Raw genomic sequence first — 143,884 nt, forward strand, 5'->3', positions numbered from 1 at the left:
CCAGGGCTGATGACGTCCACACATAGCTGGTCTCTGCCATCCAAGGACTCCCGAGACCTGGAGTGGCGCATACAGGAAGCGTCTAGCACAGGCACAGGACAAGCTGCAGGTAACAAGGCTTTCTCAAGGGAGGATGTTGGACACACAACTGCGAGTGATGCTGACATCATCCAGTTCTGAGATAGAGCCAAAAGGTGAAAGTCACCAAGGAAACCACTGGATGGCGCTGTTGCTTCCAACGCTCGCTGGGGTTGACACATCGCGCCAGTACTGCGGTTCTCAAACATTTTTGAACTCAAGATTTTTTCATACTCTTAAAATTATAGAAGACTCCGGAAAACTTCGTGTGTGTAGAATGAAATCCATGCATGTACATTTTCCATGAACTTTTTGAAGTTTCCTTGTATTGCATGGATTGCAGAATTTTTTTGCACCAAAATAAACATCTTTAACTACTTTTTTTTAAAATATATATTTATTTATTTATTTATTTTAAAGGCAGAGTCACAGAGAGAGTGAGAGAGAGAGAGAGTGCGAGATCTTCCATCAGGTGGTTCACTCCCCAGATGGTGGCAACAAGAGCCACGAACTTCATTTGGGACTCTGCTGTGGGTTCAGGGGCCCAAGCACTTGGGCCATTGCTTTCCCAGGCACATTGGCAGGGAGCTGGGTCAGAAGTGGAGCATCTGGGACTTGAACTGTTGCCTATATGGTACTGTGCCACAACACCAGACCCCCTTAACTCCATTTTTCTATGAACTTTTTGAAGTATCCTTGTATATGCAAGGATGCACTCAGGATCTATCCAAATACCATGACATTTTATATAAGGGATCTGAACATCTGGGAATATGGGCATGGGGGGGTCCCTAGAACTCACCCCCCTGGTTTCTCAGGGGATAATTGTAACATCCTATTAGAAGTTAAAACTGAGAAATTTAAGAACATTTATTAATTGGAAAATAAAAATTGTAAACCCATACATGATAACATAAACATTTTTTATGCAAAATAACTATCTTCCCCAGAACAAACGTTAGTGGGATGAGTAGCACTGTTTTACATCTTGCAAATCGCTTTGAAAATCTAGTTTCATAGCTGACAGCCGGCTTCTTTCTGCTTCCACATCCAATCTGTTGTGATGTTGTTTTGCTTGAAGAGGATGCAGAAAGCCCAGCCTTGCCGGGTATGCAGCTAGGAAAGCGGACCTCCGGGATCCCCCCTGAAGTCAGCAGACCACACTTTGAGAACAGCTGCTCTAGTGTGTTGCAAGTTTTGCAATCGCGGGGATAATACTCTAGCAGAAACCAGCCGTGAATGTGCTTGGCAGAGACGAAATTTTGTTTGCAAAGGGGTTTCCTAGGAGTTGCTATAAATCACACAACTCATGTGAAAATTTTTATTACTTTGAAGAATGCCCGCTGCTTTTCTAAGCCAAATGCAGTTGCCTCATTACACAGCCGTGATCTGCACAGCTCCGGCCACCAGGTGGCTCCCACACCCAGCGCTTTCTAGAGGGATCCATTCCAGTATGTTTCAGTCCTTGACTGAACACTAGTTGCTCAAGTCACTAGGGGAAACTTGATTTTGTTCAACTCAAGAAGAATTAAATGGGTAAGGGGAGGATTAAGTTACAAAAAAGAGAAGAAAGAGTGAACTCTAAGGAGACTTCAGTGAGTTCACAGAAAAATGGAATTAAAAGGTAAGTTTATTTTACTGGAAAAACTTTTGAAATCTGTGCCTATGAGTGGATCTTCAGAAAGTTCAAATAAAGTACATCCGAAAAGATTGCACGAATTGCAAATGTTTTTACACCAAAATAACCTTATCCTTTAATTTAATTTTCCCCTAACTTTTTGAAGTATCCTTCTATTAAGGACATTCAATCTCAGTTTAAGAAAAGCAGCCAGCCAGCGCCGCAGCTCACTAGGCTAATCCTCCACCTAGCGGCGCCGGCACACCGGATTCTAGTCCCGGTCGGGGCACCGGATTCTGTCCCGGTTGCCCCTCTTCCAGGCCAGCTCTCTGCTGTGGCCCAGGATTGCAGTGGAGGATGGCCCAAGTGCTTGGGCCCTGCACCCGCATGGGAGACCAGGAGAAGCACCTGGCTCCTGCCTTTGGATCAGCGCGGTGCACTGGCTGTGGCAGCCATTGGATGGTGAACCAAAGGCAAAGGAAGACCTTTCTCTCTCTCTCTCTCTCTCTCTCTCTCTCTGTCCACTCTGCCTGTCAAAAAAAAAAAAAAAAAAAAAAAAAAAGGCAGCCAAGGTTGGGGGGTGGGAGGAGTGGAGAGGAGGTAGAGGGACAAGCATTGTGATGTAGCAGGCTAAGCTGTTGCCTGCCTTGCTGGTGTCCCATATGGGTGCTGGTTCGAGTCCCAACTCCAATCCAGCTCCCTTCTAATGCCCCTGGAAATCAGCAGAAGATGGCCCAAGTCCATGGGTCCCTGATCCATGTGGGAGATCTCCAGATGGAGTTCCAGGCTCCTGGCTTCTGCCTGGCCCAGTCCATGTGTTTGCAGCCACTGGAGGAGTGAACCAGTGGACGGAAGATCTCTTTTGCTCTCTGTCTCCCCCGCCCCTTTCAAATAAATAAAAACAAATAGAAAAGCAGCCAAGGGCCCAACATCCCGTACCCATGTGCCTGGGCTGGCTAGCTCCTGGTTCTGGCTCCTGATTCTCCCTTCCTGCTAACGCAGGCCCTGGGAGGCAGCAGTGGTGGCCGAGGTAATGAATTCCTGCTACTGCTGTGGAGACCTAGAACGAGTTTCCAGCTCCAAGTATTTGCAGCATTTTGAGCATTGAGGAGTGAACCAGCAGGTGTCTGGGCCCCCTCTGCAGCTCTCAAATAAATTAAAAAAAAAAAAAGGTGGGGGGGGTGGCCGGTGCTGTGGCGCAGCGGGTTAAAGCCCTGGCCTGAAGTGCCGGCATCCCATATGGGCGCCAGTTCTAGTCCTGGCTGCTCCTCTTCTGATCCAGCTCTCTGCTATGGCCTGGGAAAGCAGTGGAGGATGGCCCAAGTCCTTGGGCCCCTGCGTTCATGTGGGAGACCTGGAAGAAACTTCTGGCTCCTGGCTTTGGATCAACGCAGCTCCAGCCGTTGTGGCCAATTGGGGAGTGAATCAGCGGATGGAAGACCTCTCTCTCTGCCTCTACCTCTCCCTGTAAATCTCTTTCAAATAAATAATAAATCTAAAAAAGAAAGAAAGAAAGAAAAAGAAAGAAAGATAAAAAGCTCCCGAAGTCACAGAGCTTCTAAAGAGCAGGAACTGAACATTCAGACGATTCCACCCTACTCCGGAAGTGAGGGAACTGGAGTGGGATGGAGAGCCCTCCCACACCAAATCCAGCAGTTCCCACCTCTTGGGCAACAGCAAATCATGGGAGGTGTTCCATTGTGGGGAAGATGTGATCGGATCAGGGCTGTTTCCAGAGGCTACACAGGAGGACTTAACCTCTGGGCAACCGCCCCAAGAATGACCGCGCCCGGGGATGCCGGGCAGCAGGTGGCCCGCGGATGGCAGGGGCAGGCAGCCCATCTGCGGCACCCCCTCCTTGATGGTGGAAATCCTCCACAGCGATCGCTCCGTAGGTTTTTCTCATCATTCCTGGTTGCAGGACCGCAGGTGCATCAACAAGGAAAACGTTATGGATGGCCTGCAAGGCGGGCCGGGGTCCACGACTCCCGAGTGTCCTATGGATGCTGCGGGGCAGAACTTGGGTCTGCCCCTGACTCTGCCCTCCGCAGCCCTCGGGTTCTTGTCTTTGCTCAGCCATGACCGGAGCCAGTGCAGACGCGTTGTTTTCCTCAGCAGGGAGCTGCTGCCTATACCACCTGACTGTAGTTGATTTTTGATCTGGTATTTGAGAAGATGAAAGCCAAATGATGTTGTGTCCAAACAGCCACTGTCTACTAATATTGACTTTGTGTATACTTCCCAAAGCAGGTGGTGTTTATTTTGAAAAGAGACTATGCTAAGTATGAGATAAAGTTCAAGATCAAAGTGTTTCCAGGGAGAAGAGGAATGACCTCCTTGGTTAAAGTGTCTTTAAAATCCAGACAGACCTGAAAACCAAAGACAAGCAGTCAACTTCTGGGAGGCATGCAAACCTCCAGCAAAACAGGACCAGAAAGGCAACCTCACAGCCAACCTTGGTCCCGCTCCCACGGCTCCCAATGGACGGAGCATGCGCAGGATGAGGCTCTCAGCTTCGTTGACAGAAGCACACCTGCTGGCTCCCAAGGTCCGGGGGCAGAAAGGCCTGCCCTGACTCCACAGGTGCAAGAGGGAAATGCGTTGTGGCCTTTGCATGCATCTTCTTTGGGGCCTGTTTTTTGGGGTTCATATTATGGAGAGCAGTGGGTCAGGCACTGGGTAATGGGAGGGGCAAGGAGATGACTATGGGTAACAAATAAGCCCTGCTCCGGAAGAGCTTGTAGAAGAATAAATGCATCTCTGGGGCTGGCGCTGTGGCATAGTGGGCTAGGCCTCCACCTGCGGTGCCAGCATCCCATATGGGCGCTGCCGGTTCAAGTCCCGGCAGCTCCACTTCCAATCGAGCTCTCTGCGATGGCCTGGGAAAGCAGTGGAGGATGGCCCAAGTCCTTGGGCCCCTGTGCCTGTGTGGGAAACCCAGAAGAAGCTCCTGGCTCCTGGCTTCGGATCAGCTCAGCTCCAGCTGTTGTCGCCAACTGGGGAGTGAACCAGTGGATGGAAGACCCCTCTCTCTCTGTCTCTCTCTCTCTCTCTGCCTCTCCTCTTTCTGTGTAACTCTGACTTTCAAATAAATAATACAAATCTTTAAAAAATAAAAAAGAACAGGGTTCTTTTGAGGTGGCAAAAATGTTCTATAATTGTGATGATTGTGCAACTGTGTATATAAACTAAAAAGCATTGAACTGTACTCTGCATGAATGAGTTTTATGCTATGTGAATTTAAAGCTATTAAAAAAATGGTCAGAACGACTTAAGGAAGCCTTAGGAAAAGAATAAAATAAACAAAGAAACAAGCAGCAAAGACAAAAGTAACAGCAACAACAAAAAGACCCACAGGACATGAGATAATTTGGGAAATAGAAAAAAAAAGTCTTGAAAGAATAACCTCAGAGAGATAACAACAAATATCGAGGACATAAAACAGAAGAGAAAACCAGAAGGAGCTCATGTGGGCTAGGCCTTTGGCCCGTCAGTTAAGTCACTGCATCCCACGTCTGAATATTTCAGTTTAATGCCTAGCTCTGGCTCCTAACTCCACCTTCCCACCAATGCAGAGCCTGGTAGGCAGCAATGAGGGCTTGGATTTCTGCCTCTCAAGTGAGAGACCTAGATTGGATTTGTGATTTCCAGCTTTGGTCTTGGCCAGCCCTGACCACTATGGGTACTGGGGAGTAAAATAGCAGATGGGAGCTCTCTCTATCTCTCTCTCTCTGCCTCTGTCTTTTCTGCCTCTCAAACGAAGGGGAAAAATGAGTTCTAGGGAATTAAAATGATAATGACCCCCCCAACAAAGTTTAATGTGAAACTTGAATGGTAAAGTGAATAAATTATTCCAGAATATAAGAATAATATAAGGTCAATGGAGGAGATCCAATATCCAACTCTCAGGCGTTAGAGAAGAGAGAGAATTAAGGTCAAAGAAATAAGGCAAGAATATTTCCCAAAACTGGAGGACGTACGGCCCTGGGTTGAAAGTCCTGAGTGTTCAGCACAATGAGTGAGAAACAGTCCATGCCAGGAATAGCACCATGGAACGTCGGATACCGGGTGTGCAGAGACGATGCTGAATGGCTCTCAAAAATACGTACGCCGAAAGCTCGTACTGCGCCCCATAAAAATGTGCAGGTTTTGCATGTTAATGCAAAAATGCTTAAAGAGCAGTCACCGGCACAGGACTGCAAATCAGAATGTCACTAGAAAGATTCTCTACAGCTTTTTTTTTTTTTTTTTTTTTTTGACAGGCAGAGTGGACAGTGAGAGAGAGAGACAGAGAGAAAGGGTCTTCCTTTTGCCATTGGTTCACCCTCCAATGGCCGTCGTGGCCGGCGCGCTTGGCCGGCGCACCACGCTGATCCGAAGGCAGGAGCCAGGTACTTATCCTGGTCTCCCATGGGGTGCAGGGCCCAAGCACTTGGGCCATCCTCCACTGCACTCCCTGGCCACAGCAGAGAGCTGGCCTGGAAGAGGGGCAACCGGGACAGAATCCGGCGCCCTGACCGGGACTAGAACCCGGTGTGCCGGCGCCGCAAGTCGGAGGATTAGCCTAGTGAGCCGCGGTGCCGGCTTCACTAGATTCTCACAAGAACGTTAAAGGCAGGGAGCGAAAGCACTAATGCCTTCAAAACCCCAAGAATGAGTGGGGGCTGTGGTGTGGCTTGGCATGCCTACACCGCGTGTCAGTGTGCTGGCTTGTGTCCTGGCTGCTCCACTTCTGATCCAGCTTCCTGCTAACGCATCCCAGGAGGCAGCAGCTGACGGCTTAGTAATTGGTCTGCTACTCACGTGAGGGACAGGGAGGAAGCTCCAGGTTCCTGGCTGCCGGCTGGCCAGCCCTGGCTGTTGGGCATTTGGGGAATGAGCCAGTGGATGGAAAATCTCTCTCTCTGTGTCTTCCCCCTCACACATATGCTCTCACTCTGGCGCTCTCTTTCTCTCTGCCTTTCACGTACATGAAAATAAATAAATAATAAATGTTAAAAAAAAGTGCCCAGTGAAATTTCATCCTAAGATTTTATGCCTACGCATATTTTTTACCAAGTAGAAAAGGCACATTTATTTCTTTTCTTTTTTTTTTTTTTAAGATTTATTTATTTGAAAGTCAGAGTTACGCAGAGAGAGAGAGAGAGAGAGAGAGAGAGAGAAAGGTCTTCCATCTGCTGATTCACTCCCCAATTGGCTACAACAGCCGGAGCTGCACTGATCCAAAGCCAGAAGCCAGGAGCTTCTTCTGGGTCTCCCATGTGGGTGCAAGGGCCCAAGGACCTGGGCCATCTTCTACTGCTTTCCTAGGCCACAGCAGAGAACTGGATTGGAAGTGGAGCAGCTGGGTCTCGAACCGGTGCCCATTGGATGCCGGCGCTTCAGGCCAGGACGTTAAATTGTTGTGCCACAGTGCTGGTCCCCAGAAAAGGCACATTTCTATGTAAGCAGACTCAGGGTTTTTCTAGCAGTAAGTAAGAGAAAAAGAAGGTACAGCACTTTGCAAAAATGAAATCCAGCACAGGAAATTGACAAACAGCGCGTCCATGAAGACAGCTGTGTGCTCAGCTTGGAGAGCACTCCAGTCCAGATCGCAGGAGGCGGTGCACAAGTGTCCACACTCCTGGAAAACAGCCTGGTGTTGGACGGATCTGTTGTAAAAACTGGACAAAGGGAGAGAGCAAAGAAAAAGAAAAAACAAAAACAACCCTGTTGGTTCAAAGGAAACAAAGAAAGGGAAAGAAATAAGGTTCTGGCACAAGATAGGAAAAACTGTACACAGGAGTATAAGCACAATATAGTATCTGGCTCAAGGGTGACTTGGCAGTCTTAAAAAACATTCACGTCCAACTGATTCAACTCAAAGTGGTGATAGAACTATACTGGGAAACAGAGCTTTGGCAAGGACTGTGAGAAAAAGACCATAACACACAGTTGGTAGAAAATATTTAGAATAAGTAAATCAGGAAATCATTAAAGCCTGTTAGTAGTAACACAATGGAAACGCCAGAAGAAATAACTGAGCAGATGGGGGTGGTTGTGTTCCGGAGCAGGAAAAAACACGACAATGACTATCTTTAGTAATATCACTGTTAAAAATAATGTGTATTTATTATGCTTATACATGTTTAGATTTATTTATTTTAAAGTTGGAGTTACTGGCAGAGAGGGAGGCAGGGAGAGAGAGAGATAGATCTTTCATCTGCTGGTTTACTCCCCAAATGGCCACAACAGCGGGGCTGGGCCAGGCTGAAGCCAGGAGTCAGGAGCTACATCCGGGTCTCCCATGTGGGTGGCAGGGGTCCAGCACTGGGGCCATCTTCTGCTGCTTTTCCAAGGCCATTAGCAGGGAGCTGGATCGGAAGTGGAGCAACTGAGCCACAAACTGACGCCCATGTAGGATTATAGCCAGTGCTGCAGGCAGGGCTTTATTGGCTATACCATAACACGGCCCCTATGCTTATAATATTTTAAATGATGATGATGATGATGATGATGATGATGATGATGATGATGCACTGGGGTGGGAATTTAGCCCAGCAGTTAAGACACTGGTTTAGATGCCTGACTTCCATATTAGAGTGCCTGGTTGACACCTGGCTCCAGATCCTGACTCGAGACCCTGGCTCCAGCTTCCTGTCCATGCGACCTACCCTGGTAGGCAGCAGGGATGGCTCAAGTAATTGAGTTCCTGCCACCCATGAGGAAAACGTGGATTGAGTTCTGGGATTCTCCTTTTGCCCTGACCAGTTCTGGCCATTGCAGGTATCTGGGGAGCAAACCAGCAGATGGAAACTCCCTCTGTCTACCTCACAGATAAATACATACATGCATAAATAAGTAAATAAATAAAATTATTTTTTTAAAAAATGGACATTACCAAACATCTAAACCATTGGTATTCAAGTTTTTTTGGTCACCTTGATTTTTTTTTAATTTAAATTTTTTATTTTGTAAAGATTATTTATTTGAAAGTCACAAATACAGAGAGAGAGAGAAAGAGAGAGAAACAGAGAGAGAGAGAGAATCTTCTCTCTTCCAGAAACTGTTTTTCCCTAAATGGCTGCAATGGCCAGGACTGGGCCAGGGCAAGTCCAGGAGCCAGGAGTTTTTTCCAGGTCTCCCACATGGGTGCAGGGGTCCAAGCACTTGGGCCATCTTCTACTGCTTTCCCAAGCACATTACCAGGGAGCTGGATCAGAAGTGGAGCAGCCGGGATTTGAACTGGCAGCTGTAAGGGATGCCGGCACTACAGGTGGAAGCTTAACCTTCTGTGCCACAGTCCCGGCCTCTCAAATTTGTTTTGCTAGCTGAGTCCTTCCCCACTCCTAGGCCAACACAATCTTAGGTGGAATCAAAAGCACAGAGGGCACGGCCTTGGCACTCCCGCAGCCTCTCGGGCACCTCTTGGAAACTACTAATGCTGGAAATAGTTGGAAAACCACAGAACCATGCTGTCTCCGCTCCACTGTCACTAACTTAAGTTCTAACTTTCCCAAAGTCGTACAAGGCTGGCTTTAGAATCAAGGCCCTGAGTCCTTGTCAGGACCCTTCTCTTACACGGTCCTGCTTCAGGAACTTGCTATTGTAACAGTATTAAGAGGTATGACATAGGTCCAGTAACACTGCGCTGATGACGTTCTGGGAGTACTTTCAGGAATGCCATACCCAGTAAGCCCTCCGTCCAGCAATAACCCGGAAGTGGGAGGAGGAGGAGAAATGGTGGGTGCATGCCCACATTCACAGTAACTCCAGTCTGCAGGCTCGCATTGCTGCACAGAGGGTTAAGCTGCTGTGTGAGGGCTGGTTCGAGTCCCAGCTGCTCCACTTCCAATCCAGCTCTCTGCTAATGTGCTTGGGAAAGCAGCAGAAGATGGTCCAAGGGCTTGGGCCCCTGCACCCACATGAAGACCAGGATGGAGCTCCGGGATCAGGTTTTGGCCTGGCCTAGCCCCAGCCATGGTGGCCATTTGAAGAATGAACCAGGGATGGAAATGCTCTTTCTCTAACTCTGCCTTCAAAATTAATAATAAATAGGGGCCGGCGCCGTGGCTCACTTGGCTAATCCTCCGCCTGTGGTGCCGGCATCCCATATGGGCCCCAGGTTCCAGTCCCAGCTGCTCCTCTTCCAGTCCAGCTCTCTGCTGTGGCCCGAGAGGGCAGTGGAGGGCAGCCCAAGGGCTTGGGCCCTGCACCCGCATGGGAGACCAGGAAGAAGCACCTGGCTCCTGGCTTCAGATCGGTGCAACGCCGGCCATAGCGGCCATTTGAGGAGTGAACCAACGGAAGGAAGACCTTTCTGTCTACAACTCTACCTATCAAAATAAAATTTAAGAAAAAAATTTAAAAATTAAAATTAATAATAATAAATTAATTAAAAACAAAAACTTGAGTGAGAATACAGACTGGGCACTCAGCTCTTTCCCAAGATGCCTGTCTAGTCTATCAGGTATATTTCTCTTCATTAAATCTTGCTACCTTGTATGGGGGGGGGGAGACCTTTGATGAGTGATTAGATCATAAGAATTTTGCTCTCAAATTTGGAAGTGAGGCCATTATAAAAGGATGAACTTGACCCCCTTTCACCTTTCCTGTCTGTCTTCCACCTAGGAAGGTTCTCACCAAATGCCAGCACCTTGAACTTGAACTTGTCAGCCTCCAGAACTGTTAAATAAATTTCTCTTCATTATAAAGGATCCAGTCTGCGTTATTTTTGGTTTAGCAGCACAAAACAGATCGAGACAAACCTCTTGAAAGCATGAATCATTGGCTTAAAGAATCAAACAAAGAACCGGTGATTTTAGGAGGAGGAGGAGGCACAGTCATAGTGGCAAAACAGGAAGGAAATAGAGCAGTGCTGAACCCAGGGCAATACTGGACACACCCTAAAGCTTCATGGCTCCCTTCCTGAAGAAGAATGTGGCTCCTCCATTGCCTAGCTGTGACATTTAGACATGGAGACTAACCGCTTGCCTTAGTCCAAAAATTCTGCAAGACGTTTGTCAATGCAAGGATTAACGCAAAACTAGAGGACTTTATCTCAGACTATACTGTCCAGGACAAGTAGCTACTGAATATGTGAAATTCAGCTCTCATGACTGAGGAACTGAATTTAAAATTTTTTAATTTGTCAGTGCTAAAAAGGAGACTCACTTTAACTTCCAGGAAGGACCAGATGTACTTTTCCTTACTCCTCCTGCTGAGAACAGCAAAAATGCCAGCACAAGATACAAAAAGTGCCAGCGCCGCAGCTCACTAGGCTAATCCTCCACCTTGCGGCGCCGGCACACCGGGTTCTAGTCCTGGTCAGGGCACCGGATTCTGTCCCGGTTGCCCCTCTTCCAGGCCAGCTCTCTGCTGTGGCCAGGGAGTGCAGTGGAGGATGGCCCAAGTGCTTGGGCCCTGCACCCCATGGGAGACCAGGATAAGTACCTGGCTCCTGCCTTCGGATCAGCGCGGTGCACCGGCCTTGGCGGCCATTGGAGGGTGAACCAACGGCAAAGGAAGACCTTTCTCTCTGTCTCTCTCTCTCACTGTCCACTCTGCCTGTCAAAAATAAAAAAAAAAAGATACAAAAAGCAAGCATAAGACACTTACAAGTGGACAGAGGGCAGAGAGCTGATGAGCTAAATGCCTAAGGAGTGACATGGTGCCGAGTTTTCTGTTGGCTTCAGTATTCCAGACCTGGAGCTGAAGATGCTGAAGACTCAAAAATGTCAGTAACCACTCACACAGAGTCCCAACACAAAGCTCTCTCCGTCCAAAGGGTGAGAAAAGGCCTAGACCAGCATGGGAGCCTTCAGACACTGATTATTCCAGTCCATCAACTTATGCTAGTAGAGGCCAAGTGCGGAGCCTAGAATCCCACCCTGCAGGATGCAGTGGGGCCTGGATGATATCAGAGAACTCTAGGAAGCCGAGACTTTCAATCCTGTTGGCTGGTAAAGCCTTGCCCCTTGGTGGCTTACATGAAAAACCTATAGGGTGGCGGCGCTGCGACTCACTAGGCTAATCCTCCGCCTTACGGCGCCGGCACACCGGGTTCTAGTCCCGGTTGGGGCGCCGGATTCTGTCCCGGTTGCCCCTCTTCCAGGCCAGCTCTCTGCTGTGGCCAGGGAGTGCAGTGGAGGATGGCCCAAGTGCTTGGGCCCTGCACCCCATGGGAGACCAGGAGAAGCACCTGGCTCCTGGCTTCGGATCAGTGCGATGCACCATTGGAGGGTGAACCAACGGCAAAGGAAGACCTTTCTCTCTGTCTCTCTCTCTCACTGTCCACTCTGCCTGTCAAAAATAAAAAAAAGAAAAGAAAATAAAAAAATAAAAAGAAAAAACCCTATAGGTGCCTGGACTTTGAAACTCACCTGCCACCAAGAAGCATCCCGCCTCCCCCTGTTGGGGTTGTTAGAGCCCTAGAGGAGAGCCAGGACCTGTCTTACCATTTCCCCAGTGGTGATGAGGCCATCCCTGAGTGGTGTACGCAGCAGCACCCATGCCCAGCGGGAGCGAGCAGTCTGTCCTGACGCTGCCGGGGACATGTCAAGGAAAGCCAGCCCGAGCAGAACCAAACTCTCAGATTCAACACAAAAAATGTCCAGGTTTCCATCAAGAGTCACTCACAGCACCAAGAACTAAGATCTCAGAGCTGAGCAAAAAAAAGTCACCAGATGGAAACACCAAAATGACAGATGTTAGAATTATCTAAGACTTTAAAAGCAGTTGTAATTAAAAAAAAGGGGGGGCTTCAGTGAACAACCAGAAACATCCTTGAAACAAACTAAAAACAGAAGCCTCAGCAAAAAAAAAAAAAAAAAAAAAAAAAGAAAGAAAAGGAAAAATGTAAAGATTCACGTAGAAATTTTAGAACAAATACCATAACTGAAATAAAAAGCACGGTGGATGGGAACAGAGAATAAAGGGTCAGAGGAAAGAACTAGTGAGCTGGAATATAGAAAAATATACATTAATCATGGTTAAACAACAGAAGGAAAACTAGCTGGACCTCAGGGTTTGTAACAAGAGATCTAACAATACACACACCACTGGAGTTCTAGAAGGAGAGTAGCAAGGAGTGGGAAGTTGAGAAAGCATGGAATTATTATGGCTGAACTTCCCAAATTTAGGGAGAAATAAATCTCCAGATTTGAGAAACTGAGTGAATCACAAGATAACCGCCCCCCAAATACAAGGAAAGATATCTCACAATTTTTGAAAAAAGATTTATTTTATTTATTTGAAAGTCAGAACTACAGAGAGAGAGAGAAAGAGATCTTCCATCTGCTGGTTCACTCCTAAGATATTTCCAACAGCCAGGGCTGGGCCAGACTGAAGCCAGGAGCCTAGAATATCATATGGGTCTCCCACACGGGTGGCAGATGCCCAGGTACCTGGCCTGTCTCTCATTGCTCTCTCAGGTTCATTAGCAAGGAGCTGGGTCAAAAGCAGAGAAGCTGGGACTTGAACCAGTACTCTGATGTGGGATGCTGGTGTCGCAGGCAGCAGCTTAACCTGCTGTAACACAACTTCAGCCCCACATCACATAGTTAAACTTTGGAAAAATAATCGGAGAAAACCTTGAAGGAAGTCAAAGAAAACACCTGCTTTGGAAAACCCAGCATATGAGAACTGGCCACCAAAGGCAGGTGTGGAGAGGGCTGAAGAATGAGGTGGACATATCCAGGGTCACACAAAGGTATAGGGGGAGGAGGGACTTAACAAACCCAGCCCCGATCAGTATTAAGGGGTTAATGTGTTAAACCAGACTAAGGCGGCCTGTGGTTAACATTAAGTGCACCTGGACTTGCTCACAAAATGTTAACACTGCAGGCATTAAGTAAGGGACATTCCAGGTCCATGTGCGCAAGGCAAGCCCAGATCAACTTTATGACTTTATTAGCTAAGGTTTGAGATGACTATCCGGGTTACCTTAAGGGCAAGATGGGAGTTACAACCCAGATGGCTACAGTCATGTCAAGATGATTTCTACAACATTTATCTGAAGAGGAAAACCAATCAGAACGACAACAGATTTTCTTTAGAGATCATGGGGCTAAGAAGCAAGTGTCAATAGAACTGTCAGTCTAGAATCCTACAGCCTGTGAAATGCAGGAGCTATGGAGACAATTTTTGATGAAGGAAAAGAAAAAGAATTTGCTACCTAATGTCCATTGGCTAAAGGATGTCTCTGAAGAAGAAAAGACAAAAGAAAAAACAAAACCTTAGAACATCAGAGAGAATGCAGTAAGCAAACATCTATACATATAATGTATTTTCCTTCTCTTGTTTCCTAAACTAGGCTTGATGGTTCAAATAGAAAGTCTAATACTATCTGATGTGAGTTGAGAAAGAACCATGTTACATTCAGGGCCACAGTAGTTTTCTCTCCTTAACAGGAGGTGGGACGAATTTCACCCCAGTGTCCAGTAACAGGATTTTCCTTCCTCTACAAAGTGATTAAACTCATTTTATCCAAGAAATTTAAACTTCCACTTTTGGAAATGGAAGATTGTGTTGCTAAGAAACAGGACTGATGGAAAAAGATATAAAGGGATTAATAATGCTAGCATAGTGCTGGTTGCAAATGTTCACTTAATAGTCAAGATCTTTTTGGATGTGTTAAATCTTTTTTTTTTTTTTAAGATTTATTTATTTATTTGAAAGGTAGAGAGAGAGAGAGAGAGAGAAAGTTCTTCCGTTTACCCCCCAAATGGCCGCTACTTGAAGCCGGGAGCCAGGTGCCTCTTCCCAGTCTCTCATGTCGGCGCAGGGGCCCAAACACTTGGGCCATCCCCCACTGCCCTCCTGGGACACAGCAGAGAGCTGGACTGGAAGAGAAGCAACCGGGACCAGAACCCAGCGCCCACATGGGACGCCGGTGCCGCAGGCGGAGGACTAACCAAGTGAGCCACGGCACCGGGCCCTGGATGTACTAATCTTGAGAGCAGTAGCAACATACTAGTCACTGCGAGTTATGTTTAAGTGTTAATCAGATTTGGTCATCATGCAATGTGTGCATGTACTTCAAAGTATCTCACTGTGCATGGTAAACACAGCTTTATCCATCAGTGTAAAAACAGTGTAGTTACTGAGACTCTACACTTGGTTTGTTAAGTTTTATCTGGAGGAATTTGATAAACTCCACCTCAAAAATCCCAGCTGAAGACCATAGAAAATTCAGAGGAAACACCCCAAGCTGGCTAATGTTTTTTTCCTTAATGATTTGCATTTAGATTTAGCAAGTGTGAAGGAAACTTGGAAGGAACACAATATTCCTTCCCTCAACAGGCTCCATTCATACCCCACAATGATCACAGATACGTGGAAACCAGGCCTACAGTTCCTTCATGATACTCTTAGGAAACCTTTTCCTATGGAATCTGGCAATACAAATTGCTAATACCCTTAAACTTTTCATCTAGCAGTTCCACTTTTAAGCATCTGCCCTACGTATTTACATACCATCTGTACTACATATTTGTAAAATGACAACTCCTAGAGGTTATTCTAACACTGTTTTTAACAGAAGATCAGAAACAACAGTGTGTCCACCTATATGGCACTGGTTTGATTATAACAGCCTCAACAATGAACTGGAATGCAGTAATACTAAACAACAAAGAAGCTCTTTATGTGATGATACGGATTGCCAAGACACATTGTCAACTGAAAAGAGGTACAGAATATACGCATAACATTCTCCCATTTCTTTTTTTCTTTTTTACAGGCAGAGTTAGACAGTGAGAGACAGACAGAGAAAAAGGTCTTCCTTCTGTTGGTTCACCCCCCAAATGCCCGCTATGGCTGGCGCTGCAGCGACCCAAAGCCAGAAGCCAGGTGCTTCCTCCTGGTCTCCCACGGGGTGCAGGGCCCAAGCACTTGGGCCATCCTCCACTGCACTCCCGGGCCACAACAGAGAGCTGGACTGGAAGAGGAGCAACCGGGACAGAATCCGGCGCCCCAATCGGGACTAGAACCCGGGGTGCCGGAGCCACAGGCGGAGGATTAGCCAAGTAAGCTGTGGCACTGGCCTATTCTCCCATTTCTGTAAGAGGTAAACAAGCATACATGTACAAATTTGCTTACACTGTGTCTTAAAATGTTTTCTAAGGATGCAAAATAAACCCATCGTTTGTTGTCTGCGGGAAAAAAGTGGCTGTAAACGAAGCAAAGGGCATTTATCCCTTCACACACTTTGATTCACAATCATTCAGATTCTCTTTTCTCAATTTCTTTTTTTTTTTTGACAGGCAGAGTGGACAGTGAGAGAGAGAGACAGAGAGAAAGGTCTTCCTTTTGCCGTTGGTTTACCCTCCAGTGGCCGCCAAGGCCGGCGCGCTGTGGCTGGCGCACCGCGCTGATCCGATGGCAGGAGCCAGGTACTTATCCTGGTCTCCCATGGGGCGCAGGGCCCAAGCACTTGGGCCATCCTCCACTGTACTCCGTGGCCACAGCAGAGAGCTGGCCTGGAAGAGGGGCAACCGGGACAGAATCCGGCGCCCCGACCGGGACTAGAACCTGGTGTGCCGGCGCCGCAAGGCGGAGGATTAGCCTAGTGAGCCTCGGTGCCAGCAATTTCTTAATGCTATCAAAACCATTTCAAATAAAAGGTTTGGCATGACTTTTGTCCTTCCAGCTTAACCGTATGCTGCTGCTGCTGGGGCTGGCTCCTAGGCATGAGCTATGGCCCACCATGCGCACCTGGAACCCCTCAGGGAGGTGCGTTTTGTGTTCAGCTCACAGCAGAGAAGCTGGTCGTGGAGTGGCGTGGGATCTGGAGCCGTGTGTCTCCCCAGCAGCCCACTTCTCCCCAGCCCAGCCCTGTTGGGAAGCTCTGCTCCCTCCCCTCAGGGACACTGACTCCCCAGGGATGCTGCTCTGGCTGTCTGGGAAGCACCAGGACAACGTGGCGGGGGCTATGGCGTGCTGAGAAAATCAAGAACTTAGCAACATCAAGAAAACGTGACACCACCTAACGGATTTGGATTCAAAATTTTAATAATAAATTGTGCCAGTAGAAGCTTTTCAAAGGCAATGATATATCAATAAATAATAGTTAAATTGAGTTCCTGAGAAAGAACCTACCACATGAAAGTATGTCAGAGCGCTGTAAATAACAACATGGCATTATGTAAAATAGCGAAAATACTGACAGTCAGGATACAAGCGCAGCAGACTTCGGAATATGCCATTCATACAAATGTAAACCAGTACACAGGGTTTTTTTTTTAGTTTAGTTTTTGATAAACTTATAAGTGTTGTTTTCTAGATACATACTAAGTAATGGATACATTATACTAAGAATTTCAAGGAAAAATATGTGGAATAATAATATAATGAAAAATATGATGCATCAGATTTTTTAAAAAGCAAAAGAGAATTTAAATTTTTACTCAAATATAAATCACTTTAAATAGGCACCATACTAATTTGAAATAAGGAATATTTTGTGTGTTTACCTATGTAGTTATATATACATCTATACGTCTAAGAAAATATGTATGGCTTATTTTTTCATCCCACTGTCACTAAGAATCTTTGCTTGTTTAAAAAGGTTAGAAAAATGTATTGTTTACACCAAGTTATGATTCAACACTTCAAAGCACACTAGAACACCATGTGAAAGAACCGTCAGATTATTCAATTTCATTATGGTAACGTCTCAGCTGTTACGACAGCGGGAAGAAGCATTCAAGAGGTTAAGTAGCAGGGTTGGAGTTACTGAATTCCACATACCAGCTACACCAAGAACCAAAGAGCATACTGCCTAGAGAAACAGACACGGGTCCACCAGTAACTTCAAATTTTTGGCATAGCTACGTTAATCCCTTTTGATGTGTATAAGTTTAGTATATGACAAATGTTTCACTTTACCCCCCAAAGAATCCAATCATACCCAAGACACACACACACACAAATCACTTTTCAGTTACACATCTGCATGTCTGTAACAAAACAATAAGGGATACAATCATAGCGCGGAAGTCACTCACACGATACGTTATCAGCACACTGTCTAGAATACCTCATTTATAAACACTCGGTAAAAACATATTCACAGGACCTGCTGTGAATGGCAAGATACGGTGATTTTATAATAGAAAAACCCTGCTCATGCAGTACTGTCCCCAGCAGACGGCTGAAATCACACCACATCATCACCTTGCTCACTTCCTATTACACTATAATACGCAAAAAGCCAAAAAAAAAAAAAAAAAAAAAGCAGCTTTTAACATTATATATCACGATTTTGAAATGTGGGAAAAAATACAAACAAAAACCATTGTGTGGATAAAACTGTCTCCATGACATCTGGGAAGAGTGTTGTCTTGTTAACTTTTTTACATTATTGCACAGACATTTCTTCTCACATGTTTTTCAGTTTTCATGTCTTTTCTTAAATGTGAATAAGTGCTACGGATAAAATACAAATGTAGAAAATAACAGCAGCATGATTTGTCAAAGTTAATCCCTATAATTTAGTAAGAAAAAATGGATATAAACAAAATAAGTGCTCTTTCTAAACTGTACTAAATGTTTAAAAATATTGTTTTGATGCAGTGTAGGTCCTCAAAAGCCAACTCAAAGTCACGTCGACCCACCCTGCCTGTCAAGCAGGACCGAGAGGCAGCTCGGCTGGACGTGGAGTCCCTTCAGCTTCCGCGTGGGGCGGTCACGGTGAAGAACAGTCTCGAGAGAAGTAGCCCACCTGGGCTGCTCCCCCCAGTGGCGGAGCGCCCTGCGGGCCCCGGTGCACGGCTACACATAGACCGGCTGGCAGCCCTCGGTCGGATCCACCAGATCGGAGTTTTCCAAATCTGAGTTCTCAGACTGCGAAGCTTCTGCTCCTGAGGGCTTGGGGCACCTAAAGGGGTAGCCATTGTCATCAAAGAACCTCCGGAAAGTGAACTCATAGAAGGCGTGCTCTGGGTGCTTGTTGCCGGGGGAGGCGAGCGTGTCCCAGGCCTTGGCACTCCCTTCGCTGGCCTCGTTCCACGGGCTTTCTTCATCTACGGGGTCAAAATTTGAGGTGTCCATGGGGTGGCTGATGGTGGGCACGTAGGGGGCCGGCTGCTTCCGGATGTCGCTGGAGAAGTCAATGGCGCTGAAGAAGGGGTGGGCCTTCAGGTCATCGGCCCCGTCCCTCCCCAGCCGGCAGTCTGCCGAGCAGCACAGCTTGGTGATGAGGTCCCTGGCCTCGGGGCTCAGCTTGACCTGGGCGGGAATGTGGAGCGTGTTCTCCCAGTTGATCACCTGGAGAGAGGGCAGAACACAAGTCAGCTTCCCGTCCCATGTCAGCGCCAGGCGGCCAGGGCTGCCACGCCACAGCCTGGGATGACCTGACGGCTTGCACCTCAGTGTACGAGGCAGTTCGAACAGACACAGAGGCAGCAGCTGACAACGGAGTGGACATCTTTTTAGAAGATTTTATTTATTTGAAAGGCAGAGTGACAGGGAGAGGAGAGAGATCATCTATCCTCTGGTTCACTCCCAAATGCCTGTGCCAGCTGAGGCTGGGCCAGGCAGAAGTCAGGAGAAGCAAGGAACTCCATCCAGGTCTCCCATCCAGGTGGCAGGGCCATCATCTGTTGCCTCTCAGGTGCATCAGCAGGAAGCTGGATCAGAAGCGGAGTAACTGTGATGCAAACCAGGCACTTTGATGTGGGATGTGGGCAGAAGCCCCTGGGCCACAATACCTGCCCCTGGTGGGGTTTTATTTAGTAGGTCCCTCCCAGTCAGCATCAAGGGACCACGCAACCAAACACACACTAAAGGATGCTCTACTGCTTAGCAACACAATTCTGTCTTCCAGAAAAATGAAGAGACTGATCCTCTGCGAGTCATTTCTTTAGCTATGGCAATGGGTTTCTGTTGAACCACTGTGACACACGTTCAATATTTATTATGGCCAAAAGATGGCCAACTGGGGTTTTGTTTTAAAAAAAAGTAACCTAATAGAGGAAAGCTGACTGAGGGTCTGATGGTTATTGCCCTGGTTCATGTTCGTGATGCCCATCTGCATAAACCAGCCATCTGGCTGCTTGGTGAATTCATTCATCACAGATGTGTCCACTATGATGAAAAAAAACAAGAGTCTTGATTGCCTATTCTTAGAATCAGGGTGAAACAAGGCCAGTGTAACTCAATTCTAGTTGGGGTGTTGGGACAGCAGGTAAGGCCTGGAAGTAGCTGGGTAGGTGGGTGGGAGGACTGGTTTGAACCTAGGTAGTTGTTTTAATAGAGCTAAAACTACAAGACTCAGAGGAAATCATAAAGGTAAATGCTGCCTGGTAACTGATCTGGGAATGACTTCTTAGATGACACCAAAAACAACAGACAATAAGAAAATATTCAAAGCTTTTGTTCATCAAAGAACATTATCAACCAGTGGAAAAGGTAACCAACCAATGGAACAAGAGCATATATGTACAAAACATATATTAGAATCATTCAGAATATATAAAGAACACCTACAATTCCATAACAAAAAAATTCAACCTGATTAAAAAAGGGCAATGGACTTGAATAGCTATTCCTCCAAAGGAGATACACAAATGGCCAGTACATGAAAACACTCAATACTATTAATTGTTAGGTAAATATAAATGAAAATCACACTATGATACTACCTCACTCACTTAGGACGGCTAAAAAGAAAAAAAAAACCAGGAAAATAATAAAAATTATCAAGGATAATAATAACTTTTGTTATCAAGGATACGGGTAAGGCGCAGCTCTGGCCGTTGCAGCCAATGGGGGAGTGAACCAGTGGATGGAAGACCTCTCTCTCTCTGCCTCTCCTCTTTCTGTGTAACTCTTTCAAATAAAAAATAAAATAAATCTTTAAAAAAAGGATATGGGTAAATTGGAACTCATGTGTACTGCAGGTGCACTATAAACTTGGTTTCTCAAAAAGCAAAATATAGAACAACCATATGCTTTAAGGTATATCTGGGGATATATCCAAAGGAAGTGAAAGCAAAGGAAGTGAAAACAGGAGCACAACAGCCACGAGGTGGAAACAACCTTGATGTCTAATGATGGATGAATGGATAAACAACCACGTTCTAAACACACAGTGGACCAAAATTCAGCCTTGAAAAGCAAGTTCTGATACGTGCCACACAACACAGATGAGACTTGAAGTGAAACGAGCCGTCACAAAAGGACAAATACTGTATGACTCCACTTAAAGGAGGTACCTAAAATTGTCAAATGCATAGACAGAAAGTAGAATGGAGGTTCCATGAGGCTGGGGGAGGGAGAGGAAGTTACTAAATGGGTATAGAGTCTCTGGGATGATGACAACACTTAGAAAATAGTGGTGATCGCAGCACTACATGTGAATGTTCAAAAATGGCTAAAATGGTAATTTTATGATAGATATGTGTATTTTACCACAATAAAAAAATCTGGGTTATTATCATGCAGGCAAATTAGTGAGTGGTTCAGAAATTCAATTAGGATGTTGATAATATTTATTTCCAATTTTATTGCTTCTAGATGAAACAGCCTTAATTGAGGATTTTTCTAATTAAAAGGTTATTAATTTTAGGTTCTACTATGGACTTCAGGGATATGAAAACTTCCTAGAATTGTGTGTCCATGGGTAAATCCACTGCAGGCTGCAGACTCTCAAATAATTGTTCATTATAGACAGGAATGGCTCTAATTGTAAAACTAGTCAGTAACGCTGCCTCACACGACTATGCGGAACACACACATCCACTCTGCCTCCACAGCTGAAAATCCACCAACAGCGATGCTGATTCCAGACAAGGGGAGTTCTGCTTGCTCTTTGCCGGGCAGGTAAAGAGCTCAGCTCCAACTTTGTGACTTTCCTTAAGTCAACAAAATTTACAAACGCTGATATTACTGTAAAAAATTCCATGGTCCGCACCGGCATTCCCGCCCTACCCAGGACGAGAGGCCGGCTGGGGGCTCTCGCGCCCCAACTCACCTTCAGCTGGGTTTCCGTGGGCGTGGGCGCCAGGAAGGGCGGCTGCCCCACCAGCATCTCGAAGAGAATCACGCCGACGCTCCACCAGTCACACAGCTGCGTGTACCCTGCAAGACAGAGTCGGCTCAACAGGGGCCCAGGCTGGGCGGGGGGGGGGGGGTCCTCCCTGCGCATGCGTTTCCTGTCCAGCCCGGAGCACTCTGAGGCAGCCCGGGGCCCAGCCCTGTGCCGAGGCTCCCGCAGCCTGCCAGGAAGGGCTCACGGCCACGTCTATTCTCCACCTTTACTGATGGACTTGCCCAAAGAAAAGATCACTGCTGTCGGGGCTCTTTAAGTTCTTCCAGACCACGCCAACAGAAGCGAGTTACCGTAACAGAACCTGGAAAATGTAGGGTTGAGACCCACGAGTAGTCCAAGAGGCTTCCGTGTGGAATACGGAGACCAGGAAGAGGAAAGGGGCACCCCGGGGGTGCTAGGCCTGCCTCACACGCCCTGCTGAGGGTCACGACCAGGAGGCTATGGGGCAGGTTCACCCATCTTTGATTTTCGCCCACTTTTCCCTCAGAGACCCATGTCACAGTGAAGCCAGGCTCTTCCTGCTGTGACCCAATGCTTGCTAAGTGTGCTGGGGACACAGGGGGTCACTCCCTGGTGTGTGTGCGGTGACGGCTGGCAGCGCTTGCCAGTGGGGGCCCTTTAGAACCCCTGCTCCCCCTCCACCCCCTCTCTTCCTGCCTGGCTGGGCACGGGAGGCTGCAGAGCTGCGATCACTAGCTGCTCTGCCCGCTGCACCAGGAGTGGCACCCACAGCTTCTCCAGGCACTTCCTGCTAGTACCTGTGAGCCTGGGGCCGAGTGGCTCAGGAGCTCCCCTTGCCTTACCACAGCTCGCAGAGACAACTGGGACTTGAACAGGTCTGGCTGCCTCCTGGGACGTCTAACAACACAGGTTTGAATGAGAAGCCGCCTATCTCTGGATTTGTTAACTCTGAGCGGGGGCCCCAGTCACTGTCATACGGGCCACACAGGGTCACGGAAGCACTGCCCTTGTTCCGAGCCAGACGTCCTATTTGATAGCGGGGGTCATCTGCTTGGCATATGGATTCTGCTGGGCCCTCGTCATGTTGTGTCCACTGCTGTCGCATAGATTCTATTCTCTGCGGGCAGAGCGGAGCGGAACAAGTGGAGGAAAGCGCTCTCCATAGCCTGGCTTCTCAACACCCTGCTGGGTGGTACAGCTCGCCCCAGCCAGCAAGGCCAGCAGCGCTCTGCTCCGCCAGCGCCTGCAGATACTCAGGCAAGGCTGAGTCACGGTGCTGCGGCCCTTGGAAACTGGCTGCCATCCTCTGCCTCTGCACAAACCAATTCTAGGGGCCCCCCTCAGAGGTCCCGGTGCAAAGCCTCCCATTGCCGGCCACCGGACTCGGGCCCAAGGGATGAGTCTTCCCTCACCCCGGCAAGCGAAGGCACTTCCCCAACGGAGGGGGTGCGTGGAGGCCCAGACGTTAGGGAGAGCGAGTACCTCCCGGGCTTCTGTGGGGACACATGACAGGCAGGCTATTTTGTGCTCTGGGAAGCCAGCGCTGGGGACGCCTGCGGAGGTCGGTGCGCCCCGAGTTGGGCAGCTGGCCGTGGGGTGCTCGAGGCGAGGGGTTGCTGGCCCATACCTTTGCGGAGGAGCACCTCTGGCGCGATGTAATTTGGAGTCCCGACCAGAGAGTGTGCCAGACACCGCTGGTGCTGCTTGCGCGCCCGCTGCTCCAGCGTCTTCAGCCTGTCCCCACACCGACAGTTAGACACATCGTCCCAAAGGTCGCTGGGCTCCATGCTGTCCTGTCGGATGTGGTTCCCTTCAGCCCGGAACCGGGGGTGGTGAAAAGGAGGAAGGAAAACCAAAGTGAATCTTCGCTGGTCAGCAATGCAACGAACCCACAGCTTAGAGTAGCAAATCAATTCCAATCCCCCGCTGCTGACGGGTTAGGACCGAGACTCGCGCGTGACTGGCCGCAGGGGCAGCGCCTGTGTCAGACTCTGAGGCCCACTCGGCAGGCGCCAGCTTGGACCAGGACAGAGCCGGGTGCTCTGGCAGTGCAGGAAAGGGCGCGCTATGCCGAGCAGGCGCGGGGCACCGTGAGGGCTACATTCTTGATGCTTCCTGGGCCTAGATCACAAGGCCCTGTCCAACAAGCCATGCTTTCAAATGAGCAAGAACGAATCTGCAGCGGGTTTTTAAAAAATGCACGACATTCTCCAAGGCCAGAAGATGGAGATGGTGCAGGGCGAGTTTTGAGTTAAAGGTTAAGTCTGTTAAAAATTAAGTCTGAGTTAGGGTATTAAAATAACTATTTCAAGAATCCCTGCCATAAATAAGATAACAACCAGCTGGGTTTTTGCTGTTGTTGTTATCTTTTCAAATAGCAGGAGTCTAAGGAATGGGGTGAAATATACATTAGATTCAGGTTAGTTGTGACAGAGGACCCCTTTTGGAGGGGTTATGAGAATTCTTCACAAAGGCCCTGTGACATTCCAAGATCTAAAATGTAGCAAAAGTGAAACCCACTACCTTAAGGAAAGACACCTAACACACATCACACTATTTCTTTAGGGAGAAAAGGATGTCACTGCAGACTATAAAATAGAGTGACAGACAATTCCAAAATGATCAGGGGCCACCCCCACGCAAACAGGGGTCTGGGTGTGGACAGTGGAGGTGGCATGCCCAAGACAATACCTTTCTGGTAGTATTTGGAATTGTGAGTCCACCTGAACCCAGTGCAGAGGCCGAAATCTGTCAGTTTGATGTGACCATCCAGATCTATCAGAATGTTGTCAGGCTTGATGTCCCGGTGGATAAAGCCCATCTTGTGGACGCTCTCGATGGCCAACGTCAACTCTGCGATGTAGAACCGGGCCAGGTGCTCGGGGAAGACCTCCATGCGGATCAGCAGGCTCATCATGTCCCCGCCAGGGATGTAGTCCATCACAAAGTACAGGCTGTCTTTGTCTTGGAAGGAGTAGTAGAGTTTCACCACCCACTCGTTGTCGGCCTCAGCCAGGATGTCCCTCTCGGCCTTGACATGGGCCACCTGGTTCCGGTTCAGCACATCCTTCTTCCTCAGGGTCTTCATGGCGTACAGAGCGTGAGTGTCCACCTTACAAGCAAGGCACACTTCTCCAAAGGCACCGATGCCCAGGGTTTTGATTTTCACAAACATGGACTTGTCCATCTTGGCCCTCTTGAGCCTGTTGTAATTGGACTCCTTCTGGTAGAGGATCTTCCTCATCTGCTCCTGCTCAGCTTCGCACAGTCCAGCCTGTGTTGAAGGAAAGGGAGGAGGAGCCATGTTACAGGGGGTCCCAGCACAGCAAGCCACAGCAGGGGGTGGGCTGGGGGCTCCCCAGAACCGAGAGGGCTCTAACTTAATTCACACAAAACACCTTAGAATGGGCCTTATACACTACAAGCAAGATAATATTTGGCCTTCTCCTTTATAGCCACAGCCAGCCACAAATCTGGAATCCAAGGTAAGAAAAGAATAGTTCTTTCTCTGGGTGAGTTTAAGCTCCAGAAAGGAGGGGTGCTTCCATTAGGATGGGACCACAACATCCCTGAAACTCCAAGAGCAATCTAATATTTTAATAGCCCAGGGAAAAATGAGATGGCAGGAAAGAAAAGGTCAGTGAATGCTAGACAGCAGGAAGTAAGAGCACAGATTCGATTTTCAGAATTACTGGCCCTGTGTGACTTTAAAGTTAGTGTTCCATTTTAATTTGAATAATTTATTAATAATTAACCTTCTGTAGCACTCTAGTGCCAAACATTATTAGCTACTTAGGGCATACATGAATCACTACTAGATATATTTTTCCTTAAATTTATAAAAAACCCAAACCTTGTTTCTATTTTTCAAAGTGTTGTGTTACTATGCAAATTTTGATGGTTTCTTTTTTTAAAGGTTTATTCATTTATTTAAAAGGCAGAGCCAGAGGGACAACGTCTTCCATCTGCGGGTTCACTCCCCAAATGGCCGCAAGGGCCGGAGCTGAGCCAATCAGAAGCCACAAGGAGGAGTTTCTTCCTGGTCTCCATGAGGGTGCGCACTTGGGCCATCTTCCCCTACTTTCCCAGGCCATCGCAGAGCACTGGATCGGAAGTGGAGAAGCTGGGATTCAAACCTAATCCCACATGGGATGCCAGCACTGCAGAAGGAGGCTCTTCCCACTACCCCACAGCACCGGGCTCCTTGCTGAGTTTTTTAAAGAATAAGGACACACATGATAACCCTATTACGCACAGCCATCCCTCAGGAGAAAGGGGGTGGGAGAGGGAAGTAGCAACATCTGTGACTTCTCTAACACACCTGTGAGAAGGGTTAGTCTAAAGTGGGAGCAGAAAAGGGACCCTGCTGTTACCAACTGAGGGGCGCACGTGGGGCAAACAGACAGAAGAAGCGGGGAATTACTTTGGCCATCTCTTGCTCCAGCTGCATCCTCCGGTTCACCTTCTGCTGGTAGGTTTTTATGACATTCTCCACGTGCTGCTCCATGAAGAACTTAAAGGCATAAGGTGAGTAGCTTTTGATGCGCGACTCTCGCTTCTCCTCGTCTTTGCTGTTTTTGCGGACAGGGACGGGGGAAGTCTGGATCTGCTTTTTGTCCTTCCCGCATTTGTCCCCCTTTGCGCCCTTGTGGCTCTTGTCTGCCCTGTCGGCTGGCTCGGCGGCTGTGCCCCCTCGGAGGCTCTGCTCCACACCCGCACACAGGCCATCCAGGTCGTACTGCTCCGACTTGCTGGGCAGCAGCAGGTGCTTCGGGTAGGGTGGGGGCGGGCACCTGCGGTCGGGACTGCCCAACTCCAGATCCAGCGGGTAGGGGCTGCCGAGGGCCAGGGCGTGCTCGTCCTTAGCGTCCAGCCCCTCTGCGGTCGGGGCGGGCGCGGGCACCCAGGCCGGGTGGGACGGCCCCACCGCCGTCTGCGGTTCGGGCCTCAGCACCCGCACACTCTTCACAGGGTGCAGGATGTGCGCCGCCGTGACGGCCGTGACGGTGTTGGGAGCAGGCAGGGAGGGCTCGGCCTGGACGGGAGCGCTGGCCCGCGGCTGCTGGCTGTTGAAGGAGTTGGTCCTGCTGGGCGCGCGGCCGTCGGGCCGAAAGCTCGCGTGCGGCCGTGGCGCGTCCAGACCAGGCTTCTGCAGGGAGTCGCGGCGGGCCAGGGAGGTGGCCGGCCAAGCCTGCACAGGGGCGCCGCCCAGCTCGTACAGGTCTGCGTTGAGGCTGTTTCTGGAGGGGGCAAGCAGGCTCTGCGGGGGGCTGTCGCCTGCGAACATCTGGCCCCTGGCGCTCATCACGTGCAGCTGGTGGGCCGCGGGGCTGGCCTGCTTGTGGTGCGGGTGTGGGGCGTAGAGCGCGGCGCCTGGGGCTGGAAAAGCGAGGCCGGCGCCCGGCGGGCCCCCCTGGCCCTTGGCAGTCAGGCCCGGGTAGACCGCAGCCTCGGGCGACGCCTTGCTCTGGAAGGAGGGGCTGCGCTTCACGCCGTAGGCCAGCGGCTCCCCGGGCACCAGCAAGTGCGCGCGGCCATAGTGCGCGCCGGGCAGCGGCAGCGTGGGTCCCGCAGCGCCGGGGCCCGAGAAGTGCGGCCCCGCCGCCTCCACGCCCGCTGCTGCGTAGCCTTTGGGAGGGTGCGGGGGCCCCGGCACGCCGTGGGGCGCTGCCCCGGGGAAGAGGAAGTCCACGTAGGGCCGCGGCACCTCATCCAGCGTCGCGGGGCCCTCATAGGCCGCGCCGCCCAGCGGATGGTAGGGTGGGAACGCGTCACCTGTGCCTTCGAAGCTGGGCCTCCGCGTCACCGTCACCGGGGTAGGCACCAGGCCCTTTCCTGCAGGAGATGGAAAGACGGAATCAGTGGGCCCCAGCGCTCTGGGTCCCTACCTGGCAATGCCTCAGGGGGCCGAGAGCCTCACAGGGCCTTCATCCCAGGGGCTGCGTTGTGGACCAGTGGCCGCAAAAGTGGCCCAGTGCAGGGTTGGGCTGGAGTCCAGAGGGCACCGGGAAGGGGCAAGGCAGTCCGAGGGCAGTGTCCCAGTCCTGGGGCGGGGCAGGGCGGGGACGCTCGGACCAGCGGCCTCTTTGCCTTGCTGAATTGAGCTGGGGCTGCTGGGTTTACTGCCACATAGTTCAAATGCCCACTTTTCTTTTTCCTATTTTTGAAATTGAAGCTGTTCTGCCACCTCCTTTATTAAAACTATGAAGCGCCCATAAAATCTCTACAAATAACCAGATGGGTTTCAGCTGCGACTTGCTTAATCCTGACCTCCCTGCTGTGCAAATCTCTCATTTGACACAGACACGGGGACGGAAGGGCAGAAGCTGCTCCCCTCTGTGCCAGCCCTGCTCTACCCTGCTTGCTTCTGCAAAGACCTGTGCTGGGTTGTGGGGAGACCCCTCCCGGGGGGAACAACAGGCAGAGCCAAGGCCCAGCCAGCGGACATGGCGGGGCACAGGCAAAGCGGAGCTGATCTGGCCTGCAGGGAGATGGGCAGGGGAGGACGCCCATCCCCCCAGACCCAACTGTAAGGATCACACACAGATGCCAGCCAGGGACTGGGTAAGGAAACTCCTGGTCTCCAGAGAACAGAAATGGTGTCCTCGTCACAGTGAGACACAGCCTTCAAGGCATGTGACACCTCCCACCACACCAAGTGTTCATTCCCATGACTCTTTTATCACACCCCAGGGACCGCAGGTGCCCCTGGGCCTCCTGAGGGCCTCTGAAGGGAAACCCAGCACTCGGACAAGGCCCACTATCCTGCAGCACTTGCCATTTGGCACCTGTTCTCAGGGGCTCCAGTGTGAAAAAAGGTGTGCTTTCAAATTAATGAACTAAACCCCCCCCCTTTTTTTTTTGACAGAGTGGACAGTGAGAGAGAGACAGAGAGAAAGGTCTTCCTTTGCCGTTGGTTCACCCTGCTGTGGCTGGCGCACTGCGCCAATCCGAAGCCAGGAGCCAGGTGCTTCTCCTGGTCTCCCATGGGGTGCAGGGCCCAAGGACCTGGGCCATCCTCCACTGAACTCCCTGGCCACAGCAGAAAGCTGGACTGGAAAAGGAACAACCAGGACAGAATCTGGTGCCCCGACCGGGACTAGACCCCGGGGTGCTGGCACCGCAGGCGGAGGATTAGCCTAGTGAGCCGTGGCGCCGGCCTAAACCTCTCTTTTCCAAGACTCTTCCACAGGCCCACAAGAAAGTAAAAGAACATTTTTATTCTTAGGTTGCTGTATTTTTAGATCTTTCAGGGAAAAAAACAAATTCCCCAGGGAAGAAGTACTTCAGGTACTTCAGATGAGGTGGGGTGGGGTGGGGTGGCCACCGGAGATCTGCTGCCTCTACCGGGGCATGGCCGGCTCAGCTCACCCACTACCGGAAGGAGGCGACTGGCCAACAGATGGCACTGACCAGGCCCAGCTGCACTTCTTTTGTGCTCCTGAGTCCCAAATCCTCCTCACCCCCTACACTGAGGTCTGGGCTCACCTGGGGAGGTCTGCTTAATCACTCGCACTATCTGCTCGTTCCTCGGGTCCAGGTAGCCCATCTTACTGATGTACTCCAGGGCGGCTTCTATACTCCTGCTGCCGGTCTGCTTGAGCGCTCTGCCCGCCATCTCCTGGAAGAGAAGCGCGGAGACGTGAGTGCACGCCATCGTCACTGCAGCACACAGCCACCGGTGGCTCCCATCCCCCACTCGGCCCGAGTGCCTGCCATCGTCACTGCAACACACAGCCACCGGCGGCTCCCATCCCTCACTCTGGCTCAAACCACACTTTGCCCTCCTCGGAGAGGTGCTGCAGACAACCCTCAGAGCAAGTAAGGGGGCTACAGGACCTGCACTCTGCAGGAGACTGATGACAGAAGCCCAGCACACACCGCGCCACAGACTGGTTAGCCTGGGAAAAGAACATGTAGGAATTCTGATGGTGGATCTGAAAGAACCTTAAGTCGGCTTCTCCTTAGTAAACTTGTGGGGTTGGACTGGAGAATCCAGGATGAAACCAAAATGCACAAAGCTGAATGGAAAAGACAACTGCAGGAGTCAAGGAAAACTGACTCCCATGCTGACCCCTGGGACCCAGTGACCTGCCCTGGAAGGAAGGCGTGGCTGCCAAACAGTCTCTGGTAAAATGCTGATTGACTGCCTGGTGTCTGCAAAGCCCCGTGCTGGCTACAGCAGTAGAGGATCTGCCCTTAGAGAACTGACCACTGAGAGGAAGGCAGGCTGCCCACAGCCCTCTTGAAACCGCTGGTGGGAGGAACGCAAGGCAGAGACTGAGGCAGGTAAGGTGGATGAGGTCAGGAGGCAGCTTTGACCCACCCGAGTGAAGCGGTGGTGGCATGGCTGGCCCTCCCAGGACAGACAGGCTGTGGCAGGATGAGAGTCCCAGCAGAGAAAAGGCATCCTCGGTAGAGGAGTTGTTGGGACAGAGGCCCGGCGTGCTGGAAAGACAGCAGCAGCACCTGGGGGCGAGGTGACATGGGGAGGGGACCCACAGACCAGGGCCAGGCTGACTGGAGAGGTTTGCTTGTTTGCAGGCAGTCACAGGGCAGCCACTTTACCTGGGGGCAGCTGCAGGGTGCAAAGCTTGAGGTACTCTCAGATGTGGGCCATGAAGCAGACAAAAGGGGATGGGAGAGACCTGGCAGCTCATCCCCTGGCAGGGCATGAGATGGGCAAGGGGCAGCAGCAGGGGTGACAGCCATGAGAGCTGTGACCCAGCAGGAACAGAGAACCCTGCTGGAGACTGGCTCCAGACAAGGACAAGGAGGAAGCAGGCAGAGGCAGCAAAAGAAGGCTCCAAAGGTTCCAAAGAAGGGGAGCTGCGCACTTCACAGGTCAAAAGGAAAGGTGAGAGTACTGAAAATATGGGAATATGGGAGGGGCAGTGCCACTCAGAAGAGAAGGAAGGAGTGGGAATGCAGAAGGGGCGGGGGAGCCATACAGGCCTGTTCTGTGGCCTGCCATCTGGCAGGGAGCAGAGAGCCACCTGTGGAGAGCACCATCCACCCAGCCCTGGACAGGCATCCTGGCTAGTGACTTTGATCTCATTCAGCTGCCTGTGTCTGCCTGCTCCCCTGGGGAAGGAAAGCACGGCAGGGCCTGAAACCCCACCTTGCAAAGCACCAAAACACACAAAGTGCTATTATCCATATGCTTGTCTAATACTGAACCAGGCGTTTCAGTCCTGGCTGTATGCCAGCCGAGGGGCAGGACAAAACACATCGGCTCTGCCTGGCTATAATGTGGGAGGCTGCAAGACAGTGGGCCAAGAGTAGGGCCGGGGTCAGAGCCTGGGGAAGAGGTGTTGCCACCATAGCAGATGCAACCAAGTGGAGGAACACAAGTGACAACTTATGAAGCAGACTGGGAGGTGAGAATAAGAACAGAGTGAGCTTGAAAGCAGAGCTTGGAGCCACGGAACGGGCAAGTGTGTATGACCTGCAAGAGTGGAGGAGGTAGCAGAGGTTCAGAAGTGAGGCCCCTCCCTGCCTCACCTGGAGCCAGGAGATAACACTTCACCTCCCTACTTCACAGCCCTGCTATGCGATGAGGTCACGTCTGGGAAGGCTCCTAGCAGCTTGGAAGAGACCCGATAGAAGTCCACATCTTACTTATTAGTAGGCTCTGCCTGGAACTTTTGGCCCCTACAAGAACATGTGCCAATCAGAGTCTACCCCTAACCACAAGCCTTTCCATCAGCACTAACTGTCCAATTGCTTTGTCTGAAATGTGGCCCCCGACTGCGTCTACTTCTGGGTGAGTCACCATTATCTCAGCGCCTGCCAACAGTTAGCACGGACGATGTCACAGGGGCTCATGTGGTGACAGAGCACCTGCTACTTCAAGCTTTGTGTGCTGACGGTGCTTCAAATCCAGCTGCTTTCAGGAGACTACATGAGGAAGACTACAGGGGAAGCCTCGTGTTCACTGGCATGTATACCTGAGCCGTACTCATGAGCCAACTTGTTTGTAAAGAAAACCTTCAAATAAGCCGGGTTGGTCGAGGCTTGCCCTTCTTATCCAACCATCACCCCTCATGCAGCAATATGTGGTTTTCACAAAGAGACTCCGAAGCTGCTACTGTACATGTCCATACAGCTGTGTTGTAAGAGCTTTGGAAATGGAATCCATTTCTAAGTGCATCAGGATACTCGGGGCACAAAGACCAGACTGGGGTGGGGGTGAGGGGGAAGGAATGACAGGGGAGGCAGTATGGCAGGAGTTGAGGCTGAAATCCAGCAGCAAAGCCTGGGCCACTCACCTGCATTCTCAAGAACATACAGAGATGGTAAGAGCCCTGACCGAGAAGTGCATGTGGCTATTCCCGGGGCAGGGGCAAAGGCAGATCTGGCCTCAGAGGCCGAGCACCCGCTCCCGCCTCCCCAGTGCCACTGAGCAGCTGAGCAAGTTCTTCATCTGCACTGATGGTCAGTTCCCTCATCTGTGAAGCCGGCTAACAGGGCTGCTCCGGAGCAGGGCTGGGGAACCTTTGTTCTGCCAAGGTCCACTGGGATATTTGTAACATCATTCGCAGGCCACACAAAATTATCAACTTAAAAACTGGCCTAATTTTTTATTTATTTATTTATTTATTTTTAAAATTTGTTTGACAGGCAGAGTGGACAGTGAGAGAGAGAGACAGAGAGAAAGGTCTTCCTTTGCCGTTGGTTCACCCTCCAATGGCCGCCGCGGCCGGCGCACCGCGCTGATCTGATGGCAGGAGCCAGGTGCTTCTCCTGGTCTCCCATGGGGTGCAGGGCCCAAGCACTTGGGCCATCCTCCACTGCACTCCCTGGCCACAGCAGAGAGCTGGCCTGGAAGAGGAACAACCAGGACAGAATCCGGCGCCCCGACCGGGACTAGACCCCGGGGTGCTGGCGCCGCAAGGCAGAGGATTAGCCTAGTGAGCAGCGGCGCCGGCCCAATTTTTTTTAAATAAAGATTTCTTTCTTTGAAAAAGAGAGAGAGAGAGAGAGAGTAAGTATTCTATCCACTGGTTCACACTCCCCAAATGGCCGCAACAGCCCGAGCTGAGTCAATCTAAAGCCAGGAGCCAGGAGCTTCCTAAGGACTTGGGCCATCTTCTGCTTTCCCAGGCCATCCGAGAGCTGGATTGGAAGTGCAGAAGTTGGGACTTTAACTGGCACCCACATGGGATGAAGGCACTGTAGGTGGTGGCTTTACCTGCTATGCCACAGAGCTGACCCCAGCCTGCCTAAGGTTGCCTTGGCAGAGCCAGACCGAGTGATTTCGCAGGCCTTGGGCTGGGTGTTCCCTATCCCTGCTGTAGGGGCTAAAGGAGATAATGGGTGTGTCTCAGCACCATTTAAGAGTTGGTGGTTACTGTCCCCTGAGTAGCTAAGTGCCTCTGGGAAATATGTGAAGATTACATTTGTAGATTTTATGCAGGCTCAACATTAGTAAGTCTAATGCTTTATATATGATCTTTCTTATCACAATTATATAAAGAAACATAGTGAGTTCCAGTTGGCCTCAGGCTGGTGTTTAAATGTTACCAACTTCTGTGCATGTGCGAATGGACAAGACAAGGACTCAGCCCAAGAGTTGCAGGGAGGACAATTCAGATATGTGTCTTGTGTCCAACCCACAGAAAGTGACCAGCAGATGGCTGTTCAGAGAATGAGGAGGGAATGGCTGAATGAGCTTTGACTTGGGGTAAATAAAAGGAGGAAAGGGTGCCCAGCAGGGCATGAGACAGAAGACTGTGGGGCCCCCTGGGCTGCCTGAAGCTGGAGATGCCCCTGGACAGGCCGACGCAACAACTCCCTGAAGTGTTACTCTGTGAACCCAGACTGCAGACCTGGGCCATTCTTCAGGTGAGCCTCTTCTGCGGAAGTCCACAGTACTGCACCGCTGTCTGGCTGCGTGGCTGACGTCCTGCTTACCACCTACTAAGGATTCACAGGGCAGAATACAGGGCTAACAAGACTTTGATAACACTGTCACCTGGCAACACGCACCAAGAAAACCCCATGCCCAGCTGAGTCCTTCCCTCAGAGTGCTCTAGAAAGCTAATTTTAGGAAAGCTTGATGCAGCACAGTCCCATCAGGAGATCGGTCACCGAGTCCACGAAGCCAGCCTTCTCTACCAGGAAGTCCTTGGTGCTGGAGTTGACGCTGTCATTTGAAGCCCCAGATTTGGCACATGGTATCTCCAGTGCTCAATTCTGTTTCTTCAGTGACCACCGCACGCCAGCTGTGGCGATGGTAAGATTCAGCAATGCCTGCCTTCACCCTCCCTGTTCTCTGAGTCTTCCCAGGCTTGGAAGCCCCTGATGTGGACATTTCCTTTGCACCTCACATCCGGGGCTGAGAGGGTTTCATCAGCTCTGCTGAGGCTGGAGAAGTGTTACATTCTGGATGCCTCATGACAAGCCTGTGCTGTCCCTCATTTCTCAATCTGGTACAGAAGAATTTAACACAGCATAAAATCTGTGCCCAACAATTTGGGGGACCACGGTGGTTGCCACATAAGAGTCCAAAGGCCCTTACCTGGAGCCCTTATCTGCAGATTCAGTCAGCTGTGTAATGTTTAATGAATGCGACACCTTCAGAGAAATGCACCAAAGGGTGATTTTGGCATTGGGTAAACATCAGAGTGTATGTACACAGAAACCTACATGGTATAGCCTGCTACACAAATATGCTATACGGAAGAACCTATTCAATGTTTTTTTTTTAAAAACTTAAAAAAAGGGTTTTAAACACTTAAGAAAACTAAGACACACACACACACATTAGCCTCAGCCTACACAGGGTCATCCTGTCCCATTGGGAGGTCCTCAGGGGCATCAGGTACACATGGAACTGTCCTCTCCACTGATGATAATGCCTTGTTCTGACACTTCCCAAAGGATCTGCTTGAGGTTGTTTTACAATAACCTTTTTCTTTTCTGGCCGGCGCCGCGGCTCACTAGGCTAATCCTCCGCCTAGCGGCGCCGGCACACCGGGTTCTAGTCCCGGTCGGGGCGCCGGTTCTGTCCCGGTTGCCCCTCTTCCAGGCCAGCCCTCTGCTGTGGCCAGGGTGTGCAGTGGAGGATGGCCCAGGTGCTTGGGCCCTGCACCCCATGGGAGACCAGGAAAAGCACCTGGCTCCTGGCTCCTGCCATCGGATCAGCGCGGTGCGCCGGCCGCAGCGCGCCGGCCGCGGTGGCCATTGGAGGGTGAACCAACGGCAAAGGAAGACCTTTCTCTCTGTCTCTCTCTCTCACTGTCCACTCTGCCTGTCAAAAAAATAATAAAAAAAAAAAAAAAAACAATAACCTTTTTCTTTTCTAAGACTTATTTATTTATTTGAAAGTCAGAGTTACAGAGAGGAGAAGCAGAGAGAGAGGTCTTCCATCTGATTGTTCACTCCCCAATTGGCTGCAACAGCTGGAGCTGTGCCGATCCAAAGCCAGGAGCCAGGAGCTTCCTCGGGGTCTCCTATGTGGATGCAGGGGCCCAAGGACTTGGGCCATCTTCTACTGCTTTCACAGGCCATAGCAGAGAGCTGGATCAGAAGTGGAGCAGCCGGGACTCGAACCAGCGCCCATATGGGATGCCTGTGCTTCAGGCCAGGGCGTTAACCTGCAGCATCACATCTTTTATTTAACAAAATAACTGTCTTTCTTTTAGATTGTTGAATTTGTTACATACTTCTTTATTCACTTGAAAGAGTTACACAGAAAGAGGAGAGACAGTTTACTAGTTTACTCACCAGATGAATGCAAGGGCTAGGGTGGACCACACTGAATCCAGAAGCCAGGAGCTTCTTTTGGGTCTCCGCCATGGGTAGCAGGGGCCCAAGTACTTGGATATATTCTGCACCTTTCCCAGGCCATTGGCAGGAAGCTGGATCAGAAGTGGAGCAGCTGGGACTCATCATATGGGATGCCAGCATCACAGGCAGAAGCTTTACATACTACCCCACAGTGCTGGCCCCATACAGTAATCTTTTTTAAAAACAAGTAGAGGCCGGCACCGCGGCTCACTAGGCTAATCCTTCACCTTGCGGCGCCGGCACACCGGGTTCTAGTCCCGGTTGGGGCGCCGGATTCTGTCCCGGTTGCCCCTCTTCCAGGTCAGCTCTCTGCTGTGGCCAGGGAGTGCAGTGGAGGATGCCCCAGGTCCTTGGGCCCTGCACCCCATGGAAGACCAGGATAAGCACCTGGCTCCTGCCGTCGGATCAGCGTGGTGCGCCGGCCGCAGCGCGCTGGCCGCGGCGGCCATTGGAGGGTGAACCAACGGCAAAAAGGAAGACCTTTCTCTCTGTCTGTCTCTCTCTCCCTGTCCACTCTGCCTGTCAATAAATAAATAAATAAATAAATGTAGAAATGGGGCCAGTGTTGTGGTGCAGTAGGTTAAGCTACCACCTGAGACACCAGCATCCCACATGATCCTGGTTTGAATGTTGGCTGCTCCACTTCAGATCCAGCTCCCTGCTAATGCTGCTCTCTCTCTGTCTCTCCCTCTCTCTGTAACACTCTCAAATAAATCTTTAAAAAATTCTAAATAACTAAAATAATGATAGTACAGTAAAACACAAATCAGCAACACACTCGTTTATTATCATTACCAAATATTATAGGTTACGTAATTATACTATTCTATGACTGGCAGCACAGATGTTTTTATACATGCACCACACATACAGGTAAGGAATGGGTTACACTGACAATACATCTCTGATTCAGCTCCATTTTAGTCTCATGGGACAACCATCACACATGCCGTCACTGCCTGAAATGTTGTTTTGCAGTGCGGTACTGCATATTCAGTGAAGAACTCCCCACCAGATGTACTGAGGAATCTGGGCTGGAAGCGCTACCATGCTGCTGCAAAAAAGGACAGATTTAAGGGCCTGGCAGCCTCACTTGTTCTGGGGAGCAGCTCCAGGCCCAGGAGGTGGTTGTTCTCGGCTTAGGGGGTAGCCCTGGACCAGACAAAGGGATTAGTCCCATTCCTTTTTTTTTTTTTTAATTTATTTATTTGAAAGGCAGACTTACAATGAGAGTGGGAGACGGACTGGTGTTGTGGCGCAGTGGGTTAAAGCCCTGGGCCTGGGAAGGCAGCAGAAGAGGGCCCAAGTCCTTGAGCCCCTGCACGTGCATGGGAAACCCAGAAGAAGCTCCTGGCTTCGGATCAGCACAGCTCCAGCTGTTGCGGCCATCTGGGGAGTGAACCAGCGGATGGAAGACCTCTTTCTCTCTTTCTCTGACTTTACCTCTTTCTGTAACAGTCTTTCAAATAAATTAAAAAATACATACATATATATATACACACACACACACATATATATATATATATAAACAAATAGAGTGGGAGAGAGAGAAATCTTCTTTCTGCTGGTTCATTCTCCAAATGGACACAGTGGCTGGGGCTGGGCCAGGCCAAAGCCAGGAGCCCAAGTGGGTGGCAGGAGACCTAATACTGGGCCATGTTTTCCTGCTCTCCCACGTATGTTAGCAGGGAGCTGGATTAGAAGTGAAGCAGGGGCCCAGCGCTGTGGCATAGTGGGTAAAGCTGGCACTGCAGGTGGGCCAGTTTGAGTCCTGGCTGCTCCACTTCCGATCCAGCTCCCTCTCATGGCCTGGGAAAGCAGTAGAAGATAGCCCAAATCCTTGGGCCCTTGCACCCGCGTGGGGGACCCGGAAGAAGCCCCTGGCTCCTGGCCTCGGATTAACCCAGCTCCGACCGCTGCAGCCATCTGGGGAGTGAACCAGCGGATGGAAGACTTCTCTGTCTCTCTCTCTGCCTCTGCCTCTCTGTAACTCTGCTTTTCAAATAAATGAATAGATCTAAAAAAAAAAAGAAAGAAAGAAAAAGAAGTGAAGCAGCCAGGACTCAACTAGATGTTCAGAATGCTGGCCCCTATTCCTGTTCCTTTAAGGCAGAGCCCTTTTCCAGGGTTTCTGCCTCATGGCTAAAGCAAAGAACCTGGGGGTGGGAGGGGTTTGAGAACAGAGAAACCCAGGTTTCAGACTTCATTGGTTTCCTGCCGTGACCAACAGCACCTATAATACTGTACCTTAGGCATGTGAACTAGGCCTTTTTCCTTTTTTAAACTTTTTATTTATTTATTTGAGATGTAGAGTTACAGATAGGGAGAGACAGAGAAAGGTCTTTCATCTGCTGGTTCACTCCCCAAATGGCTGCAGAGCTATGTCGATCCAAAGCCAGAAGCCAGGAGTTTCTTCTGGGTCTCCATGTGAGTGCAGAGGCCCAAGCCCTTGGGCCATCTTCCCCTGCTTTCCCAGGCTATAGTAGAGAGCTGGATCAGAAGAGGGGCAGCCGGGACTTGAACCAGCACCCATATGGGATACCGGCACTGCTGCAGGCGGAGGCTCAGCCTATTACACCACAGCGCCGGCCCTGTGAATTAGGTCTTAATAAAGCAGTTCTTAACTTTTGCACATGAGGTCTTTCTACAAATGTCTGTCCTCTTAATTTTATGAAAACACCAGCGATACCTTCAAACTGGTTCTAGCAACAATGAGGCCTGGAAAATGTGCGGTTTGCTCACATGCTGTCTTTATGGAGAGCTCTGCCCCAGGACCACCAGGCAGGTGAGGTGTACGGCATACCGCCTGGCCGCCCCCACTCCAGCTGCCCAGGTCTTGGTCATAGCTGTGTCCCCAGGCCACCTCTCCTGTCCCGCCAGGCCTGACACACAGGCCTCCCGCTCAGCCAGGAAGGTGCAGGCAAGGAACTGGCTCCCAGGAAGGCAGGAGCTGGGCTCCTCAGCAGCAGAACTCACTCTTCCACGGCGGCGCCATGTGACTGCGAGTGATTGAAATTCGGTGACAAATTATTATTATGTATGAAGGAAGGAATTTCCTATGGAAATCCTGCCCCCACCCCTTCCTGGTAAGAAAGCATTTTTCAGATGTTAGCAACGCTTTCGCATTCCAACTGTGAGGTTTGGCTGAAAACCTAGGAATGCGGAGCTCTGGCCTTGCTGGGCCTCGGGGGCCTGCCCTGAAGACCCCTCACTAATGAGCGATGCCGGTAGGGTGGGGGCGAGGCGGGCCCAGGGGCTGAGCCCGGCCTCACAGGGTGGCAGGGGCAGCTCTTCTGCTGGGTGGTTTCTTTCTCCGACCCAGAGGCCTGGCTTTCTTGAGGAAGACGGGGAACCACCAGACAGGCATTTCTGAGGGTGCTGCTCCCGAGGCCGGGCAGCGGCACAGGCTCCCTATGGGCCCCCGGCAGGCGTTGGCAGGCCTGCGTGAGATGCTCCCGGGGAAGCCAGCAGTTGGGTGCGCTCCACCACCAGCTGTCAGGCCCCTTCGCAGGAACACAGCCCCGCCAGCCATGTGTTTCCCCATGCCGGGACCTGAGAGCAGTGTGGGCTCTCACAAGCTGCTTCCTGTGCGTGTGCTCAAACTGTGGCTGGAAAAATAAAGCAAAGATGGGCCGGCGCTATGGAGTAGCAGGTTAAGTCACAGTCTGCTGCGATCCGTGGGTCCCGGCTGCTTCACTTCCGATCCAGCTTCCTGCTAATGCACCTGGGAAAAGCAGAGGATGGCCCAAGTCCTTGGTCTTCTGCACCTGTGTGGGAGACCCAGAAGAAGCTCCTGGATCCTGGCTTCAGATCGGCCCAGATCTGGGTGTTGCGGCCATACGGGGAGTGAACCAGAGGATGGAAGACTCACTCTCTCTCTCTCTCTCCCTCTCCCTGCTTATTTTTTTTTTTAAGTGAAGAGAAAATGGAAGTAGCCTTTGAATTTTAACTATATGCACAGGGAAAGAAGGTGATTAACCGAGGCCGGCGCTGTGGTGTAGCGGGTAAAGCCGCTGCCTGCAATGCTGGCATTAGAACAACTGACAGGCAGGACTGACGAAGAAAAACATGGCTTAAAATTAAACCAACATGCGGCTGGCGCCGTGGCTCACTAGGCTAATACTCTGCCTTGCGGCGCCAGCACACCGGGTTCTACTCCCGGTTGGGGCGCTGGATTCTGTCCTGATTGCCCCTCTTCCAGGCCAGCTCTCTGCTGTGGCCAGGGAGTGCAGTGGAGGATGGCCCAAGTGCTTGGGCCCTGCACCCCATGGGAGACCAGGAGAAGCACCTGGCTCCTGCCATCGGATCAGTGCGGTGCGCCGGCCGCAGCGCACAGGCCGCGGCGGCCATTGGAGGGTGAACCAACGGCAAGGGAAGACCTTTCTCTCTGTCTCTCTCACTGTCCACTCTGCCTCTCAAAAAAAATAAAAATAAAAAAAACAAACCAACATGCAAAGTTGTTGACCTTGCCAGTAATCAAACGAACACTAATCAGATAAAATAGTATTCTATTACCGGTGCTAGCACCAAAATAAAATGAGTCATTATAAAGCTAAATAGGCTGAGCAAACTCTTCATAGTCATACATTTTTGGAGGCAGTATCAACCGTAAAACTCCTTTCAAGTGAGGATTTATTAAATATCCAAAGTTATTACATTTTTTAATACCTTTACTTCTTGAAGTTTTTCAGGCTAGTTTCAAAGGATTCTATTTTTAAAGTTGATTTCCAGGATGATGTCTGTCAGAGTTCGGGATACTACACCAGTTCCCCAAATAGGAGAGGCCGGGGTATGAATCAAAAATGGCCTAAGTACCCAATAACAGAATGAGTTAATTATGATTAATATCTTCCTTAAAACACACTTAATTTAGCCATAAAATACTTTCTATAATGACAAACCCTTTATAAATATTTTAAATTTATTTTCATTTTATTTGAAAGGCAGAGAGACAGAGATAGAAAATATCGAGAGAGAGAATCTCCCATTTACTGGTTCACTCCTGAAATGCCCAAAATAGCAGGGGGAAGGCCAGGCCAAAGCTGGGAGCCTGGGACTCAATCTGGGTCTCCCATGTGGTGGCAGGGATCCAATGGCTTGAGCCATCATCTGCTGCCTCCCAGGGTCCGTATTGACAGGAGGCTAGAATCAGGAGTGGAGCTGGGACTTGAACCCAAGCACTCCAACACGTGATGCTGATGTCCCAAGTGGCATCTAAACCACTGTGCCAAGTGCCTGCACCTATACCTATAATTGTTTTACTTGGCTGAATTTGCTGAATGTCTACTCCTGTTGTAGACACTGAGTGTGCAGCAGGGAACAGATCATGCAACTTTACCTTTTGCTACCATCAAGCAGGTCAACAGAGGTACTGGCACATCCAGGAGACTTAACAGATTGCCTCCTAGTTTACACACACAGTTTCTGGGGTTCTGGATCCCCTATTTTTATTCGCATGTCCCTAACTGTGCTTGTGTCTAAAAACGAGCACCAACAGTTCCTCTCCTTGCTGTATGGGAGGCCACACTTCCCTCGATAGGTAGAGCCTACTTTCCTCCCTTCCGATCGTGACGGGCATGCCACCTGCTCTGAGCACTGGAATGAAGCAGCAGTGATGCCGTGACAGTTCTGACCCTAGCCTTCAAGAAGCTTGGCTGCTTCCATTTTTACTCCTTGCATACCTGAATGGCTGGAGAGAGATCCTATCCTGCCAGCCCCGAAGCCTAGGCGAACTCCCAGGGGAATGAGCCACACAGAACCCAGCAGACACTCTGGAGGGCAGAATGACTGCCAGGCTGAGCCCAGTCAGCCCACAGGGTCACAGGAAATTAAAAAAAAAATTTGCTGTTTTTAAGCCACTAAAAATTCTGGGATGATGTGTTATATAGTAACAGGTAATTGATAACTGACCCTACTTCTTTCTCTGCTGAATATAATCTAGAAAATACATTTATCTGTTTATCTTAAAATTTGACTAATTAGAGCTATCAGAAAGTTGTCTTAAAAGTTAAATTTTCAGATATATAAGATATTATTAATATAGAAATTTAACAAGATGGAGAAAAGATTATTTCATTAGAAAATGACCTTAGTATCTAAATATTGATTGCTACTATGATGGCTGAAATCTGAGAATCCAAATAAATGTGTTTCATATTTTTATTCCAAGATGTTCCCTTAGATTATTTAGTTTTCCCATTGTAATCCCAATAATGAAATGCTTACTTTACACATTTATTTATCATAATTTGACTACATTTTCAGCAGCAAGTAGTGCCTTTTTATACAGTCTTGCATTTTTACTGGCCCTAAAATAAATATTTAGCTGGTTGATATGACAAAAAAATCATTGTTATTATGATTTTAAATGCTTTGGCTTCATTTATTTTTATTTTTCAAAGTGCAAAGTTAAGTATTTTTTAAAATAACTTATTTGAAAGGCAAAGTGACAAAGTGCAAGAGACAGAGAGAGAGCTCTCCCATCCACTGGTTCACTCTCCAAATAGCCAAAACATCCCAGTTTCAGCCAAGCTCAAGCCCGAAGCCAAGAACTCCCTCCTGGTTTCCCACGTGGGTGGCAGGGACCCAAGTGTATGGGCCATCTTCCACTGCTTCCCCAGGCCCTTAGCAGGGAGTTGGATTTTGAAGGAGGGGCAGCCAAGACTTGAACTGGAGCTCCAAAATGAGATACCAGGCTCCCAAGAAGGGCTTTAACCCACTGTGCTACAGTGCTGGCCCCCAAATGCTTTGTTTTGAAATGTATGCTAAACTCTCAAATACTCTTTTTGAGGAAAACACACTCCACATTTTTAAAAAAATTATGAAAACCAGCAGAATATTACTCTCAAGAAAGCACTTTCCAGTGCTTCAGGAGAGGCTGGCTGGGAGCACCGTCCTGAGAAGCCCCTCAGTCTCAGTCTCAGTCAGTGTTGTACAGAAATCTGCTGGCACCAGCTGCACGTGAACCTGCTGGCTGTGTCTGGACATAGGGCACCAGCACTGTGGTGGGCTGTCTGGCTCCCGCTCCCAGCCTGGCGGGAGGCCCTCTGCTCTGACAGCACCAGGGGCCAACCAGCAGTAGGCCTGATCCAAAGGGTCTGAGAGCCAAGCCCACCTGAGACGGCACCAGAACTTCTAGAGGCAGGATTTCTTGTCTCTGTTTGGAACCTTCCCCTGCCTAATACATTCCTGTTTTTAAGGAAGGCATCAGGTAAAATGTCTTGTACAATTCACACACACGCATGTGCGCACACACACATGTAAACAAAACGGAATACGGATCGGGCCAGCCTGGGATCAGTACTCCTCGGGACAGAGACCAGGTCCAGTGTCCTGAGAGCCCGAGGAAGGCGGGCGAGCCTTTGGCAGGCAGCACAGGAATGGCACACCCCACGCATGTGAAGCAACGGCGCTGGCCCAAAAAAGATGGAGTGCGATGGAGACTTCTGGAAACCATCAGCCAAGAGGGCTTGGCATCACGCGTGGGTAGAGGCCCAGATTTCAGAAAGGAGCTGAGGGCTGGGAAATGCACGGTGGGGCTGCGGGTGGGCCAGGGGTCAGGCGGCGGCTCCACAATCTGGCAGACAGGAAAGACTGCAGCTGAGAACGCTGAGAAAGAAAACCACTGGACCTTGATGCCAAGACCCAGAGCCGGCCTCCTGGCGCCCCCTGCTGGGCAGGTGTCGGCTGGCCAGGCTGCACTGCCCCCAGGCCTCATTCACAAAGCTTTCTCTCCCAGGCCAAGGGTCAGCCAAGAAGGGCCTGGGGGCGGTGTTAAAGCCACACATCCCACACCACAGTGCCTGAGTTCAACGTCCAGCTGTGCTCCCGACTCCAGCTTTCTGCCACTGCAGACCCCAGGAGGCAGCAGTGGGGGCTCAAATGATTGGGTTCCCGACATCCAAGTTCCAGGCTCCTGGCTTCGGATCCTAGCCTGAGGCCACTGCAGGCATTTGGGGAGGGAAGCAGTGAATGAGAGCTTTCTCTCTCTACCTCTACAACAAGGAGGAAGGGCTGCTGTGCTGGGAGAGTCCACCTGCAGACCTTGTGCTGAACCTCCAGTGCCAGCTCCGATGGAGACAGACAAGAACCAACAGCAGGTGAGACCAGCTGCCTGTCTGCCGGAGCTCAGGACCTCAAAGACTGCCACTCAGCGGGGCGGGAGCAGGTGAAGAAAGGAATTACTTGGGGCTCTGAATCACACTCTTGCCTCTACCTTCAGCCCTGACTCTCTGGAAGAAGTTTTATTTATCAGAAAAGCAGAGTGACAGAGAGGAGGAGACGGAGACACAGAGATCTTTCAACCTTCCATCTGCTGTTTCACTCCTCAAATGCCTGCACCAGCTGGGGCTGAGTCAGGTTGAAGTCAGGAGCTCAGAACTTCAGCCAGGTCTCCCATGTGAGTGGCAGGGACCCAAGTCCTGAGCCACCATCTGCTGCCTCTCAGGGTGTGCCTTAGCAGGAAGTGAGAATAAGGAGTGGAGCCAGGACTCGAACCCGGGCACTCCGATATGGGATGCGGTGTCCCGAGTGGTGCCTTAACTGCCGTACCAAATTCCCGCCCAGAGAAGAACTGTTTTGCCAGACTAGTTCCGCGCTGTGATGAGACCGAGTCTAGAAGGGATCGACTTGTGATGTAACCAAGCATTAAGATGGCCAAAAAATACACTCGCGTCATCAGGGATGAAGCACGAACAGCTTAAACGTGACTCTGGAAGAACAGATTTCTCCTCTGTGGGCCACACGCCAGTCCTGGCTCCTGAAATGAAGTCAGCCGAGTATGTGGGAAGACTGGCTGCTCTTCACTTCCAGACAAATGCTGCCTGTAACATCCTGCCATCATCTCCCTCCGAAAAAGCCACAACTCCGAAGTAGCTCCCAGGCCTCCCCACGCAAACATGCCCCTGATGCTGACCTGGAAGCTCCTTTAGACTCTCTCAACCCTCTCCTTTGCTTTCTCACTGAGCAGCAGTTTTTGTCCATCTGGTGCTGGGGTCTCAGTGTCGGGGATGAGGAGCCTGTGAGCGCCGAGGGGTGGGGACGTCAGTGCAGATGGCACAGAGCTTGTGTCCCTGCAGTTAGGCCAAGAATGTGACCAAGCAAACTGGAAGATCCAGAAAGTTACAGGCTCACCCAAGTAGGAAGATAGCAATTCGCTTACTACATCCACAAGCTGCCCTTGAAAGAGTCGGGATGGGATGCAATCTGGCAAAATGCACACACATGTTGGCTATGAAGATGTAAGGCTGGGAAGACCGAAATTTTTATGTCATTTCCTAAAAAAATCACAACAGTCTGACTGTGAAATGCATACAGACTAGGGGAGGGTTAATCTTTAATTCACAGTTGCCAAGGCTCAGAACCTCTGCAACAGTTTCCAATTTCCGACAATGCTTTAAAGTCCAATCGTTTTGTTTGAAGCTCGGCTGTGATTCTACCAGTTAGTTTCTTCTTTCACCCATGTTGCTGATGGTGAGCCCTCAGAACACACACTGCTGAACAGTGGTGTGCATTTTCTCAACGTTACACTTGTGTGCACAGTTTCATACACTTAACACTCATAAGGAAGCTGCATTTCACTTCTTGCCTTGTCCAGTAGGACAAGAGGTTTTACCCAGTACAGGTGGCAAACACACTCTACCCTGCCTTCTCTTTACTAAGGGAGAAGAAACTCAGTGAAGACGTTGCTCAGAGCGGTGAAGCGGCCTGGGACCTGAACACCTTGGCGGCCTGCACGGGGAGAAGCGTGGCCTGGCCACCCCAGCCTGGAAGCTACTCTAGCAGAGCAGAGAGTAAGCCGGGGTGGGGGTGAGAAAGACACACAGAGAGAGGGAAACTGATGGGCTGGATGTAAACTAAGGGGCCTGAAATTTATCTTAATTCCGTATGTGGGGGACAAAGCTGGAAAATGCCTGCCTCTGAAATTACAAAAAGGACTGAAAACACACAGCTCTGCGGCCAGCGTTCTCTATGCCAGTAACCGTCACCAGCACACTCTCGGCACGCCCAGAGATTCCAGCCTAATCACCTCACAAACTTTCCATCATCGTAGTGCTGAGGACGGATGATTAGCTACGCAGAGAGGGAAACACGAACACTGCCCTCATCTCAGGGTGGCGGATGAGGGGGAGGGGTCACGAGTGAATTTTCTATCCCTCTTCACACTCGTCCTACATCTTCCACGCTGCCTCTATTATTCCAACATTCAGAAAGGAAAGCCTCAGCAAAGACGGCCATCAACCCCTGGCCTCGCCAGTTCGCTGCTCGGCTCCAGCTACCACAGGCTGACCAGGCTGACCAGGCTGACTGCGACGACCGGAGCGCTGCTGTCTTCCTGGATTCCTGTGGGGGCTCCCAGAGGGTCTTCCGGCTCAGACAGGACCTCTGACTGGTCCCGCTGCTCCGGAGTTTTCTTGGTGGGCAGGAGGGTGCAGCTCTTTGGGTGCATTTGGTAGGATGACTCAAGACTGAGACAGAAACAGAGCCAGGAACTGTGCACGTGGATGCAGATTCTCATAACTCTGAAATGCAGGGATTTGTGTTTTATCAAAAGCAGGAGACCGAGGCTCAGCATGACTAACCATTTCCTAAGTTCATACAACCAGTGGCAAAGTGTGAATTCAAAATCCAAGGGCTCAAAAGAAGTCCAATGTCATTAGTAATCACAGAATTTCATTTTAAAAAAAAAGGGAGGGGACCATTTTCACATCCATTCGATTGACGACACCAGTCAGTGCTGCTGAGGATTGAGCCCTGCACTGATGAACTGAACTCTGGCATGAAACTCGCCCTGGACTGCAGGACACTCTGAGAAGACCTGGCAAAGTTAAGGATGCTTAAGGCACGCATGTTTACCCTGATTGGACATTATACATAATGCTCTCGTGTGTCAGTTAAAAATAAATAAGTAGGCCGGCGCCGCCGCTCAGTAGGCTAATCCTCCGCCTTGCGGCGCCGGCACACCGGGTTCTAGTCCCGGTCGGGGCGCCGGATTCTGTCCCGGTTGCCCCTCTTCCAGGCCAGCTCTCTGCTCTGGCCAGGGAGTGCAGTGGAGGATGGCCCAAGTGCTTGGGCCCTGCACCCCATGGGAGACCAGGATAAGTATATGGAAATTGCCATCGGATCAGCGCAGCGCGCCGGCCGCAGCGCACCGGCCACGGCGGCCATTGGAGGGTGAACCAACGGCAAAGGAAGACCTTTCTCTCTGTCTCTCTCTCTCACTGTCCACTCTGCCTGTCAAAAAAATAAAAAAATAAAAAATAAATAAATAAGTACATACATAAAAAAAAAAGTTCAAATCCTCCAATGCTGGACTCACTTCCACCCTTAGAGGGGTCCCACGTGTGCACGGGCAGACACATGGAAGGATGCTGGCTGTGCTTCTGCTTGTGACGGAAAACAGGAGCCCTGCTCGGCGTGCACGAGGGATAATGGAATCTACAGTGCGATGCAGCACAGCAGTTAGAAGGAGTCAGAGCCTCACCTAGCGACACGGACAAGCTGCAACAACATAACGGGTGAAGAATGCAAGTGGCAAAACCATGCTGGATAAAACCTTGTGGAAGAGCGGCACTGACTGCCTTGGGCGGACTCCGCTGTAGGAGTGTCCGACCCAGCAGGAGGGAAAGCAGGGGCTCCATGGCGAGGGCACAGAGCGTGTCTTTCACACATCTCCAAAACCAGTGTGGGAAAACGCTGCATTGTCCTGCTTCTGTGCAAAATCACAGCCCTTGCACGCACAGCTGCCCTGCTGCACGCTCAGCAAGTACACTTGTGTGCTCCAGGGCCTTGGAGGCCCTCTCCCCGCACCTGCTCCTTCCCGATCCTACACAAGAATCACCCTTGAGAATTAGTTCCAATATTTGAACAACTGGTCTCAGCACCTACTCTTTTGGCCCAGCAAGTAAGCTCATCCTAGGGACAAATTGTCGTTTAAGTTACTGAGATCTATTCAGAGGAATACAACGTGAGTTTCAAAAAGATGTGTTAAGGAATAACATTTAGTGACATGTGGAAATGTTTATAATATAGTGTTATGTTTAATAAGAACATCCAAGGGTTTCTGGTTACACGTGGTCTTCAGCCACACCAAATTACTACCTCACTATTCTGCTTGATTTCTCATTGTTAGTGCTCAGATAACAAGCACAAGGAAGAAGAACAGCTTCCAGTACTTCTTAGGATAGCAGACACAAGGATGGTTCCTGCCTCGCATAGCAGAAGGCAGGACACCACGGGTATGCTGGGTGTCATGTGACCCCAGGGAGGTGAGGAGGGTGTGGGTGGGCCACATGTAGAGTACTTGGGGCCAGGTCCCCCCACCAGAGACACGGAATCAGAGCCAGCTGCACTCTGCAGGCAGATGGCAGGAATACAAGAGAGAATGAAGCGAACGTTGACATACTAGCTCAACCACAAACGCTGCAGCTCTCTTCCCTGCACCCCTACCCTACACCCTGTAGCTGTGAAGACGTCTTCTGGAAAAACCCAAAGGCCCCAGAGACAAGCCCCCCAAGAAGATTCTGGTGCTCTATCCGATCACCTTACACCAATGCCCCGCATTCAACAGCCGCACCCCACAGTCCTTCCAAAGGGGCACAAGTGAAAAAAGTTTCCAACACAAAGCCAACAAACAAACAAATAAATAAATGGTAAGTAAAATAGGACCCTGTTTTCATAATGATAAAAATTATAGCATTAAAAAAGTACTAATAAGTACAAAGAGATGATAAATGTCTGAGGTAAAGGATATGCCAATTACCTGAATCTGATCATTACACACTGTATACATGTATGGAAATGTCACAGTGTATTCCACAAATAAATTAAAATGTCTAAAATACAGGGATGGATGGTTGGCACAGTGGTTAAATTACCACTTGGGATGCCTGTATCCTACATTGGAATGCCAGGTTCAAGTTCTGGCTACTCCACTTCTTCTTTTCGTAAGATTTATTTATTTTGAAAGTCGGAGTTAGACAGACAGAGAAGGAGAGGCTAAGAGAGAGAGAGAGAGAGAGAGAATGAATCTTCCATCTGCTGGATCTGCTGGTTCACTCCCCAGTTGGCTGCAATGGCCAGAGCTGTGCCGATCTAAAGCCAGGAGCTAAAAGCTTCTTCCTGGTCTCCCATGCGGGTGCAGGGGCCCAAGGGCTTTGGCCATCTTCTACTGCTTTCCCAGGCCATAGCAGAGAGCTGGATCAGAAGTGGGGCAGCCAGGACTCATACTGGTGCCCATACGGGACACCGGCACTGCAGGCGGTGGCTTTACCCACTATACCACAGCGCCGGCCCCTACTCTACTTCTGATCCAGTTTCCTACTAATGTGCATCTGGAAAACAGCAGATGATGATGGCTTAAGATCTTGGGTCCCTGACACTCACATGGGAAATCTGGATGGAGTTCCAGATTCCTGGCTTTGGCCTGGTTCAGCCATGGCTGTTGTAGGCATTTGGGGGAATGAACAAGTGGATAGAAAATTTCTCTCTCTGCCTTTCAAATAAAGTGAAAATAAATAAATTTAAAACTTCTTTTAGGGGTCGGCACTGTGGCATAGTAGGTTAAGCCTCCGCCTGTGGTACCGGCATCCCATTTGGGTGCTGGTTTGAGTTCTGGATGTTCCACTTCTGATCCATCTCCCTGCTAATGGTCTGAGAAAGCAGTGGAAGATGGCCCATGTGCATGGGCCCCTGCACCTGCATGGGAGACTCAGAAGAAGCTCCCGATTCCTGCCTTTGGATTGGCCCAGCTCCAGCCAATGTAGCCATTTGAGAAGTGAACCAGCAGATGGAAGAACTCTTGTATCTCTCCCTCTCTGTCTGTAACTCTGCTTCTCTCAAATAAATAAATAGATCTTAAAAAAAAGAAAAGACTTAAAAAAAAAACATAGGGGCCATTGTCGTAGTACAGTGGGTTAAGCTGCTGCCTGCAATGCTGGCATCTCACATGGGCACCAGTTTGTGTCCCAGCTGCTCCACTTCCAATCCAGCTCCCTGCAAATAGCCTGGGAAAAGCAGTGGAAAATGGCCTAAGTACCTGGGCCCCTGGCAGGCAAACTGAGAGACCCAGAAGAAGCTCCTGGCTCCTGGTTACATCCTGGCCCAGCCCTGGCCGATCTGGCCATCTGAGGAGCGAAACAGTGGATGGAAGATTTTTCTGTCTCAACCCCCTCTCTGTAACTCTTTCAGATAAATAAATAATATATATATATTATATATACAACACTGACAAGAGACATATATAAACATCCTGCTAATGGTGGCCAACTAATAAAGGAGGTGATTTTTCAACAAATGCATGCCAATTAACCAGCAACTCATCTTTACATTAAGACCCCTTTCTTCTTCCTTCTTCCTCTCATGTCTTTCTTGGCTATTTTTAAATACCTGCTTTTCTTTACTAGCCTGCATTACAGACTAAAACTGACTTCTAAAGGTGAGAGCACATCAACGTCTGGTGGACAGACAGACCCAGGGTTAGGTCCTCCACACCCGTCCCTGGGCCTCACTCATGACACCTGTATGCTGACACCTGGCTGGAACGATCTGACGAGAGGAGTAGGTCTCATGCTGGGGACTCGTGGTTTTAAGCTGTTGCTGCATCCACAAGGGGCGGAATAAAGATGAGAAAAGTATAGTCTGCAAGTCTTCAGGTACGGCAGTACTTTCTCGGAGAAAACAGACGTTTTGCATGGCTGAGTGACTCCATGTGGCAGCTGACTGAAGCAATGTTCTCATTGTAGGCTACTGCCAGGACTCTCTGCCTTGGCCCTAGGATTTCAAAAGTCTATTGGGCTTCTTTCCTAACTCTAGAAAGTACGGGAGGAAAATACTAGCTGGCTGTTGTGGAGTTAACAGGAGTTCTAAAAGTGTGAGAATGGTGCATTCGTTATTATTGCAAAGGGTTTCACTCTTTGACCAGGACATTTTCTATCTACTGTTGTTCCTATCTTACAATTATTTTCCTAGAAAATGCTCTTTATGGCTCAGTTGGCAGTCAAAAACTTCCGCATAAGCTCTTGATAGGTTCTTAAAGGAAATGGGCAGAAAGAGGATGATGGAATGGCCAGTGAAGGGCCAGGTACTGGGTGAGACTACCGAGTCCACATCTTGTCCACGCCACTATCACCCTAGGAAATAAGCATTACCATATAGCCACACTTCAAAGATGGGAAGACTTAAGACTAAAACTGATGAGCAGTTTATCCAGTTACAAAGATAGCAGGGGTAGAAGGCTGGGGGATGGGACGAGGAGAAGCTCCAAGCTTCTATTACAAAGCAACTCATTCAGGCTGTTTGCAACCCTAACTTTCCCAAGTCAGTGACTTCATGGTCTCAGCTGTAATATCTCCTTCATTCAAAACCACCACTGGACCACCAAACAGCATGCAGCTCTGCGGCAGGGGCAGGCGGTCCTCACGGCCATCACATTCTAGTGCTAGGGTATTTTCTTCCGCACCGGGGCGGGGGAACCTTCTTTCTGCCAAGGGCCATTTGGATATTTATAACATCATCTATGCGTCATACAAAATTATCTACCTAAAAATGAGCCTGCTATAGATGTACTAGATTTCAAGTCCTGCCTGTAGTTGCCTTGGCAGGGCCAGACCAAATGATTTCATAGGCCTGATACAACCTGCAGGCCGCAAACTTCCCACCCCTGTTCTATATCAAGAAACTGTTGGAGGGGCCAGCACTGTGGCGCAGTGGGTTAACACCCTGGCCTGCAGCACCGGCATCCCACATGGGCACCGGTTCAAGACTGGCAGCTCTACTACTGATCCAGCTCTCTGCTATGGCCTGGGGAAGTAGTAGAAGGCCCAAGTCCTTAGGCTCCTGGCTTCGGATCGGCGCAGCTCTGACTGTTGCGGCCAATTGGGGAGTGAACCATCGGATGGAAGACCTCTCTCTCTCTGCCTCTCCTCTCTGTGTAACTCTGACTTTCAAATAAATAAATAAATCTTAAAAAAAAAAAAAAAGAAACGGTTATATCTGATAAACGGATTCAGTGAAGTTGCAGGACACAAAACAACATAGAAGTGGGCATTTTGTACAGACACCACTTGGGATGCCATATTTCATATTGGAGTGCTTGGATTCAAGCCCTGTCTCTGCTCCTGATTCCCACTTCCTGGGAAGCAGCAGGGACCCCAAATACTTGAGCCGTCACTCAGGGTCTACATTAGCAGGAAGCTGGAGTCAGGTGTCAGGCACTGAACCCAAGAACTTGGGTTTCACACACCCATACAGGAGAATGGACTGAGTTCCTTGTTCATGGCTTTGGCCTGGAGGAGCCCTGGCTGTTGTGGGCATTAGGGAGAGAACAAGTAGATGGAAGATCTCTGTGTCTCTCTTTCAAAAAACAAAACAAAACAAAACAAAACAAACAAACAAAAAAACAAAAACAAAAACACACACACACAGAAAGAAAGAAAAAAAAAAACATACAAATATCAGTGGCACTTTTACACACAACTAATGAACTTGCTAGAAAAGAATTTAAGAAAGCAATCCCAGAGCCAGCACTGTGGTGGAACAGGTAAAGCCACCATCTGCAGCGTCAGCATCCCATGTGGGTGCCCATTCAAGTCCTGGCTGCTCCACTTCCAATCCAGCTCCCTTCTAATGCACCTGAGAAAGCAGTGTAAAATGTCCCAAGTCCTTAGGCCCCTGCACCCACGTGGGAGACCTGGACGAAGCTCCTGGCTCCTGGCTTCAGCCTGGCCCAGCTCTGGCTGTTGCAGCCATTTGAGGAGTATGGACGATCTCTCCTCCCCACTGCCACCCACCCCATAACTCTGACTTTTCAAATAAAATAAGTGAATATTAAAAAAAAAAAAAAAAAGTGATCCCATTCATGGTAGCTACCACAGAGAGTGGGACAGGTTTAACCACTGCTTGGGATGTCCACATCCCATACTGGAATGTTAACCCCAGTCACTGCATTTCTGATCCAGCTTCCTGCTAATGCATCCCAGGGGGCAGGCAGCAGACAGAAACTCAAGTGCCACCCATATGGGAGATATGTATTCAGTTCTGGGTTCCTGACCTTGGACTGGCCCACCCCCACCTACTGTGGACATTTGGGAGTGAACCAGAGGATGCAAGATGAATCTCTCTCTCTGCCTTTCAAGTAGATGGGGAAAACTTTTTGAAAAAGTTAACAACAACAAAAATACCCCTAGGAATAAATCTAACTAAGGAAGAGAAAGAGATCTACAATGAAAATTACAAAACACTGATGAAAGAAACTGAAGAGGAAACAAAAAAATGGAAAGACATCCCATGTTCATGGATTGGAAGAATTAATATTGTTAAAATGTCCATAGTCCCCAAAATGACTTACAGATTCATTTACAATAAAAATCTCTATTTAAATGCCAATGGCGTTTTTCATAGATTAAAAAAAAATCAGTCCTAAAATTCAGATGAAACTACAAAAGAGCCTGAATAGTCAAACAAGTCTTGAAAAAAAATGAACAAAGTTGGAAGTATAACAATAACTGACTTCAAAGCATACTACAGAGCTACAGAAACCAAAACAGTATGGTACTGACACGCAGACCAACAGAACAGAATAGAGAACCCAGAAATAAAACCATCCATCTACTGCCAATTGGTTTTTGCTTTATGTTTTTTTTTTAACAAAGGTGCCAAAAACATATATTGGAAAAAGGACGGTCTCTTCAATAAATGCTACTGGGTAAACTAGATATCCACCTGTAGAAAAAAATGAAATTAACAGCCTCTAGCTCTCACCATAGAAAAAAATCAACTCAAAATGGATCAAAGACCTCAAGAAATTCTAAAAAGAAGACCTGAAACTATTAGAAGAAAACATAAGGGAAACACTTTAAGCCATCAGTATAAGCAAGAACTTTTTTTTGAGTAAGACCCTGAAAGCAAAAACAGACAATTGGGATTAGAGAAAACTAAGAAGCTTCTGCACAGCAAAGAAATGACAAACAGAATGAAGAGACAACCTAAATAGGATGAAATATCTGAAAATTACTCATCCAGCAAAGGATTAAAATCCAGAATATATGATAAACTCAAAAACAGCAAAATGAAACAAGACAAAATAATCTGATTAAAACACTGGCAAATGGTCTGAATGGACATTTCTCAAAAGACATACAAATGGCCAACAAATGTATGAAAAAATTCTCAACTCCACTAATCAGTGAGCTCATGGAGTAAAAGGAAACTTTAAACACAGTTGGTGGGCATGTAAATTAGTGCAGCCATTATGGAGTGGCTCCTTAAAAACTAAAGAGATGGGTTCAGCCTACTGGTTAAGATGCCTGTGAGGATGCCCACATCCCACAGTGAAGTGCCTGGGTTCAATGCCTGACACCTGACTCCAGCTTCCTGCTAATGTAGACCCTGAGTGACGGCTCAAGTATTTGGGGTTCCTGCCACCCACACAGGAGACCTGGATTGAGTTCCCAGCTTGTAGCTGCAGCCCAGGACCAGTTCCAGAAATTCTTAGTATTTGAGGAGTGAACCAGTGGATGGGAGATCAATGTCTCTCTCTCTCTCGCAGCCTCTCAAATACATAAATAATTTTTTTAAAACGCTAAAGTTAGACCTACCATATGATCCAACAATTTCACTACTGGTTATACAGCCAAAGGAAAGGAAATCAGTATTTTAAGGAGATACCTACACTCCATTGCTTAATGAACAATAAACAAAATATGGAATCATCATGATTTCCAATTATAAGTGAATACATTAAGAAAATGTAGTACACAGGAATACACACACACTGAAATATTATTCAGCTATAAAAAGGGTGAAATACTGTCATCTATGGCAACATGAATGGGAATGGAGGGTATTAAGTTAGATGCAATAAGCCAGGCGCAGAAAGACAAATACCATATATTCTCTCACATGTGAGAACTAAAGTTAGATTTCATTTAGGGGGCCAGTGCTGTGGCACAGTGAGTAAAGCCACCGCCTGCAGTGCTGGTATCCCATATGGTTGCTGGTTCAAGTCCCAGCTGCTCCACTTCCAATCCAGCTCTCTGCTATGGCCTAGGAAAGGGAGAATACTGGTCACTAGAGGCTGGCAGGAGGAGGATGGGGAATAGAGGGAGGCTAGATGATGGGATAATGGGCACTAAAATCTAATTAGGCAGGAGCAGAGAGGTCTATGTTCCACAGCACAGTAGGATGCCCAGTTCACAACAACTATATACTTTATGAAGAACAGGAGCTTGAAGATTCCCAACACAAAAAAATGATAAATGCTAAAGGAGATGAAATGCTATTTTGCTCTTTATGCATGTATCAAATTATACTGTAGCCCATAATTATGTACAATTCTGTGTCAGTGTCTTAGAAATTCTCATCGCTTGCCCACTCTGGCCGAGTCAGGACGATGAGCTGCAGTGACAGTGAAGTAGAGCTGCTTTCTGGGGTGACAAACAGCTTCACCAGAGTAAGGAACTGTGTCTGCATCCCAATGAACCTCAACAGTTGTCCTGGCTCCACGCCTAGTATTCTCATTTCTTGAACTGTGACTAATGTGCCTGGGGAATACTAATTATTATACTTTCTAAAACTAAAACTTAGTGTTTGCTAATTCCAAAGCCCATGGAAAGAGTCCAATTTTCTGAAGACAAGACGCAAGACAGGCAGGAAAGGTGACTGCAGAGTTACCTGGAAGGCCATTCCCCAGATGCTGTATGTGGTCACAAATCCTGCCTTGGTTTAAAGGCCCTGAAAGAGTTCCGTTTTACTGACGTTCCTCCTTGTTTTACGTTGGAATCTTCACTTTTTTTTTCACTCTCTGAAATGTCCTTTTACTTGTCCTCCAATCAAATTTGTATAGATCATTTAAAAATGAAATGAGGGAAGTGGGAATGAAATGCCAAATAATGTAGGAAAACAAAAGGAAATTATTCTAAAAAAAAAGAACAACACCTCTTGCTAATGTACATCCTGGGAGGCAGCAGGCGATGGCCCAGGTACTTGGGTTCTCGCCATCTGTGTGGTAAACCCAGATGGAGTTCCAGGGCTTCTGGTTTCTGCCTGGCCCAGACCCAACTGCAGTGGGCATTTGAGGAGTGAACCAGTAGATGGGAGGATCTCTCTTTTTCTATGCATGTCTCTTTCTATTTCTCAAACCAATTTTTTTTAAATATAAAAAAAACTGAAACAAGACTAAGGCACTATGAGGTCAGGACGGGGTGGGGGAAGATGTCCATGCTGCCCCCAGGGGGAGGGGGGCATGCCAGCCGCCAGCGGCCTTCCTTCTTGTTATCCCACAGATGAGAGGAACCAGAGATAATGAGCACTGCTGGATGGCTGTCCTCGCAGGCCAAAGGAGCACTCGGAACAGAACTCCAATGCTGAACCCCACCACCCAAAGGAAGCACTGATGCAGTCAGGTTAAGCAAACCAAAAAAACCACTCTGCTACCATCACCGTTTGGCTTAGCTAAACACTGTGTAGGAGCACAGCACACCTTTGCTGAGGACCTGCTAGGCACCAAGTGTCTCTGAATGGAAAGCATAGGCTTGATGATATTTATTAGCAAACCTCACACAGGAGGGCCTCAGGGTGACACACACACCTTCAGACAGTGTGAGAGGTCAAGTGATGCGGGGACACGGCCCTGATGGGTGACACAAGCCCCCATTGCTGCATCACAACAGCCTGGCAACTGAACATGTGTGGCTGGCTTCACCAAACTGGAGGAATCTGTGTCCGCAGCCAGCACTGCCGCCATTGGCCTTAAAGACTGATTTGAGTAATAAAAATAAACATCACGGGGCCAACGAAAGAAGTAATACGATACTTTTTTTTTTTTTTTTAAAGAATGTTTGTTGAGTGGTTTAGGTTTACATAGTCACTCAAATGAAAATTCCTTTCTCAGAAATTCACAAATAACACATACCATTCTTTCTCCAGCTGGGATGATCTGAACTATTTTCAGAGCTTGTCTGTTTTATGATAATTGAGTTAATTTTGGAAAGGGGTGCTGACTACATACTGATGGCTGGTGTATCAGCCTTGACTGCAAACTTCAAGAGGGCAGATTGGGTCCAGTGCACTCCCCACCACAGGGTCCCACACAGGGGCTAGTTCCCACCTATGCAGAATTAAATAGTATCTAATATTGATCTAATGTTGATTAGGAATTCTTTTCAGTTTTAAGGGTATGGTGTTCCAGGTAGAACTGCACAATTCTCCTTGCCTAGTAAAATAAGCCAGACAGTACTTTGCCAAGAATGGTTGGAAATACATTTGTCAACTTTTCTACTACCCCCCAGTCCCTGGCTGTGCAGAGATAAGAGACAGGAGAGCCAGGCAGGCAGGGCTCTCTCCTGTGCTGGATGGGTTAGTGCTGTGCTGTTCTTTCTGCCACTATCCCACCCTGGAAGAAGTCCCATGTTTCAGACACAAGAAGGAACAGGACTCTGGCAGGAAACAGAAACCTGACTTCACGTTGTGACACAATTTCTGAGATGTTCTGAAAGAAACATCCATACATCTTCAAGAACAGCTCGCACAGCTGACAGTACAGTAATCCATACTCACATTAGCTCCCTGAAAACCCAAGGAAAACTGATTCATCCTTTTCTAAGACAAGCAAATATCTTTAACTTCATGAAAGCCCAACTTCTAAAACTTCCCTAGGTAAGTCTTTTTAAAAAGACTCTGGGACTTAGCAAAAATTAATATGGGGCAGGCACTGTGGCACAGCAATTAAGTCGCTGCTTGGTATACCCACATCTCATATCAAGAGTGCCTGGGTAGGGTTGGTGCTGTGGCGTAGCATCCACATATGGCACTGGCATCCCATGTGGGCGCCAGTTCATGTCCTGGCTGCTCCTCTTCCAATCCAGCTCTCTGCTATGGCCTGAGAAACCAGAAGACAGCCCAAATGCTTGGGCCCCTGCACCGTGTGGAGGATCCAGAAGAAGCTCCTGGCTCCTGATTGGCTCAGCTCCAGCTGTTGTGGCCATCTGGGGAGTGAGCTAGCAGATGGAAAATCTCTCTCTCTCTGTAACTCTGCCTTTCAAATAAATAAATAATAAACAAATCTCTAAAAAAAAAAAAAAAAAAAAAAAAGGAGGGGGCAGCACTGTGATGTAGCAGGCAAAGCCACCACCTGCAGTGCCAGCATCCATGAGCTTAGGTTAGAGTCCCAGCTGCTCCACTTCTGATCCTGCTCTCTGCTATGGCCTGGGAAAGCAGCAGAAGATGGTCCAAGTCCTTGAGCCCCTGCACCCCTGTGGGAGACCCAGAAGAAGCTCCTGGGTTTGGATAGGCGAAGCTCCAACCATTGCAGTCATCTGGGGAGTGAATCAGCAGATGGAAGACCTCTCTCTCTCTCTCTCTCTCTCTTTCTGCCTTTCAAATAAATAACATAAATCTAAAAAAAAAAAAAAAAAAAAAAGTATCTGGGTTTGAGTCGTTTGAGTCCTGGCTTTGCCCCAATCTCAATTCCAGCTTCCTGCTAATGCATATCCTGAGAAGCTGGAGGTGATGAAGTCCTTGGGTTTCTGCCACTCAGGTGGGAGACCCTGATGGAATTCTGGGCTTCTGGTTTCAGCCTGGCCCAGCCCTGGCTATTGCGGGCAACTGGGGAGTGAACCAGCAGATGGAAGTTCTCTGTGTGTCTCTCCCTCTCTCTGTTGCTCTGCCTTTTTTTTTTTTTTTTAAATAAAGATTTATTTCATTTATTTGACAGGCAGAGTTGCAGAGAGAGGGCGAGAGGGCGAGAAGGCGAGAGGGAGGGAGAGAGGGAGAGAGAGAGAGAGAAAGAGGTCTTGCATCCACTGGTTCACTCCACAAATGGCTGCAACAGCTGGAGTTGAGCTGATCCGAAGCCAGGAGCCAGGAGTTTCTTCCAGGTCTCTCATGTGGATGCAGGGACTCAAGGACTTGGACCATTTTCTACTGCTTCCCCAGGCCATAGCAGAGAGCTGGATCGGAAGTGGAGTAGCCGGGATTTGAACCAGTGCGCATATGGGATGCCGGCACTGCAGGCCAGGGTTTTAACATGCTGTGACATAGCACCGGCCCCAATAAATAAATCTTTAAACAAATAAAGACAAAAATCAGGAAAATCCAGGGTCGGTGGCCATGCATCTGTTGAACATGAGGAAAAATATATCCAAAAGGTCCCCCAAAGGAAAACACCACAAAACTGAAAACAAATTCATCTTCATCATAAGTGCCTCTCTCCTAGACGCCTAAGGAATCTGAAGCACACAGTGGTGACAGGAGGTGACAAAGCATTAGCAGTGCCCTCAGCAAAGTGCGTGGCGCTTGCACAGCAGCTGGCATGATACAGTGGAACATGCAGCGGCTGCCATGTTCCACACAGAATAACCCAGCACCCTGTCTCACTGATGTGTGGCTGTTTTTTTTGTTTTGTTTTGTTTTGTTTTTTTAAGATTTTATTTATTTATCTGAGAGGTAGAGGTACAGAAAGAGAAAGGTCTTCCATCCACTGGTTCACTCCCCAAATTGTTGCAATGGCCAGATCTGGGCTGATCCAAATCCAGCAGCCAGGAGCTTCTTCCGGGTCTCCCATGCAGGTACAGAGACCCAAGGACTTGGGACATCTTCCACTGTTTTTCCAGGACATAGCAGAGAGCTGGACAGGAAGTGCAGCAGCCAGGACTCGAACCGGCACTCATATGGGATTGCTGGCACTGAATGCAGTGGCTTTACCTGCTACGCCACAGCCCTGGCCCCTGGGTGCTACTTTTACTGTGACCCCTGGGAAAACAACACCTGCCCTTACAGGTGCACTGTTACTCACATACCACCAATCGGATAATCTGATCCAGTCAAGGACCTCCCTCTGCAGTGTGAAGAGAGACATGCAACCCTTCCTGTCTCTTGTCAGGTGATGTGCTCTGCCAGCAAGGACGCCTCCACCAGAAACCAAAGCACTGGGCCCATCCAACCTTCGACTGTGAGCCTCTAGAACTGGGGGCAAAACACTCTCGTCTTCACAAGCAGCTGGTACAGCTGTCGGCGCAAGGTTTTCCACGGTGCTACATGAATGTGGAAAAAACTTTTATTTTTTAATTAAAAAAAGCCTGCTGAATTTTATTGGGATTATGCTCAATCTATAGGTAAATCTGGAGGAGAACTGCTATGGTAGTGTCTGATCCATTAACATTACATATCTCTATTTTAGATCTTTGATTTGTCCAGCAATGCACTGTAGTTTTCTAGATAGATCTTGTACATATTTTGTTAAATTTTCCCTAAGTATTTCATATATCTGAATGCTTTTATAGATGCAATCACATTTAAAATTTCAAAGTGTTCATTGCTAGTTTATAGAAAAACTATTGATTTTTGCATCTTTACCTTATATCATGTGACTGTGCTCGATTATCATAGGAAATTATTAGTGTTTTATAGATTTCATGTCAAATGCAAAAAAAAAAAAGACAGCCCTACTTCTTTCCTACTGCTCCAACTGGGCATTCCTGCCTTACTACCAACCTTGGAGGTGGAGTATTCAGCTTCTCACCATTAACAGTTCATGTGATCGGAGAGTTTTACCCAGATGCCCTATAGCAGGTTCAAAAAGTTTTGTTCTATTTCTAGTTTGGTGTTTTCATTGAGTGGCTGCAGGATTTTGTGCCCTGTACCTCTGTTTCTACTGAGATGATGAAATGATTTTCCTCTATTGTTGACATTGGTGGATTATGTGGATTTCCTAATAAGCCTGGATAAATCCCTTTTGGTGCTGATGTATTGTCTTTGCTAATATTTTGTTAAGAATGTTTGCACTTATAAAAGATTGAAATACTGGCCTGCAGTTTTTCTCTTCTCACAGTGGCTTTGTCAAGTCTCGATTCCAGAGCAGCGCTGGTCTCATGGATTAGCTAGAACTCTTCCCTCCTTTATTTTCTGACAGACTCTGGCAAGGATTACTATTATTTTCCCCTTAATCATTCAAAAGAATGAAGCTATCTGAGCCCGAACTTTTCTTTGCAGGAGAATTTTAATTACAAATTTCATTTCTTAAGTAGAGACTGAGCTATCCAGATTTTTCTATTTCTTCCTGTTTCAGTTTTGGTAGTTTTTGTCTTTCAGCAAATCTGCCCATTTTCTCCAACTGGTCATACTGGATAACAAATTTATTCTTAATATATTCCCTTGTAATTACTGGGATTCAAACGGTTTTCCTTCATTCACTCTGAAATTGGTCATGTTTCTCTGTGATGCTTTTATATTTTTCCTTTCTTTTCTCCATCTATTTTATAAAGTTCAGTTGGAGGTTTATAAATCTTATCTCCTTTTTAAGATTTACTTATTTATTTTAAGATTTTATTTATTTATAAATAAAATTTTGATAGAGAGAGAGTCAAATCTCCCATCTGCTGGTTCACTTCCCAAATGGCCGCAATGTCCAGAATTGGGCAGATCTGAAGCCAGGAGCCTGGAATTTCTTCCAGGTCTCCCATGTGGGTGTAGAGTCCCAAGGACTTGGACCATCTTCTACTGCTTTCCCAGGCCATAGCAGAGAGCTGGATCTGAAGTGGAGCAGCCAGGACAGGTGCCCCTATGGGATGCTGGCACTGCAGGTGGCAGCTTTACCCGCTGTGCCACAGCACCAGCCCTATGATTTCTCCTTTGACTTATGATTTGCTTAGAAGTTCTTAAATATTCAGGTATTTAGGACTTCTGATGATTTTTTTTCCAACTTAATTTCACTGGTCAGAAGACCATACTCTCTTTCAAGCTTTGAAAATCCATTGAAATTTATTCTAAATTTTTTAAAAATTATTTATTTGAAAGGCAGAGAAATACACAGAGAGACAGAGAGAGAGAGAAAGAGAGAGAAAGGATGTTCCATCCATTGGTTCACTTCCCATTTGCCTGCAACAGCCAGGGCAAGACCACGTGGAAGACTGGAGCCTGGAACTACATCTGGTCTTCCCATGTAGGTAGCAGGGACTCAAACACTTGAGCCATCATCATCCATTACTGCTCTGAGTTCACACCAGCAGGCAGCAGGATCAGAAGCAGAGGTGGCAATCAGTCCCAGGCACTCTGATATGGGATGTGGGTTTCTAAGTGGTGCATTAACCATTGTGCCGAACACCCAATGGTTCACTTGCAACAACAAGGGCTGGGTCAGGCCAAATCAGCAGACCCAGGCACCCTCCTGGATGCCCATTAAACGGAAGCTTGACCGGAAATATGGCTGGGACTCACACCCAGGCACCCTGATGAGACACACACCCCTAAACTCTTCTCTTGAGCCAGTAAGGCTGAAAACACATCTTGAGTTTACTTTTGCTTCTGCCAGCCATTTGCCACAGGGTGATGTAGGTTGTTACTTAACCTCTAGGCAAAACTAATTTGCATGAAACAATTACATGACTCCTAGAGTCATTTCACACGTAAAAATTCTAAATAACAGATTATATTTGGATAGTGGATAGATGGGTTGAATTTTTAGTGTCTGAAAACATCTTTTTATGGGAGGAGACAGTTGTTTTTCTCTTTCAGGTCTTTTCAGTAAAACTGAGAGGTTTCTACCCCTTGCTCTGCCTCTCACTTGCTGTAGAGTCTAAAACTGACCACACCACCTCTCTATAGGTCTCTGTTAATACAACTGGGAAAAGAGCTGGTTGGGTCAGATCAGCTTAAGGCCCCATGCAGACTTCCCATGGTTCCTCGGATGGTACTGACACAAACAGGAATTCAGAAAAAGGAGTGCTCAGCCTGCAGGAGGTGGCCACAGGGGTGGATGGTGGGCATGGGGGTGGCATGGGTGGATTATAGCAGGCTGAGGGAGCATGTGCCAGGTGGGGCAGCGGCATGAAGAAAGCCCATTGAGCACAAGTCACACAGCTTGGTGGCAGGCTGGGGCTTCTTCCTCTCAGTTCCAGCCTAAAATACGAGAGCAGAGTGATGCCATCCCGCAAGCAGGTAGGAAGGGAAGGTGACAGACACACACGTGCAACATCCTCAAGTCTCACCTCAGTGTGACAGCTGGCATAGGGTCCCATTTGTTCCACTCTGCTGGCCACATTCTGGGGCACCTACATGTCAAATGGCACTGGCTTTACAATGGCTTTCTGCTGAACACAAGTTGCCCTAAACCAGATGGAGTTGCCTCAAATCTATATTGTTGACTTGCAGGCTGGGGAAATTCATCACTGCTAATCATTTACCTGTGCATAAAAACTACCTTTCTTCCTATCACATAATTCTACCAAAGATCCCATCGAGAATTCTTCTAATGTCACAACTAGCCATGTATATATCAGAACCACAAGGCACAAAGATTCCAAGAGTGTAAGCAAATCCTCTCCATGTGAACTCTGTGGGAGAGGGAATCGGCGGCACCAAGACTGGTAAGAGGACAATCTTAACAAGCAAAAGACGCCAGCATGTCCTGAACCTGGCTCTCCAGCTACCTCACTTGATGACACAAGGCAGGATTACTGCATCCCAATCATGCGCTGGTCATTCTCCAGATTCCTTCTGGTCTGCAGGATACACCTCACAAGATGGAGTAATTGTCGCCCTGACTGTCCAAATGAGGGGCCTGGAGCCTCATAAGCTAAGTCCTTTGCCGCGGTGCCACAGCCAGGGTGGTACTTTTCTCTGCTGTAGTTTCTTAACCATGATCCAGCCCAACAGAGCCCCATATTGTTAGGGGTGGCCACGTGCCTAGCTAACAGGACTCATGTGTGAGGCTGCTTCACCTCTCAGTGACCGAGTGACCAGGACTGGCCAGTGAGGTGCAGAGGAAGCTGTTTGTGCTGCCTTCCCCCTGCTTCTCACCTGGAACACTGGCCACAGCTGCCACCTGGTGTATGTGAACTCGGAAGCCACTTGTTACAGAAGGCAGAGCAGAAAGAGAGAAGGTATCTGGGTTCTTGGTGACACTGTGGGACCCCACACCACATATTCAGCCAACCTCTGGCCATTCCTTTTATTCTGCCTATGGGTAGCAAGCCTCTGTAGCTGGGGCTCTTACAAGCAGATTAATTCACCTTTCAAAGGCACAACCAGCAAGCTCAGTCACTGTGTGGGAGGACTCCAGGACCCCTCACAGACACCAAAACCTACAGTGGCTCAGGTGTCTTATGCAACATAAGTAACTGCACACACATGAGTAACAACATGAGTAACTGCACACACATCCTCCTGTACACTTTAAATCATCTCTAGATTTCCGAATACCAAGTAAATGCGAATATATATAGCTGTTAGACTGTATTTTTCAGGAAACGATGACAAGAAAAAAGTCTGCACGTGGGGATACAAGGGCTGACTGACCAGCCATCTACTATTTAAATGGTAGGGGGTGGGGCAATGGTACAATGGGAAGAGAAATTTCCTATCATTTCTCACTATACTGGAAAGACGTTAAGAGCACTTGTAGGAGTGGGCATTTGGCACAGTGGTTCAGTTGTCCCTTAGTATGCCTGAATCCCATACTGGAGAACCTGGTTTGAGTCCTAGATACTCAACCTCCAATCCAGCTTCCTGCTAATAGGAAGACAGCAGGTGATGGCTCAAGTACTTGGGTCCCTGACACCCACGTAGAAGACCTGGATTGAGTTCTAGGCTCCTTCTTTGGCTTGGCCCATCCATGTCTGTTGTGGGTATTTGGGGCATGAACAAGGAGATGGAACCTCTCTCTGTCTCTACCTCTCTCTATTTTTCAAATAAAATGAAAAAAAAAATTTAAAAAGAACACTGTAAAAGTTCAAATTGTTCCACTAATAAATAAGTCAATAATATAAAGCTAGAAATTGGAAAAACATAATTAGGAAAAATATTTCCCTTTTAAATACTCTACTAGGAAAATAAAGATATATAAGATGGATAAACCCTAATATAAAAAAGTGCATGGTAAATGCATTAGCTTTTAACTTGGGAACTATGAACTTCTGGTAACTGAATTTTAATAGTAACATAAGGAGAAGCTGGGTCGTGACTATGATAATGGATGTGGTTTTTTATTTCTTGGTGTGTTTGAAACTCATAATAACCCTATTTAAAATAGTTCTAAAAGAGATGATTGTTACATGACATTTTAAAAATTCAACTTCCTTGTTGGTTTTTCCCCTTCTCTCTACATCCATAAACGGTTTGACAAAGACAGACACATTTTAAAGGGAAGCAAACCCAAGACTCAGATCTCAGGGCACCCTCCCAGGACTGGACCCTATCTGTCAAGTCAAGGAAAGCTGGGGTGCCAGGAAGTGGTGATTCTTAACCTGGGATGTGCTGGCTACAACCTGGGACCAGACCCCCACTCGATAGCAAACAAAGGCCACAGGTCTGTTCCGTGTGCTGACAAAGTGGGCGCTAAGTAAGTGCTGCTGGAATCTCCAGCCCCTCCCGTGTCACAGCAGGCTGTTCTGCACTTGAGGACAGTGTGGAGGCCAGGATCCCTGCTCTCTGAGGGTTGGGGGACACACACCTCAGTAAACCTGCAACTATTCTATAATTAAGAGGTTCAACCCCCCACTAAATGAAGAATTCAACAAGTAGAAAGACCACTACTCTGCAGAAATACAGACAGGGTTATAGACCATAATCAAATCTCAAAATGTCAATTTCGCTCATATACATTATATTTTTGGGGTACTCTATATGTCAGCTGCCATGCCAGCACCACTTTCTTCTCATTACCATACATATCCATTGCTAAAACTAAGAAACAAATCACCAAGTTGACAGTTTCTGCTGGTTTTAGTAGTAGTAGTATTCTTCAATTCAGTCAGTAGTAGTCACAGTTACTATTCATTGCTGGTGACAACAGTTTAACAATGATTGAAAACCAAGTTGGGGAGCAGGTGTTTGGCGTGGGAGCTAAGATGCCTGAGTTGCATGTTAGAGTGGCTACATTTAATACCCACCTCTGTCCCCTGACAACACCTTCCTACTCATGTAGAGCCTGGAATACTCAGGTTCCTGCCACCACATGGGAGACTTGGATTCTTGGCTCCTAGCTTTGGCCTTGGCCACTGCAGGCATATGAGGAGTTGACCAACAGATGGGAGCTCTGTCTGCCTGCCTGATTCTCTCTCTGCCTCTCAAATAAAAATAAAGGGGGCCAGCACTGTGGCACAGCAGGTAAAGCTGCCACCTGCAGTGCCAATATCCCACATGGGTGCTGGTTCAAGTCCCGGCTGCTCTACTTCCGATCCCGCTCTCTGCTATGGCCTGGGAAAGCAGCATATGGCTCAAGTCCTCAGGCCCCTGTACCCATGTGGGAGACCTGAAAGTAGCACCTGGCTCTTGGCTTCAGATGAGCCCAGCTCTGGCTGTTGGCAGCCATTTGGTGAGTGAACCAGCAGATGGCAGAGCTCTCTGTCTCTGCCTCTGCCTCTCTCTAACTGTGCCTCTCAAATAAATAAATCTTAAAAAACAAAAACAAAAAACCTGCTGCCTTTAAAAAGCAATTTGGCCATACAAATAAAGACTAAGGGCTGGTGCTACGGCGTAGTGGGTAAAGCCACTGCCTGCAATCCGACACCAGTTCCGAGTCCCAGCTGCTCCACTTCCAATCCAGCGCCCTGCTATGGCCTAGGAAAGCAGAAGATGGTCCAAAAATCCTTGGGCCCCTGCACCTGTGTGGGATACCCAGAAGAAGCACCTGGCTCCTGGCTTCGGATCCGCACAGCCCCAGCTGTTGTAGCCAATTGGGGAGTGAACCAGCGACGGAAGACCTCTCTCTGTCTCTGCCTCTCTCTAACTCTGCCTTTCAAAACAAACAAACAAATAAATCTTTAAAATAAATAAAAGGACTATGCTCTTACTATTTATCCTACTAAGTTCACTTCCAAAATTTATTTTAAGGAAATCAGGAATATTCATAATGATTTATGTAGAAGGATGTTCATTATTCTTTTTTTTATAGAACTATTTTATTTATTTTAAAGACAGAGTTACAAAGGGTGGCAGAGCCAGAGAGAGAGAGGTCTTCCATTCTGCTGGTGCACTCCCCAAATGACCGCAAGGGCCAGAGCTGATCCGATCCAAAGCCAGGAGCCAGGAGCTTCTTCCAGATCTCCCATACGGATACAGGGGCCCAAGGACTTGGGCCATCCTCTACTGCTTCCCCAGGCCATCGCAGAGAGCTAGATCACAAGTGGAGCAGCCGGGGCTCGAACCGGCGCCCATATGGGATGCTGGCGCTGCAGGCTGGGGTTTTAACCCACTGCGTCACAGCATGGCCCCCATTATTCTTTTATTAATTAAAGATTTGAAAGGTAGAGTTACAGAGGGGGGAGGGAGAGAGCAAACAAGAAACCTTTCATCTGCTGGTTTACTCCCCAGGTGGCCGCAATGGCTAGACCTAGGCCAGGCAGCAGCCAGGAACCTGAACTCCAAGTACTTGAACAATCTTCCTCTGCTTTTCCAAGCCATTAGCAGAGAGCAGGATCAGAAGTAGAGCAGTCAGGACTCAAATGGGCACTCATATGGGGTGCTGGCAATGCAGGCCATGGCTTAATCTGCTTTGCCATAATGCCTTATTAATTCTTTACAATAATTTATGAAACATCCATTTGAACAATGGAATACAATGCAGATGTTGAAAATCATGCTTTTAAAAACGCATTTAATGGAATTAAGAATTAAAGTGTTTATGATGAAATGTGTGTCTGTTCATTGTTGGGCAGATGTCTTCCAGAGCTTGCACAGTTCTGGGCCCTGGAAGGTGGTGCCTACAGCGCATGCTTCACAGGGTTTGATTCAGATCTACAGGAGGAGGTGGACAATCAACAAAATCGGCAACTAAGTACTTAGGAACAAGTTCTGGGGAAGGCTATGAGGAGAAATCATGGTGAGGTGAGAGCGGAGGGATCCAACTTACACTGGGGAGGTGGAGAAGGCTTTTCTGCGTCACAGACATGAGTCTTCAGGGAGTGGGCGTTATTCAGCACTGTGGGCGGGTGCCGGGAGGCCTGAGAAGCAGCAGAGGATCCGGCAGGGGAGAGCAGGACTGGAGGCCTGGGGCGAATCCTGCCCTCTGGCTCCAGAGCAGTGGGAGAGGTTTCCAGAAAGGAAATGACAGAACCTTCCCTTTTTGACTCCGCAGGAAAGGCTGGGGAGAAGGGGCAGGAGGGGCAGTCAGGAGACACTGCAAGCCTGAGGGAAGGGAGAGCGGAGGACAGGTGCAGAGGTGCTCCAGGAGAGAACTGAGGGGGCTGAGCAAGATGAGGGGAGTCAGCGTGCCCGAGGGTGATGGGGGAGAGCCGGACACAACTCAGCATATCCCGTACGCCCCCCGTGTGTCACAAGATATGTGTGCATGCTGTGCATATCAGTATATAATGGTGGGGCCAGCACTGAGGCGTAGAGGGTAAAGCTGCTGCCTGCAGTGCCGGCATCCCATATGGGCGCAGGTTCAAGACCCGGCTGCTCCACTTCGGATCCGGCTCTCTGCTATGGCCTGGGAAAGCAGCAGAAGATGGCCAAACATCTGCCTCTAAGTCACTGCTTGGTACACCTAGATCCCAAATTGGAGTGCCCGGTTTGAGTTCCTGTTAATCACCTCTGACATGGCTTCCTGCTGAAGCTTTTAGGAGGCATCAGATATATGGGCCGCTGCCACCCATGTAGGAGACCCAAATGGAGTTCTGGGTTCCTGGCTTCTGCCTGGAGCAGCTCTGGCTGTTGCAGCCATTTGGGGAGTAAATCAGTGGATGGTAATCTTTCTGTCTCTCCATATCTCTCTTTTTCAAATAAAATGAAAACAAAATTTAAAAAAAGAATAATTAGGGATAATTTGTATTTTCTTTTTATACTTTTCTAGATTTTCCAAACTTAAGAGAACGAACATACTTTAATAAGTAAGAAAGAGACTGCAGGGCTGGGTTTTGTGTGTTTGTGTAAGATTTCCCTGTATCTTGTCAAAGTAATTTTAAACATCATCTTTAAAAAGGTATATAGTTGGCCGGCGCCGCGGCTCACTTGGCTAATCCTCCGCCTTGCGGCGCTGGCACCCCAGATTCTAGTTCCGCCTGGGGCGCCTGATTCTGTCCTGGTTGCTCCTCTTCCAGTCCAGCTCTCTGCTGTGGCCCAGGAAGGCAGTGGAGGATGGCCCAAGTGCTTGGGCCCTGCACCCTCATGGGAGACCAGGAGGAAGCACCTGGCTCTTGGTTTCGGATCGGCGCAGCGCGCCAGCCATAGTGACCATTTGAGGGGGTGAACCAATGGAAGGACGACCTTTCTCTCTGTCTTTCTCATACTGTCTAACTCTGCCTGTCAAAAAAAAAAAAAAAAAAAAGGTATATAGTTTACCTTTTGGCAGGGCTAAAATTTAATTCAAAAGTATTTAAAAAAAAAAAAAGTGGGAGGAGGGAAAGGCAAGGAACTGCTACACCCAAAGGCCATTGTGTAACAACTTCCTGTGCCATTACCGACATTCCTAAGCTGAAGTGTTTCTTTCTTCCTTCTCATTAATATTGCAGGGCAGCACAAGTGTTCCCCACAGCTAAGAGTGGTTTCTTTCAAGGCAAGTGAGAAAGGAACCTTCACTGGCAAAATACCCTTATAACAGTGAAAGGATACAGAGTTAGGGTCCTGTGCCCCAGGCAACGGAACAGTAGATCAGTGAGAATCTTCCTCTAGGCCTTTCTCTCGCAGAAGGAAGAAGCTGCCTTTCTCTCTGGCCTCTATGCCCCAGTCTCTGGACTGAGGTGAGGGCACTGTCTGCGCTGGGACAGGGATCAAACCCACTTCAGCAAATGTTAACTGAAGCCCTGCCCTGCACTGCACAAACGGCAGGGGAGTCCCAGGAGCCAGCCTCCAGCCAGCCTCCAGCAGAGCCCCAGGAAACACGGAAGCTAAGACAGCTGTCCGCCCACCCAGGGCCTGGATGAGTCAAGTGCCCCAGGAGAGGGAAATAAAGTCCAATAGAAACAGCACATTCACAGGTGGAAAGTCCACTTGAGTCGAACCATGAATCCAGCCAGGGGAAGACAGGAGGCAGTATTACCTACCAACAAAACCAAGAGTCCCGCCATGAGTGGGGAAGGCTCGAGATGCAGGGAGAGGCTCACCTGCAAGCAGAATGTGTGCCCGAGAGAAGCTGCAGCAGGAGCTGTAAGCGGGAGGCTGTGCAGGGGGCACAGGGGAGCCGGGAAGGGCTGACCACTGTGCCCAGGAAATGAGAGGAAGGGGGATGGACCGGAGGGAAACAGGATGAAGCACAAAGAAACCCACAAGGATGGAAGCAGAACTTAGAGTGGCAGCAAGTCCTTCAGCAGTGAGACTAGCAACAGATATGCAAAGCGAAGGCAGAACTCCACCAGACCGCTGCCAGGGCATCCTGAACCCCTTCCCCAGGCCTGCCACCCCGAAGTCCCCAACAGGAGGTTCTAACCAGCGCCATGCGTGCAGGCTGGTGGTGGGAGCTCAGATCGGGTAGTGCTCGACTGCCTCCCCCAGGCCTCAGCTGGGACATCAACTTGAATCCATCTCGAACGCTGGCCGGTTCTGAGGAGATGCGGGTGCCGCCTGCTCAGGATTCTGGAAACTTCAGCTGTCACTCCTGGGTGAGACCCGACTGCCTCAGGGGCCTCACCTCCTCGGCAGTGCCATGCAAGCAACGTGCCTGATGGGTGGAGAACTTGCTCTTGCCCTGCTTTTTGGCCTGAGAATGCAAAGCATTCGCTCTGTTTTTCAGAATGCCGGGTCACTGGGTGCTGTGGCCACGCATTTTCAGAAGTCTGACTGTGAAGGCACAGTCTGACCATCGGCTGTTCTTATGCTGTAACAGGTTCGGTCTGTTTATCTGGGCCCCTCAGCAGCACAGCCAAGGTTGCCCAGAGAGAAAAAGCATATGCCAATTTCTCAGAGGAAGTGGCAACACAGAGCTCTAAGTGACATAGGCAAGGAGGTGCCGGGGTCACCAGCCCCTCTCTGCAGCGCTATCTGCTCCCACCAAACACCCACCCACCCCCAGATACACCCTCTCTGTGCTGCCGAAAAGGGTAGCTTCTGCAAAACCACACTTGGCCAAAAATCACCAACAAAGCTGCCAACTGCACTGCCATGACGAACTTCAGCTGACTTCAATATCATTATAATAAAATCACCACGGCTGACACTTCTAACGTGCGCCTGATGCCATGACACTTCTGAAACTTCAACAACAGGGCAAGGAAACGAGTGGTGCTCAAACCCCACCCTCTATGAATATCCTATTAAACCCCACTCCAGGCACCACTGCCTAAACCTTCAGATCATACAAGCAGATGACCTCAAACCCCACTGTGTACAGCTCTCTCTGGAACATGCCCACAGCATCTCTTGAGTGTGTATATTTTTTTTAAGATTTATTCATTTTATCTGAGAAGCAGAGTTACAGAGAGAGAGGTAGAGACCGAGAGAGAGGTCTTCCATCCACTGGTTCACTCCCCAAATGCCTGCAATGGCCAGAGCTGCGCCAATCCGAAGCCAGGAGCCAGGAGCTTCTTCTGGGTTTCACACACAGATGCAGGAGCCCAAGGACTTGGGCCATCTTCCACTGCTTTTCCAGGCCACAGCAGAGAGCTGGACTGGAAGAGCAGCCGGGATGCAAACTGGCGCCACAGGCAGAGGCTTAGCCTTCTACCTAGCCACACTCCAGCCATGCACTTTTGCTTTGCATGTACCTAGATCATGTTCCTCTGCTGACCTTTACTTGGTCTCGTCCTCAAATTCTTTTTTGTATCACTACAAACAACCTGGACCCAGACATCTGATAACATCTTGATGGCTCACATCTTACAGAAACCACTCACCCAAGGCCTCCTCTGGAGACGTAACATGATTCAGGACATCACCTTCCTAGGGGGCCCAGCAGCCATGCACCTCCCTACTGGGGGCCAGTGAGTGGGACCCCAGACACCTTGCACTCTGAGTGCAGTGAGCCTGGCGGCAGCCCTACAACCATCACAGAAGCACTCCACCTGTCAGCCCACCGCAGCTCGGCGTGGAATGAAGCCACAGCCTGGCACAGAGAAACATCACAGTTCTCAACATCACTGCAAGTTCAGGGCTGCGATTTCTAAAATTGTCAGGAAAAAGGGGCAGGCAAGCATGGTAATACGGTCATCTGAAACCATGAGGATTAAAATAAATAGTGGAACTAAAATTTTTATAAGAGATAAAAGCTAAATTTAAATGGTTACTTATGCCAGTAAATATCTAAAGCTCCAAAATACGCTCAGAACCAAAAGCACTTCTTGTTTTTCCAACTCCTTAAGCCTGTATTTAAAGAACAGTTCCTTCCTATGGAGTACTAACCTATTGGCTAGTTTCTTTCTTCCAAACAGAAAAATCTCCTATGCCTTCAGTAATTGATGTGGAAAAGATTTCATGATTATATCATTTGACATACAGATTATATTGTTACAAAGAAAAACTTCTCAAGTCTTTTACTACCTCCAGAAATTTTCATTTTAAATATTTTAATTAAAAATATTCCTGGCCGGCGCCACAGCTCACTAGGCTAATCCTCCGCCTTGCGGCACTGGCACACCGGGTTCTAGTCCCGGTCGGGGCGCCGGATTCTGTCCCGGTTGCCCCTCTTCCAGGCCAGCTCTCTGCTGTGGCCCGGGAGTGCAGTGGAGGATGGCCCCAGTACTTGGGCCCTGCACCCCATGGGAGACCAGGAGAAGCACCTGGCTCCTGGCTTCGGATCAGTGCGATGCGCCAGCCGCAGCGCACCGACCGCGGCGGCCATTGGAGGGTGAACCAACGGCAAAGGAAGACCTTTCTCTCTGTCTCTCTCTCTCACTGTCCACTCTCCCTGTCAAAAAAAAATATATATATTCCTGAATATGCTAGTTACATGGTTATGCTTGATACTTGAAAATTCACTGAGCAGTATGCTTAGGTATCATGTACTTTTATTTTATTTATTTATTTATTTATTTGACAGGCAGAGTGGACAGTGAGAGAGAGACAGAGAGAAAGGTCTTCCTTTTCCATTGGTTCCCCCCCAATGGCCGCGCTGATCCAAAGCCAGGAGCCAGGTGCTTCCTCCTGGTCTCTCATGCAGGTACAGGGCCCAAGGACCTGGGCCATCCTCCACTGCACTCCCGGGCCACAGCAGAGAGCTGGACTGGAAGAGGGGCAACCAGGACAGAATCTGGTGCCCCAACCAGGACTAGAACCCGGTGTGCTGGCGCCGCAGGCAGAGGATTAGCCTAGTGAGCCGCAGCACCGGCCGGTATCATGTACTTTTAAAATGAAACAAAAATTATTTCAGAGAGACACAAAGTTCCTCTCTGCTGCTAGTACAGGCTGGGCCAGAACTCAATTCAAATCTCACATATGTGGGTGGCAGGAACCCAATTACTTGAGCCATCACCACTGCTCCCCAGGGTCTGCATTAGCAGGAAGCTGGAGTGAGGAGCCAAAGCAAGGAATCAAACTCAGGCATTCTGATATAGGATGTAGGCATCCTAACTGGTATCTTAACCCACTGGACCAAACGCCCACCCCCATACCTGTTTTTTGTTTTTTTTTTTGTTTTGTTTTGTTTTGTTTTGTTTGACAGGCAGAGTGGACAGTGAGAGAGAGTGAGAGACAGAGAGAAAGGTCTTCCTTTTCCATTGGTTCACCCTCCAATGGCCGCTGCAGCTGGTGCACCACGCTGATCTGAAGCCAGGAGCCAGGTGCTTCTCCTGGTCTCCCATGCGGGTGCAGGGCCCAAGCACTTGGGCCATCTCCCACTGCACTCCTGGGCCACAGTAGAGAGCTGGCCTGGAAGAGGGGCAACCGGGACAGAATCTGGCGCCCCCGACTGGGACTAGAACCCGGTGTGCTGGCACCACAGGCGGAGGAGACCCATACCTGTTTTAAATGTAAGTTTTACTTTAAGGAAATATCTGAAGAGAAAGATGTTTACAAACACTCAAATCAAATAGACATTTAATAAGTCTTGGTCTGAATCAAATGAAATAAATGCACGTGTGTATACATGCAATCAATAAAACTGCATAAAATGCATGTATCTAAGACCCTGTACGGCCATTCTGATGAAAACCGGCGTTAAAGATAGCACCGAAGCTCAAAGTACAGGAGAACAAAACTGCAACTCAGTTAAAAGGCAACACAATAGGAGACAAAGGGGAAAGATGCTAGGCTAGGATTCTCTTCCCCCATTATCCTGGCACCTAATAACCTGCTTTATCCAGACATGTGCAGCTCTAGCGGCACAGCTGATCTTTGCTCTCTCTCACAATGACTTTCCTGTGGGAAATTTCTGAAAGCAAATGCACCTTTTATCCAGGGCAGAAGCAGCCAGAGTTGGAGGGAAGGAAGGAGGCGCAGCTGTTGTAGGCGACAAAGCAGCACTCCACACAAAAGACAGAGTCACTTCCGAAGCATAACTGTGGTACATGGAGCTCTCTGTGCTGCCAAGTAACACACGTGAAATGTTGACGGGGCTCAGCAAGGCTTCATTATTTCATGGGCGGTAATTATCGCTGATGGATTTGACCCTACTAAGATGCCACCAACATCACCGTGGACTATTTGCTCAACTTGTTCCTCTTCCTCACGGCTGAAACACAAACGCCAAGGGCATGGGGCTCAATGGCCTCTTTGGTCAGCAAGTAATTTACAGAAGATTTAAAGCTTTGCCATTGGCCTGAACATCCGGGGTCTCCCAGGCCTGCTCCTTCCCTACTCTTAACACCTGTCCTGCCAGGAGGTGGCACGTGGTCTCGCAGCCAGCACTGTCTGCAGCCTGTGCCTGAGAAAAGCAACTCCAACTAACAACACTCGCAAGTGAATCCTGGCACAGCTCACAGGGCCAAAGAAGCCCCCTGCAAAAGAGCAAGGATGCGTTTCACAAACACATCAATCCCCAGTGAGATGCTATGATGAGAAACTACAATAGGAGGCCTGGGCTTTGTTTTGGAAATAAGAGATGACAGTGCCAGCCTTTTCCCAGGACTGCGATGCCAGCTTCCTTCTGAGGAACTGAATGTGCTCACCCCATCCTGAAGAGCTCTGAGCACAGACTCTTGCTGATTTTCTAAGACAACAGAAAAACTTGGCTTACTTCCCTTTCATACAACTGTGAGTTCTGAGATGAGAGATGGAACTGGCTTTCCTAAGTCATTTCATAACACAATTACATTTTAGCTCCACTTTAGAGAGCCTAGTCCCTTAATCTGGATTCTTTTCAGCTATGTGAATTGCTAAGGGGTACAAATGTAGAGTTATAAATTGTGTATTTATACATTATTGGTGCCACTTCCCCTAATGTACCCCTTTATTCCTAAGCAACAGGGAAATCAGACCATATTTCCATGGCTCCTTCGGCTTTTTCTTTCTCATCTCATGAATGTAATTACATCTCCTGGAACAACATACACAATTTTTTTGAAAACAAGAGAAAACAGGGGCCAGCACTGTGGTGCAGTGGGTTAACACCCTGGCCAGAAGCGCCAGTATCCCACATGGGCGCCAGTTCAAGACCCATCTGCTCCGTGAATGATCTGGCTCTCTGCTGTGGCCTGGGAAAGCAGTGGAACATGGCCCAAGTCCTTGGGCCCCTGCACCCATGTGGGAGACCCGGAGGAAGCTCCTGGCCCCTGGCTTCGGATCGGCACAGTTCCGGCCATTGCGGCCAGTTGCGGAATGAACCATCTGATGGAAGTCCTCTCTCTCTCTCTGTGTAACTCTTTCAAATAAATAAATAAATCTTAAAAAAAAAGAGAGAGAGAAACAGCGTCAGAGAATTGCCAATGCATGTCAATCAAACCTCCCCTTAACTACATAAAAAATACACAAGCCAAAGACAAGACAAAGCCTGCCTCAGAACAACCCCAAATAAATCCCAAAGAAAGGGTGAAGTGTGAAAGCCCTTCTCATCTGCACAAGAATAGAATGGGGGAGGGAGACTTCAGGAGAGCCCAGAAACTTCTGGATCTTGCCTGAAAAGGAAAGGCAGCTAGAAAAGATGTTTTAGGCAGAAGGAACGGAGCAGTTCAAGGGCACACGCACAAACCCCCGGATGAGCAGTCACCAGCTCTGCACCCACCTGGTCACACCCTGCATTCACCAGCTCCTGCAGCATCTGCCGGTTAACTTCCGCCGCTGTGGAGGTGCCGGATTCGTTAGCAAAAGGCAACAAGGAGTATCTGATTTCCCGCAGAGCTTTCTGATAAGGTCCAAACTTCGGGGTGGCTCTCTGCTGCTGCCTGGCGGCATCCTTGCTCCCCAGGGAAGCATCACTGTTTGGTCCCACGGGCAACCCCTGAGTGGAAGGCTTGGGCGGCTGCTTCAGCCCCTCGCGGATCTCCTGCAGTCGCTGTCGGCTATTTCCAGAATAAGTCGTGGCAGGAAAAGTCTTTGGCCTCATTGTTAGTCCAGTTTCCTTTTACCATAAATATAATCTTCTTAAAGTGTTTTATTATTTAAAAATAAAACAATAAAAAGCCGTCAATAGCATCAGTCAGTTGTAAACATATTTTCAAGACAACTTCCTTTTGAAAATTTGCTTTCCTTCAACTTTGTAGTTCCTAGAGAGAACCTAAATGTCCCAGAGTCTCCATGGCGAAGTCTCACTCTCTGAAAAACAGAATGGATGGGAGAAACATGTTCATTTGTGGTTTTCACATCATGGCAACGCTATGTTTCGCAAAATGAACCCTGATCTTGGAAACACTCCACTTAGAAAAATAAGAAAGAAGCAACTGCACGCCAGATATGACAAAAATGCTGTTCATTTCTGGTTCGAGCACACATGACATCCAGGGCTGTCCCACGGTGTCTCCTGTGATTTGGAGTCTGTGAATAGTAAGCCTCCATCAAGGGCAAGAACAGTAGTAACAACTGACAGGTCATTGAAAACAATTCATTATGATATGACCTCATTTTGAAATCCACGGCTTGAGTGGTTCGGCTTAAATGTTCTACAAGGGATCCTGGCTCTCCAGCTTGTTCCTAATCACCAATTCACTGGTCCCTGCCTTAGTCCTTCATCCAGTGCCTCTACTAACCTCTCCACCCATGTAAGGCTGTGGCCCTTATAAAACCCTCCCAGTCTCCCTGAAAGGTGCCACAGAACTTGTCACACTGAAGGTACTCTCTATTGCAATCAAAACCACTTTCCACACGACACATTAGGAGACTGTGAAGGTAACACTTCCATGATTTTTTACAAGGTGGCCACTTGCCAGCATTTTGATGTAAAGAGTAAAATAAAAATATCTTTCCTGTAGAAACTGAAACAAATGTGGGAAGCCTGTGGGTGATGTCTCTGTCAGAGTCACTGTGACCACATTAACACAAATGACTCTGCCACTCAAAAACTGGGTTGTTAATCCTTGAGGTGTTGGTCTGCAAGTGGCTGGGGCTTCTGGGGTCATGGTGATGACACAGCTCTTGATCTGGCTGCCATTTACAAGTGCCTTTTGTGGGGCCAGCACTGTGGCATACTGTGTAAAGCTGCCGCCTGCAGTGCCAGCATCCCATATGGGTGCCGGTTCGAGCCCTGGCTGCTTCACTTCCGATCCAGCTCTCTGCTGTGGCCTGGGAAAGCAGTAGAAGATGGCCCAAGTCCTTGGGCCCCTGCACCCATGTGGGAGACCTGGAGGAAGTTCCTGGCTCCTGGCTTCAGATCAGCTCAACTCCGGCTGTTGTGGCCAACTGGGGAGTGAACCAGCGGATGGAAGACCTCTCTTTCTCTGCCCCTCCTTCTCTCTCTGTGTAGCTCTTTCAAATAAATAAATTTTTTTAAAAAGTACCTTTTTGTGAGCATTTTTAGTCTTATAATTTGTGTACTTTTAAACAATATGTGTTAAAACTTGGGGGGAAATGGGCCGGCGCTGTGGTTCACTTGGTTAATCCTCCGCCTGCAGCGCCGGCATCCCACACGGGAGCCAGGTTCTAGTCCCGGTTGCTCCTCTTCCAGTCCAGCTCTTTGCTGTGGCCTGGGAGGGCAGTGGAGGATGGCCCAAGTGCTTGGGCGCCTGCACCTGTGTGTGAGACCAGGAAGAAGCACCTGGCTCCTGGCTTCGGATCGGCGCAGTGCCGGCCATAGTGGCCATTTAGGGGGTGAACCAGCAGAAGGAAGACCTTGCTCTCTCTCTGTCTCTCTCTCTCATGCCTAACTCTATCTGTCAAATAAAAACAAAACAAAACAAAACAACTTGGGCGGGGGGAGACTGTTCCCACCCCCAAAAGGAGCCCAGCTGCCATCCTGGATTGTAGCAGCTTCCCACCTCCAGGGCAAACTGACCAGGATCTTCCTTCCTGCGGCTCTTGAGCCTGTACCCTGTGCTGACGTGACTGGACAGAGGATGCCCCTGCATCCGGGCCTGAAAACGGAACTTCTTTATGGCTCTATTTCTCTAGTCTGGACGATGTCTCGGGGCCTGCCTTTCTGCAGTGGAATGACAAGCAGCTGCAGCCTGCTAGCGTCTCGTGATGGTGAATGAGCCTTCTCACAGGATGCTGTCCTTTACAGAGGGTCAGCCACGGGGACTAACGTTCCACTCCATGCAAAAGCAGACAGGCAGGCCACTGGCAGGGTAAATCTCCGTATTCTCTCTGCCTTCAAGCCCAGTTCTCTGTAAGATGACTGTCATCAGCTCCTGGAACCCCTGCCCCCCAACTCCGGGTTGCCGCTCCTCCCCAGGCATCAGTCACCTCCACGGAGTGCTGCACTTGTCCTTCAAGCCCACCCCCAGTGAAGATCAGTCCTGGACACGCCATTCTTTAGCTCACCCACGGCAGGGGCGCCCCACCTCCCGCACCAAGTCCAGCCTCGGAACAGGGCCTTGGGGGTCCTTCCCTTCCCCATCAAGGCCCTGTGCAGCTCTCAGCTTCACCCCTGGTGACTGCGGAAGCCGGGTGTGGAGCCTGCAGGCTTCTCATTCCTCTCTTCCTTTGCTTCTGCTGTTCCTTCTAGTATCCCCACACTTGGGTTTAGTTACCTCCATTTCTTTTTTTTTTTTTTTTTTAAGATTTATTTTATTTATTTGAAAGAGAGTTACAGGGAGAGGTAGAGACAGAGAGAGAGGTCTTCCATCCGCTGGTTCACTCCCTAGATGGCCGCAACAGCTGTACTGGCACGGATCTGAAGCCAGGAGCCAGGAGCCACAAGCTTCTTCCGGGTCTCCCACGTGGGTGCAGGGGCCAAGGTCTTGGGCCATCCTCCACTGCTTTCCCAGGCCATAGTAGAGAGCTGGATTGGAAGTGGAGCAGCCATGACTAGAACTGGCACCCACATGTGATGCCGGCACTTCAGGCCAGGGCTTTAACCCACTGCGCCACAGTGCCGGCCCCTAGTTACCTCTATTTCAAAATTGCTTTTCATTTTCTCTTTTATTCTCCCGAACTTTTGATGGTCTCCCCTCTTCGGGCCCTCTTCCTCACCATCACCTTGCACTTGCCTTGTGTATGCTCACTGAAGGCAAGATTTTGTTCTTATTCTCAGTGCCTGAAACTCAGTAGGCACTTAATAAACGCTTGCAAGGCAGATAGCAGTGGATGGGCAGGGGATGGATACACCTTGACCATGAAACACCCTCCCTTGCACTGAACTGATTGTCTGTCGTGCAGGTTGTGAAGGTAGTATGGTTGGCTATGTCTTCTCTGTTTTAACTTTTAAAGAAAGGGAAGAACACGAAAGCCTGAACAGAGGGATTTGTGGGGATTCCTACAGGGAAAAGAACAGCTCTTCTGCCTGATCCCAGACATCCCCAATGTCCCTAGGATCCTCCAAATGTGCTAGGTGCTACTTGAGAATCTCCCCATTGTCACTGGAACGTGAGCCTCTGGTTATAGAAACTTAGGCATTTTCAAAACAGATGCTTAGACCACAAAGTCGCTGAAAATGAGTGTGGTTGCAAGATGCCCTATTTTATACCAATTAAGCAGAGCCTAGGCTTCTGGGCCATGGCCAGTGCAGGCACGGGGGAGGCGCGGCTGTCCTTGAGCTTAACAGTTCGCTAGCTACCCGCTCAGTCCCACAGCACTTCAGAGCACTTGGTGCATTTCAGATTGAGAAGGGTATTTAGTCTGGTTCTTACCTTCTAAATGGAATCTTCTCGCAGTTATGCTAGGGCTGGGCATAGTTAAAACAATCTTAAGAAACATCCCCCTTCCCATCCAAGAAAGGAATAGTAACTTAATGTCATTCCTTAGTATTTGCTGTTATACATCCACAGGAATTCCTCCACAGAAAACTCTTTACACAACATAGAAAGTACCAGATAAATATTAGGTATTATTTTTCCCCACAACAAAGCATCTGTGAAGTAGGGTCCCATTTCATAGTCACAAAATTTTCTTTCTTTTTTTTTTTTTTATTTTTTGACAGGCAGAGTTAGACAGAGAGAGAGAGACAGAGAGAAAGGTCTTCCTTCCATTGGTTCACCCCCCAAAAGGCTGGCATGCTGTGCTGATCCGAAGCCAGGAGCCAGGTGCTTCCTCCTGGTCTCCCATGCGAGTGCAGAGCCCAAGCACTTGGGCCACAGCAGAGAGCTGGACTGGAGGAGGAGCAACCGGGACAGAAACCGGCGCCCCAACCGGGACTAGAACCCGGGGTGCTGGCACTGCAGGTGGAGGATTAGCCAAGTGAGAAGCAGCACCAGCCAAAAATTTTCTTTTTTTTTTTAATATTTACTTTAATTATTTGAAAGGCAGAGTTACAGGTGGGGGGGGAGAAGGCAGAGAGAGAGAGAGAGAGAGAGAGAGAGAGAATCTTTTCATCCACTGCTTAACTCCCAAAATGGCTACAGTGGCAGGAGCTTGCAACTTCATCTGGCTCTCCCCTGTGGGTGGCATGGGATCAAGCACTTGGGCCATCCTCTGCTGCTTTTCTAGGCACCTTAGCACGGAGCTGCATTGGACGTGGAGCAACCAGGATTCCAACAGGTGTTCTGACATGGGATGCAGGCATCCCAGGCAGCTGCTTAATTTGCTGCACCACTTACAAAAGCTAAAAGTCCTGCTCCCTCTGCCCCTCCCCTTTCAAAGGATGTCCTTTTTTGGATCAATTTCTCTTTTTTTCAATGTCTCCAAACCAAAACAGGCTCACTTTAAAAACATTTTTTTTAATTTATTTTAATTTCTCTAAAATGCAGACACAAGAAGGACAGAGAGAGAGAAAAATATTTCCCATGCATTGATTCTCTCCCCAGTGCCTGCTGTGGCCCCTAGGTGGGGCTGAAAACAGGAGTCAGGAATTCAAAACAGGTCTCCCACATGGGAGGTAGAGACTGGATTACTTGAGCCATCTCCCCACTGCCTCCCAGGGTCTGCACTGCTGGGACACTAGAGTCAGCAGCAGCTCAGGTCAGAGCCAGGCATCAAACCCAGGCACTCCCTGTGGGACAGGAGTATCCTAATTAGCATCCCAACCATAAGGCTGAACACCTGCCCCAGTTCGACCCATTTTTGAATTTAATGATTTATGAAATTACACAATGTGTACTCTTTGGGCTTCTCTTGTTCAGTTCCACATTCTGTTTGCTTATCCATACACAGGGTGTGCAGTGTTAGCTGTCATTTTTCATGGCTGAGTACCATTCCGTTGTCTGAACACAAAATAGCTTATTCACCCATCCTGACATCTGACCCCCAGCCTGGACTATTACAGATGTTGGCCTACTCGGCTCCAGCCCCGAGCTGGCAGGAGCTGAGTGGGGAGTGATCTGTTCTAGGACCTTGCTTTCCCACCATGTCAAACACTTCTCTATAATTCCAAGGCACAGCCCTTGGTTGGCTCTTGCGGTATTTTTGAGATAAAAAACAAACAAACAAACAAGGCATTCCTTCCTCAAGTAAACTTTTCTGTTACTGTAACAACTCTCGCCCTGGGGAGCTTTCTCAAGTCAGGTGGGCAGCAGCCCTAACCTTCTCAAGTCACTCCCAGTCACATGGCACAACCCAGCATGCAGCTAGGCCAGGGGTGGGAAAAGTTTGAATCAAATGGAGGTTGGGAACTGGACCTCTGGGGCAGGGGAGGGAAAGGAATGGACTGGGTGTCAGTCACGCAGGAGGAGAGTGATCGTGTGTGTCAGTCACCCAGGAGGAGGGTGATCATGTGTGTCAGTCACCCAGGAGGAGGGTGATCGTGTGTGGGTGTCAGTCACGCAGGAGGAGGGTGATCTTGTGTGGCCTCCGGAATCTGTGCCTAGTTCTGTGCTGCATGGCTTCGTGAGGACAGGTGACTCTCCACAGCTGCCCAGGGCTTCTTTGAGTGGCTCACTCCCCAAATAGGCTGAACGCACTCTCAAAGCGGCAGGTGTTTGTATGTCACCAGGCACGTGTGTCATCTTAGATGTGGAGCTCTAAGCAGTGCACACTGTACACCCGCACACTGGGGCTGTCACCAGGTCCTGGGGACGCAGAGGAGAATGATCAGCTTCTGACTCTAAAGGAGTTCACAGCTCAGGATGAGGAGGCAGAGGAGAAAATCGGTTACTTGCACACAGCATGATACGTGTGACAATGAGCATTTGCAGGAATCAGAAAGATGTGAAACAGACCAATGGCTGAGGACAGGGAGAAGGTTCTGGGGTTGGCAGCACCGAGAGGAGAACCCTTGGGAGTTGACGATGTTTGCTACAGGGGGATGGGCTCAAAGATAGAGCCCATGGTGGCACCATTCTGAAACCTCGCTTCTCGGACAGCAGGCAGCACCAGGAGGGCAGCCTCCGAGGTGGAACAGGCAGACAGCACAGGGTCAGGGAACTCCTTCAGGGTCTCAGTGCCAAGGAAGCAGCAGCCAGGGCGGGAGGCCTGGGTTCGTGCCCGTGCAGGTACGGAGCTCTGTGCAGTCTGGGCCTGCTGCCCGAGCTCCCTGAGGTAATGAAGGCCCTATGCTGGCTCTGTATACCTGTTCCAGCGTCACCCATGATGCTGCTTATGAGTGCACACTCCACCTGTCATGCGTGGACAATGGCCGATCCTTATCATCACTCATTAAGTCAAGGACTCAGAATAAGCTGGACTAAAAAGCTGTAATCAGGTCAGGAGACAGGCCAGGTCGAATCCAGATGGGCTCAGAAGAAAAGATCCACACAGAATGTAGAAATGCCCCACTTACCCCCAGTGGTGCCTGTTTAAATTGGTGTTTAAGAACGAGGCCGGGAAAGAGAGAAACATGAACTGACGTCATGAAACCCGCTCTCTCGAAGGTGTGCGTGAGCAGCGCCAAGCCTCAGGAGGGCACCCCTGAGTCCAGCACCAGATTCTGCCTTACCTCAGCAGTTCCCCGCCCACCCTCCCCACCCCCCAACCCCCACTGCCCAGACCACCAGGCTTCCTCTATCCCACATTTGTGGCTCAAAACCCCTCCACAGAAGGGTCTTCCTGACCATCCAATCTAAGGGACTCCATTGTCACTCACAGCACAACCACTGCAAGTCGTGCCTGACTGGTCTGTAAGGAGGGCAGAAGCCCTCTGGTTCACCCCTACCTGCTGCCAGCATTGTCTGCCAATGACACAAGTCCTCAGTTCTACCCTGGGGAAGAAGCCAGCAGCCCAGGCAGTCTAAGGAGGTCACCTTCTCTCTCTGAAGTCCAAGTGAAACACACCTGTGCCAAGTTCACACAGACCTTGTGTGAAAGGCCATGTGAGTGGGGAGGGCCCAGCATTGTGGTACAGGGAGTTAAACTGCCACCTGCAATGCTGACATCCCATATGGGTGCTGGTTGGAGACGCAGCTGGTCCAATTCTGATCCAGATCTTTGCTAATGTGCCTGGGAAAAGCCGTGGAATATGGTCCAAGTGCTTGGGTCCCTGCACCCATAGGAAAAACAGGGAAGAAGCTCTGAGGTCATGGCTTTGGCTTGGCCATTGTGGCCATTTGGGAGTGAACAAGCAGACGGAAGATATCTCTCTCTGTCTCTCTCTCTCTAACTTAAATAAACAAAAATAAATCATTAAAAAAAAAAAAAAAGAGGAAGCTAGTGTTACGGCATAACAGGTTAAGCCACTGCCTGCAATGCCTGCATTCTATATGGGAGCCAGCTCAAGTCCCAGCTCCCTGCTAACAAGTCTGGGAAGCAGTAGAAGATGGCCCAACTTCTTTGGCCCCTGCACTCATGTGGGAGACCTGGAAAAAGCTCCTAGCTCCTGGCTTCAGCCTGGCCATTGCAGCCATTTGGGGAGTGAATCAGGGGATGGAAGACCTCTTTATCTATTTCTCCCCCTCTCTGTATGTAACTCAGCCTTTCAAATACATAAAATAATTCTTAAAAAAAATTAAAAAGCACATGAGAGGCAGGCATTTGGCATAACAATTAAGATGCTGGGTTAAGATGCCTGCATCCACAATGGAGTGACTGAGCTGGATTCCCTGCTCTGGCTCCTGATAATGGAGACCCTGGGATGCAGCAGACACGGCTGAAGTGATAAGGCCCCTGCCACTCACAAAGGAGTGAGTTCATGGCTCTTAGCTTCAGCCTGGCCCAGCCTGGTCACTGTGGGCATTTGGGAATGAATCAGCAGACGGGGACTCTCTCTTGTCTTTCTTTCTGTAAGTCTCTCTCTCTGCCTCTCAAAAAAACAAAAGTTAAGGAAGAAAGTCATGTAACAATCACTTATTATTTGGTCATAAAAAGGGAGGGAATCCTGTCACAGCTGTGGTATGAACAGATCTTGAAGACATCATATTAGTGAAACCGCAGAAAGATACAAAGTATATGAATCCACTTATATGAGGTCCCCAGAGTCAGCAAACTTAAGACAGCCAGAAAGTAGAAGAGGGATTACCAGGAGCAAAGGGAACAGTTTTTAAATGGGTAGTTTTGGTTTGGAATGATAAGAAATTTTAGGTACAAGCAGTGATCATGTTTGCAGCAACAATGCAAATGGATTTAATGTCACTGAACTGAACCATATACTTTTTTTTTTAAAGATTTATTTATTTATTTGAAAGGCAGAGTTAGAGGCAGAGGGAGACAAAAAGAGAGAGAGAGAGGTAGAGAAGATCCGAAGCCAGAAGTCAGGAGCTTCTTCCGCCACAGCACTGGTGCCTGAACCATATACTTTCAATGGTTGAAATGATAAACATTACATCTATTTTAACTCAATTTAAAAAGTGGGAGGGGGGACCAGCACCTTGGCGCAGGTTAACCCTCCGCCTGCAGTGCCGGCATCCCATATGGGCACTGGTTCTAGTCCCGGCTGCTCCTCTTCCAATCCAGCTCTCTGCTGTGGCCTGGGAAAGCAGTAGAAGATGGCCCAAGTCCTTGGGCCCCTGCACCCATATGGGAGACCTGGAGGAAGCTCCTGGCTCCTGGCTTCGGATCAGCACAGCTCCGGCCCTTGCGGCCATTTGGGGAGTGAACCAAGGGAAGGAAGGCCTTTCTCTCTGTCTTTCCCTCTGTCTGTAACTCTACCTCTCAAATAAAATCTTAAAGGGGGGGGGGGGGTGCGGCATTGTGGCACAGTGTGTAAAGCAGCTGCCTGCAGTGCCATCATCTCATATGGGTACAAGTTCAAGTACCGGCTGCTCTACTTCTGATCCAGCTCTCTGCTATGGCCCAGAAAAGCAGTGGAAGATGGTCCAAGTCCTTGGGCTCCTGCACTCGCATGGAAGACCCAGAGGAAGCTCCTGACTCTGGCTTCAGATCAGCACAGCTCCAGCCATTGTGGCTGATTGGGGAGTAAACCAGCGAATGGAAGACCTCTCTCTGTCTCTCTCTCTGCGCCTCTCCTTGTCTCTCTGTGTAACTCTGACTTTCAAATAAATAAATAACTAAATCTTCAAAAACAAGCAAACAAAAATAGTGGGTAGAAAAGTCAGGTAAGCATTCCTAATGGGCTAATTCCTGTTTGAACCACAGTTCCCTTTCTAGACACAGCTACATGAATGAAGAGACAGGGCCAAGAGACTAGAACTGCTAGTAGAGCAAAGTCCCCATAGAGAGGGAAGGGAGGACTTGCAGGGTGGCTCAGGCTACCTCCCCTGCAGTCCTCCTCCAGCACATAGACAAGGCCATGCACAACAGGGAGCAACTGCAGGGGTCAAGCTCGGGAGTGCCCACACCCCACAGACATTCCAATCAGAGAATCACCCAGGCGGGGGCCGCTGGACATTTGTGCTGATCTCTGCCTTTATGCAGGAGTTAAGGAAGACCCAGGGGCTGTGCCTTGACACAGAAGCCAGATCCGAAGTCTGAGTTTTCTTTTTCCATTCTCAACTTTTTTTTTTTTTTTTTCATGAAAAAATTCAAACACATAGAAAGGCTGAGAGGGTTACTCAGTGACAGCCCATAAACCGCCCATGTTGTTGTCTTCAGTGTGGAGGCAGGAGGGGAGCAAACCGTTGGCGGGGAGCAGACAGTCTCATACCACCACCTCACAGGAAGCACTGGTCCTAGAACACGCCAGGGGTCGCCCCATCTTTTAAAGTGAATAGAATAGCACTTGTGGGTAAACTTTTTTTTTTTTCTATTTATTTATTTGAGAGGCAGAGTTACAGAGAGAAAGAGAGGGGGAGAAACAGAAAGAAATGTCTTGCAACTGGTGGTTCACTTTCCAAATGGCCACAACAACAGGAGCTGAGACTATTTGCTGGGACCCAGGAGCTTCTCTTCTCCCACGTGAGCTGAATGCAGGGGCCCAAGCATCCTCCACTGCTTTCCCAAGCCATAGCAGAGAGCTAGATCGGAAGAGGAGCAGCTGAACACAATCCAGCACCCAGGTGATATGCCAGCACCGCAGGCGGCGGCTTACCCTACTACACCACAAAGCCAGCCCCACACTCTGTTCTTGCCCAAATAATTTGGAAAGGATGAAACTCCCCTTCAGTTTCAAAAAGGGCAAAAGCACTTTTTCACTTGAGATCTTGTACTTGAAGCTCTAGTTTGAAGAGTTAATTTCAAAAGCCAAATGATGAATCTAAGGAATTTTTAATGCAAAAACTCACCAAATTAAGATTTCAGCTGGAACAAGCTACTCTGACACTCTGCTATATCATTTTTTTTTTTTTTTTTTTTTTTTTTTTTGACAGGCAGAGTGGACAGTGAGAGAGAGAGACAGAGAGAAAGGTCTTCCTTTGCCGTTGGTTCACCCTCCAATGGCCACCACGGCCGGCGCACTGCGGCCGGCGCACCCCACTGATCCGATGGCAGGAGCCAGGAGCCAGGTGCTTTTCCTGGTCTCCCATGGGGTGCAGGGCCCAAGCACCTGGGCCATCCTCCACTGCACTCCCTGGCCACAGCAGAGAGCTGGCCTGGAAGAGGGGCAACCGGGACAGAATCCGGCACCCCAACCGGGACTAGAACCCGGTGTGCCGGCGCCGCTAGGCGGAGGATTAGCCTAGTGAGCCGCGGCGCCGGCCATGCTATATCATTTTAATAAGACATGGCATATGGGAACTTCTCTTTCATCAAGTTTTATAAATATGACACTCATGGATGTAGACTTTAAACAGAGATACCAAGGGCTATTATAAAAAAAGACAAGACTGAAGATAAGAAGGGTTGATGAAAACGTGAAGAAAAAGGAACTCTTGTATACTATTGAATAGAAGTATAATCAACAGTTCATAGCTAATCATAAAGATAGGATTAAGTGCCAAAGGGATCACATAAATAAGACCAGTGTCTGTTAATAATAATTCATAGAATTAAAAAGGATAGAATGACCCAACATGAGAAGTGGGATACACAGCAGACTCACAGAATGACAAATGCCCTAAATAGCACTCTGGCCTCAGAATCAGCCCTTAAGGCATTTGGATCTGGCTAAAAAGCCTATAAAAGTATCTCAGGCATGGAAAGCCAAGACACTGTGGCAAAAAAATGACCTACATGAAAGATCTCTGTGAGTGAGATCCCAGTGGAAAGAACAAGCCATCAAAGAAGGAGGTACCTTTCTCTGAAAGGAGGAGAGAACTTCCACTTTAATTATGGCCCTGTCTAAATAAGGTTGGAGATTGTGAACTCAAGAGGCTTCCATAGCCTTGGTAGCTCATGACAAGAGCCTCGGGTGATTACTGATGTCATAAATAAGAGTGTCAATTGTTAAATCAACAACAGGAGTCACTGTGCACTTGCTCCCCATGTAGAACCTCTGTCCTTAATGTGTTGTACTATGAGAATTAATGGTAAAACTAGTCTTCAAACAGTACTTTATACTTTGTGTGTCTTTGTGGGTGCAAACTGTTGAAATCTTTACTTAGTTTAGAGCTGATCTTCTGTATATAAAGATAATTAAAAATGAATCTTAATGAAGAATGGGATGGTAGAGGGAGTAGGAGGTGGGAATGGTTTGTGGGTGTGAAGATGGTTATGGGGGGAAAAACCACTATAATCCAGAAGTTGTACTTTTGAAATTTAAAAAGTTTGATATTAAAAAAAGAAGAGTAATCAATACAGCCACTGTAAAGAACAATATGGAAGTTCCTCAAAAAACTAAAAGCAGAACTACCGTACAATCCTGCAATCCCACTGAAGAAGAAATTACATCAATTATTCTGTCAAAAAGACACCTGCACTCTCATGCTGACTGTAGCTCTATGCACAATCACCAAGAATGGAAACAACCTAAGTGTCCACCCACTGATGAACAGATAAAGAAACTGTAATATATACACACAATGGAGTATTATTCCGTCATTAAAAAGGTAAAATGCTATCACTGGCAACTCCATAGAGTGAAGGAAGCCAGGCACAGAAAGACAGGTACCATGTGATTTCACACAAATGTGGAAGCTAAAATGCTGATCACACAGAAGAATGGTGGTTTCCAGAGGCTGGTGAGAACTGAGAGAGGGTGGGAGAGGAAATGACTGGTTAACAGGTACAGCAGAAAAGAAGTTCTAGTGTTTTATTGCACAATAGGATGATGATAGACAACAATAATGTACTGTGTAAATAAATGTATTTTTTAAAGCAAGAAGAAAGGACTTCCAATGTTTTCTCCGAAAATGGGTAATGTTTTTAGGAGATAGTTATGCTTCCTCTGTACTGAGCTTTGTGCATGCATACACATATCCAGACACCACATGGCACCCCACAAACATACATTCTTATGTAGCCACTAAAAATAAAAATTTCAAAAAAAGAAACTACAATACATTGAAATTTTAAAGCCATAACAACTCCCAAACCAAAAAGACCTCATTCTCAAATCTGAAGATGAGACAAACCACCGAATCTCAGACTTAGTATGGGTGGCTTGTGCACTTAACACAAGAGCCATATTTGGTCCTACCAAACCTGATACCAATCCTCAGCCCAATCCTGAAGAATGCTATCAGCTGTTTAAGAATTTGTACTCTAATTTCTCCCAGTGCTTCACAAACCCACACTAGCTGCCAAACACACATCAAGCCCCAACCAAGGAACTAACTGAACCTACATCTCGGGGGACCCAGGCTAATGACACATGTCGGCATTTTAGAAAACAGTATTTCTTGGACCTGAAATCCCACTTATTATTTAAATCACATCCCTACTATAATTAACTAGCAAAGCTGAAACTAAATCGGGCAGATGGGCCAGGCTTCCAGCCAGATGCTAAATGTCAGAATCACACCATCCCAATTCCAGCCCAGTCCAGGCCCAGAAACCGCAGGCTCGGGAGTCTTGCAGGACAGCAGTGACTGCACCCTGGTGGAGATCCAGGACACACATTTCAGTAGCAGCAGCATCACAAGGCCTCCAGGGGTTCAGCTACACATGTGCCACAGGGCTGCAGTTCCTGCACTCAGGCAGGGGAGGGTCTCACCTCCAAGTAAACTTAAAGAAACAGCTAGATTCTCTGGTAGATAGCTCTGCCTATGGAATCTGGATGACACATATTATACACATGTGAATGGCATAACAAGCAGTTTTGGAAATCTGCATGCAAGATGAAGCAACGGCCTGATCAGGTTATGGAAGCATTTATTCCTGATTCTGTGCAGCAGGATGGGTCTCCTTACACACAATTCCACACCCCAGCAGAGCTTCTCAGCCTTTGAGAGAGCCCTCCCTCTGCCTCCGCCGCACTGCCCGCGTCCAAGTTTCACATATCCTAAGGGACTTCAAAAAGTTTGTGGAAAACAGAATTAAAAGTTTATTTTGGATTTTGGAGCAGAAAAGTTTTCAAATCTATGCATAGTTTCTTCATAATACACATTTTCCATGAACTCTTTGAAGAGCCCTGGTTTGCATGGTTTCAGCATTTTTTTCTTTTTGCACCAAAGTAAACTTACGTCTTAATTCCATTTTCCACACACTCTGAAGCGCCTTCACATACCCCAGCTAGGGAGTCAGAATGCCTATCCCACTTGCAAATCACTGCTCTGGACAAATGTAATAAATACCGCGACTGTCCCAAGAACTCCAGCACAGGCCTATGGCTACGGACGCGTGCAATTCTTCAGGGCGGTATTGAGATGATTTGGAGAAAGCCTCCTAGAGAAAGGAACGTTTCACCAAAATTGGAAAGGCCGAAGGGCTATGATTTGATGGAGGAAGTGTGAAGCTATTCTTGGAGTCTGGAACTTCCTGCGCAAAGGCTCAAACACAGAAGAGAGAGACAAAAGAGGCAGCCGATGTTGGGGAGGGGGCAGGTGCTGTCCCGGGACATTTAATGAAAAAGCAGGAGCAAGGCTCCGAGGTAGGATGGAGTTAATTAGTAATGGAACGAGCAGGCCCTTAGCATTCCTGCTAGGATAACCGCCTGGAAGCTGTGAGGCTCAATATTCCAAACAGAGGCCAGCTCCACTGAAAATCCAACTCACATTCTTCAGATCCTTACCACCCTAGCTGAACTATACCATAATATTGTAACAATCAGTGCTAATAACGAATACAAGCCACTGCTACGAAACAGATTTTTCTTTTTCCTCCAGAAAAAGAGCCTATGTATGTCAAATATTGGCCCATGAACAGAAAGTATTTGCTAATTAACTTAAAAAAAAAAAAAAAAACCACTTGTCACAATTCAGTTGGGCCGGTCTAGACGGTAAGCAACATAAAGTCTTCACAGCGTGAATGGCAAACAAGAAGCAATGCCAACTTTCCATCCTCATTTTAGCAGCATAACCAATTACCTTGATTTCTAACATTAACTTGTTTTATTAAAACTTTGAAACCATAAATCAAATGACATTCACCTTAAACGCACGGAGACAATGGCTGGCTAGCACTCAGTGAAGCTAACAGCCCAGGCAGGGCCGCTATCAAGCGCCAGGAGGCCCTCACAGGGAACTCTGGGTATGAATAAAGTCCCACTGTGGAGAGCCCATCGACCTAGCGTACAATGGGAACCGTGCCCTGGACTTGTGCAATTTGGAGGCCCCGTTCTGTCCAGAAAAATTACTAAGCAATTGGCTTTTTTCAAGGGAAGGCAAATTCAGAGACTGGAGCTGGAAGGCAGTCACTCACTTTGATTAAGCACTATCTCTTCATGCTGTGAATGTGGATACTGCACTCCTCTACGGAGCAGATTTATGGCCAAGACCAAGTAAATGCATTGCATTCATTTTCTGCGTTTCTCCCAGCCTACTGTTTTTAAAAAGTCAGTAAGGAATATTGTTTGCAAGTTTCACATTACTGTAATCATGAACTAAAATATAAAAGGAGCTTTTCAAAGTTCGTGTTGGTCTGTTTTGCCAAAAACAAAACAGAATACCCCTGACCCCCTTCCAAACTTCCCCCTTCCCCTGAGTTACGGGTAAATTTATCAGCTTCAACCACACCCCACCCTCCGGTGGGATTCGGGAGCCCAGGGCTGGCTATTTACAACACAGCATTTAAAATAACAAGGCATCTTATTGTAAAAGCATTCCCCTCCCACCAAAAGAAGGTCCCTCCTACCAACCCTGTGATTTGCTAAGGGCAGAAGTATGTACAGCTCCAATTTACACCCTTCCCATCTAGACGCACAGGCTAGAGGACTCCCTCCTAGTTCTGTTATTCTAATAATTCACCTTAATAATTTTGCAAGACAGCCGATACTCAATTTTAACTGCTGGAACTTTTGAAATTGAATAAATGTTCAGCAACTGATTTTCAAAGGAATGCTGGTATACTCATTAAACAGTACTTTCTATAGCTGGATAATGAGAAAAGTTTTTAGGAGGCTGAATAACGTAGTATTTTATTTTGTTAATTATGGTTAATTAGAAACAGGCTTTCTAAACAGTTTCTGCATTCTTATTTCAGAAGATTTATTTCTGTCTTATCACAACAGTTACTAAAGACTTAAAACCTACAAATCAGCTTAGTCTTATTTAACACTCAAATATGGTCAGCATCATCCAGAGACTGAAGCTGAGAGTAAACCAATCTCCGGAGCAAGATCTACGTACTACAGATTTCCTAATAAACAGTCTCAAGTTACTTTTTTCCATATTAGGGGGAACGCCATTTACGAAGTTAAAAATTCTAACAGAACATAAATGTATGATCATACCTATTTTGTGACTTCCCAAATTTCAGTATATTTAAATCCTACCAAAATATGGCCAAACTTTCCTTTAAAAGTGTATCTGCTTGGGTACTTTACAAAGGAAATTCTTCCGGTTATTAAAATGACTTTTTTTAATCTCCCAGCTATATACTCTCAGGCTTAACAGCTGTAAGTTCAATAATTTTCCAAAGCCTAGATTTTTAAGAACACGCTCACTTACACGCTAGCAAAACCTAAGTTCTCGCTCAAACTTTCTGTCAAAAAGATCGACACAGACAGTTCTCCCACGGGGACGCCTGCACAACAGCAATTCTCATGAGCGGGCCTCAGAACGGGGAGACCTTGGCACACGCTCGCCGGCCGCCCCGGCTCCGGCCCGGGCCCCGGCCACTCTGGCTCCATGGATGAAAGCTTTGCTCCAGGCCTCCTGCCCAAGCCCGCGCCGGCCCTCACCCCCGAGGACAAGCTCTCCAAGTCGCGGGGGTAAGCAGGGGCAAAAGCGGCCAGCAAGCCGGGAATTCGCTCCGAAGCCGCATGCCCGGAGCGCGGCGAGGAACTAACTGCAGGTGAGGTTGCATCAGAAGGGAAAAGACGAGTCCTAGGAAGGTGTGCTAAACGGAGCGCACCGCACGCACGCGGCTCACGCAACGGCCGCGCTCTCACTGCCACCACGGCGGTCCCGCAGCTGCGGCCGCGTCCCGCCCGCCCAGCCGGGGCCACTCGCCGGGTACGCCGCGGGCGCCGACCAGGAACTGCAGGGCAGGGAGGGCCTGGAGCCCCCAAGTTCGCCGCCGGCCCTACGGGGCGCGGCGGAGAGGATGGCGAGAGAGCGCAGGGGCCGGCGCACCCGCACAGGACCGTGGAGGGCCCGCGCGGGCGGAGGGCGCCCCCGTGGGCCGTGGAACGCCGGCGCGGCCTCCGTGGGACCGGCCGGCCGGCGGAGCCGACGTCGCTGAGGCGCAGCTCAGGGGTGGCGACGCTGGCGTGGCCCGCGTGCCCGTGGGCGGCTGTCGGGTGGGCGACGGCTGCGGGAATGGTGGCCTCGTGGGACGACGGTGCTGCCCGGACGCTTTGACCCGGGCTCTGTGGTGGGACAGCTGCACGGCCGGCCGCGGGGTCTTGGGGCTGACGGGGGCGCCGGCCGCGCCATCTGGCTAAAAGTCGAGTCCTTCGGGACTGTGGAGGCGGAGGCGCGCCCCGCGCGGACGGCCTCTAGGGTGACCCCGCGCGTCGCGGACGCCGCCTCCGCCCCACCGCTGGCGCACAACAAAGCGGCGCGGCCCGCAGCGGCCCCCACCCCGGCCCGACGCGCTCCCCGCCGGCCCGGCGCTCGCTCTCAACTTCCCGGCTCCCCGCAAACCGGCTCCGCGGGCTCCGGGCGGCCCGCGACGGGGCGGCTCCCGGGCCGGGCGAGGGCCATGGGGGCAGGGCGCGAGGCTCCCGTCCGGACAAACTTCCGCGGCCGCCGCTCCCCGCCCCTCGGTTGGGCGGCCCCGCCGGGCGCCCTTCCCGGAGCCTCGGCCCGCAGCGGTCCGACGTGGGCGCGCGGAACCCCGTGGCTCCGGCCGGCCCGCGGAAACTTTCTCCCGCTCGCCCCCGGTTCCACGCGCCGCCCCCCACCCCCACACACTACTCCCCGGTTCTCGGCCCCCCTCACCTCCTGGGGCGCGGTCTACACCCTCCGGGGCGTCCTGGCCCGCGGCTCTGGGGCCTCGCGCGCCGGGAGACCGGGCGCCGGTGGTTGGAGCTGCTGCTGGCCCCGCAGGGACGGGGGAGTCCCGGGCGGCGACAGCGGCGGCGCGGGCGGCGGCTGCTCCATCTTCCCGGGGCGCTCACGCCGCGGTTCCAACGCGCAGACCCAAGTGGGACATTCGCTACATTGTTGGCATTCCACGGGCGTCACGTGACCCCGCCTCCCGCGTCACTCTCGGCCGCATACCAGCCCGGGCGGGGCGCCTGCGGCCCTCGCTCCTCGGCGGCCGGCCGCCGTGCTCCGCCCCGCCCGGCTCGGCTTCCTGCTTGCCGGCCGCGGCCGCCACCTGCCCACGGCCGCCTCGCGGCCCGCAGGAGCCTGTCGCGGCCTTGCGGGACCGGGCTGCCGTTTTGTCAGCCGGCCCCGTTCTCCCAAGGATCGACCCCCCTCCCTCCCCGCCCCGCGACTGCCCGAGTGTGAAAAGTTGGTAACTCTCGGTACAGCCGCTGTCTCCGTCAGCATCTCCTCCGGTCTTGCTGGAGAAAGTTCGGTGCGGACTAAGTAACAAAGAAGGCCAAAACGCGCGCTCGAATCCATTCGGGCGTGATGCGGGACCCCGCCCCGTGTTTTGGTTAGGAGAAGTGTTGTCTGGTGTGCACAACACAAATGTGGGTTCAGCGTCTCCATTAGCTTTCCTTTGGAGGGCTGTGCATTTGGGGCAAGGCCACAAGCGGGATTGTGCAGAGATGCTGAGGAGAAAATAATATTCCGGAAGCCAAGTCCTAAAGCTGCTTCTCTGGCTCTCCTGATAGCATCGCACTTCCTACCACCACCTGCCAGCGGTGCTGAGATCTAACTACTGAAAGTCACCCCTATTTCCTCCCTAACAAGCTTGGGGCGGTTTACATTTTTAGCCTCAGAACAAACGCCGATGCACCTCATGGTGCCCGCACCGTCTTAACAACCTGTCTAGCCTGCAGCCCCTGGCTCACCTCACCCTGTGTGCCTCCTTCCTCTCTCAATCCCGTAGGGCCTTAGCGGTTCCAGGGTTGCTTTGCAGGCCTTCCTCCTGTTTCTGTCAGCTTGGAGCTCTGATGGCTAAACCGTGGTCGTGCCGCTTGGAATTCAGGTTCCTTTGTCAGTCTCACCTTGTGCTAGTATTGGGCGCAGAGCAGGGCTCCAGCTGATGTTCTGTTATCGAATGATGTTGCGTTCCCCTGTGTGCCTTTTCGCTAATAGCCCAGCTGCGCCCATCTCCACGCCCACCTCGCCCCAAGACACGTGTGCCTTTGAAGGTTCTGTCCCTGCTCCCCCGCTTTCTAAAGTATAAAGTAATTTTTAAGAAACACTTCTGTCAAATGAAAAATACTATAAAGTACAAGATTTAATGGACTTTAAAATTCATGTGTAAGATACATAATAAACATTTTCAGTTGCAATGACCGTTACAGCACTGTTTACAACAGTGGAAGATCTAGGAGGACCCAAAGACCTAACATCTAGGAAAACAGTATTCAAGTGATGGAGTGTAGACAGTAGCCGAGTGAATGTATACACTCTCCATTTGTCAAAGGGTAGATGAACATGGAGAGAATTCAAAACCAATGAGGAATAAAAAAAAAAAAAAGCAGATTGCAGAACTATTTATATACTGTGATGCCATATTTATAAATAAACAAAATCCCACAGAACTTACACTAATCACATACTTTCTGTAAGTATAGACACGAGCGGCAAGTGTCCAGGCGAGCCCCGTGACAGCTGTCGTCTGTGTAGGAGAAGAGGGGAAATTGCTCTGAGGACAGAAAAATGAGGACTTCAGCTTTATCCACAAGATGTGCTTTGTTTGATTTAAAAGACAAATCATTCAATCTCTTGAAAGTTGTTGATTCTTAGTGGGTCAGTTTAGTAATGTGATATATTATTCTTTGTGCCTTTTGCAAAACATCTCTAAAAATTTTTTTCATATATAGAGGGCCAGGGTACTTCAGAAAGTCTGTGGAAAATGATATTAAAAGATAAGTTTATAGGGCCAGTGCTGTGGTGCTGTAGTTTAAAGCCCCAGCCTGCAGTGCCAGCATCCTATATGGGCACCGGTTCAAGTCTTAGCTGCTCTACTTTGGATCCAGCTCTCTGCTATGGCCTGGGAAAGCAGTGGAAGATGGCTCAAGTCCTTAGGTCCCTGTACCCACATGGGAGACCCAGAAGAAGCTCCTGGCTCCTAGCTTCAGATTGGCCCAGCTCCAGCCATTGCAGCCATCTGGAGAGTGAGCCAGAGGATGGAAGACTTCTCTCTCTGGCTCTGCTCCTCTCTGTATCTCTCTTTCAAATAAATAAAATAAATCTTATAAAATAAAATAAATAAATTTCAAAAAATATAGGTTTATTTCTGGTGGAAAAATAATTTGAAACCCATCATCATGTTTTTTTACACAATATGTATTATTTTATTTTCATAAAATGCATTTTCCATGAACTTTCTGAAGACCATTTCTCAATAATTTGGAACAAAGATGAATTGGAAACAAGTCCATTTCTGATATAGGGCCTTGGCTTATGTAGGAGAATGTTATGATGAATGGTTTGGGGATGTATTTTTTTTTTTAAGATTTATTTATTTATTTGAAAGTCAGAGTTACACAGAGAGAGGAGAGGCAGAGAGAGAGAGAGAGAGAGAGAGAGAGAGAGAGAGGTCTTCCATCCAATGTTTCACTCCCCAATTGGCAGCAACGACCAGAGCAGTGCCAATTCAAAGCCAGGAGCCAAGAGCTTCTTCTGGGTCTCCCACATGGGTGCAGGGGCCCAAGGACTTGGGCCATCTTATACTGCTTTCCCAGGCCATAGCAGAGAGCTGGATGGGAAATGGAGCAGCCGGGTCTCGAACTGACGCACACACGGGATGCCGGCACTGCAGGCCAGGGCGTTACCCGCTGCGCCACAGCGTCGGGCCCCTTGGATGTCTGTTTATTGACGGGAGTCATTCATTCTTTCCAGTTAGTGTTTGGTGTTTAGAGAATCTGCTGAGACCTATTGGAAACCACACACTGGGGATGCTGTGGTGAACAAGACCACAAGACTGGGGCCAGTGCTGTGGAGTAGAAGCTTAAGCCTCTGCCTGCCATACCAGGTGTCCATTTGGGCACCAGTTTGAGTCCCTGTTGCTCCACTTCCCCTCCAGCTCCCTGCTGACGTGCCTGGGAAAGCAGCAGAAGATGGCCCAAGTGGTTGGGCCCCTGCACCCAACTGGGAGACCTGGAAGAAGCTCCTGGCTCCTAGCTCCTGGCTTCAGACTGGCCCAGTGTCAGCCATTGCCACCATTTGGGAAGTGAGCCAGGGGATGGAAGATCTCTCTTTCTCCTCTCTGCACATCTGACTTTCAAATAAATAACTAAATAAATCTTAAAACAAAAACCACAAGATTTATCCACTAACGGAGCTGACACTCTAGAAGGTATGTTCAAAAAGTGACAAAATATACTATCTAATTTTTTGAAACATCATGTATATTTTGTATATTTTATTTAAAACATTTTTGAAGTCTAGGAAAGCATACAGTTAAATCTTAAAAGTGGTAGTATGTAGGCGGGTGCCACAGCTCACTAGGCTAATCCTCTGCCTGCAGCGCTGGCACCCCGGGGTCTAGTCCCAGTCAGAGTGCCAGATTCTGTCCCGGTTACTCCTCTTTCAGTCCAGCTCTCTGCTGTGGCCCGGGAGTGCAGTGGAGGATGGCCCAAGTGCTTGGGCCCTGCACCCCATGGGAGACCAGGAGGAAGCACCTGGCTTCTGGCTTCGGATCAGCACAGCGCCAGCTGTAGCGGTCATTTGGGGGGTGAACCAATGGAAAGGAAGATCTTTCTCTCTGTCTCTTTCTCTCACTGTCTAAATCTGCCTGTCCAAAAAAAAAAAAGGTAGTATGTGGGCCCGGCACTGTGGCATAGCCGGTAAAGCCGCCACCTGCAGCACTGGCATCCCATATGGGCACCAGTTTGAGTCCCGGCTGTTCCATTTCCGTTCCAGCTCTCTGCTATGGCCTGGGAAAGCAGTAGAAAATGGCCCATGTCCTTGGGCTCCTGCACCTGCATGGGAGACCCAGAAGAAGATCCTGGCTCCTGGCTTCAGATGAGCACAGCTCCTGCCATTGCAGCCATCTGTGGAGTGAACCAGTAGATGGAAGGCCTCTCTCTCTCTCTCTCTCTCTGCCTCTCCTTCTCTCTGTGTGTAACTCTGACTTTCAAATAAATAAATAAATCTTAAAAAAATGGTGATTTTTGTCTTGTAAATCCTGATATTTCTACAGTAGAATAATTACTGACAAAAAGCATTTTTAAATTAAATAATCAACTGCATATAATGTATCCAGCTGGAAGGGTAAGGCAAGGGCAGCTGAGCAGAAAGCCTCCCGGCGTGGCAAAATTGTGATAGAAAAGTTGATTAACATAGTATGAGAGTACTTCAAAAAGTTTATAAAAAATGGAACTAAAAGATGTTTATTTTGCTGCAAAATTGGTTAAAATTTATGCATGGTTCTTTCCATGAACTTTTGGAAGACTCCTGTGTATATATGTGTTTAAGTACATACTGTGTTTTTTTGTGTTCTTGTTTCACACCACGTATCTCCAAACTTGTGTGTTATCTCATTTAGTCATCCAAACAACGGTGGATTTTTTTGTTTTTGTTTTTTTAGATTTATTTATTTGAAAGGCAGAGTTAGAGAGAGAGAGAGAGAGAGAGAGAGAGAGAGAGAGAGGACTTCCGCTCTTTATTTTTAATCAGTGTGGCGTAGGCTTAGCAAATATGCCTACCTACAGAGGAAGGTTCTCTCCCAGCAGACCAGGGTCGGAGCATGAAAGGCCTAGGAAATCAGGAAGAAGGATGCCACCGTGATGTGTTTCACTTGCTTTGAGGTTGTTTCAAGCCCTTATAATTTGTCTCCTTAACTAGATGATAAATTCCTTGAAAACAAGGATCATATTCTTCCCAAAGCCTGTACATAAGGAAACCTCCTAACTGCTAAGTTGAATGTATTCAATGCAGTTTAAAGGCTGCTTTAATACGTCAAATATCAGAGTTTCAAACACCACCTGTTGCTCTTGGCCAGCTCAGAAGTCTATTCCTTGGTTCTTTGGGGATTTTGGTTCTGCAAACTGGCAGACCTTTTGAAGAGTTAACACCATCACCTCTACTAGGTGGGGACTCTGTTTCAATGATAAACTTGAAGTCTTTTTTTTAACTTTGATTATTATGAGTAAATATACACAATATTTAATCTACTTTTTTAAGCCATTTTTAACTGTACAGTCCAGCAGCATTAAGTACATTGACAGCATTGTGCAGCTGTCACCACTGTGCTTCCCGGAACTATTTCGTTTAAAGATTTATTTACTTATTTGAAAGTCGGAGTTATACACAGAGAGAAGGAGAGGCAGAGAGAGAGAGGTCTTCCATTCACTGGTTCACTCCCCAGATGGCTGCAACAGCCGGAGCTGCGCCGATCCAAAGCCAGAAGCCAGGAACCTCATCCAGGTCTCCTATGCAAGTGCAGGGGCCCAAGGATGTGGGCCATCTTCTACTGCTTTCCCAGGCCATAGCAGAGAGCTGGATTGGAAATGGAGCAGCCAAGATTCGAACCGGCATACACGTGGGATGCCGGCACTGCAAGCGGTAGCTTTACCCACTCCGCCACAATGCTAACCCCTCCCAGAACTATTTTATCATCTCCAACTGTACCCATTAAACAATAATTTCCCATTAAATAGTCACTTCCCTTTCTCCTCTCCCCTCACTCTTGTCTCTTTTTTTGGGAAACATTTTCATTGTTAGTTGTTGTGACATTATACACAAACGCAAATGCACACACACACACACACACATATAAGTACTAGTCTCTGCCACCAGTACCTGAGACAGAGCCCCTAAAACCCTTTAGGAGCTAAGGGAAATCTTTTGTTCTCATATTTGGTCTTTGACCAGTTTCTGGCACAGACCTCCTAAATCCCTTCGACTCTCCTGGGTGACAGGAGCATCTCTTGTTCTAACAGGGAACACTTGGTGGATTCCTGGATGGTGACTGATCATCAGAACAACCAAACTGTGGTTAAAAGCTTGGAACTTTCAGCCCTGCCCCGTCCTCCTGGAAAAGGAAAGAGGGGCTGGACACTGAGTTAACAATCAATCATGCCAACGTAATGAAACTGCCATAAAAATTCCTCAGCTGCCAGGTTGGCCAACACACCTGCGTGCTGGAAGGGTGGCACGCTCCAGCCGCAAGGGGACAGAAGTTCCTGAAGTCGGGACTCTTCTAGACCTCGCCCTGTGTGTTCACATCTCTTCATCTGCCTTTTCATCTGTAACGTTATGATATCCTGTATTAATATAGTAAACTTGTAAATGTGTTTCCTGGAGTTCTGTGAGCTGAACGAGTATGTCAGTGGAACCTAAAGAGGGGTGGTGAGCACCCTGATCTGTGGCCAGTCAGAAGAATAGGTGACAACTGAGTACGTGTGATTTGCATCCAAAGTGGGTGCAGTCTTGTGGAACTGAGCCCTTAAGCTGCAGGATGTGACTCTAACCCCGGGTGTCACTCTCAGAATTGAGTTACTGCAGGGGCACCCAGTTGGAGAATTGATGAGTGTGGGGAGAAACACGCACGTATTTTAGTGGCCTCGTGGTTGAGTGTTGAGTGTGAGTGCAGAAAGGAAATCTTCTTGCTCCCTCACCTAGTTTTTCCTTTACAGCAGCTTGGCCTCTGCTGGGTAGTCAGCCACTGTTTAATTTTGTTTTTATCCTCTCTAGGCACCAACCTTTAGTAATCTGTTATACCTTGCAAATTTCCAGCTTTGAATCTGCTGTTAGCTAAGCAGCATTAGCTACATGATGGAAATTGTCTGTAAAAGAAGAGTTAACAGAACTTCTTGTCCCTATCATTGTCTCCTGTGCAGAGAACTTTGTAATTTTCAATGACTAACCTCCTTTAGCCCCCTCAGCTCCTAAACACCCTCTGCAGAGTTTATATTATCGGAAGTCAGATATATAGGATAATGCTATTTTTTTTTTTTTTTGACAGGCAGAGTGGACAGTGAGAGAGAGAGACAGAGAGAAAGGTCTTCCTTTGCCGTTGGTTCACCCTCCAATGGCCGCCGCGGCCGGTGCACCACGCTGATCTGAAGGCAGGAGCCAGGTACTTCTCCTGGTCTCACATGGGGTGCAGGGCCCAAGGACTTGGGCCATCCTCCACTGCACTCCCGGGCCACAGCAGAGAGCTGGCCTGGAAGAGGGGCAACCGGGACAGAATCCGGCGCCCCAACCGGGACTAGAACCCGGGGTGCCGGCGCCACTAGGCGGATAATACTATTTTAAAGAGAGTGATAGATGGTAGATGAATAATTGGAAATATCTTATATCTTGTATTTTAAAATACCTTTACTGAGGCCCAGCACTGTGGCGTAGTGGGATAGGTCTCTACCTGCAGTGCCAGCATCCCATATGGGTGCTGGTTTGTGTCCTGGCTGCTCCACTTCCAATCCAGCTCCCTGCCGATGGCCTGGGAAGGCAGCAGAAGATGGCTCATGTGCTTGGGCCCCTGCACCTGCATGAGAGAGCCGGAAGAAGCTCCTGGCTCTTAGCTTCAGATTGGCCAAGCTCCGTCTGTTGCGGCCATTTGAGGAGTGGATGAAAGACCTTTCTCTCTGTCTCTGCCTCTCTCTGTCTGTAACCCAATGCCTCAAATAAACAAATATCATCTTAAACAAATAACTCATTGTGGTACATTGAATCTGCTGTTAGCTAAGCAGCATTAGCTACATGATGGAAATTGTCTGTAAAAGAAGAGTTAACAGAACTTCCTGTCCCTATCATTGTCTCCTGTGCAGAGAACTTTGTAATTTTCAATGACTAACCTCCTTTAGCCCCCTCAGCTCCTAAACACCCCCTGCAGAGGTGCCACTTGCAACTCTGGAATCCCATATGAATGCCAGTTCCAGTCCTGGCTGCTCTATTTCTCATCCAGCTCCCAGCTAATATGCCTGATAAAGCAGCAGAAGATGGCCCAAGTGCTTGGGCCCCGGCATCCATGTGGGAGATCCAGAGAAGCTCCTGGTTCCTGGCTTCAGCCTGTCCCAACCCTGGCTGTTGAGGCCATTTGAGGAGTGAATCAGTGGATGGAAGATATCTCTGTTTCTCTCTGATGTTTCTCTCTCTCTCTCTCTCTCTCTCTCTCTCTCTCTCTCTCTCTCTGTAATTCTGCCTTTAAAATAAATAAGCAAGTCTTTTTTAAAAGCCTTTATTTAATAGAGTCCACCAATTTTTTTCTTTGTAAGTTTTAACTCAATTTATTTTTTAAAATTTTGGTAAAACACACATTACATAAAATTTACTGTCTTAGCTGTTTTTAAGAGTGTGAATTATTATGTTTTATAATAATAAAAACACTTTGGATACCAGAGTGGAAAATTCCCAGTATGAAATTTCAGTTCCTATGGGTATATTTTCTAATATTAAAATCATGACAGAGAAAATTTTAGTCTATCCTTATTTATTCTTGCCGTACTTTTGGCAATTTTGAAAAACAGAAAACTCGAGAAGCCTCTGGTGTATAGTTAGGGAGAGCCCAGGGTCCACCTGCCTCCAGGGATGCCAGTGGAGCTTCATTCTCTGAATAGCCACTCTGCTTCTCAGATGAGTAATAAAAGATAAGGTTGCATAAGAATTGCTCAATACTTTGAGAAGATTCATTCCCAGAAGAGCTCAAAGAAACATAGTGAAGATACAAATCACACTCTGCATTTAAAGAATTCTTATGTTGACACTTTGCGTTATTAAGAGAATTGCTAAAACAAAATTTTTTCTTACCACATCCCTGTTCTTTTACGCCTTTTGCTGAGTGAGCTATGACAGCAACCCCAGTTATTTGCTTCTTTCTCATTATATTCACGGTGGGCTATAACTTCTGTTTCCTTTGCAGATGTGAGCAGAATGCTATTGTGTCTATAATTGAAATAAGAATCCCATTGAAAAGGTGAAGTTTTACTTCTCCATGCTCCAAAACATTCCTTTCAAATTTTAACCTAATCTCTTGGAGTAAACACTGTTAGAATGAATGTTAGAAAGAACAGACGTTTAAGGCCTGAATTCTGGCCTCAACAAAATTCATTTATTTATTTATTTTTTTTTAGAGGACAGATTTATTGTTGGGTGGGGGAAGCCCGACTCTTGGGGGAGAGGGCTAGAGGGTGAGAGAGGAGGAGAGCATAAGAGATAGAGATCAAGAGCTCAACAAAATTCATTTCTATACAAAATTAACACTTCAAGGTCACACAGAAGCATCTGAGCTAATCTAAATTGACAATAAATATTTAAATGTGAAATTGTAAAAGAAATAGTTTCATGATCTATTTTTAGCTTTGCATTTAAAATTAACCACGGAGGCAGGTGTTCGGCATGCTGGTTAAGACACCTTGTCCCACGTTGGAGTGCCTGGGTTCAGTCTGTGGCCGTGATTCCTGGCTCCAGCTTCCTGCTAATGCAGAGCCAGGGAGGCGGTAGTGATGGCTCTGGAAACTGGGTTCCTGCCTGCAAAGTGTCCGGCGCCTAAAAAATCTCCCCAAGCAAATGAATCAATTAATTTACACGCTTTTATTGGAATTCAGTTCCCTCTGGTCCCAACAGAGCGGGGAGCCGGGGAAGTTGTGTCTCAGAGGTTGGGAGGGCTCCTTTTGTAGATACAGGGCGGGGGGTGGGGGGGGTGGGTGTAAAAGTTAAGGCGGGTCTGATCCTCATTGGTTGACCTTTAGGCACCTGCGGGCGCTTTGACAAGGACTTTTCGTTCCTGGAAGTGCGGGTAGGGACTCTCCATTCCCAGAAGTGTGGGCCTTCTCTCCTTGCAGATCCCAAAGCTACCTCTGCCATCCCCCTGCGAGACCTGCTTATGTTCCTGGCCTCCAGCTTTGGCCCAACTCCACCCCAGCTGTCGTGAGCATTTGGGGAGTGAACCAGCAGGTGCCTGTTTATCTCTCTGCCTCTCAAACATAAATAAATAAATACAACCAACTACTAAATATTATTTGGGTTGCCTTTAACAATTGCTTTTAATACCAGGCATTTTGCTTTATCAAAGCAGATCTTCAAAAGAAAAACTGAGTGCATTTTGTTTGGATGTTTAATAAATGGGTTTTGATCATGAAAACCAGGATGAGATTATAATAAAGTGATTCACACGCAGAAGCGGAAGCAAGCCAGTGACAAAGAGGAGGCCAAATGTAAGAAAGCAAAGGGAAGTCGACATGAATCAGGAAGCAGTCTTTGCAGGCTGTATTTGATAGTTGGTAGCCTCAGCCCAAGAATAGCTTCTGGGTTTGGGATTGGAACTTGGAAAATGTGCCAGAGCTAAGACTATCAGAGAGACAGAGATGGGAGGAAGGACTGATGTGCAAGGTAAAGAAACTTGGAAAGGGAAAAGAAACAAAGTCACAGAGGAAGCCTGGTATTTGAGGAATGCAGAGAATGGACTCCGGAGAGAGAGTAGGGAGGATGGAAGTAAACACAGAAGTGGGCAGAGGCGATGGCCTAGCTCTGTGATTACATACTGCCAAATTAATGCTGGGGAAGAGGCTCTGGAAAACAAACATGGAAACATCACAGGAGGTGAGAAAACTGAATTGAGCTTTACATAGAGAGAGGAGACTCAAGGGTTACTCTCTCGTGGATGTCACGGTGCCCATGGACCATGGGAGTACAGGATGCCTGTGGGATGCCTATACACAGAAATGTGACGCCAGAGAGAAACAAGATCTTGACTTTGCTCTGGCCAACCTACCCTTTGCTTTTGGTATTTTGCATAGACGGGAATTTTGGTATCTGCATGGATAGTAGACATTGTAATTTGCATCATAGAGTTCTAATTTTTTTATTTCTACACTTAAAACCACTGGCTAAACATTTCCATGTATGCCTTGACAACCTTTCAAAGCCAAAATGATCTAAAATAGAACGTGTGCATTCATTCAGGAAATGTGCATTGAGCACTTACAGTGAGCCACTGTTGTCCTCTCAACCGGAACCTCATTTTTTCGACATAGACTTGTTGGCACCCAGGTGCCAGGGACAAAATAGTGAGCATGGACATTATCATAGAACTGTGACGTCTACTGGGAGAGGTAAGTAATCAGGTAATGCTACCAATGCTACCAATGAATGGGAATTTGAGATTGTGATTAATACTCTAAAGGAAAGACACACCTTCCCATGAGAGCTGGAAATAGAAGGGGTCTGGCCTCATCTAAGAAATCAAGGACCAGTAATGAAAGGTGAGACAAAGGAAACCAGATGAACATAGAAAGTACAGTAGCCCCTTCCTACCCACAACTTCACTTTCTACACTTTCCATTACCCAGTTAGCCCTGTCTGAAAATATCACATAGAAAATTCCAGAAATAAACTCGCTATACATCTACATTAGGTGCTATTCTGAGTAATGTGGTGAAATCTCATGCTGCCCCACTCTGCCTGCACAGGATGTGAATCCTCTCTTTTCTCAGTGTATTCACGCTGTATATATTATCTGCCCCATTAGTCAATAGCCATGTGGGTTATCAGATCCACTGTTGCAGTATCACAGTGCTTATGGCTGAGAAACTGTTACTTTATTTAGTAATGGCCCAGGGGTGGGCATCGTGGTGCAGTGAGTTAAGCCCCACCTGGGACACTCATATCCCAAAAAGTTGTGCCTGGGATTGAGTCTAGCTTTCTGCTAAAGTATACCCTGGGAGACTGCAAATGATAGTTCAAGTACTCGGGTCTCTGCCACCCACATGGGAGACCTGGATGGAGTTTCTGATTCCCGGCTATGACCTGGCAGAGCTTGGGCTGTTGTGGGCACTTGGGGAGTGAACCAGTGGGTGAAGATCTGTCTGTCTGTCTCTCTCTCTCTAGCTCTTGCTCTTTGTTACTCTGCTTTTCAAGTAAAAAGAAATAAACTTTCAAAAATAATGGTTAAGAAATGGTCCCACGGTGCAAGAGCAGCAATCCTGGTACTTTAAGAAGTAAAGGCTGTCTGGCCAGCTATCTGGCCAGCACTGTGACTCACTAGGCTAATCCTCTATCTGCGGTGCTGGCACTCTGGGTTCTAGTCCCATTTGGGGTGCCAGTTCTGTCCCAGTTGCTCCTCTTCCAGTCCAGCTCTCTGCTGTGGCCCGGGAAGGCAGTGGAGGATGGCCCAAGTGCTTGGCCCTACACCCACATGGGAGACCAGGAAGAAGCACCTGGCTCCTGGCTTCAGATCGGCGCAGTGCGCCAGCTGTAGCAGCCATTTGGGGAGTGAACCAAAGGAAGGAAGACCTTTCTCTCCGTCTCTCTCTCTCACTGTCTAACTCTGCCTGTCAAAAAAAAAAAAAAAAAAAAAAAAAAAGAAGAAGTAAAGGCTGTCTTATTAGGGAAAAACAAAACAACACATACGCTGAAGTTGGTACTATCTACAGTATGGATGAATTTTCTACCCATGAAATTTCAGGAAAGGAAAAAGAAATTTACACCAGTTTGGCTGTTGAACCTCAACCTGCAGAAGTTTCAGCCACAGTGTGTGATAAGTGCTTGGTTAAGATGCAAAAGGCATTAAATTATGGGGTTTGGTACTATCTGTGGTTTCAGGCTTCCAGTGGGGGTCTTGGAACTTGTCCCCAAGGATAAGGGGGGATTACTGCATTTCAAGAGAAAACCACACGGGGAAAGGCCCTGCCAGGGAGGGAAGGTGATGCAGCATTTCAGACACAGCCACCACTGTGATAGGCAGGTGGGGTGAGAGCCAAGGGGCCAGGGGAGAGAACCAGCCTGGGCCACACTAGGCAGGGCTTTGCGGGTTATTGTGGAGATTTCAGTCTTTCTACCCAGAACAACAGGAAGTCACGGAAGTATCTTCTGTAAAGGCGTGACATGGTCTGATGGGGATACAAAAGGTCCCTCGAATTGCTCTGAATGGTGGGAGCCAGGAGGAGGAAGGGAAAGCTGTGTGGCCGGAACATCACGGTAGTTGAGAAGAGACACGACCCAGCACGGACTGGGATGATAGCTGTGCGTGTGGAAGTGATGGTGAATCTTTGGGATTCTGAAGCTGGAGCAGCTCTGTGGACAAGGGAAAAGGATGTAGCTCCTGGGTTTCTAACTTCTAGGATTGGTGGGTGACAGTGCCTTCCATGGGACTGAGGCCATGAATTTGTTTAAGAGGTATCTTCAAGATGCAGTGGAGTGGTTGGAGAATCCACGAAGGCAGAGCGGTAGACCCAGATTTGTAGTTCTGGCAGGCCTGGGGAACCGATTGTCTGCCAAGAGCCGATGGGATATTGATAACATCATCTGTGGGGCTAAATAAAATGAACAACTTAAAAATGAGCCTGCTATAGATGCAGTGAATTTCAAGTCCTGCCTGCAGTTGCTCTGGCGGGGCCAGAACCAAAAATGATTTATTTTTATTTTTATTTTTTTATTTTTTTTTTTGACAGGCAGAGTGGACAGTGAGAGAGAGAGACAGAGAGAAAGTTCTTCCTTTGCCGTTGGTTCACCCTCCAATGGCCGCCGCGGCCCGCGCACCGTGCTGATCCGATGGCAGGAGCCAGGTACTTATCCTGGTCTCCCATGGGGTGCAGGGCCCAAGGACTTGGGCCATCCTCCACTGCACTCCCTGGCCACAGCAGAGAGCTGGCCTGGAAGAGGGGCAACTGGGACAGAATCCGGCGCCCCGACCGGGACTAGAACCCGGTGTGCCAGCGCCGCAAGGCGGAGGATTAGCCTAGCGAGCCGCGGCGCCAGCCAAAAATGATTTTGAAGATCTTCTACAACCATCCCTGCAAGCAGAAATCAGATCCAGAGATACACACCTGTGAGTTGCCAGCAGAGAGTATGGATGGTCACATAGCTGAAGGTGGCCATGAATTTGCCTTTGTGGGCAGCGGTGGAGCGGGGAGGGAGTTGGGAGGGAAGACTAGAGTTTGAGGAAATGCAACATTTCATGGCAAAGTAGAGGAAGGGGGAGCCTGCACAGGAAATAGACAAGGTGCTAGAGATTGGAGCAAAGTGTAGTTATGAAGAAACAAAGGGAAGAGTGTTTCAAGACGGACATCGACAAAGAGGTATAAATGCTACTAAACAAATCACGTGAGTGGCAGCTGACAAGTGTCCACTGGATTGAAAGGTGCGGCAAGTTGTCGGAACCTTAGCGAGAGCTCCGCTGGTAGCAGACGGTAGAGGGGCTGGATGGGCGACAGTGGTGAGGGGTAAGGGAGCAAAGAGCAGCGAAAACCGCACTGAGAAATTCAGCTGGAAAATGGAGGAAAGTGATAGAGCAGCAGCTACCGGAAAGTGAGGGTTCCAGGGGAGGGTTTCCTTACGAATGGGAGAATCACACAGGAGACTCCCACACGTTCATGTATAGCAAATCACCACACGCTACCGACTGGAAGCTGCTCGTGTTTATCACTTTCCTGTTCAGTAGCTCCACAGTGTGGGTGGAGAACAGGCTTCGGGTAGGAGACCGCCCTCTCTCAATGTCCATTTCACTTCGACACTGACACAGTAGCCCAAGAAGATGCCCTGGTTTCAGTTCCTTCTCTGTCCCACTCGTTCCACACAGTTGTAAGCCAGATTTGTTTCCCTAATGCACAGCCTGCTTGGAAACCTGTAGGAGCTCCCTCATTGCCTACTGTGGAAAGCCTAGACTCTAATAACCGACATTTTCAAAAAGTTTGTGGAGGGGCTGGCGGGGGCGCCGGTTAGAGTCCTGGCTTCTCCACTTCCTTTCCAGCTCCCTGATAATGTGCCTAGGAAAGTAGTAGAAGATGGCCCAAGTCCTTGGGCCCCTCACCCACATGGGAGACCCAGAAGAAGCTCCTGTCTCCTGACTTCAGATCAGCCCAGCTCTAGCTGTCACAGTGATTTGGGGAGTGAACCAGCAGATGGAAGACTCCCCACCCATGCTCTGTCTTTACCTCTCTCTGTAACTCTGTCTTTCAACTAAATAAAATAAATATTAAAAAAAAAAAGTTTGAGGCTGGTGCTATGGTGTAGCAGGTAAAAGCCACCAGCTGCTCCACTTCTATCCAGCTCCCTGCTATGGCCTGGGAAAGCAGAAGATGGCCCAAGACCTTGGGCCCCTGCACCCATGTGGGAGACCTGGAAGAAGCTCCTGGCTTAGCTCTGGCCATTGCGGCCAATTGGGGAGTGAACCAGCAGATGGAAGACCTCTCTCTCCCTCTCTCTCTCTCTCTCTCCTTCTCTCTCTGTGTAACTCTGACTTTCAAATAAATAAATAAATCTTAAAAAAAAAAGTTTGTGGAAAGTAGAATAAAAAGGTAAATTTATCTGAGTGCATTTTTTTTAAATCAATGCACAGTTTTTTCATACTACGTATTTCCACAAATATTGTAAAGATCCCTCCTAGGCACGATCTCAAATTTTTTTTGCATCTAAATATATCTTAACTCTATTTTCCAAAGAATTTGTTGAGGTGTCCTTGAATAGTAATCCCACTTTTTGGGCCATCTCTTAGACTCTTTGCACAATACAGACACTTGTAGGGTATGTGTGCAGGGATGTACCCTAGGTGCCCCGTCCAGTAAGAATGCTGCTTCCTGCATAGGATCTGTCCCCACACACTGCTGTCCCTTTCAGGCCTGAGTGTCCTTCTTCTCCCTAGTTTCTTTCCTTGTTGAAATCCCTACCTCTTGTGATGTTCAGGATAATGACCACCAAAAGTCGTCCTTGCCTTCATGCCTGGAACCCGTGAATACTTCACCTGGCTCCACAAAGGGCGCGCCAGCAGGCGTGACAAAGATTTACAGACCTTGAAACAGGGAGACTGTGCTGGGTTACTGGGGGTGATGTAATCAAAGGGATCCTTCAAAGCTGAAGACGAAGGCAGAGGGGAGGCCAAAGAGATAGGAAGATGTGAAAGAGGAACATAATCTGCTAGTGGCTTTGAAGGTAGAGAAGGAGGCCACGAGCCAAGGAAGGCAGTGCCCTGGAGAAGCTGAGAACGGCCCTCTCTTTACAGCCAGCAGGCACACAGGCAAGTCTAACACAATCACAAAGACTTCATCCTGCTGCCAACCCGCGTGAGCCAGAAACGACGCCCATCAACCTGCAGAAAGGAACCCAGCTCTGCCAGCTCCTTGGTTCCCCCCCACCCCGCCGCCGTGAGGTGCACCCATCGGCAACAGGAAGCTACCCCATCATCCTTCATGGCCTGGTTCTCATTCAACATCACCAAGAAGCTGCCCTTGATCTCAGCACTTCCATCCTTGTGACAAGTGGTCTGGTGTCGCGGTGGGTGGTTTATTTGAGAGGTAGAGTTACGGACAGTGAGAGGGAGAGACAGAGAGAGAGTTCTTCCTTCTGTTGGTCCACTCCTCACATGGCCACAACAGCCAGAGTTATGCCGATCCGAAGCCAGGAGCGAGGTGCTTCTTCCCGGTCTCCCATGCGGGTGCAGGGGCCCAAGCACTTGGGCCATCTTTTACTGCTTTCCCAGGCCACAGCAGAGAGCTAGATTGGAAGAGGGGCAGCCAGGACCAGAACTGGCGCCCATATGGGATGCTGGCACCGCAGGCAGAGGATTAACCTACTGAACCACAGCGCCAGCCCCACCTCTAACTCTTAGGTCCCTTCAGATGACACGTCAGACAGGGCAGCAGCCACCATGTCTAACATAGCAGCCACTCAACAAATACTGTTTTTTAATAATCAGTGGACAAATGGAAGTCCCCTTGCAATGACAGAACTGTAATAACCATGAGAAGCCCACTCTTTCTGTTCTCTTTCCCCTCAGGTTAAGTATTATCATCTAATCAGAGGCCAGCTTTTTTTTTTTTTTTTTTTTTTTAAGATTTTGTTTATTTATTTGAGAGGTAGAGTTACAGACAGTGAGAGGGAGAGACAGAGAGAAAGGTCTTCCATCCACTGGTTTAGTCCCCAAGTAGCCATAATGGTGGAGCTGGGCTGATCCAAAGCTAGGAGCCAGAAGCTTCTTCCGGGTCTCCCACACGGGTACAGGGACCCAAGTGATTGAACCATCTTCTACTGCTTTCCCAGGCCATAGCAGGGAACTGGATTGGAAGAGGAGCAGCTGGGACTCGAACCGGCACCGATATGGGATTCCGGCACTGCAGGTGGAGGATTAACCTATTGCACCACAGTGTTGGCCCCGGAGGGCACCTTTTTACTATTGATCATCTGTGGCCAGCCCCAAAACCATTTGACTACTTGCTGTTAACAGGAATTACTATTCTTACCACATAATTAACTTTAATTAGTTGTGTTCCATGCCTTTTTTTTTTTTTTTCTTTTTGACAGGCAGAGTGGACAGTGAGAGAGAGAGACAGAGAGAAAGGTCTTCCTTTGCCGTTGGTTCACCCTCCAATGGCCGCCGCGGCCAGCGCGCTGCGGCCGGCGCACCGCGCTGATCCGATGGCAGGAGCCAGTAGCCAGGTGCTTTTCCTGGTCTCCCATGGGGTGCAGGGCCCAAGCACCTGGGCCATCCTCCACTGCACTCCCGGGCCACAGCAGAGAGCTGGCCTGGAAGAGGGGCAACTGGGACAGAATCCGGCGCCCCGACCGGGACTAGAACCCGGTGTGCCGGCGCCTCTAGGCGGAGGATTAGCCTAGTGAGCCGCGGCGCTGGCCGTGTTCCATGCCTTTCTAAAGAAGCTGCACTTAGGGCTTTAGGGAATTAGTAATAAATAACAATGAATAAAGAGACAATTTTACCTGCAACTGGCTGCTGACAACCAAGGTATTCAAACTGCTGATAATACAAATTTACATTCACACCAAACAGAATTTGTTTTAATTATGAATGGCTACGTTTCTATTTCTCCACCAGTGCAGAATTATGATTGAGGGAAGAATATGATGGGGAATATAATTTGTATTTAAACTTAGAAAGAGAAAAATAGGTTTAAAAGTAGATTTGATCCTCCAGATCAAAGGGCATGTTCATGTTCATTTATACTGAACAAATACTTGGACAATAACAACGAGACTGACAGAACAATTCCACCAGGTTAAAAATCGATATATATCAGGGCCGGCGCTGCGCATAATAGATTAAGCCTCTGCCTCTGGCACCAGCATCCCATGTGGGCTCCGGTTCATGTCCCAGCTGCTCCACTTCCAATCCAGCCCCCTGCTAATGACCTGGAAAAGCAACAGAAGATGGCCCAAGTGCTTTGGATTGGCAAAGCTCTGGCTGTTGTGGCCATTTATGGAGTGAACCAGCTGATGGAAGACTTCTCTCTCTCTGTCTCTCCTTCTCTCTGTAAGTCTACCTCTCGGCCCCATAAATAAATACCTCTTAAAAAATCCATATATATGAAATCCTATTGTTGAAACATATGACAGTGTGAGGTTAGATTCCAACATGAAGTATGATTGCTCCCTTGACAATAGAAACATGAATTTCACTGATCCCAGGACTAGAAATTTAGGACGTCAAGACAAAAAGAAAACATGTTTTAGACAGTTAAAACGCTATTAAAAATCACAAGTCGGAGTTAAGCTAACAGATTCATTTTATTTGACGTGATCAGACATGATAGGTGTTTTCACCAGGCTCTTGCCAATTTCTAAGCGTTCCTGTCACCCTCCTGTCATGCCTTTCCTCTAACAAATAGAGTACTGTTTATCTTTCAGCATGAATATGAGTTAAAGATCTCTCTAATGACTGCGCCATGCCACTCTTCAAATATTGGATGTGGTTTAGTCACAGAGCTCTGGAGAAACGCGAGATGCAATCTGGCCAGGAAGGGTGGAAGCGGCAGGAAACAAGAAGCAGCCAAGAAGCAGGACCGCGGCAGAAGCTCAGTCAGGGAACGGCACAGGCTGTGAGCCAGCGGCAGAGCGCCTGTAGGGGAAGAAGCCCAGAGACGGCGGGGCTGCCTGTGTCCCAGGGCTGTCGGGCTGTGGTGCCCACCCTGCTGCTGCACCGCCGCTCCGGGCAGTCAGTTGTTCAGTTTCCTTCTCCAGTTGAAGCGTTTTATAAGTGAGCACCCTTGAAAAGAGTGGAGGATCACTTTGCCTTTTTATTATGGGATGGAGGAGGAGTTGGAAGGAAGAGAAGAGGAACTTCGAGGGCTCCGCGAGTCCTGGCATAACGCGTGGGAGGTAACCACGTTCAAGTCGCCACATTTGAGTACCGGGCTGATTCCCCAGGGGCGGCAGGAAATTGGCTGAGCGTCTCTGACCTGTCTCTCCTACCCCGCGCGCCACACTGTGTTTTCCCTGTTCTCTGAGATACCCCTGCTTATTTGTATTTTGAAGGTAACTCCTGGGAGGTGTCAAACCTTTACGATTTAAAGGACTGGATCTCTTTAGGTGGAATTTCAGGAATTATATGTACTTTTTTTAAAAAAATTATTTTATTTATTTGAAAAGCAAAGTTACACAGAGGCAGGGATAGAGAGTGAGAGTCTTTCATCCACTGGTTCACCCCAGAAATGGCCTCAACGACAGGAGATGGGCTGATCTGATCTGAAGCCAGGAACCAGGAGTTTCCTCCGGGTCTCCCACGTGGGTGCAGCGGCTCAAGGACTTGTGCCATCCTCTAGTGCTTTCCCAGGCCATAGCAGAGAGCTGGAGCAGAAGTGGAGCAGCCGGGTCTCGAACTGGTGCCCATATGGGATGCCGGCACAGCAGGTGGCAGCTTTACCTGCTATGCCATGTTGCTGGCCCCAGTACTTTTTTTCATTCATTCATTTCACATCAGCTGAACCAGATTCCAGACCCGGTGCCACTGTGGGGACCATAGTGGTGGCCAAAACAGACACTTCTCTGAAGCCATAGGACTTACGGCATAGAGAAACGGCCAACCACAAGTCAAACAATCATAGAAACAGTACCAAGTGCCACGCAGTCAGAGACTGGCAGATCCAGTGGGTGGCGGGTTCGAGGCAGGGCGGGCTGGGCGGCGGGTGGGATCGGAAACCACGCAGGAGCACCTGATGGATTTCTGGAGAGGCGGGAGGCTGCCCAGGAGCCTGGACTGCCTTGCACAGATGCCACGTGAGTCCCAGAGCCAGGCTACTCTGGCTGGATGGCCCCCGTTTTCCCCACCAAACCAACCCCTGTCTCCGGGGTGCTGACAGGAGTGATTTGAGGCCACAGCCAGGTTGGGTGGGATCAGAGCCCACCCTGAAGACTTCCCTTCAGCCTGATTACCTCTGCAAAGACCCCGTCTCCAAATTAAGTCACATTTCCATGTCCTGAAGGTTAGGACCCCAACAAACAAAGGAATTTTAGAACCAGCAATCAGGCCGGCGCCGCGGCTCACTAGGCTAATCCTCCGCCTAGCGGCGCCGGCACACCGGGTTCTAGTCCCGGTCGGGGCGCCGGATTCTGTCCCGGTTGCCCCTCTTCCAGGCCAGCTCTCTGCTGTGGTCAGGGAGTGCAGTGGAGGATGGCCCAGGTGCTTGGGCCCTGCACCCCATGGGAGACCAGGAAAAGCACCTGGCTCCTGGCTCCTGCCATTGGATCAGCGCGGTGCGCCGGCCGCAGCGCGCCGGTCGCGCCGGCCGTTGGAGGGTGAACCAACGGCAAAGGAAGACCTTTCTCTCTGTCTCTCTCTCTCACTGTCCACTCTGCCTGTCAAAAAAAAAAAAAAAGAGCCGGCGCCGTGGCTCAATAGGCTAATCCTCCACCTTGCGGCGCTGGCACACCGGGTTCTAGTCCCGGTTGGGGCGCCGGATTCTGTCCCGGTTGCCCCTCTTCCAGGCCAGCTCTCTGCTATGGCCAGGGAGTGCAGTGGAGGATGGCCCAGGTGCTTGGGCCCTGCACCCCATGGGAGACCAGGAAAAGCACCTGGCTCCTGGCTCCTGCCAGGATCAGCGCGGTGCGCCGGCTGCAGCGGCGGCCATTGGAGGGTGAACCAGCGGCAAAAGGAAGACCTTTCTCTCTCTGTCTTTCTCTCTCACTGTCCACTCTGCCTGTCAAAAAAAAAAAAAAAAAAAAAAAAAAAAAAAAAACAAACCAGCAAGCCAGGGCCCATGGGCCCAATCTTGCCTACTGCTCATGAGCTAAAAATAATCTTTACATTTTTAATTGTTGGGGTAAAAAAAAAATAAAAAGAAAAATCCAAAGAAGAAGAAGGTTTCACAATAGCAATTCCTTCTCCAGAGTCTGCAGATAAGCGCTAGTGGAGCCCTGCCCTGCGCATTCCTCTACATGTCGTCTACGGCTGCTTTCTCCCTGCATCCATGGAGTGGACACGACAGGGCCACGTGGCCCGCAAAACCTAAATATTTGCTGTCTGTCCTTTATAGGAGAAATTTGCCCACTGCTGCTTAAGAGTCACAGCTAGGATGGACGAGGCTAGACCGGAGGTGACAGGGAGGTATCAATGACTTCTGTTTTTCTGTTCTTCTTCACTCCCCCAACATTACCATAAAGCCCAAGGTGTGCAAATGCCTACAAAGACCACCCAGGCAGGTAACTGGAACTCCTGCTAGTACCAGTGTACAAAGTGCCTTGCCTAAACATTTGCAAACTCTGTGTGTGTGTGTGTGTGTGTGTGAACTCTATGCTGGTGAAACAAGACACATCTGGATGGCCGGGGCCGCGGCTCAATAGGCTAATCCTCTGCCTTGCGGCGCCGGCACACCGGGTTCTAGTCCTGGTCGGGGCGCCGGATTCTGTCCCAGTTGCCCCTCTTTCAGGCCAGCTCTCGGCTGTGGCCCAGGAGTGCAGTGGAGGATGGCCCAAGTGCTTGGGCCCTGTACCCCATGGGAGACCAGGAGAAGCACCTGGCTCCTGGCTTCAGATCTGCGCAGTGCACCAGCCATAGCGTGCCGGCCACGGCGGCCATTTGGGGGGTGAACCAATGGCAAGGGAAGACCTTTCTCTGTCTCTCTCTCACTGTCCACTCTGCCTGTCAAAAAAAAAAAAAAAAAAAAAAGACACATCTGGAAACCAAATTCAGGCCTCCTGCTGGTTCACCATTCCCTCGTGACTGATAAGGCTGTTATCGGAGGCCAAAGTTCAAGGGGGTAAGGTGGAGCTTTGCTGTTGCTCTACTTTGAATGTCCTCTTTAGGTGCTGGGAACCTCTAATGCATATGTTGATGTTACCTGGAAGTGGGTGGGGCTTTTGGGAAGCAACTGGGGTTAGATGAAGTTAGGAGGGTGTCCCTTGCTTCTGCTCTTCCATAGTGTGCTGCCCTTGGCCGTGTTAGGATGAAGCATGAAGGTCCCCACCTGATCGAGCTCTGCCACCTTTGACTTCCCGGCTTCTAGAACTGTGGGAAGTAAGTTTGTTTTCTTTATAAATTATCCCATCTGGAGTATTTGCAACCAAAACAGGCTAAGATCCGTGTCCACCCGTCAGTGCCAGCTAACACCAGGTCACCCCAGTTCCCCTCGCCCCCACCCTGTGCCCTCTGAAAGCCCTCAGGGTGTCATCTTGGAGTTCTCTTCCACCGTCCACTCTGAGTTCCCTTGGCTCCCAGGCCCACCTCTCCCCAGATTCGCAGGTCTGATAAAGCGTGGCTTGTGGGAAGCTGCCGGAGAGAAGAGCATGGTCGTCTCTCCCTGGATGGGCTCCCCGTGCAGTAGAGGAGGGCACAATAGGAACTGGTTCGTCCCACTGAGCTGAGCACAGCAGAACAGCCTCCGTGGTTGTTCAAGAACTTGCCCGGTTGCAGGGACAGAGGCTGATCCGACTCTGTACAAAGGGAACGGACAAACGAAGACGTCAGAGTTAACTCAGAGACTATGAGGCTCATCAGGTGTACACGGGTTCTACCCCAACAACCTCCCTGCACCTCTGCCTCCTGCGTCCACCTCCCACCCATCTTGGGCCCCTGCACAGATAGACAGACTTGACTGCTTGGTGAGGGGAGCTGCCCACACACAGCTGGGGGAACCTTCCACCTGGCCAGAACCTGCACCCAGCTCTTGTCAGGGTCTTCCCTCCTAGACACACTCCTAAGGTTCCTGGGGAAGGGGGTGTAACTGACTTAATAAGTGACGATGGGAAGAAGAGGCTTCAACCTCATGACTGTCGACTTCTCTGTGCAGGGATTACTTTAGTCTTAGTCCCATCCTTAGCTCCCAGAACAGGGCCTGGCAGGTAGGCAGTAATCAGTATACATGATGGAGTCACAGAAATGAGCGGGCATTTGACCTCACGGTTAAGACACCCTATCAGGGCTGGTGCAGTGGCACAGTGGGTTAAAGCCCTGGCCTGAAGTGCTGGCATCCTATATGGGTGCCAGTTCTAGTCCTGGCTGCTCCTCTTCGGATCCAGCTCTCTGCTATGGCCAAGGAAAGCAGTGGAAGATGGCCCAAGTGCTTGGGCCCCTGTATCCACATGGGAGACGTGGATCCCGGCTTCAGATCGGCGCCACTCTGGCCATTGCGGCCATCTAGGGAGTGAACCAGCAGATGGAAGACCTCTCTCTATCTCTACCTCTCTCTGTAACTCTGTCTTTCAAATAAATAAAATAAATCTTTAAAAAAAAAAATAAAAAGACACCCTATCCTACATCGAAGTGCCTGGGTTCGATTCCTTGCTCCAACTCCTGACTCTAGCTTCCTGCGAATGCGTACCCTGGAAGGCAGTGGTGATGGCTCAGGTCACTGGGGATCCTGCCTCTCACATAGATCTAAAGTGAGTTTCTAACTTCCAGCTTTGTTTGGCCCCTGGCCCTGGGCGTTTGGGGAGTGAACCACTGGATGGAAGTTCTCTGTCTTTCTTCCTTCTGTCTTTCTGCCTCTGAATGCCACGTATGTGTTGTTTCCATTTATTTTTCTTACAGCTTTGTTCCTTCACACTTTTTCTTGCTCATTTCCCTGAAAGCCGCAATGCTCTGATCTTCATGGTCATCATTAGACCTCCTCATCCTGACACCTCCCCTGGGAAGCCCTCCTTTGATCATACATTGTAAGCATGTGACCCTGGTCTAGGGAGCAGCAGAGGGTCTGGAATGACCCCTGGGTTGGAGTCCACATAGCTGGTCAGTTGTGAGATCTTGACCAAATTTCTTAAAGCTCTTCAGAGTGTTTGGCGTTTGCATTTGTGAAGCAGGAATTCACATCTGCCTCAGAGTGTTGTGAGGATCAGACGAGATAATGACGTGAAGGCGCTGGCAAGGGATAAGTGTTTGTTGAATAAACCCTTTGTCCAAGGAGAAATTTGGAAGAGCCGGAGCTTACCAAATAGCAACACAATGGAAAGAACATTCTAAGAAGGGAGGTTGAAGCCAATACTCTTTCTGTGAATTTTCAGCCTAATGAATCAAATTATTAACTTCAAATTTGGGGAGGGAAATGAGTTTCTCCAGCAGGTAATGGTACCATATGCTACCAATTATGGCCCATAGTCCTGCATTCTTAGGAATTATGAACAGACCTGCTGCAAAAGGCAGTTAGGGTGATTTTTAAGTAAGGCTCAGTTGTGACAAACATACTCTACATATTGAATAGTTTCTTTAAAAAAAAAACTATATCTAACTATACTAAATCTAAATACTAAATCTAACTATATTAAATTCTACATGCTGTACGTGCTGAAAAAACTAAAAGAATCCGGGGACTTTGAATGGAATTTCCCTAACCTTAGGAAGAAACACCACAAGGCCAACATCAGAACTGCCAGCTGTGGAATTAATTCTAAGCCATTTTAAGGCCTGACAAGTATTTTGTTTGGCGAGAGTAGAGCAATGTGTTATGGGAGATCTCTGAAACGTGGGGTTCTGGTTCAGGGATAATCCTGGTCCTTCCTTAATGCTGTTATACAATGAGAAAAAAAAAACATAGGATTTACATGTTAGACTGGAAATACACAGAAGATGACTTTGAACTTGTTGACAGCCCGCACTTCTGTGTCATCGCTTCACCTTTTCTGTAAGTCTGTTTTGACTTTCATCATATGATTAGCTGAATTGATCAAAGTCAAGCAGAAAAGACCTGCGCATGCTCGTGTGCCCACGCACACACACATACACACACTCGCTGGAAAGAAGAGGCCGGAGTTGTTCAAGACTTGCAGCTCCCCACAGCCCACCCGGGGAGGCTACACCCTCTTTGGTTGGTGCACACGCCCAGCAGAATGGGGCACTGGGAAACTCAGAATGTCAGGAAATTGAGGCTGTGGGTGAAGAGAGATGGTCAAATGATTTCAATTCCTTTCTTGAGAGAAGCAATTCCTCACATGATGAGGAATGCTCAGAGGAATTTGCTCTTTTACTTCCAGGAAACGGTTCTCCTATCTAATGGGCATGACTGCAAATGCCAAATGGACCGACCGGGGACACACGCCAGCTCGCGGGGCTCAGCCCCGAAAATTCCCTGGCAGGGCTGGACGTTAATTTGCAATGAAGTCATGTCATGTGAGTTCTACAGAAAGGCACAACTGACAACATAACTGCTGCATGGGCTTCCAGTGGCGTGAAAAGCAAGCACTGGGCTGCTCAGCTGAGAACGAGTTTGCCATCTGAGGTTGCATGCATGGCCCCGCTGCTACACGGTAAGCACAAAAGTGGGCAGTGCACGGGGAATACGACAGTTCTCCTGGCCTCTTGGGTACATGGGCCCCCTCTGCTTTCAAATGCCCAGAATCCCATAATAGCAGACCACTTGTTTCTGTAGATATGCCATTTCCTAAGATTGGACAGGACTGGATGTTAGCCAAGGCCATCTATTGAGCGCTCGTGTACTGAGGGATTGCAAAGCCGATCAACAGAATAGAGTGATGGAGAGGGCCCCATATAGAAGAGAAATAATAACAGGATGCTTTCTATGGAATCGCTGAACAAGAAGCTCAAAGTAATACACAAACAAAACAAGGGTTTAAGTGCTCAGAGGGTATCACACAGAAATCCAGAGCTCAGCTGGAACCTGAGGTTCAGGTGGGAGCAGCTGTGGAGAAGGCACAAATGAGGCATGCAGGCTTCACGGCCAGGGCCAGCTCTGGGGGGCAGCCTGCGTGGGAGAAACACAGGGCCGTGGGCTTGGAAACAGGGTTTTAAAATAGCACCCCCAAATTAGCCTCTGAGGGCTGTAATTCCACCCCCAAAATCTAGAAGGCAGAACTAATTTTTTTTTTCTTCTTGGATTCTTAAGAACAAAACCCTATCTGCTTCCGCTGAACTGCTATTTGTAAAGCAAAAAATCAGCCTGGATGACAGTTAACTGACAAACGCGGTCCCTTTTTAAAAAAAAATTATTTATTTGAAAGGCAGAGTTATAGAGGGAGAGGGGTAGGGGGAGAGGGAGAGAGAGGTCTTCTATCTGCTGGTTCACCCCCCAAGTGGCCTTAACGGCCGGAGCTGAGCTGATCAAAGCCAGGAGCTTCTTCCAGGGCTCCTACATATGTGCAGGGACCCAAGGACTTGAACCATCTTCCACTGTTTTCCCAGACCGTAGTAGAGAGCTGGATCGGAAGAGGAGCAGCCAGGGCTACAACTGGTGCCCATATGGGATGCTGGCACTGCAGGTGGCAACTCTACCTACTACACCACAGCACTGGCTCCCATCCACGCTTCTTGAAATGGTAAGAAAAAGGCGCAAATGAGTAGAATATGAAGTTTAAAACTGGGATTTAACTGTGTATGCTTAACTTTGCAGGTTTTTTTTTTTGGTGGAAGTGGTTTGAATGAGTAGTAAGTACCTGAACTGTAAGATTCCTGGAGCAACCACGATACGCAGATGGTCAGTGCACAGGGGACATTGTGGGAAGCCCCGGGTTCTCATGGGGCGAGGAAGGGGCATCCTTTCTTTGGCTCCTGTGGCACTGGTTTAGGTTTGCCGGAGCACCAGCACCGTGGAAGCCTGGGGTCGGGGGGAGATCCCAGGCGGAGAGTAAAGCTCTGTTCATTTCTAATCACAGACCAGGGCAGCCAGTGGTCATGTCTGCAGGGATAGTCTGAGCTTGTTAAGAGAGCAGGCTGCTTAATCACTCATCTCAGAGATTCTGAGTCTAAACTCTGTGACGGCTCCACACATCTGCGATTTGTCTTAAATGGAGCAATTAAAACTTTCACAAAAATAAAAAGATCAGTACAATGAACCTCTGGGTACCTGTCACTCAGCTCTACATTATCTACTCGTTTCATCTATTGTCACTCCTGCCTGTCTCTCTGCCCATTATTCCGAAGCAAATCTCAGCTATCATTTTTCCTATAATTATCTCAGCACTTATCTCTAAGAAATAAAGACACTTCAGAAGAAAACAATAAAAGGCACCCAGATTAAAAAGGAAAAAATAAGAGCTGGCTCTGTGGTATACCGGATAAAGCTGCCGCCTGCAGGGCCGGCATCCCATATGTGTGCAGGTTCGAGTCCCAGCTGCTCCCCTTCCAATCCAGCTCTCTGCTATGGCCTGGGAAAGCAGTGGGAGATGGTCCAAGTCCTTGGGCCCCTGCACCTGCGTGGGAGACCTGGAAGAAGCTCTTGGCTCCTAGTTTTGGATCGGCCCAGCTCCGGCTATTGCAAGCATTTGGGGAGTAAACCAGTGGATGGAAGACCTCGCTCTTTCTCTCTCTGCCTGTGCCTCTCTGTAACTCTGCCTTCCAAATAAATAAATCTCTCTCTGTTTTTTTAAAGAATAAAATGGGAGGGGTGAACGTCATGGTGCAACATGTTAAACTGCTGTTTGGGATGATCGCATCCTTGTTAGTGGAGTGCCTGGGACTAAGTCCTGCCTCTACTTTGGATGCAGTGTCCTGCTGATATGTGCTCTGGGAAGGCAGCAAAGGATGGCTCAAGTACGAAGACATAAGTAAAGAACAAGACTAGATGTCTCCAAAAAATATACACAGCTAATAAACACATGAAAAGATGCTCAACATCATTAATGACTAGGGAAATGCAAATTAAAACTATAATGAGATACTATTTCCCACTCACTAGGATGACTATAATAAATGACAGATAATAATAAGTGTTAAGTAGGGTGTGGAGAAAATAGAACCCTCAAACATTGTTGTTGGCCATGAAAAATGGTACAGCCTCTATGAAAAACAGCTTTATAGCCCCTCAGAAAATTAAAAACAGAGTTATCAATAACGTAGCAGTTATATTCCTAGGTATGTACCCAAGAAGTAAAAACACATATTTAAACAAAAACTTATATACCAATTTACCAATCGTACTCATAATAGCTGAAAAGAGGAGATAATTTGAATGTCTATCAGCTGATGAATGGATGAACCAAATGTAGTATATCTAGTCAATGGAATATTATTTAGCCACAAAAAGGAAACACGAGGCGACTACAAATGGTTTCTGGAAAATTGAATTAAAGGACACAAATATAAGCTTTATTTCTCAACATAAGCTCCATCAAGTTAAAGACAGTTTTGTAAGTGAGTACACCTGCCATTTAGTCCATCTGTAGCAGCTGCACAAGGCTGGGCCAGGCTGAAGCCTGGAGTCAGGAGCTCCATTCAGGACTCCCACATGGGTGGCAGGGGCCTGAACACTTGGACCATCTTCTGATGCTTTCCCAGGTGCATTTGCAGGGCGCTGGATCAGAAGGGGAGCAGCAGGGATTAGAACCAGTGTCCATATGGGATGCTGGCATTGCAGGAGGCGGCTTTACCCGCTACACCACAGCGCCAGCCCCATAAGGCCATTTTCTGTGGATGTTTTATTTGAACATTTCTATGAATGCTCATCCCTTGTATGGATGAATTTTGAAAATTTTATGTGGCAGGTGTTGTGGCAGATCAGGTTAAGCCTCTCCTAAGACGCTGGCATCCTATATGTGTTCTGTTGGGAGACTCATTTGAAGCTCTTGGCTACTGGCTTTGGCCTGGCCCATCCCCGACTGTTGCAGCCATTTGGGGAGTCAACCAGCCCCTGCCTCTCTGTAATTCTGACTTTCAAATAAATAAATAAATCTTTAAAATTTTTTAAAACGTTTGTGAAGAATATAATTAAAAGATGTTTATTTTGCTGCAAAATGTTTAAAAACCCAGGCAGTATTTTTTAAAAGATTTATTTATTTATTGGAGAGGTAGAATTACAGACAGAGAGAGGGAGAAACTGAGAGAAAGGTCTTCCATCTGTTGGTTTACTCCCTGAATGGCCACAATGGCTGGAGCTGAGCTGATCTGAAGCCGGGGACCAGGAGCTTCTTCCAGGTCTCCCATGCAGGTGCAGGAGCCCAAAGACTTGGGCCATCTTCTACTGCTTTCCTAGGCCACAGAAGAGAGCTGGATCAGAAAAGGAGCAGCTGGGATATGACCTGTCACCCGTATGGGATGCCAGTGCTGCAGGTGGAGGGTTAGCCCACTATGCCACAGTCCTGGTCCCCCAAGCAGTTTTTTTTTTTAAGATTTATTTATTTATTTTAAAGTCTGATATACACAGAGAGAGGAGAGGCAGAGAGAGAGATCGATCTTCCATCCAATGGTTCACTCCCCAATTGGCCGCAACGGCTAGAAATGTGCCGATCCGAAGCCAGGAGCCAGGAGCTTCTTCTGGGTCTCCCACATGGATGCAGGGGCCCAAGGACTTGGGCCATCTTCTACTGTTTTCCCAGGCTATAGCAGAGAGCTGGATCAGAAGTGGAGCAGCCATGACTTGTACCGGCACCCATATAGGATGCGGGAACTTCAGGCCAGGACACACTGAGCCACAGCGCCGGCCCCCCAAGCAGTTTTTTATACTATGCATTTTCCATGAACATTTGAAGACCCCTGATATGCATGGATCTCACTTACCTACGCATTTTTTGCACAAAAATAAGCTTATATTTGAATTCCACTTTCCATGTGGTTCGGTTCTAATAGGAGAGGGATAATAAATGCTTCAATCCAAGTTCTCTCTCGAGCTTTCTGTGAAGGTGACCAATGAGTTGCTTGTTTCCTGGTGTGACTTGAACTTGGGGGCTGACACCTTATCTCAATGTGCTTTCATTCATTGACATGTTTATCCTCCCGTTGCTGCATTTTGCATGTGCGCGCATCTTCATGTCGGCTCTGGGGCCTCAGGAAAAGCTTCTTGTCTTTCTTTCATGGATGATGAGATGCTCCAGGGTCATCTTCACATGCTAGAAAGTTCATTTTATTTATTTTTATTTTTTTAATTAATTTTTTTGACAGGCAGAGTGGACAGTGAAAGAGAGAGACAGAGAGAAAGGTCTTCCTTTTCCGCTGGTTCACCCCCAGTGGCTGCTCTGGCCAGCGTGCTGCGCTGATCTGAAGCCAGGAGCCAGGTGCTTCTCCTGGTCTCCCATGGGGTGCAGGGCCCAAGCACCTGGGCCATCCTCCACTGCCCTCCCGGGCCACAGCAGAGAGCTGGCCTGGAAGAGGAGCAACCGGGACTAGAACCCGGTGTGCCGGCACCGCAAGGCAGAGGATTAGCCTATTGAGCCACGGCGCCGGCCAGAAAGTTCATTTTAAACCTCGAACTTGTGGTTCCTCTCAAGAGAGCTTGAGGAGCGGGCACTGCGGCATAGAGGATAAAGCTGCCACCTGTAGTGCCTGCATCCCATGTGGGCACTGGTTCGAGTCCTGACTGCTCCACTTCTGATCCAGTTCTCTGCTATGGCCTGGGAAAGCAGCAGAAGATGGCCCAAGTGCTTGGGCCCCTGCACCCACCTTGGAGATCGGGAAGAAACTCCTGGCTCCTGACTTCGGATCAGTGCAGCCCGACCTTTGAGGCCAACTGGGGAGTGAACCAGTGGATAGAAGACCTCTCTCTTTCTCTCTCTCTCTTTCTCTGCCTCTCTCTCTCTGTGTAACTATGACTTTCGTATACGTAAATAAATCTTACAATAGAGAGAGAGAGAGCTCGAAGGAGCCCAGTTAAAACACAGAGGCCTAAGTGATTTGTTCAGGTTCAGCCCCTATGGCTTGTCCTCAACGAGACCTCTCAGGGTTTATCTGATGACACACCTGTCTGGGTTGATGAAGGGGATTATGTGAGTAGGTGTTACTTAGCGACATCAGAGAACACCACAGAATTATAGGGGTGAGCGCTTACACACCCTCTCTCTCCTTCTCTGGGAAAAGATAAATCTAAATTGAGCAGCAGCAACCAACCACACCTTAGCTAAAGGTGGCGTGGCGTAGGTGGTGATGACGAGAAGGAGGAGTATAACAGCTACGTATTGTGCCTGCTTTGTGCCTATCGCCAATGCCGAACTCTTTACAAATATCATCTCCCACTGGCCTTCTTTTCTAATTTTTCAGACAAGAAAACTGAGACTGATATGATTGTTTCTGGCTTCTTAACATGTGAGCCTCTCCCAGTAGCCATCAGTGTTTTCAAGGCTAGGAGTCAGGGAAGGGCGGGGCAGCAGGGGAAAGAGGGTGTTTTAGAACGCAAATCACCTCCACCGGCCTCCCCACTCTCAGAGGAACTTGCTCTGTTTGCCATTCAAACTCCAAATCCCCAGAGCAGGTGACTGGCACAGCAGTGGAGTCAGTGCTTGGGACACCCACATCCCACGTTGGACTGCCTGAGTTTGAGTCCTGACTCTGCCAATTCCAGCTTCCTGCTAATGCGCACCCTGGGAGGCAGCAGGTGATGATTCAAATACCTGGGACTCTGCTACCCACGTGGGAGATCTGCATGGAGCTCCTGGCTCCTGGCTTCAGCCTGGCCCAGCCCCAGTTGTTGAGGGATTTGGGGAGTGAACTAATAAAAGGGAACTCTCTTGGTGCCTGTCTCTCTGACTTTCAAATAAAATAATAATAAATAACTCCAATTCCCACAGTTTGGTTGACCTAGGTGTTAGTAAGAAGGAGTTTGAAGTGAGGATCTCCGAGGGTTCAGGGTTCATTTCTTCTTTAAAAAAAAAAAAAAAAAAGACTTATTAGGGCCTGTGTGTGGCACAGTGGGTTAAAGCCCCAGCCTGTAGCACCGGTATCCCATATAGGTGACAGTTCAAGTCCTGGCTGCTCCACTTCCTCTCCAGCTTCCTGCTAATGAGCCTGGGAAACCAGCAGAGGATGATCCAAGTCCTTGGGTCCCTGCAACCTTGTGAGAGACCTGGAAGAAGCTCCTGGCTCCTGGCTTCTGATGGGCTCAGCCCCAGCTGTTGTGGCCATTTGGGAAGTGAACCAGTGGATGGCAGACCTCTCTCTCTCTCTCTCTCTCTCTCTGTAACTCTTTCAAATAAATAAAATATATATTAAAAAAAGAGGTCTTCCATCCCCTCATTCACTCCCTAAATGGCCACAACAGCTGGGGCTGGGCCAGATCAAAGCCAGGAGCCAGAACTCCAACTGGGTCTCTTACAGGGGTGCAAGGGCTGGTGCTGTGGTGCAGTGGGTTAAGCTGCCATCCGTGACACTGGCATCCCATATGGGTGCCCATTTGGATCCCAGCTGTTCCACTGCTGATACGCCTGGGAAAGCAGTGGAGGATGGCCAAGTGCGTGGACCCCTGCCATCCATGTGAGAGACCCAGATGGAGTTCCAGGCTCCTAGCTTCAGCCTGGCCAAGCCTCAGCCTTTGTGGACATTTGGGGAGTGAACCAGCAGATGGAAGGTCTCTCTCTCTCTCTCTCTCTCTCTCTCTCTCTCTCTCTTTCTTTCTCTCCCTCCCTCCCTTCCCTTAACCCTGACTTTCAAATAAATATCTAAATAAATCTTAAAAAATAAGAAAAAATTCCTCTAATACAGGAAAACACAAAACCAGCCAAAGGAAAGCTAATAGGAAATTCAAAATACCTTCTTTACCCTCAGCGCAGCCCCCACACAATCAGAAGGAAGCCTCCAGCGCTTGAATTCTCCCCAGGGAAGAAAAGAGTTAGGCAAGAGTTGGACTGTACGTCTAACCTCCCAACTTTTGTGGGGACTGCCTGAGGAACTGACTTCTGTCTGACCTGCCTCCGAGCCCAGATGGGACCCAGCACACTACACAAGAAGCTGGTGGCTTGGAAGACAAGAGAGGTTTGAGAAGCCTTCAGAATTTCTGATCAGGCTGATTGAGAGTCTTTTCCTGCATGAGTTTTCTCTGTGAAGATGGAGAGGTGGCTCTGTTTTCCTAATACATAGATAGTAACACAAAGAGTCAAGGAAAACGAAGAAACAAGAAATATGACCCAAATAGAAGAACAAGATAAATGACTAATGGAATAGTTATACGCTTAAACTAACAAAGAACTCAAAATAACTTATAAATTCATTCAGTGAAGTCAATAGAATAAGGCAGAAATAAAGTGAGAATTTCAACACAAAGAAAATAAAAATTCGAACTAAACAAACAAATTTGCAGTTGAAAAATGCAATAACAGAACTGAAAAATTTCCTAGAGGGGTTCAACAGTAGACTAAGGCTAAGCAGAAGAAAGGCTCTGTCACTCCCCCATTCGCGGAGGAACGACACTAGACCCTGCGCTGTTCTTTTCCGCCCGGCCCTTCCCGGGTTAGCTGCCGCTCCCCCACTCGTGGAGGAACGACGCCGTCCCGGGTTAGCTGCCGACCCCTCCACCTCTGTGGAGGGGCGGCACCCCCCGCTGCTTTCCCCGCTTCCACGGAGGAGCAGCACACCGCCAGCCAGCTCTCTCGGGGGCTGCTCAGATGTTATCCGGATGTTCCTGGTGCATGTTGTTTCTCTCCTCCTTTATAGTCCTCTTCCACCAATCCCAACTCTGCTACCCACACACCGAGCACGCTGCTCTCCTCCAATCAGGAGCAGGATTAGCTCCTGCAGCTTATCAGTCAAATTGGCGAGAGGCAGCTGCGTAGAGGTTGTTTGGTCTCTCTCTCAGCGCCATATTGTGGGAGTGCAGATGCATAGAATAAGTCTTAATTCCAGTAACTTAGTCTAGTCTCAGTTGCTCCCCACAGGCTCTATGATTTAAAGCTGGTAACGAAATTATCCAGCTACAGAAATAAAAAGAAAATAGAATGAAAAAAGAGAAGAGGGGTAGGCATTGTGGCATAGCAGGTAAAGCCACCACCTGCAAAGCTGGCATCCCATATGGGTAATCATTTGTCTTGGCTGCTCCACTTCTGGTCCAGCCCTCTGCTATGGTCTAGGAAAAACAGAAGCAGATGGGCCACATGCTTGGGTCCCTGCACCCATGTGGGAGACTGAGAGGAAGCTCATGACTTCTGGCTTTTGCCTGGCCTAGTCCTGGCCATTGCAGCCAACTGGGGAGTGAACCAGTGGATGGAAGACCTCTCTCTCTCTTTTTCTCTGCCTCTTCTCTCTCTGTGTAACTCTTTCAGATAAATAAATAAATCTTTTTTAAAAAAGTAAATATACAGGCAAATATAATGCTGTAATACTCTACTAGTTGTAAGTAAATCACTTTTAATTATAGTCCAAAAGTACAAATACAAAAATATTAAAATAAAAACTTTAAATATTTATTACTACCTAAATACAAAAGATTTAAATTATATTAATAATAGTGGGGGAGTGTAAGTGTAGTCTTTGTGTGAAACTGAAGTTATTATCAGCTTGAAATAGATTGCTATAAAGATGTTTTATGTAAGTTCCCATGGCAACTACAAATAACAGATGATACACAAAATATCAAGAGAAGGAATCAAAGCATACTGATTTTTTTTTTTTTTTTTGGACAGGCAGAGTGGACAGTGAGAGAGAGAGAGACAGAGAGAAAGGTCTTCCTTTTGCCATTGGTTCACCCTCCAATGGCCGCCGCGGCCAGTGCGCTGCGGCCGGCGCACCGCGCTGATCCGATGGCAGGAGCCAGGTGCTTCTCCTGGTCTCCCATGGGGTGCAGGGCCCAAGCACTTGGGCCATCCTCCACTGCACTCCCTGGCCACAGCAGAGAGCTGGCCTGGAAGAGGGGCAACCGGGACAGAATCCGGCACCCCGACCGGGACTAGAACCCGGTGTGCCGGCGCCGCAAGGCGGAGGATTAGCCTAGTGAGCCATGGCGCCGGCCCTAGCATACTGATTTAAAAAATAAGTGAAACTCACTAATCCACTGTTGGTGGGAATGCAAACCAGTAAAGCCACTATGGAAGACAGTTTGTAGATACCTCAGAAATCTGAATATAGCCCTACCATATGACCCAGCCTCGGAATTTACCCAAGGGAAATTAAATTGGTGAATAAAAGAGCTATCTGCACCTCAATGTTTATTGCAGCTCAATTCACAATAGCTAAGACATGGAATCAAACTAAATGCCCATCAACAGAAGACTGGATAAAGAAATTATGGGATATGTACTCTATGGAATACTACACAGTGGTAAAAAAAAAAAAACGAAATCTGGTCAACAAAATGGAGGAATCTGGAAAACATCATGCTAAGTGAAATAAGCCAGTCCCAAAGGGACAAATATCATATGTTCTCCCTGATGTGTGACAACTAACTGAGCACCTAAAAGAAAACCTGTAGAAGTGAAACTGATACTATGAGAAGCAATGACTTGATCAGCCCTTGTCCTGACTGTTGAGGAACAGCTTACTATTTTATCCTTTTTAGTATTTCCTTTTCTACTTAATACTAAAGGTTGAACTCTTTACTTAACACAGAATTATTCTTGGGTGTTTAAATCCAATTGAAAATTGATCCCTGTTAAAAATAAGAGTGGGAATAAGAGAGGGAAGAGATGTACAGTTCAGCACATGCTCCCTCGGACTTACCCCTAAGGGTAAAGCTAAAAACTTGCATGGGACTCCAAATCCCATTAAGTTGGCAGGTACCAATGCCATCTTACTAGTTAAAGTGATCAATTTAAGTTCATAACTGATCATAAAGATAGGATTAAGTGTCAAAGGGATCACATAAATAAGACCAAGTGTCTGCTAATAATAATTCATAGAATTAAAAAGGAGAGAATGATCCAACATGGGAAGCAGGACACACAGCAGACTCATAGAATGACAAATGCCCTAAAGAGCACTCTAGCCTCAGAATCAGTCCTTAAGACACTGTGGCAAAAAAATGACCTAAATGAAAGAGCTCTGTGATTGAGATCCCAGTGGAAAGAACAGGCCATCAAAGAAGGGAGGAGAGAACTTCCACTTTGCTTTTGGCCCTATCTAAATAATATCGGAGTTTGTGAACTCAAGAGGCTTCCATAGCCTTGATAGCTCATGACAAGAGCCTCAGGTGATTACTGACATCATAAATAAGAGTGTCAATTGTTAAATCAATAACAGGAGTCACTGTGCACTTACTCCCCATTTAGGATTTCTGTCCTTAATGTGTTGTACTATGAGAATTAATGGTAAAACTAGTCTTCAAACAGTACTTTATACTTTGTGTGTCTTTGTGGGTGCAAACTGTTGAAATATTTACTTAGTATATACTAAGTTGATCTTTTGTATACAAAGATAATTAAAATTGAATCTTAATGAAGAATGGGATGGTTTGCAGGTGAGAGGGCGGTTATGGGGGGAAGAACCACTATAGTCCAAAAACTATACTTTTGAAATTTTTATTAAATAAAAGCTCTCTACACAAAAAAAAAATAGGGGAAAAAAAGTGAAACCGAAATAAAGAACAAGAGAGGAGAGGCCAGCGCTGTGGCTTGGTAGGTTAAGCCTCTGCCTTTAGCATCGACATCCCATATGGTTTGAGTCTCAGCTGCTCCACTTCCGGTCCAGCTCCCTGCTGATGGCCTACAAAAATGGTAGAAGATGGCTTAAGTGCTTGAGTCCCTGCATCCACGTGGAGACCCGGAGGAAGCTCCTGGCTTCTGGCTTCTGATCGGGTCAGCTCCCGCCATTGCTGCCATTTGGTGAGTGAACTAGCGGATGAAAGATCTCTCCCCCCCCCCCCCCAACACACACACATACACACACACACACACTGCCTTCCAAATAAATAAATAAATCTTTAAAAAAGAAAAGATGCTGGCATCCTACACTGGAGTGTCTGGTTCCTTTCTTGGCTTTTGACTCCCACTTCAGATGCACATTGAATATTTTCCAGGGTAGATTATATTAGGTTCCACAACAAGTCTTACCAAGTAACTTTTCTGACCACAATGGAATGAAACTAGAAATAAATAGCAGAAGGAAAGCTTGAAAATTCACAAATATGTGAAAATTAACACACTTCTCAACAACCAATGGGTCACAGAAGAAATCAAGAGAAATTAGAACATGAATCTTGAAACAAATGAAATTATAGAACAAATCTTGAGACACGCAAAATGAAAATACAATGTACCAAAACTTATGAGCTGCAGCAAATGCAATTCTAAGAAGGTATTTTATAGCAATAAATACCAATATTAAAAAAGAAGAACCTGGGCTGGTGTTGTGGTACAGCAGGTTAAGCTGTTGGCTGTGATGCTGGCATCCCATATGGGCACCAGTTTGTGTCCTGGCTGCTCCACTTCCAATGCAGCTCCTTGCTAATGTCTTGCAAAAAAAAACAGTAGAAGATAGTGCAAGCCGCTGCCACCCACATGGGAGACCTGGAAGAGGCTCCTGGCTCCTGGCTCCAGCCTGGCCCAGCCGTAGCTGTGATGGCCATCTGGGAAGTGACCCAGCAGATGGAAGATCTTACTCTCTCTGTCTCTTCCTCTCTCTTTCACTTTCAAATTAATAAATAAATCTTAGAGAAGAAAAACAGTCTCAAACAAGCTAACTTTACACTGTAAGAAAGTAGAAAAAGAAGGAAAAACTAAAACACAAAGATAGAAGGAAGGAAATAATAAAGATTAGGGATAAAAATAAATAAACTAGAGAATAAAAAACAATAGAAAAATTTAACAGAGCTAAGAATTGGTTGTTTGAAAAAGAAAATTGGCAAATATTTGCTAGACTAAGTAAGAAAAAAAGGAGAAATTCAAATAAATAAAATCAGAATGTAAGAGGAGGCATTACAACTAATGCCACAGTAATAAAAAGAATCATAAGTGACTAGTATGAATATGACATGCCAACAAATTAGATAACCTAGAGAAAATGGAGAAATTCCTAAAAATGTGTAATTTATCAAGACTGAACCAGAAAGCAGTAGGAAATCTGAGCAAACATCTAAAAAATAAGGAGGTTGAGTCAGTTGGCTTCACTGATGAATTCCAACACACATTTAAAAATCTGGCACTAATCCTGCTCAAATGTTTCCAAAAACTTGAAGAGGATGAAACCTGTTCAAACTTATCTTATGAGGCCAGCATTAAACCAATACCACAGACAGAAAAAAAATACTACCAAAAAAGGATAGGTCAGTCTCCCTAAGGAATATAGATGCAAGAATCCTCAACCAAATACCAGACATCGAATTCAGCAGCACTTTAAAATGATTAAATGGGATTTATCTCCAGGATGCGAGGGTATTTTGGTACATGCCAATCAATGAAGGTGACAGAGCACAATAGGAGAATAAAGGATAAAAACCACATGTGGCCGGCGCCGTGGCTCAGTAGGCTAATCCTCCACCTGCGGCGCCGGCACCCCAAGTTCGAGTCCCAGTCAGGGTGCCGGATTCTGTCCCGGTCGCTCCTCTTCCAGGCCAGCTCTCTGCTGTGGCCCGAGAGTGCAGTGGAGGATGGCCCAAGTCCCTGGGCCCTGCACCAGCATGGGAGACCAGGAGAAGCACCTGGCTCCTGGCTTTGGATCAGCGTGGTGCGCCAGCTGCAGCGGCCATGGGGGGGTGAACCAATGGTAAAAGGAAGACCTTTCTCTCTGTCTCTCTCTCACACTGTCCACTCTGCCTGTCAAAAATAAAAAAATTTTAAAAACCTCACATATAATCTCCATATATGCAGAAAAAGCATTTGACAAAATTCAGCACCTTGCATGATAAAAACTCTCAGCAACTTAGGAGTAAAGGAAATTGCCTCAACACAAGAACTGAATTTTTTCTTTAAGATCAGGAACAAGGACTTGGACCATTTTGATTGCTTTCCCAGGCCATAGCAGAGAGCTGGATCATAAATGGAGCAACCGGGACTCAAACCGGTACCTATATGGGATGTCGGCACCACAGGCGGTGGCTTTATCCATTATGCCACAGCCTGGTCCCTAAGTACTGTATTACTGAAAACAATCTACAGATTCAATGAAGTTTTATGAAAACCCCAATAGCATTTTTTTACTATGTTTGAAAAAAAATCTTAAAATTGATACAGAATCAAAAAGGATCCTAAATGACAAACCTGGAGATAACACAGTCCTTGATTTTAAGGTATATCTCAAAGCTACAGTAACTAAAACCTTATGAAAATGTGGCACTGCTATAATGACATATAGATCAATATTAGGGAGCCCAGAAATAAGCCCCCCCATGTGGACTCAGCTGAACGTCAACAAGGGTAACAAGAATACACAATGGGGGCAAGAATAGTCTTTTCAATAAATTATGCTGGAAAAACTTTATATCCACGGGCAGAATGATGAAATTAGTCCTTTATCTTACACTGTACAGAAAAATCTATTCAAAATGGGCTAATGACTTAAATGGAGCACCTTGGGGCCAGCACTGTGGCGCAGTGGGTTAATGCCCTGGCCTGAAGGGCTGACATTCCATATGGGCGGCAGTTCAAGACCCAGCTGCTCCACTTCCAATCTAGCTCTCTGCTATGGCCTGGGAAAGCAGTGAAGATGGCCCAAGTCCTTGGGCCCCTGCATCCATGTGGGAGACCCGGAGGAAGCTCCTGGCTCCTGGCTTCAGATCGGCGCAGCTCCAGCTGTTGCAGCCAATTTGGGGAGTGAACCAGCAGATGGAAGACCTCTCTCTCTGTCTCTACCTCTCTCTGCAACTCTGTCTTTCAAATAAATAAATAAATCTAAAAAGAAATGGAGTACCTCAAATTGTAAAACTTCTAGAAGAAAATAGGAGAAAAGCTTCATGATATTGGTCTTGACAATAATTTCTTGGATATCACATCAAAAATACAGGCAATAAAATCAACAGTAAATAAGTGGGACTCTATCAAACTGAAAACTTCTGGGTAGTAAAGGAAATAATGGAAAGAATGAAAAATCAACCTAAGGAACAGGAGAAATTTTTTGCAAACCATATACCTGAAAAAGTGTTAATATCCAAAATATGTAAGGAACATCTACAACTCAATAGCAAAAAGGTGAACAAACCAATTTTAAAATGGCCAAAGAACTTGAATAGACATTTCTCCAAGGAAGACTTACAAATGGCCAGCAGATGTAAGAAAAGGTGTTCAAGATCATGAATCCTTGAGGAAATGCAAGCAAAAACCACAATGAGATATCATCTCACACCTGATACATGGCTATTTTATTTTATTTTAGAATTTTTATTTATTTATTTGAAAGTCAGTTTCAGAGAGAGAGGGAGAGATCTTCCATCTGCTGGTTTATTCCCCCAAATGACTGCAACAAGCAAGGCTGGGCCAAGCTGAAGCCAGGAGCCAGGAGCTTCATCCAGGTCTCCCACATGAGTGCAGGGGTCCAAGGACTTGAGTCATCTTCTGCTTTCCTAGGGGCATTATCAGGGAGCTGGATCAGAAATGGAGAAGCCAGGACTGGAATGGGCACCCATGTGGGATGCCAGAGTTATAGGCGATAGCTTTACCTGCTACACCACAGTACTGACCCCAACATGGTTGTTTTAACAAAAGATGAAATGATAAGTGTTGGCAAGAATATGCAGAAGTTTGACCGACCCTTTCTACACAGTTGTCGATTGTGTGAAATGGTGCAGGCATTATTGGAAACAGTATAGAAGTTCCTAAAAAAATTAAAAACAGAATTGTGCTATGCCCCAGCAATCCCACTTATGTGTATTTATCCTAAATAACTGGAATGAGGATCTCATTTATTGCAGTACTTTTCATCATAGCCAAGATGGACAAACAACCCAAATACCCATCAGTGAAGAAATGAATAAGATCATGTGGAAAATACAGACAGTGCAAATTTCTCCAGGCTTTGGAGGGAAGGAACTCCTGCCATATGTGTGAACCTTGATGACATAATGCACAAGGAAACAGGCCAGTCACAGAAGGGTAAATATGGCACAATTCCACTTATGTGACGTTTCCATGAAATAGCCAAACTTACGAAGCAGAGAATAGACGGGTGGTTACCAGAGGCGGTGGGGAAGGTGAGTTGATGTTTAAAGTTTCAGCTATGCAAGATGAAGAAATTCTAGAGAGCTGTTGCTGTACAACATTTGCCTGTAGTCAACAATACTGCGTTGTGCACCTAAAATTTTTTAAAGAAGGTACAACTTGCGGTAGGTGTTGTGGCACGGTGGCTTAAGCCACCGCCTGCAGTGCCAGCATTCCATATGGGTGCTGATTTGAGTGCCAGCTCTGTTTCCGATCGCACTCCCTGCTGATGGCCTGGGAAATCAGCAGAAGATGGCCCAAGTGCTTGGGCCCCTGCACCCTCGTGGGAGACATAGATGGAGTTCTGTGCTTTCAGCTTTGGCCTGGCACAGCTCTGGCTGTTGTGGTCATTTTGGAGAGTGAACCAGGAGATGGAAAGGTCTCTCTCTCTCTCTCTCTCTCTCTCTCTCTCTAACTCTGCCTATAAAATAAATAAATCTTTAAAATAAATAAAATAATCTTAAAAAAAGAGAGAGTACGGCTTGTTTTTACCATAATTAAAAAAGAAGAAAAAAGTTAGTCAGAGGGCATCAATCAGTAAGCTTCTTTAATTTAAAGTGCCCTTAATAACGCCAACAGAGATCGCTTTTTCTTCTTTGCTCTTTTGAAAATGAAACGTTCCGTGTTCGTCTTGAGCTTGGCCCAGCTTCCAGTTGGCTGTTACAGCCAGCCACACAGGAGCAGTTCATCACGCGTCTCCGTGCAAAGGGCCAAGGCTGAACTTCCCCGAAAACTTTGCAGTGCACTTGCAATAAATCCACTTTTGTTTTGGTGCCACTGAAAATAGAGACTCGTACCCCAGATGCAGAATTTGAGGATTTTTATGCTTTATAGCAAAGGATATCACCGTCCCAAGGCAACCTAGCAGTCCCCAGGCCCGGCTGGAGACACAGCGGCACGTTGAAGGACGTGACAGAAGAGATGGCAGATGCTTTCCCTTTGGTCCGGCTTTGCAAGCAGGCGTTGTTATCCATCGTCCTGCGCTTGGCCATCCCGCCCTCCCCCCAGCTCCTTTGGAGTCAGGATGATTGTCACTCTGCCAGGCAGAGACTCAGGAGAGGTTCCCGCCGTGCTTCTGAAATACACCTCCATGGACCACCTCTGATCCTGGCTGAGCTGGGTTCTAAACCCTGCTGACCGCCCGGAGATGCTTGTGTGTGTGGCCCGTTCTCAGAATATTTTCCAATGTATAAAATGACATGATTACCAAGGGAACCACATTTATGGAAATGCTATGATCAGATATTTTAGAAATCTGATCATATAGGAAAATGTAATGGTAGATGCAACAGCTTCCATAGTGTTGAAGGAGGAATGACCATAATGGTATTTCAAAGGTGAGTACCACATTTCTCATGTGTTTTTGAAATGTTTGTGAGTTCTAGGGGTGGCAAAGTCACAGGTGCTGCTAATATTACTGGGATGGGATGTGCTATTTACAGAAAAAAAAAAAAAACAGAAGAAAATGCTCAATGTCAGAAGTCAGGGAAAATAAATGCAATTTTCTCCATCCAGGTGCACACATCTAATTTAGTTTTGGTTTTTAAAATTTCTTTATATATATATATATTTTTGACAGGCAGAGTGGACAGTGAGAGAGAGAAAGAAAGAAAGGTCTTCCTTTTACCGTTGGTTCACCCTCTAATGGCCGCCGCGGCCGGGGCACTGAGGCCGGCGCACCGCGCTGATCTGAAGCCAGGAACCAGGTGCTTCTCCTGGTCTTCCATGCGGGTGCAGGGCCCAAGGACTTGGGCCATCCTCCACTGCCTTCCCGGGGCCACAGCAGAGAGCTGGCCTGGAAGAGGAGCAACCGGGACAGAATCTGGCACCCGACCGGGATTAGAACTTGGGGTGCCGGCGCTGCAGGCGGAGGATTAGCCTATTGAGCCACGGCGCAGGCCAAAATTTATTTATTTATTTGAAAAGAGAGGGCGTGGGCAGTAACAGGGAGGGGAGAGAGAGAGACAGAAACTCTCATATCTGCTGATTGACTCCCCAAAAGTCCTCAATGGCCAGGACTTGGCTGGGCTAGAACAATTCAGGTCTTCCACACAGGTGGCAGGACCTAGCTACAAGAGTCAGCACCACTGCCTCCCAGGGTCTGTACTGGCAGGATGCTGGGGCCAGGAACAGGAGCAGGAGTTGTACATATGGGACATGTTTTGTTGTTGTTGTTGTTTTTAAGATTTATTTATTTATTTGAAAGGCAGAGTTACACAGAGAGAGAAAGAGAGGCAGAGAGAGGTCTTCCATCTGCTGGTTCACTCCCCAATTGGCTGCAATGACTGGAGCTGCGACAATCCGAAGCCGGGAGCTAGGGGCTTCTTCTGGGTCTCCCAGGTGGGTGCAGGGGCCCAAGGTCTTGAGCCATCTTCTACTACATTCGTAGGCCATAGCAGAGAGCTGGATTAGAAGTGAAGCAGCGGGACTCAAACCGGTGCCCCTATGGGATGCCAGCACTGCAGGCAACTTCTTTATTTGCTATGCTACAGTGCCCGCCCTGACATGGGTGTTTTAACCCACATCTAAAACACTAAGCCAAATGCCTGCTCCCTGAAATTATCCACAGACTTTTTGGATTAAGAATCCCTAGACCGGTGTTCCCTACATGAGAAGGCAAGGAATTAAATGTTAGGAGTGATTACAATATAGGCCAGTTCATTAGATTTCCTTCTACATGGAATGAATTTTCTAGGGCAATCAGTAAATATTTTTTCTTCTTTTTCTCCTTTTTTTAAAAATGATTTATTTGTGGGGCCAGCACTGTAGTGTAGTAGGCTAAGGCCCTGCCTGTGGTGCCAGCATCCCATATGGGCATCAGTTCATGTCCTGACAGCTCCTCTTCCAATCCAGCTCTCTGCTATGGCCTGGGAAAGCAGTGGAAGATGGCCCAAGTCCTTGGGCCCCTGTACCCATGTGGGAGACCTGTAAGAAGCTCTGGCTCCTGGCTTTGGATGGGCCATTGTGGCCATTTGGGGAGCGAACCAGTAGATGGAAGACCTTTCTCTCTGTCTCTTCCTCTCTCTATCTCTTAAACAAATAAATAAAATCTTTAGAAAAAAATATTGATTGATTGATTGATTTCATGGGTGCAGGACTTGGGCCATCTTCTGTTGCTTTTCCAGATGCATTAGCAGGGAGCTGACTCATAAATGGAGCATCCAGGACTTGAACTGGTGCCAATATGGGTTGCCACTGTTGCAGACCATGGTTTAACCTTCTGCGACACGACACCACCCACTCCACCCCCTCCAAATTCTTATACCTTGCTTTTACAAGGTTAGAGAATATCCAAATTGTTTTAAACAATCCGTACTTAATGGCCGGCTCACTTGGCTAATCCTCTGCCTGTGGCGCCGGCACCCCGGGGTTCTAGTCCCACTTGGGGCGCCGGATTCTGTCCCCGTTGCTCCTCTTCCAGTCCAGCTCTCTGCTATGGGCCGGGAGGGCAGTGGAGGGCAGTGGAGGATGGCCCAGGTGCTTGGGCCCTGCACCCGCATGGGAGACCAGGAGGAAGCACCTGGCTCCTGGCTTCAGATCAGCACAGCGCACCGGTGGTAGTGGCCATTTGGGGGGTGAATCAATGGAAAAAAAAAGGAAGACCTTTCTCTCTGTCTCTCTGTCTCTCTCTCACTGTCTAATTCTGCCTGTCACAAAAATAAATAAATAAATAAATAAAAAATAAAAAATAAAAAATAAAAAACCATACTTAAAGACCTACAATTTCACTAATAGAAGCCCATTTATCTTACCAAATGCAAGACACTATTTTTTTTTTTTTTACCAGTTAAAACCCATTTTTGATACCCTGTATGCTTATTCGGAAAGTGGAGTTGCTGACTGAGAGACGGGCAGCCAGGGGACTGGCTCCAGCCCGCCATGGAGGACACTTCTGGGAGGAACGCTAGCAGACTGCTCCTGGACCAGGTTGGCATTCTTCTCCCCGCCCTGGTTGCTGCACGCCACTTTGAGGACCACGGAACAAGGCTCTACTGTGATATTTTCTGTAGGCCCGCATCGCTCCCTGATGAGATCCACAGGCTGTGCAGTCTCTGCATGGGGCAAATGTCCTGGGGGTGGGGAGGGGCGGTAGGCAAGGCTCGCACAACCGGACTTCCAGGTTGTCACTGCAGCCGTCGTTTGGTGCAGTAAACGGATGAGGGAGGAGGCAGCCGCACGTCCCACAGCCTGTTCTACGGTCAATTTTTTAAAAAATTTATTTTCATTTTATTTGAAAGAGAGAGAGAGAGAGAGAAAGAATCTTCCATTTGCCTATTCACTCCCAAATACCCTTAGCAGCCAGGGCTGAGCAAGGTGGAACTGGGGACCTGGAGCTCATCACGTGGGTGTCAGGGACCATGCACTTGAGTCATCATCTGCTCATCAGCAGGAAGCTGGAATCAAAAGCAGAACTGGGACTTGAACCCAGGCACTCCGATATAGAGTGAGAGCATCCCAAGTGGCATCTTAACTATTTCACCAAACACCCACCCCAACTTAAAATTAAAATAGAAGGAGCACACTCTGAAATAACATCAAAAAGTAAAATCCAGTGCTTTGGGAATACCCAGTATAACCCAATCAGCTGTCAAAGGTGGGAGAAAGAAGTGGACAAGTCCATGATTACACAAAGTGCAATTTTTTTGGGAGGTAAGTTTACGGAGGACAGGATGCATTCCAATACCCCAGTCAGTGAGAAGAGGCTGGCTGCTCTGTTAAGCCAGACAAAGGCGGCCCTTGGCTAACCTAAATGCACGTGGACATTCTCAAGAAACATTAACATTCCAGGCATTAGATAAGGGACGTTCCAGGGTCCAGCCTGGCAAGACGAGCCTGACAGGTTATCTTACGACTTTGTTTACCCCATCACAGGGCTCAGGACGACCGCCAAGGTTACCAAAAGGACAAGATGGTAGTTACAGTCGTATCAAGCTGAACTGCTATAGGATAGTAAGCGCCGGGGCCAGTGCTGTGGCTCACTTGGTTAATCCTCTGCCTGCGGCGCCGGCATCCCATTTGGGCGTTGGGTTCTAGTCCCCATTGCTCCTCTTCCAGTCCAGCTCTCTGCTGTGGCCCGGGAGTGCAGTGGAGGATGGCCCAAGTGCTTGGGCCGCTGCACCCGCATGGGAGACCAGGAAGAAGCACCTGGCTCCTGGCTTCGGATTGGCCCAGCGCTGGCCATAGCGGCAATTTGGGGAGTGAACCAACAGAAAGAAGACCTTTCTCTCTTGTCTCTCTGTCAAATAATAATAATAATAATAATAATAATAATAATAATAATAAAGGATAGTAAGTGCCATAAACCATCACCAAGGACGATATTACCGCCTGTGCTATGCTTTATACAACTGAGAGCACAGTAGGTGTGCTTGTACCAGCATCAGCACAAAGGTAACACCTGGCCCTACAATGTCACAATGGCTATGCCATCACTGGGCCATAGCAATTTTTCAGCTGCATTATAATCATACAGGACCACCATAGCCTGTACAGTCTGTGGCAGGCTAGACTACTTTAGGTGACGCAGGACTGTATTTATTTTATCACACAACCATCTATGTGTCCTATCTTTCTTTCTTCCATCAATTGTATTTTTAATAGATTTCAAAGTAGCAGGCCTCAACACATGCTACCCCTAAATGTCTGAACAGACATATTATTAAGTAGACAGCAATATTTACATATGGATTTGTTTGTAAAACGTGGCATTAAAAATGTTTTTTGTTGGGAAATCATTCGGTTGAGCTGGCTCCAACAATTTAAGTTCCTCTGACAGAAAACTGAAGCCCAGCGTATGTGGTTACACAAAACTGGGAGCCAGCATTGTGGTGTAACAGGTTGGGCCATTGCCTGTGGTGCCAGCATCCCACATGGGCGCCAGTTCAGGAGCAGCTGCTCTCCTTCTCCTTCTCCCTCTCCCTCTCCCTCTCCCTCTCCCTCCCCTCCCCCTCCTCCTCTTCCTCTTCTACCTCTCCCTCTTCTTCTTCTTCTTCCTCTTCTTCTTCTTTCTTCTCCTTCTTCTTTTTCAATATTTATTTATTTGAAACTCACAGTTACACAGAGAGAGGAGAGGCAGAGAAAGAGAGAGAGAGAGAGAGAGAGAGAGAGAGGTCTTCCATCTGCTGGTTCACTCCTGCTTTCCCAGGCCATAGTAGAGAGCTGAATCGGAAGTGGAGCATCCTGGACTCGAACCAGAGCTCATATGGGATGCCAGTACTGCAGGTGGCGGCTTTATCTCTTATGCCACAGCGCCGGTCCCTGCTCTGCTTCTATGCAGCTCCCTGCTAATGTGCTGGGAAAGCAGCAGATAATGACTCAAGTGCTTGGGCCCCTGCCACCACTGCAGGAGATTCAACTGGAGTTCCTGGCTCATGGCTTCACCCTAGCCCAACCCTAGCTGTTGTGGCTATTTTGGGGAGTAAATCAGCAGACAGAAGACATTTCTCTCTCTCTCCATACCTTTCAAATAATAAATAAATCTTTTAAAAAAGGAAAAATGTGAAAACATTTATCTTTTAACAATGAACAGTGCAGTTTTTAAAAGTTTATTGAGGCTGGTGCCGCAGCTCACTTGGCTAATCCTCCGCCTAGCGGCACCAGCACACCGGGTTCTAGTCCCGGTCGGGGTGCCGGATTCTGTCCTGGTTGCCCCTCTTCCAGGCCAGCTCTCTGCTGTGGCCCGGGAGGGCAGTGGAGGATGGCCCAAGTGCTTGGGCCCTGCACCCCATGGGAGACCAGGAGAAGTACCTGGCTCCTGCCATCGGATCAGCACGCCGGCCACGGCGGCCATTGGAGGGTGAATCAACGGCAAAGAAAGACCTTTCTCTCTGTCTCTCTGTCTCTCTCTCTCACTGTCCACTCTGCCTGTCAAAAAAAAAAAAAGTTTATTGAGTATAGACAAGGCCCTTGTCACTACTCTTGAGGAAGAGTGGTTTTCTACTTACTACTTGTTGAATTCTTTATTTAATGGAGGGTTAAGCTTGTGACTACAAGATAAATTATGTCATTTTAAAAATTAAAAGAAAAATAAGAAGGAGGAGGCATTGGGGAGGGAAAATAGAGTGGGAAGTATCATTATGCTCTTAAAACTGTATATATGGGGGTTGGTGCTATGGCGCAGTGTGTTAACGCCCTGGCCTGAAGTGCTGACATCCCATATGGGTGCTGGTTCGAGTCCCGGCTGCTCCACTTCCCATCCAGCTCTCTGCTATGGCCTGGAAAAAGCAGCAGAAGATGGTCCAAGTCCTTGGGCCCCTGCACCCGCCTGGGAGACCCAGAAGTGAAGAAACTCCTGGCTCCTGGCTTCGGATCGGTGCAGTTCGGGCCATTGCAGTCAATTGGGGAGTGAACCATCGATGGAGGACCTCTTTCTCTCTATCTCACTCTCTTGCTCTCTCTCTCTGTCGCTCTCTCTCTCTCTCTCTGCCTCTCTTCTCTCTGTGTAACTCTTTCAAATAAATAAATAAATCTTGAAAAAAAGCTGTATATGTGAAATTTGTTAAATTTGTTCTCTTTATATAAGTCAAAAAGCTTAAACATTCAAAAAAACAGAAAAAAACTTTATTGAAATATTTACATACAGTTAAAGTCTCTCTTTTTAGCATAATTCAGTAGTTATATGAGTTTTGACAAATACATGCAGTTAGGAGCTGTGAGCAAACACAGAACATTTCCCATCAGGCTCCTTTGTAGTAAAGGCCTTCCCCAGCTTCAGCCCCTGGTAACCAGTAACTTTTGCACCCCAACGTGGTTTGACGTTTGTCCCCCAGAACTAGACCCCACTGCCTTATGTTAATGGAATTAATGGTGTGAAAACTTGATCCAGTATGGAGTTCAGAGGTGGGGCCTAGCAGGAAGTCCTTAGGGCAGTGAGGCGTGCCCTTGGAAGGTTCTCCTGAGAAGGTTACAGGAAAAGCCTGAGTTTGGGCCCAACCACTCTGTGTTTCCTGACTTGTGGTGTGATCCTCTCCCCAGGCTCTGCCTTCGTCAGACACCAAACCAATGGGGGGCTGCCCAACTATGGACTTGAACCTTCAAAATTGTGAGTTAAATAAACATCTCTTCATAAAGTTGGTTGCTTCAAGTATTTCATGTTAGTAACAAAAAACTGACTAATATAAGGGTGCTTCAAAAAGTTCATGAAAGAGTGAAATTAAAAGATAAGTTTATTTTGGTGCAAAAAACACATTTGAAATGAACACATAGTTTTTTCATAATAGGCATTTCTCTTGGACTTACTGAAGACTTTTTGTACACACTCTTTTTTTTTTTTTTTTTTTTTTTTTTACAGGCAGATTTAGACAGTGAGAGAGAGACAGAGAGAAAGGTCTTCCTTTTCCATTGGTTCATGCCCCAAATGGCTGCCATAGCTGGCGCGCTGCTGCCGGTGCGCTCCGCCGATCCGAAGCCAGGAGCCAGGCTCTTCCTCCTGGTCTCCCATGCGGGTGCAGGGCCCAAGGATTTGAGCCATCCTCCACTGCACTCCCGGGCCACAGCAGAGAGCTGGACTGGAAGAGGAGAAACCGGGACAGAATCCAGCGCCCCAACCAGAACTAGAACCCGGTGTGCCGGCACCGCAGGTGGAGGATTAGCCTAGTGAGCCATGGCGCCGGCTGTACACAGTCTTAAAATTTTGCCTTTCCCAGAATGACATACAAATGAAATCACGTGACATGTAGCTTTTTAATTCTAGCTTTCAGTTAATGTCATTGTATGTATTTGCGATTCTTTTCTTTTATACAAATAACATACTGTTAGGCATTCTTGGAATTAAATTTGAAATTGGTTGGCATACAAGTGATATCAAGTTGAACTGAAGTGCTTTTTAAAAAAGATTTATTTGGGGCTGGTGCTGTGGCATAGCTAGTAAAGCAGTCACCTGCAGTGCTGGCATCCCATATGGGTGCCAGTGACCATTTGGGGAGTGAACTAGTGGATGGAGACCATTTTTTGAAAGGCAGAGTGACACAGAGGCAGAGAGAGAGAGAGAGAGAGAGAGAGAGAGAGAGAGAGAGAGGTCTTCCATCCGCTGGTTCACTCCCCAGATGACCGCAACAGCCAGAGCTGTGCCGATCCAAAGCCAGGAGCCAGGAGCTACTCCTGGGTCTCCCACGCAGTGCAGGGGCCCAAGGACTTGGGCCATCTTCTACTGCTTTCCCAGGTCATAGCAGGGAGCTGAATTGGAAGTGGAGCAGCCAGGACTTGAACTGGCGCCCATATGGGATACCGGCACTGCAGGCGGCAGCTTTACCTGCTACAGCACAGTGCTAGCCTCTAATTATAGATCTCTTAATATCTGCTCCTGTGAGAATGTCCATGTGTTGGATTCTGGCCTTGGTACTGGCCAGTCCCTCACCTCCCCTACGCACTTGTAGTGTTCTCTGGTCCATAGTCAGTGATCCCCTT

At 48.2% G+C, this 143,884-nt stretch overlaps 1 protein-coding gene across 2 annotated transcripts; it reads right to left on the reverse strand.

The window, feature by feature from the left end:
- Positions 1-16,669: 16,669 nt before the first annotated feature.
- LATS2 (large tumor suppressor kinase 2) lies at positions 16,670-93,731 on the reverse strand. 2 transcript variants are annotated; one of them, XM_002712803.6, is made up of 8 exons: positions 93,488-93,731; positions 75,499-76,028; positions 29,178-29,310; positions 26,113-27,524; positions 24,381-24,963; positions 23,317-23,499; positions 21,651-21,757; positions 16,670-18,943 (listed from the first exon to the last, which is right to left on the reverse strand). In XM_002712803.6, exons 2-8 carry the CDS (start codon positions 75,817-75,819, stop codon positions 18,449-18,451), a joined length of 3,234 nt encoding a protein of 1,077 aa, XP_002712849.4. In that variant the 5' UTR covers positions 75,820-76,028; positions 93,488-93,731; the 3' UTR covers positions 16,670-18,448. The 2 variants fall into 2 exon arrangements, with proteins under 2 accessions (XP_002712849.4, XP_008258145.4); XM_008259923.5 differs by lacking the exons at positions 16,670-18,943; positions 21,651-21,757 and adding an exon at positions 22,632-22,806.
- Positions 93,732-143,884: the final 50,153 nt, after the last annotated feature.

This window comes from Oryctolagus cuniculus, chromosome 9 (assembly GCF_051225735.1).
Source record: "Oryctolagus cuniculus isolate XC-2025 breed Fujian yellow rabbit chromosome 9, ASM5122573v1, whole genome shotgun sequence".
Classification (NCBI taxonomy): domain Eukaryota; kingdom Metazoa; phylum Chordata; class Mammalia; order Lagomorpha; family Leporidae; genus Oryctolagus; species Oryctolagus cuniculus.

Bases quoted from the DNA above. Each gene is read 5' to 3' on its own strand.
- LATS2 (XM_002712803.6), bottom strand. From the start codon at position 75,819: ATGAGGCCAAAGACTTTTCCTGCCACGACTTATTCTGGAAATAGCCGA. The intron at 29,311-75,498 runs GTGGGTGCAGAG...CTTCTCTTCCAG, and splicing joins TGAATGCAGGGTGTGACCAG to GAGATGGCGGGCAGAGCGCT. The intron at 21,758-23,316 runs GTATGGGCCAGC...TCTGTCTTGCAG, and splicing joins AGAGGTGCTCCTCCGCAAAG to GGTACACGCAGCTGTGTGAC.